At 44.0% G+C, this 115517-nt stretch overlaps 3 protein-coding genes and 1 pseudogene across 10 annotated transcripts in view; 2 read left to right on the forward strand and 2 right to left on the reverse strand.

Moving 5' to 3' along the window:
* LOC139390675 (probable E3 SUMO-protein ligase RNF212) overlaps nucleotides 1-2652 on the forward strand; it is a 3791-nt gene extending 1139 nt beyond the window's left edge. For 5 of the 7 annotated variants that reach the window (XM_071137954.1, XM_071137953.1, XM_071137957.1 and 2 more), the window contains 9 exons: nucleotide 1; nucleotides 126-182; nucleotides 311-369; nucleotides 464-523; nucleotides 704-838; nucleotides 1386-1428; nucleotides 1701-1764; nucleotides 2021-2090; nucleotides 2196-2652. The exon at nucleotide 1 is cut by the window's left edge and continues 74 nt beyond it. In XM_071137954.1, coding sequence (XP_070994055.1) covers nucleotide 1; nucleotides 126-182; nucleotides 311-369; nucleotides 464-523; nucleotides 704-838; nucleotides 1386-1428; nucleotides 1701-1764; nucleotides 2021-2090; nucleotides 2196-2349 — 643 coding nt within the window. In that variant the 3' untranslated portion in view covers nucleotides 2350-2652. The remainder of the gene's footprint in view (nucleotides 2-125; nucleotides 183-310; nucleotides 370-463; nucleotides 524-703; nucleotides 839-1385; nucleotides 1429-1700; nucleotides 1765-2020; nucleotides 2091-2195) is intronic. The other 2 variants (XM_071137959.1, XM_071137956.1) reach the window with 2 other exon arrangements.
* A 7937-nt stretch (nucleotides 2653-10589) lies between these two features.
* Nucleotides 10590-103513, reverse strand: LOC139390649 (fibroblast growth factor receptor-like 1). Of its 2 annotated transcripts, none has more exons than XM_071137918.1 (7): nucleotides 103441-103513; nucleotides 101778-101874; nucleotides 61410-61682; nucleotides 21392-21469; nucleotides 20344-20628; nucleotides 19231-19584; nucleotides 10590-17757 (listed from the first exon to the last, which is right to left on the reverse strand). In XM_071137918.1, the coding sequence occupies exons 2-7, from the start codon at nucleotides 101839-101841 to the stop codon at nucleotides 17354-17356; spliced, it is 1458 nt and encodes a 485-aa protein (XP_070994019.1). In that variant the 5' UTR covers nucleotides 101842-101874; nucleotides 103441-103513; the 3' UTR covers nucleotides 10590-17353. The 2 variants fall into 2 exon arrangements, with proteins under 2 accessions (XP_070994019.1, XP_070994018.1); XM_071137917.1 differs by lacking the exon at nucleotides 103441-103513 and adding an exon at nucleotides 102959-103431.
* Nucleotides 26567-28515, forward strand: LOC139390447 (dynein heavy chain-like; annotated as a pseudogene).
* A 6497-nt stretch (nucleotides 103514-110010) lies between the features above and the next one.
* Nucleotides 110011-113424, reverse strand: LOC139390669 (E3 ubiquitin-protein ligase RNF4-like). Its single transcript, XM_071137942.1, has 8 exons — nucleotides 113369-113424; nucleotides 112575-112687; nucleotides 112073-112211; nucleotides 111920-111996; nucleotides 111741-111753; nucleotides 111485-111608; nucleotides 111228-111279; nucleotides 110011-111101 (listed from the first exon to the last, which is right to left on the reverse strand). Exons 2-8 carry the CDS (start codon nucleotides 112584-112586, stop codon nucleotides 110952-110954), a joined length of 567 nt encoding a protein of 188 aa, XP_070994043.1. The 5' UTR covers nucleotides 112587-112687; nucleotides 113369-113424; the 3' UTR covers nucleotides 110011-110951.
* Nucleotides 113425-115517: the final 2093 nt, after the last annotated feature.

Here is a 115517-nt window from a genome sequence, read left to right on the forward strand (position 1 = left end):
GGTATTTCTCTTGATGCTCATAATAGGATAGGCACATAAGATATTAGCCTATTTATAGTGATAATTTGAAACACCTCAAGGTTGTACTGCATGTATAAAAACAACATATGTATCCACTCTATTAGGTGTTACTATTCCAGGCAAGGCACCAAAAGAGGTTGTTGGCGCATTCCCAGCAGAGGGTGAGGCTGGGGGACATTTAGTTGTATCTCTACTACTATTTAATAATACCAAAGAGTTTAATGGTAGCCTCTCTCTTCTGTTGTTATAATTTGAAACATCTGTGCTCCTTATTTTTCAACCCGTTTAGAATGAAAAGTTAGAAGAAGTTTTACTCAAGATGAAGCAAGAAATGCAGCAAATGTCCAAGTAAGAATGTAAATCATTAGACATCACATAGCAGAATTCACTACCACATATTAACGACTGCTTAGTGTGACTTTAACATTCTTATATTTACCAGGAAAATTACAGAGCAGAATGTCTATATTGCCAAGCTGGAGAGCACTCCTCAGCAGCAAAGGTATCAATATCTTTATGGGTGTTACTGCTTTCTACTCACCAGGTGTCACTATTGTCATCTTTGTTTTTCAAACATGAGATCATGGAGGGCACTCATTTGTTATCAACATATTTTTTATTCAGACCAACTCTTAATGACCATGGTTGGAGATGAATCACATTCCTCTCTCTCTCTGTACAGTGCAAAAGCAGCTTCTACATCACAGCTGAACCGTAGTTCTCACAATGCTCGTTCACATCAAATCAAATCAGATCAAATGCAGATACCATTCAACTCACCCATGTCCCTCTCTCGCTACTCGTCTACTACAAGTCTGTAAGTATTACATCTTAGGAAATCTGCATTAGGCCTACACATATAAAACAAATGTGAACCCTTAAGTTAAAGGTTACAAATATTTAGCCTAAATGAACATAGATGCCAGTACATAGTATATATCCAGGAACAAGCTAATGTATTGTGTAACTGTTTTCTGATGGTTTGACATAAAATATGACATGACGTTCTGCGGTCGTCCTGACCCGGTTTGATTTAAAGTCAGCATGCTGTAGACTAGTCTAGCTGACAGACAGAGCATGTGTCTGTCTACTGGGCTCTCTGTGGGGCCCTTTGCTCCAGACCTCTATCACAACAGCCCTGAGCTGCAGGGGAGAAAGGGGATCCTCCAATGTAAACTGTGTATATCCTGACTTCATTCACCCTAGCTGCTGTTTGGCTTTGCCCTGCAGTACCACACCAGTCTCACCTGAATAAGCTGGGCAGGCTTGTGAACATTATGTCTGAGTGAGCATTTCCATAATCTTTCTTCCCGGGTTCTATGAGAATGAAATGTGACATGCCATGTTATGTGATTTCCCCGCAGGGCAGAAAACATGGAGGTGGATAACAAAGGTCTGTTTAGGAAAGTATGTGAACCTTTTCATTTGACCAAATATGGTTCAAATCAGAGACAAATAATCGAAAAAATGGTATCTAAATATGTCTCCGGTTCATATTAATAGTATACTTATTTAGTTTTAGCTGTGTATACCCTGACTCCAAATCATTCTCCAAATCATTCTCTAAATCATTCTTTGATGTTTAATACCAGTGATGAGTTCTACGGCAGACTGAAACTGGTTTTAATGACGGAGACGTATGTTTGTGCAAATGGAAATGTTTTTTTCTCCCTGAACAGCCGGCGCTCTCTGGAAGTGTCCAGAGGTTGTCCTTGATCAGCCCTCCACAGGACGGCCGGATGGGTACGTTTGCTACTCTACTCTGCTCTACTCACAGACAGCCAGATAGATACCTGTGGAGCTGTTCACTGCTTACGTAACAGCACAATGCTTCAATGGATTCAACTTCTGTCTGTTGTATCTGAATAAGGTTTTTCGTTCTTGTTTGTGTTTGTAGACTTGGCTATGAGTCTGGAAGCACTATATCTGAGTTTTAGCATACAATATTTAGGGTGTTGCTGAACTTGAGGTGTGTGAATTCTAAATATTGCATCTTTAGGTACCGTCCCCCATCGATCGACCAATCAGAACACCCTAGTCAACCACTCAGCTCGCTCGGCCACTGTCAGGTCTAACTTGTTATAATCACATCATTATCACAACTTAATCATTTATACACCAATGTGCCATGACACAATAAATTAACTTTGATGCCTTGCCTTCTGTCCTCCCAGCCGCCTGGCGGAGTTGCAGATGACCCCTAACCTGCCGTATCGTATGAACACGGGGTGGGAGACGCCCGTGTTCAAGCCCCCGTCAGCCTACAGACACTCCTCCATGTCTTCTCTGGTCATGTCCTCTCTGGGGGTCACCTGCCCTCCACCGTAACACCGCCAAGAGCCAGCCATCACGACGGCACAAGGAGATGTCTTTGATCCACTTCTATGCCCTCCACGAGTGACTTAGCTAGAGTATCAAATCACTTGGCAATGGTTGAACTCTCCACCATGGAGAGATGAGCTATGGAATAGGAAGTGTTGTTCAGAAATTGAGCCCCTTCACACAGGGTTAAGAAGAGTTTGGAAGCTGTGGTCTGTTGGTTGTGTGTGCAGTGTAGCGTGTATATTGTCATTGTAATGGATTACATACAGTATTACTTGTCACAGTAACAAATAAAATTTAACAAACCAATCAAATTGATCTCTCAATAATTAATTGACCAATAAGACACTGAAATCACAAAACCTGTACAGTAACCTCTGTACCACTGAGTCATTAATCATTAACGAACCACTCATCTGATAGGCATGTTTAGAGGTTGTGATTTGCAGTACAATTAGTTAACACCCACAGTGAGTCCCAGACAATGCCAAGCGTTCCATTGGCCTCCAGCATGACTCACCCAGGACAGGACCAGCTCTACTCTCTTCTCTGTTGTCTCTGGGGGGCCTGCTGCTGCCTGCCTGTCCCTCCGAGGCATTTTCAAGGTCAACTAATCACAAAGGCACCGTGTGAAGAGGTGTGGGCAACATAATTGTGTTATTTCTTCAAATAGCTTGTCTAACATGGCAGATATGACACATGATTAGAACAACCTCCATGGCCTTTTGATTGCTTCAAGCCCCAAGGGCAGGAAACTACTTCTTACAAGCACAGGTTTTGGCTGTCATAACTACTTTAAGGATTTACAGACTTGCACAGGGCAAAAGCGGTGGTTTGCGTGCAAAAGTAGATTGCTTGGAACAGGGTTGGAACACTTTAGTAAGATGGCAGTTAGACTCAGAAGGCTACACTTCCCAATCCCGTCTGAATCAGCCATCTGCTACCAGTGACCTGCTACCTTTCAGGACAAAGATAGAGGAGATCTTGGAAGCACACTATGATTATTTCCTGTGGTTTCAATGTTTCCTTAAAGCTTTTAACAGACATGATGACATGGAATGATGACACCCTGAAGACAGCTGTGGCGGGAGATGAGGACCGTTCATTCATTTTACGTCAACTCAGGCAGCTGTGGGCCGCAAATGAAGCATGATGAAACACAGGAAGTATGGCGGGAACATGGGTCTGACCTGGCAGAACAAATTCTCCTGCGGGCCGATGAACCAAAATGACCCTCCTTGTTTGTCTTATTAGAATTTGCCAATGCACATTACTTTAATGTATAGGTCCCTTGGCAGAACATTTCAAAGTACCACCTATTCTCAGTTTGGACATAGAGGAAAATTATTAGGGAATCCCCCAAAAACTCTACTCTGATAACATTTCAGGGAATGGAAATTCCATTCACATTGATTTGCAGCTGACTTTCCACTCAAAATGAGTCATGCTAAATCAGTGTGTTGTGCACCCTGTGATGAGTGTAGTGGAGCCACAAGTGATGTTCTGCACTGGACACGTACACAACCAGTGCATTCAGAAAGTATTCAGACCCCTTGACCTTTTCCACATTTTGTTACATTACAGCCTTATTCTAAAATGGATTAAATACTCAATCTATACATAATACCCCATAACAATAAAGCAAAACGTTTTTTATGTTTTATTTGTGCTAATCTATCATTTAAAAAAAATGTAATAGCACATGTACATTTTTGCGCATGGATATATGTTTTGTTTTTATATCACATTTACGTAAGTATTCAGACCCTTTACTCAGTACATTGTTGAATCACCTTTGGCAGTGACTACAGCCTGGAGTCTTCTTGGGTATGATGTTACAAGCTTGGCACACCTGTATTTACGGAGTTTCTCCCATTCTTCTCTGCAGATCCTCTCAAGCTCTGTCAAGTTGAATGGTGAGTGTTGCTGCACAGCTATTTTCAGGTCTCACCAGAGATGTTCGATCGGGTTCAAATCTTGTCCCGAAGCCACTCCTGCGTTGTCTTGGCTGTGTGCCTAGGGTTGTTGTCCTGTTGGAAGGTGAACCTTCGCCAATCCCTGACTAAGGCCCTTCTCCCCCGATTGTTCAGTTTGGCCGGGCGTACAGATCTAGGAAGAGTCTTTGTGATTCCAAACTTGCTCCATTTAAGAATGATGGAGGGTACGGTGTTCTTGGTGACCTTAAATGCTGCAGAATTTCTTTGGTACCCTTCCCCAGATTTGTGTCTCAACACAATCCTGTCTCGGAACTCTATGGACAATTCCTTCAACCTCATGGCTTTGTTTTTTCTGTGACATGCTCTGTCAACTGTGGGACCTTATATAGACAGTTGAGTGCCTTTCTAAATCATGTCCAATTGAATTTACCACAGGTGGACTCCAATCAAGTTGCATAAACATCTCAAGGATGATCAGTGGAAACAGGATGGACCTGAGCTCAATTTCTGTTTTCACATTTTGTTTAATTTGGTAAAATTTCTAAAACCCTGTTTTTGCTTTGTCATTATGGGGTATTGTGTGCAGATTGCTGAGGATATTTAACTTATTTTAATCCATTTTAGATTAAGGCTGTAACGTAACAAAATTTGGAAAAAGTCAAGGGGTCTGAATACTTTCCGAAGGCACTGTATAAACACATATAATTACATGCATGTGTTGCATGGACATATGACCTCCCCAACACATGTGCATTCTCACAGGCAGATATACTTTCACACACACACACACACACACACACACACACACACACACACACACACACACACACACACACACACACACACACACACACACACACACACACACACACACACACACACACCTGGTGCTCGTTAGCTCACTCAGAGGTAGAAAACAGGCTATCATGTTGGGTTAGGCAGAACCCTATCCCCTCTTGCTTCTGGGCTAAATCTGTGTGGATTTACACCATGGGTAAACTCCAAATATGGCTTTAAATCTAAATTAGTCAAAGAGTTTTCCATTGTGCCAAGCGAGAGCAGAAACAGAATGTACGTGCTCCCACACAGCAGGCACGGCGGAGCGTTTCATTGCAAAACCGTCAATGTTTACGGCTGTAGGCATAGGGCCTACACATGGCTTACTACAGCTTGACGAGCCCATCACTGAATCCCCCTCATGGACATGTGTTTCATTTATATTCAGCTGAGATTGAACAATGCCTTAATTGTGTTGTACAGATGCACAGAGTACATTATTCACTTCATTACGAGACATGCAACAAAGAGGAGTTGAAAACGAGTGTGTCGAAGAGTGTAAGTCAGACCACAGAGTTGGATGACCCTGTGTAGTGGCATTTCTGACTCAAAAACAATACTGTCAAGAGTCATAATCTGGACCTGCCTAATTTGGTCACAGTTTTCAGGCCATTCCATAAACCTCACAACAAGCCCATAGCACTTCATGACAGCCAACTTGCCTCTTTTCCACAGCACTGGCTACAGTTGCAAGATTTTACTTGACCAATCTGTTAAATAACAAAGATAAATATTAGAGCTGTAAGCATGTGATCATTACTGAGAGAAAAAGGAGAACCCAGTTGCGTATCTTGTCGTGATGTGCCTGTCCAGACAGGTATCTTTGTATAATCTGTGTTTCCTCTGTTGCCCACAGCAACACGTGCCGTTTCGGTAGCTTTTCATGGTTGTGAATGACCACAACTTAAAAGGAATCAGGTGTGAACAGACGCTATTGTATATAAGAAATGTGCATGAACTCCTGTGCTGGGATTTGGTATAATTTCCTGTTTGGGGTCCAGTGAGAGTGAAATTCAGCCCTGGGGCAAGCTGTCATTGTGTCAAAGAGAGGCAGAGAGAGAAATGTAAATCAGTGCTTTCTCTCTCTCCTGGATGGCTGCAGGGCTTACAAATGAGTCGTGCCACTTCACCAAGGAAAAGAAAACCATTTCTAATGGTGGGCACAATTATTTAACACTCACAGTGTGTCCTCTCATAGAGGCATACATCTGCTTGATAAATTGAAATTACATTTAATATGCTCCAGTCTCAAATCGGATATTCTCACAAGGCATGTTGTTCTTGTCAACCACAATTTAGGTGGTTGACAGGTATAATTACAGAAAGACTTATCTCACAAATAAATGATTCTCCTTGCCCACACTTGCTGTTCAGAATACGTTGTCTCAAGTTCTGTGGATGAGTGATATGGTTCTTGCCTGGCTACCCATCCACACTGCTCTAGCCAAACGCCACGCCCACTGTTTCTTCTCAATGATATACAGAGAAATAAGTAGAGCAGTAAATCTCAATTCAGGACGAGTCGTCAGGTAAATATGCTTTAGGCTCAGTTGTCTTCCTGACACCAGCTACCTGTGATGTGAACCAGTGGTCAGTGGCTCACACTATAATTCACTAGACTCCCATGGACAGCCTCTGATTTCAACACAACTTTTATTTAAATCTTCTTCAGGATCGGTGGGTCCCCCACGGGACGGTTGAGCTAACGTAGGCTAATGCAATTAGCATGAGGTTGTAAGTAACAAGAACATTTCCCAGGGCATAGACATATCTGATATTAGCAGAAAGCTTAAATTCTTGTTAATCTAACTGCACTGTCCAATTTACAGTAGCTATTACAGTGAAACAGTACTATGCTATTGTTTGAGGAGAGTGCACAGTTATGAACTGTGCCTAATTAGTTATTAATAAACTAATTAGGCACTCAAACTGGACAGTTTTATCTCAATCTCTTCATTCAAAGACTCAATCATGGACACTTTACTGACAGTGTTGGCTGTTTTGCGTGATGTATTGTTGTCTCTACCTTCTTGCCCTTTGTGCTGTTGTCTGTGCCCAATAATGTTTGTACCATGTTTTGTGCTGCTACCATGTTGTTTTGCTACCATGTTGTTGTCATGTTATGTTGCTACCATGCTGTGTTGTCATGTGTTGCTGCCTTGCTATGTTGTTGTCTTAGGTCTCTCTTTACATAGTGTTGTGTTGTCTCTCATGTCGTGATGTGTGTTTTGTCCTATATTTATATGTTATATATATTTTTTTTAAATCCCAGCCCCCGTCCCCGCAGGAGGTCATTTGCCTTTTGGTAGGCCGTCATTGTAAATAAGAATTTGTTCTTAATTAACTTACTTGCCTAATTAAAAAAAGGTTACATTTTTTTTTTGAATACAGATTTTGAGGATAAAGATCTAAATTGTGGATTTGATACATTTGGGAGAGTCGAAATAGCCTCTATGGTGGTCTATGGTGGTCTATGAGTAAAAAGAGGATGAGGCTGATGTGGTACTGGCCGGCCCACTCATGTTCTCTTAGTCACACACAAACATCCCGCATGTGAAGGGCCTTTGAAGGCCCTGACTCCAACCCATGCTTGAGTGATGTCAGCCGGGCTGTGGAAGTCCTTTCCTGTCAGACAGCTTGGCAGGATGTGTAAAGAAAGTCTGAAAGACAACCCTGAGATTAGGCTGCTTTTGTCACGGCTCCGTGGCAGACTTTAGAGGCCTTGGCCTCTTTCCCATCACAAAGATTTCCTTTCTCACTCTGCATCCCTCTCTCTTCACCAGCACAGTAAACATCTGGGGGAAACCACGGCCTCTTTATTTTTTTGTGTGGTTTTTATTTCCCCAGTTTTAAACGGTGGTTTTGTTGTTCTGAACATCAATTTGAAAAGACGGAGGTATGCAAACAGAGGGAATTATTCTCAGCCAGATATTCACAGGTGTGTCCTTCACGCCGGCTTCATTCATCTGACAGTTCCTTTCAGTGAGCACCAGTAAAGACCTCTGGACACTTTTCCATCATCACAATAGTAGTTACACAAGTGCCCAAGAATCTGGTACAAGGGTTCACACGCTCTTTTTTTCAGCACTATTGATTCTTAAACATTACAATTAAAGCATGTCCACCATTAGTATTAATATATAGTGTATCACTAATATATAGTATCAATATATTAGTGATTTGGATATAAAGCCCCCATTCACAATTATCCAAAATGTATATTTTATTGTCAATCAACAAAAGTCTTATTTTGAAGGCTGAACTAGCGAGGCTACATACTGTCACTGAGTGTTCCAGAATGAGACCATTCTCATTGATGCCTGCTCCTCACCCTGTCGTCCTCATTGAGAGGCTGTGAACTCAACACCGATGTCTGTCAACAGCACAGGTGTGTGTCATCTGCTTCAATCACTCCGCTGAGAGCTTCTCAACCCTGAATCCACACGCAAGACTTGTTCATCTATCATCTAGAACAAAAACACTGACAGACAGCTAAATTAGTTGCTCTGACTGCCCCTATCTTTTTAACAGCAAATTGCATTTTAAATAGCACATATACTTGTGTTTAATGATCCCTATTCCCATGTGTCAATGTTGTGTACTTAAGAGTTATTTGTTTCTAATCTCCTAAAATGTGTTATATACCCTCATGTCTGCTCCGGCTATCTGTGGCCTGTCCCTCTAGGCTGTCTGTGGCCTGTCCCTCTTGGCTGTCTGTGGCCTGTCCCTCTAGGCTGTCTGTGGCCTGTCCCTCTAGGCTGTCTGTGGCCTGTCCCTCTAGGCTGTCTGTGGCCTGTCCCTCTTGGCTGTCTATGGCCTGTCCCTCTTGGCTGTCTGTGGCCTGTCCCTCTTGGCTGTCTGTGGCCTGTCCCTCTTAGCTGTCTGTGGCCTGTCCCTTTCGTCTAAGCTGTCTGTGGCCTGTCCCTCTTGGCTGTCTGTGACCTGTCCCTCTAGGCTGTCTGTGGCCTGTCCCTCTAGGCTGTCTGTGGCCTGTCCCTCTTGGCTGTCTGTGACCTGTCCCTCTAGGCTGTCTGTGGCCTGTCCCTCTTGGCTGTCTGTGACCAGTCCCTCTAGGCTGTCTGTCACCTATCCCTCTAGGCTGTCTGTGTCCTGTCCCTCTAGGCTGTCTATGGCCTGTCCCTCTTGGCTGTCTGTGGCCTGTCCCTATAGGCTGTCTGTGGCCTGTCCCTCTTGGCTGTTTGTGGCCTGTCCCTCTTGGCTGTCTGTGGCCTGTCCCTCTAGGCTGTCTGTGACCTGTCCCTCTTGGCTGTCTGTGGCCTGTCCCTCTTGACTGTCTGTGGCCTGTCCTTCTAGGCAGTCTGTGGCCTGTACCTCTTGGCTGTCTGTGGCCTGTCCCTCTTGGCTGTCTGTGGCCTGTCCCTCTAGGCAGTCTGTGGCCTGTCCCTCTTGGCTGTCTGTGGCCTATCCATCTAGGCTGTCTGTCGCCTATCCCTCTTGGCTGTCTATGGCCTGTCCCTCTTGGCCGTCTATGGCCTGTACCTCTTGGCTGTCTGTGGCCTGTCCCTCTTGGCTGTCTGTGGCCTGTCCCTCTTGGCTGTCTATGGCCTGTACCTCTTGGCTGTCTGTGGCCTGTCCCTCTTGGCTGTCTGTGGCCTGTCCCTCTTGGCTGTCTATGGCCTGCCCCTCTTGGCTGTCTATGGCCTGTCCCTCTAGACTATTTGTTGATGACTGATTTTATGATGTTCTCTATTCTTTTTATATAATAAAAGTCACTTGACATGCATGCATGAATTGTACACATAAACAGCACTATTCATTGCACAGCTTCATATAAAACACAAATTGCAAAGATTAACTACCATTTTAATGACGTTGATAAAATGATTAAAATGTTTCCATGTGACAAAAACCATATTGAACCTAAAAGACAATAGACTGTACAAGATTGTCTATAGAAAGTTTACCAATAATGTTTTGAATATCTGAATGGCACATATAAATATTTTACACTTGATACATATTTGCTACATAGCTTACACTGTAACTATAAGACAAAATGTCATCCACTGATGAGGTGCTATTTTATTTTTTACATAATGCCCAATTGTAAAGAAAAAAATTATAATTCTTGTTTATGAAATTAAATTAAAGTAGGCATTGATATACAACACCAGTCAAAAGTTTGAACACACCCACTCATTCAAGGGTTATTTATTTGTACTGTTTTCTACATTGTAGAATAATAGTGAAGACATCAAAACTATTCAATAACACATATGGAATCATGTAGTAACCAAAAAAAATTTCAACAAATCTAAATATATTTTATATTTGAAATTCTACAAAGAAGCAACCCTTTGCCTTGATGACAGCTTTGCACACTCTTGGCATTCTCTCGACCAGCTTCACCTGGAATGCATTTCAATTAACAGGTGTGCCTTGGTAATTTTTTGCTTTTGAGCCAATCAGTTGCTTTTGAGCTTTTGAGCCAATCAGTTGTGTTGTGGCAAGTATTGTTGGTATACAGAAGATAGCCCTATTTGGTAAAAGACCAAGTCCATATTACAGCAAGAACAGCTCAAATAAGCAAAGAGAAATGACAGTCCATCATTACTTTAAGACATGAAGATCAGTCAATATGGAGCATTTCAAGAACATTTAAAGTTTCTTCAAGTGCAGTCGCAAAAACCATCAAACGCTATGATGAAACTGGCACTCATGAGGACCGCCACAGGAAAAGAAGACCCAGAGTTATCTCTGCCGCAGAGGTACCCTATACAAAATAGAACCTGGTTGTTTTCCCCACACTAAAACAGTTAGTATTTTTTAAACATGAAAAATATATATTTTTATAATTATATGCAGTGGGGAGAACAAGTATTTGATACACTGCCGATTTTGCAGGTTTTCCTACTTACAAAGCATGTAGAGGTCTGTCATTTTTTTAAATCATAGGTACACTTCAACTGTGAGAGACGGAATCTAAAACAAAAATCCAGAAAATCACATTGTATGATTTTTAAGTAATTAATTTGCATTTTATTGCATGACATAAGTATTTGATCACCTACCAACCAGTTAGTTTTTCTTTAAGAAGCCATCCGGTTCTCCACTCATTACCTGTATTAACTGCACCCGTTTGAACTCGTTACCTGTATAAAAGACACCTGTCCACACACTCAATCAAACAGACTCTAACCTCTCCACAATGGCCAAGACCAGAGAGCTGTGTAAGGACATCAGGGATAGAATTGTAGACCTGCACAAGGCTGGGATGGGCTACAGGACAATAGGCAAGCAGCTTGGTGAGAAGGCAACAACTGTTGGCGCAATTATTAGAAAATGGAAGAAGTTCAAGATGACGGTCAATCACCCTCGGTCTGGGGCTCCATGCAAGATCTCACCTCGTGGGGCATCAATGATCATGAGGAAGGTGAGGGATCAGCCCAGAACTACATGGCAGGACCTGGTCAATGACCTGAAGAGAGATGGGACCACAGTCTCAAAGAAAACCATTAGTAACACACTACGCCGTCATGGATTAAAATCCTGCAGCGCACGCAAGGTCCCCCTGCTCAAGCCAGCGCATGTCCAGGCCCGTCTGAAGTTTGCCAATGACCATCTGGATGATCCAGAGGAGGAATGGGAGAAGGTCATGTGGTCTGATGAGACAAAAATATAGCTTTTTGGTCTAAACTCCACTCATCGTGCTTGGAGGAAGAAGGATGAGTACAACCCCAAGAACACCAGGCTTCCGGGTTAAGTGGAAATTGTGTCAAGAAGCAGTGTGGCTTGGTTGGGTTGTGTTTCGGAGGACGCACGCCTCTCGACCTTCGCCTCACCTGAGTCCGTATGGGAGTTACAGCGATGCGACAAGACTAAATACCAATTAGATACCACAAAATTGGGTAGAAAAAAAGGGGTAAATGGACATTAGACGAGTGGAAATATGTCCTTTGGTCTGATGAGTCCAAATATGAGATTTTTGGTTCTAACAGCCATGTCTTTGTGAGACGCAGAGTAGGTGAACGGATGATCTCTGTATGTGTGGTTCCCACCATGAAGCATGGAGGAGGTGGTGTGATGGTGCTTTGCTGGTGACACTGTTGGTGATTCATTTAGAATTCAAGGCACACTTAACCAGCATGGCTACCACAGCAGCATTCTGCAGCGATACACCATCCCATCTGGTTTGTGCTTAGTGGGACTATAATTTGTTTTTCAACAGGACAATGACCCAACACACCTCCAGACTGTGTAAGGGCTAATTCACCAAGAAGGAGAGTGATGGAGTGCTGCATCAGATGACCTGGTTTCCACAATCCCCCGACCTCAACCCAATTGAGATGGTTTGGGATGAGTTGTACTGCAGAGTGAAGGAAAAGCAGCCAACACGTTCTCAGCATATGTGGGAACTCCTTCAAGAGTGTTGGAAAAGCATTCCAGGGGAAGCTGGTTGAGAGACTGCCAAGAGTGTGCAAAGCTGTCATCAAGGCAAAGGGTGGCTACTTTTAAGAATCTAAAATCTAAAATATATTTTGACTTGTTTAACACTCTTTTGGTTACTAGATGATTCCATATGTGTTATTTATAGTTTTGATGTCTTCACTATTATTCTAAAATGTAGAAAATAGTAAACATGAAGAAAAACCCTTGAATGAGTAGGTGTGTCCAAACTTTTGAATTTTGATATACTGTGTGTGTGTGTGTGTGTGTATGTATATATATATATAAAAATAAAAAGTATTTGCCCCCTTTCTGATTTTCTCTATTTTTGTATATTTTCAATAGTGAATCAGATTTCAAAACCTAATAGGGAACCTGAGTTTATAAATACCAAAAAAATGGACACTTATTTGATCTATTTAACAAAGTATTGCAACACTCAATTTTAGATTTTTTTATTGAACTACGTAAGTCAGTTAAAATAACAATTTCTTATTTACAATGACGGTGACACTGGGGAACAGTGGGCTAACTGCCTTGTGCAGGGGCAGAACGACAGATTTTTACCTTGTCAGCACGAGGATTCGATCCAGAAACCTTTCAGTTACTGGCCCAATGCTCTAACCAGCAGGTTACCTTCCGCACCAAATTCACCTGTGTGAAAAATGAATTGCCCCTTTACACTTAATAACTGGTTGTGCGACCTTTAGCTGCAATGACTGCCACCAAATGCTTCCTGTAGTTGTTGATCAATCTCTCATATCGCTGTGGAGGAATTTTGGCCAACTCTAGCATGCAGAACTGCTTTAACTCAGCAACATTGACGGTTTTTCAAGCATGAACTGCTTGTTTCAAGTCCTGCGACAACATCTCATTTGGGATTTGTCTGGACTTTGACTAGGCTATTCAAAAACTTCAAATTTGTTGCATTTAAACCATTTTCATGTACACTTGATTGTGTTTGGTTTTCGCCGGATATAATGAAAACTCTTCCAAAAATATTCAAATTTGCCAAAAAGACCCTGGATGATCATCAAGACTCTTGGAAGAATGTTCTATGGACAGATGAGTCAAAGTATAATTTTGTGAACGACATGGGTCCCATTACGCCTGGCAAAAACCAAACACTGCATTCCACAGTAAGAACCTTATACCAACAGCCAAGCATGGTGGTAGCGTGATAGTTTGGGATGCTTTGCTGCCACATGGCCTGGATTGACGGTAAGGCAAGTACCTTAATATAAGGAACCATCAATTCTGCTCTGTATCAGAGAATTCTACAGGTGAATGTCAGGCCATTTGTCTGTGAGCTGAAGCATAGCTGAGTCATGCAGCAAGACAATAATCCAAAACACACAATCAAGTCTACATGAAAATGGCAAAAAAGTTTTGAAATGGCCTAGTCAAAGTCCAGACCTATTCCCAATTGAGATGTTGTCACAGGACTTGAAACGAGCAGTTCATGCTTGAAAACCCAGAAATGCCGCTGAGTTAAAGCAGTTCTGCATGGAAGAGTGGGCCAAAATTCCTCCACAGAGACGTGACAGACTGATCAACTACTACAGGAAGCGTTTGGTTGGAGTCATTGCAGCTAAAGGTGGCACAACCAGTGTAAGGGGGAAATTACTTTTTCACACAGGGGCATTGGGTGTTGCATAACTTTGTTTATGAAATAAATGAATTAACTAAGTCATTGTTGTGTTATTTGTTCACTCAGGTTTCCTTTATCTAATATGAGGTTTTGGTTGAAGATCTGATAACATTCAGTATCAAAAATATGCAAAAGTAGAGAAAATTAGAAAGGGGGGGTGGGGGGGGGACTTTTTCACAGAACTGTGTATATGCATTCGGAAGGTATTCAAACCCCTTGACTTTTTCCACATTTTGTTATGTTACAGCCTTATTCTAAAATGGTTTAAATAAAATGTTTTCCTCATCAATATACACACAATAAACCATAATGACAAAGCAAAAACAGCTTTTTAGAAATTTTAGCAAATGTATTAAACACAAAACACAGAAATACCTTATTTACATAGGTGTTCAGATCCTTTGATATGAGACTCTAAATTGAGCTCAGGTGCATCCTGTTTCCATTGATCATCCTTGAGATGTTTCTACAACTTGATTTGAGTCCACCTGTGGTAAATTCAATTGATTGGACATGATTTGGAAAGGCACACACCTGTCTATATAAGGTCCCACAGTTGACAGTGCATGTCAGAGCAAAAACCAAGCCATGAGGTCGAAAGGAATTGTCCGTAGAGCTCCGAGACAGGATTGTGTCAAGGTACAGATCTGGGGAAGGGTACCAAAAAATGTCTGCATCATTAAAGATCCCCAAGAACACAGTGGCCTCCATCATTCTTAAATGGAAGAAGTTTGGAACCACCAAGATTATTCCTAGAGATGGCCACCCGGTCAAACTGAGCAAACGGGGGAGAAGATGGTCAGGGAGGTGACCATGAACCTGATGGTCACTCTGACAGTGCTCCAGAGTTCCTCTGTGGAGATGGGATAACCTTCCAAAAGGACAACCATCTCTGCAGCATTCCACCAATCAGGCCTTTATGGTAGTGGCCAGACAGAAACCACTCCTGAGTAAAAGGCACATGACAGCCAGCTTGGAGTTTTCCAACAGGCACTTACAGGACTCTCAGACCATGAGAAACAAGATTCTCTTGTCTGATGAAACCAAGATTGAACTCTTTAGCCTGAATCCTAAGTGTCACGTTTGGAGGAAACCTGGCACCATCCCTACTGTGAAGCACGGTGGTGGCAGCACCATGCTGTGGGGATGTTTTTCAGCAGCAGGGACAGGAAGACTAGTCAGGATCGAGGGAAAGATGAACAGAGCAAAGTACAGAGAGATACTTGATGAAAACCTGCTCCAGAGAGCTGAGGACCTCAGACTGGGGCGAAGGTTCAGCGTCCAACAGGGCAAGAAACCTAAGCACACAGCCAGCCAGAGCCCAGACTTGAACCCGTTTGAACATCTCTGGAGAGACCTGGAAATAGCTGTGCAGCAACGCTCTCCATTAAACCTGACAGAGTTTGAGAGGATCTGCAGAGACGCATGGGAGAAACTCCCCAAATACAGGTGTGCCAAGCTTGTAGCGTCACACCCAAGAACACTCAAGGCTGTAATCGCTGCCAAAGGTGCTTCAACAAAGTACTGAGTAAAGGGTCTGAATACTTATGTAAATGTGATATAAAAAATAAATAAAAGTATACATGTGCAAAAATTTCTAAACCTGTTTTTGCTTTTTCATTATGGGGTATTGTGCGTAGATTGAGGGGAAAAACGAAAAAGTCAAGGGGTCTGAATACTTTCAGAATGCACTGTGTATAAATATATATATATTTTGAGTCTAGACAATTACTTAGGATTTCAATTTGTAGGTCAATTGAACAGGGTATATTCCATGATTATAGATTCCCCCCAAAAGGCTGAAAGTAATAGATGAACTTTAACACTACTTTGATCAACATACTTGGAATAAGTGCATGAATTCTGAATCTGGCAGTCCATTAGCTTTGACACAACAAATACTGGGGTAAAACACAGAACAACTGAACAATCAGTTTGAGGACACTTTTCACAGACAATGCAACAATCATACTGTATTTTGGTTTTTGGGAAGCTTTCCGTTTCTCTTCTCAAAGCTTAAAAAGGGTTCCATTACATGAGCATATTCCACAGTTTCCTATAGTGGTCAGAGTTATACCCTATACACACCCAAAGAACAAGAGACAAAAAGAAAGATGGCCACCTGAGAATTCAAAAGTTGAACAAGTCCTTTTGTGATTGGGTGCCCCTGCGGTTTGGATCAGCCCAACAGTACCACTGACCATGACGCCCACATGTCAGTGACCTGTAAAACCCAAGTAATAACGAGAAGAACACAGAATTATTGTATGCGTTGCTGTAATCCTGAATATTTCAGTATCTAGGTTCTTTTTTAGGATAGTGACAATATGATCGGCCTTAGGAATTATAACGTTCTTTACACGATTTCATACCATTTCCTATTACCCATAAATAATTTCCCATTCACGTACAAAAGACTGCAATGCTTTGCAGGTCCTTTTCCTTGAACAAAACCTTTTTGAGAAACAAAATACATGCAATCTTTGTTGACTCAATCCCGCTGTGTCTCTGTTGGTTGACCTCCTTCTGACCTTCTCAGGATGTGAAGGCACATTTGGATTCTGATTCAATCCAACAGCAATCCATAAAATCTGTGAACATTTTACATTGCACCGTATTCCTTTTGGTGCTTGCTGAGGCTGTGCATCTGACAAAAATGTGGAGCTAATAGACATAATCCTCTTGGACCCTTCCACAGACACTGCACATGAAGGCCAGAGAGGTGTTGCAGGAAATGCTGCTATTTTCCTACAGAGTAAAGACTCTCAAATGAGACAGAGCTAACTCTATACATTCACTCATTTCAGTCACTGTGAGTTTGTGCAGATTGAACCAGACTAGAGAAACAAATGTTGCCATCTCTCTGCAGAGTGGGGTTCTGTGTGAAATATTGCTCCATTTGGACTCACATTAGTTCATGTGGGATTCCTGAAGGCATTTCCATGTCCCTTATTCTGTACCTCATGGAGGGTGCTATCTATCCTGACTGTGTCCATGTTCCCCAGGGCCTTGGTTCAGTACAGTATAGTATTTAGCAGTAAGAGGGTTTGTGCGCAGCACCCCAGCTCAGACTGTTTGGCTGGGTCTTTAGGAGGAAAGCAGGACTGGGCATGTGGAGGGGAGGTGGTGGGAGCTGACCCAACACTGCAGACATGAGGGCCTGTCGGGACAGTGGCAGCTAACATTGGTAGTGGATATGCTGGTGTTGGTGCACTTTTCCATCCATGTGTGAGTGTGTGTGTGTGTGGATGTCTGTGTAGATCTTTGGGTAGACTTTAGGGACCACCAGACCGCTGCCTCCCTGGGCCAGGAGGAGCTGCTGCTGCTGGGTCATGTAGTAGCTCAGGCAGTCTTTGTCCCCGCTGGGGGGGCAGGCTGGTACCCGTGGGGGCGGGCGCTGTAAGGCGGTCAGGGCCTGGGCGGTGACCACACCTCCAGAGGAGCAGTGGCGTTTGGATTGACAGAACCACAGCAGGACAGTACCCAGGATGAACACCAACCCTGCTGGGAGGCCGATGATCACAGGCCAGGGCAGGCTGTGAGAGGTAGCCGTGGGGATGGGAGTGTGTTGAGGCTTTGGGTCTGGAGGGGAGAGAAGAGGAAATATGGGGAGTTATGAGCAGCTTGGTCAAAAGTCACTATTAAAACCTGATGGTGAATACATACAGTAGTAAGTATAACCATTATTAAAACAACTTCAGTTTAACAGTTTTGGATGATGGGTGCATCACATGTTGTTTAGTGGTAAATGTGACAGGATGTTACATGGTTGTAAAAGGGTGTTATGGGTAAACAGGGTGTAACAGGGAGTTATGGTTAAACAGGGTGTCATAATATGGTGGTCACATGGTGTTATGGTTAAACAGGGTGTCATAATATGGTGGTAACAGGGAGTTATGGTTAAACAGGGTGTCATAATATGGTGGTAACAGGGTGTTATGGTTAAACAGGGTGTTTGTTATAATATGGTGGTCACATGGTGTTATGGTTAAACATGGTGTTATGGTTAAACAGGGTGTCATAATATGGAGGTAACATGGTGTTATGGTTAAACAGGGTGTCATAATATGGAGGTAACAGGGTGTTATAATATGGTTGTAACAGGGAGTTATGGTTAAACATGGTGTTATAATATGGAGGTAACAGGGAGTTATGGTTAAACAGGGTGTCATAATATGGTGGTAACAGGGTGTTATGGTTAAACAGGGTGTTATAATATGGTGGTAACAGGGTGTTATGGTTAAACAGGGTGTTATAATATGGTGGTAACAGGGAGTTATGGTTAAACATGATGTTATAATATGGTGGTAACAGGGTGTTATGGTTAAACAGGGTGTCATAATATGGTGGTAACAGGGTGTTGTGGTTAAACAGGGTGTTATAATATGGTGGTAACAGGGAGTTATGGTTAAACATGATGTTATAATATGGTGGTAACATGGTGTTATGGTTAAACAGGGTGTCATAATATGGTGGTAACAGGATGTTACAGGTAAACAGGGTGTAACAGGGTGTTATGGTTAAACAGTGTGTTATAATATGGTGGTAACATGGTGTTATGGTTAAACATGGTGTTATAATATGGTGGTAACATGGTGTTATGGTTAAACAGGGTGTTATAATATGGTGGTAACATGGTGTTATGGTTAAACAGGGTGTTATAATATGGTGGTAACAAGGTGTTATGGTTAAACATGGTGCTATAATATGGTGGTAACATGGTGTTATGGTTAAACATGGTGTTATGGTTAAACAGGGTGTTATAATATGGTGGTAACATGGTGTTATGGTTAAACAGGGTGTTATAATATGGTGGTAACAAGGTGTTATGGTTAAACATGGTGCTATAATATGGTGGTAACATGGTGTTATGGTTAAACATGGTGTTATGGTTAAACAGGATGTTATGGTTAAACATGGTGTTATGGTTAAACAGGGTGCTATAATATGGTGGTAACATGGTGTTATGGTTAAACAGGGTGTTATAATATGGTTGTAACTGGATGTTATGGTTAAGCACGGTGTTATGTAGTTGTAACAGGGTGTTCCACTCACCAGGCAGGACAGTGAGGTAAGCACTGCGGAAGCTGTAACCCATGGTGTTGGCACCCAGACAGATGTACATCCCAGCGTCCTCCTCCTTGGCCCGGGTGATGAGCAGCTTGTTGAGGTAGGAGCCGTCTGGCCTGGACCACACCTCTCCTGTGGGCAGCACCACGAAGCCATGGTCGCCCACCTCGATGGTGGAGTTGTACTTGTTCTCGTCCCCCGGCTCCACCCTCTTCAGCCACTGAATCACCGGCTTGACGTCACTGCGAACCTTACACTGGAATGAGGTGGTACCGCCGTAGTCCACCGTGGTGTTCACCGGATGGGTGCCGGTCAGGATAGGCTTGGAATTTGTCCGCTCTATAACGGGAAAAATATGTATAGAGCGTATTCAGACAATTCAACTGAACAGAAAAGTTATTGTCATGTTCAGCGCTTTCCTCTCGTTCTCTGTGCTGCGGCTAGAATAGGCTGAGGTTGAGGGAGAAAATGCCACATTTGACACAAGCAAGCACAAGTTTTATTCACTTCCTCCTCTCCGCTTCTGGGTTTGGTAGAAACATGTGTTTTTGTAGTCAGCACACAGATGGGATATAATGCTAAGCAGATGGTCAAGGGGAGAGAGAGGGAGGCTGAGGCTCACCATACCACATCAGCCCAGGATTAACCCAACCTCACAACACTCAACCAACCTAAACCCAAACCCCATCCTCAAAACTCAACTATAAACCAATCTGACCAGTAAACAAGAGTTAATGCCCAACCTCCAAACTCAACCCACTGTATTAATACCCTACTCTAGCCTAGTGGTTAGAGCGTTGGGCCAGTAACCGAAAGGTTGCTGGATCAAATCCCCAAGCTGACAAGGCAGTTAACCCACTGTTCCCTGGGCGCTGAAGATGTGGATGTCGATTAAAGCAGCCCCCTGGACCTTTCTTATTCAGAGGGGTTGGGTTAAAAGCGGAAGACACATTTCAGTTGAAGGCATTCAGTTGTACAACTGACTAGGTATCCCCCTTTCCCTTACCCTCAATGCTAATCAAACTTCAACAATGACCCAAGCTTATAAATCAACCAAAAAACAATACATCTATACTGTAAGTAAGTGACCAAACTTACGGATGACTTCCACTTTGTATGTGGCGTTGATCTCTCCAGCCCGGTTGGAGACGTGGCAGGTGTACTTCCCGCTGTTCTCAGGGGTCAGATTCTTCAGACTCAGGGTCCACTTCTTCTTACGGCCCTCACCCACCTCCTCAGGGGTCAGCGGCTTGTTGTCCTTCAGCCACACGATGTCCGGACGAGGGTTCCCGCTGGCCGTGCACTTCAGCCGTACTGAGCTGCCCACCGGCCGGGCGATCACGCGCTTCCTCATCTTGGCTGGCTGCGTGAAGCGTGGTCGGACTGCGATCAAAGAAAGGGTTGTTTACGAAATAGTGTTGCTGAGAAAAAGGATAAACTTCACAGGAACAGTTTATAATGGTATGCACAATGCACACCAGACAGCTATTAAATATCGCAACGAATCACACTGGAGGACTTTGAAAATAATGAAGGTTAAGTATGTTTGTTTGACAACATAGTTTTTCTAACACTGAACAAATAAATATGAAGGGTATGTTGTGGGGCTTCCATTTGGGGTCAAACAGTATTTCTGGTGTGGCGGCACTATTCAGCATAACATAACCCACCAAGGGGCACGTTGACAAAACCACCACTTTCCCCTTTAAAGTTTCACTCAGCAGTTCAACGCTGGTTGTATCTGAACTGTGTCGAGGCAGAGTCAACAGGAGAAAAGACAATAGTGGACTCCAGTTTGATACGACTGGTAAAAGGGGGCAGCCAACAGGGAGAGAGGGGAGAGGATGGAATGTTTCCCCAAACACACTTCATTCAAATAGCCTGCTCTCTGGCCTGTCAGAGGTAATTACCCAAGCAAACAGCACCCTGCTGGTGGGGGGGGGGGTTGTGTGTGCCAGGGCAGCACACACAGGGCAGAGTGGTGCCAGGTGTGGCCAGACACACTAGAACTACACCCCCTCTCCAGAGACTGGGCCACTACATACCCATCACTAAGACAATGCCCTGCTTTCTAAATTATCTAGGGTCAGATGAAACCAGAGATAAACGTCAGAGAGAGAGAGAGAGACAGTGCTCAGTGTCTTACCCAGTTTCCCTGAGAGGTCAGTGGGGTATTCTGGGCCTCCCGCTGTTCCTGCTCCGTCCCTCCCAGTGCTGGCATCCTCTACAGATAGAGAGAGAGACACAGACAAACAGCATAGCATCAGTGTCAGTGGGAAATAACATCCTCCCAGTGATAAAACAGTTTTATAACTCACAGCTCTAGCAGTGATCCAATATGCTCTAATGTGTCTGTGGATGTAGTAGTGGGATTAGGCCAGAACCAGAATCCAGCCTGAAGTATCATGGGATGATGAAGACCCCAGATCATCTCTGTGACTGGTTCTGCTCAAGGCTTTGTTCTGCCACCCCCCTCCTCACTCCAGGAGACACAGAGTGATGGACTCACAATGATGTGTCAATGCTAAACAGATCGGCCATACTGAACGTCATGAAACCACTTCAAGATGTGGACATATTCTGAGGAGCCGTTCATCAGAGATGCAAGAATCAGACATTACATCAGGTAGGACTGGGTAAACCAATGCCAACTTGTCAAAACTGATAAGTGACTGATCTATTCTCAGTGGCTATATGTGCTAATATTGGCCTGGCTGGCCTGCGCTGAAGAAAAATCTGCTTGTGAAAAGAGCGAGCCAAGAACAGTCTTGGACCACCTGCGGGTGCCACATGTATTGATTTGCAGCCAACGTCTTTGAATTCAGCCATTTGGACTGAGAATATATTTTAAATGCAAATAGAAGAAAATGAAGACAGCATCCTGTTGGCTCTATACGTGCAGTGCTGGATAGTTGTATCTGACGAACTGGTAACCTGAGTTGCTGTATGGTATTCTGCTTACACCACGCTCTCCTCTGCTCCTCCCTACAACTCCAACACATGACCGGCATGTTCAGAGCTGCCAGTTCTTTGAAGCTGGCGGCAGGACAGTTTGATCTCAAAGAATACATGGTTAAGCACTCTTACAGTACTGGGCCTCCAAAAGAGAGGAGAGGAGGGGAGGAGGGGAGAGGAAGAGGTGAAAATGTGTGGAGAATAGAAGAGAGGAAGGGAGTGGAGGAAGAGAGGAAAAGAGAGGAAGAGAAGGGAGAAAGAGGAGAGAGGAAGGGGGGAAGAGAGGAGAGGAAAAGTAGAGAGGAAGAGGAGGAGAGGAAGAGGAGGAGAAGAAAGGAGAGAAAGAGGACGAGGAGAGAGGAAGAGGAGAAGAGGAGAGAGGAAGAAGAGAGGAAGAGAAGATAGGTTATGAGAGGAAGAGGAAAGAGGATAGGAAGAGAGAGGAAGAGAAGAGAAGATAGGTTATGAGAGGAAGAGGAAAGAGGATAGGAAGAGAGAGGAAGAGAAGAGAATATAGGAAATGAGAGGAAGAGGAAAGAGAAAGAGGGGGAGAGGAAGAGGAGAAGAGAGGAGAGGAAGAGGAGAGGAAGAGGAAGAGGAGAGAGGTAGAGGAGAGAAGAAGAGGAGGCGAAGAGGAAGAGAGCACCATTGATGGACACCGGACAGCTTCATTATCAATCCACTCACCCAGCCATGCTCCTTACATACTAGGCCCCTACAGTGGGCCCCTACAGTGGGCCCCTACAGTGGGGCCCTACAATGGGCCCCTACAGTGGGCCCTTACACTCCCTCCCGCTCTCCATCCACAGTACCCTTTCTTCAAATCAAAATACAATGTATAGGTACAGTGGGGCAAAAAAGTATTTAGTCAGCCACCAATTGTGCAAGTTCTCCCACTTAAAAAGATGAGAGAGGCCTGTAATTTTCATCATAGGTACACTTCAACTATGAGAGAATGAGAGAAAAAAATCCAGAAAATCACATTATAGGATTTTTAATGAATTTATTTGCAAATTATGGTGGAAAATAAGTATTTGGTCACCTACAAACAAGCAAGATTTCTGGCTCTCACAGACCTGTAACTTCTTCTTTAAGAGGCTCCTCTGTCCTCCACTCGTTAACGACCTGTATTAATGGCACCTGTTTGAACTTGTTATCAGTATAAAAGACACCTGTCCACAACCTCAAACAGTCACACTCCAAACTTCACTATGGCCAAGACCAAAGAGCTGTCAAAGGACACCAGAAACAAAATTGTAGACCTGCACTAGGCTGGGAAGACTGAATCTGCAATAGGTAAGCAGCTTGGTTTGAAGAAATCAACTGTGGGAGCAATTATTAGGAGATGGAAGACATACAAGACCACTGATAATCTCCCTCGATCTGGGGCTCCACGCAAGATCTCACCCCGTGGGGTAAAAATGATCACAAGAAAGGTGAGCAAAAATCCCAGAACCACACGGTGGGACCTAGTGAATGACCTGCAATGTGCTGGGACCAAAGTAACAAAGCCTACCATCAGTAACACACTACGCCGCCAGGGACTCAAATCCTGCAGTGCCAGACGTGTCCCCCTGCTTAAGCCAGTACATGTCCAGGCCCGTCTGAAGTTTGCTAGAGAGCATTTGGATGATCCAGAAGAAGATTGGGAGAATGTCATAAGTTCAGATGAAACCAAACTATAACTTTTTGGTAAAAACTCAACTCGTCGTGTTTGAAGGACAAAGAATGCTGAGTTGCATCCAAAGAACACCATACCTACTGTGAAGCATGGGGGTGGAAACATCATGCTTTGGGGCTGTTTTTCTGCAAAGGGACCAGGATGACTGATCCGTGTAAAGGAAAGAATGAATGGGGCCATGTATCGTGAGATTTTGAGTGAAAACCTCCTTCCATCAGCAAGGGCATTGAAGATGAAACATGGCTGGGTCTTTCAGCATGACAATGATCCCTAACACACTGCCCGGGCAACGAAGGGGTGGCTTCGTAAGAAGCATTTCAAGGTCCTGGAGTGGCCTAGCCAGTCTCCAGATCTCAACCCCATAGAAAATCTTTGGAGGGAGTTGAAAGTCCGTGTTGCCCAGCAACAGCCCCAAATCATCCCTGCTCTAGAGGAGATCTGCATGGAGGAATGGGCCAAAATACCAACAACAGTGTGTGAAAACCTTGTGAAGACTTACAGAAAATGTTTGACCTCTGGCATTGCCAACAAAAGGTATATAACAAAGCATTGAGATAAACTTTTGTTATTGACCAAATACTTATTTTCCACCATAATTTGCAAATAAATTCATTAAAAATCCTACAATGTGATTTTCTGGATTTGTTTTTCTAATTTTGTCTGTCATAGTTGAAGTGTACCTATGATGAAAATTACAGGGCTCTCTCATCTTTTTAAGTGGGAGAACATGCACAATTGGTGGCTGACTAAATACTTTTTTTGCCCCACTGAACATACACCACATACAGTTGAAGTCAGATGTTTACATTCACTTAGGTTGGAGTCATTAAAACTAGTTTTTCAACCACTCCACACATTTCTTGTTAACAAACTATAGTTTTGGCAAGTCAGTTAGGACATCTACTTTGTGCATGACACAAGTAATTTGTCCAACAATTGTTTACAGACAGATTATTTCACTTATAATTCACTGTATCACAATTCCAGTGGGTCAGAAGTTTACATACCCTAAGTTGACTGTGCTTGGAAAATTCCAGAAAATGATGCTTCTGATAGGATAATTAACATAATTTGAGTCAATTGGAGGTGTACCTGTGTATGTATTTCAATATCTACCTTCAAATTCAGTGCCTCTTTGCTTGACATCATGGGAAAATCAAAAGAAAACAGCAAAGTCTGGTTCATGCTTGGGAGCAATTTCCAAACGCCTGAAGGTACCACGTTCATCTGTACAAACAATAGTACGCAAGTATAAACACCATGGGACCACGCAGCCGTCATATCGCTCAAGAAGGAGGCATGTTCTGTCTCCTAGAGATGAATGTACTTTGGTGCGAAAAGTGCAAATCAATCCCAGAACAACAGCAAAGGATCTTGTGAAGATGCTGGAGGAAACAGGTACAAAAGTATCTATATTCACAGTAAAACAAGTCTCTTATCGACATAACCTGAAAGGTCGCTCAGCAAGGAAGATGCCACTGCCCCAAAACCGCAATAAAAAAGCCAGACTACGGTTTGCAACTGCACATGGGGACAAAGATCGTACTTTTTGGAGAAATGTCCTCTGGTCTAATGAAAAATATAACTATTTGGCCATAATGGGCGTCGTTATGTTAGGAGGAAAAATGGGGAGGCTTGCAAGCCGAAGAACACCATCCCAACCGTGAAGCACGGGGGTGGCAGCATCATGTTGTGGGGGTGCTTTGCTGCAGGAGGGACTGGTGCACTTCACAAAATAGATGGCATCATGAGGTAGGAAAATTATGTGGATATATTGAAGCAACATCTCAAGACATCAGCAGAAAGTTAAAGCTTGATAGCAAACAGGTATTCCATATGGACAATGATCCCAAGCATACTCCCAAAGTTGTGGGAAAATGGCTTAAGGAGAACAAAGTCAAGGTATTGGAGTGGCCATCACAAAGCCCTGACATCAATCCTATAGAAAATTTGTGGGCAGAACTGAAAAAGTGTGTGCGAGCAAGGAGGCCTACAAACCTGACTCAGTTACACCAGCTTAGTCAGGAGGAATGGGCTTAAGGGAAGCTTGTGGAAGGCTAACCGGAACGTTTGACCCATGTTAAACAATTTAAAGGCAATGCTACCAAATACTAATTGAGTGTATGTAAACTTCTGACCCACTGGAAATGTGATGAAAGAAATAAAAGCTGAAATAAATCATTCTCTCTACAATTATTCTGACATTTCACATTCTTAAAATAAAGTGGTGATCCTAACTGACCTAAGACAGGGAATTTTTTACTAGGATTAAATGTCAGGAATTGTGAAAAACTGAGTTTAAATGTATTTGGCTAAGGGGTATGTAAACTTCCGACTTAAATTGTACATATGCACTGGGTAAAACAGTATGTAAACATTATTAAAGTGACCAGTGTTCCATGACTATGTACATAAGGCAGCAGTCTCTAAGGTACAGGGTAGAGTACCTGGTGTTAGCCTGCTAGTAACAGTGTCTAAGGTTCAGGGCAGGGTGCTGGGCCGAGGCTGACTAGTGATGACTATTTAACAGTCTGGTGGCCTGGAGATAGAAGCTCAGTTTCTCGGTCCCAGCTTTGATGCACCTGTACTGTCTCCGCCTTCTAGATGCTAGCCGGTATAAACACGCTCGGGTGGTTGAGGTCCTTGATGATCTTCTTGACCTTCCTGTGACAGCAGGTGCTGTAGATGTCCTGGAGGGCAGGCAGCGTGCCCCCGGTGATATGTTTGGCTGACTTTCCCACCTTCTGGAGAGCCCTGCTGTTGTGGGCGGTGCAGTTGCCGTACCAGGCGGTGATACAGCCCGACAGAATGCTCTCAAGTGGTGTCTACTGCACATTCAAACACTAAAGGCACTATGAGGGTTTATTGTGATTACACTGTGCACTTACATTTGAGCACACGCACACAAAGAACATGACCATGTTGAACATCATTCCATCAATTTCAGCTGTACTCAATAACAATATCCCCCCTCTTTTAATAAGATCCCCCCCAATCACAAGTCAAATGTCCTACAGTAATATACATTTCATGTCCTACAGTAATACAACCTCCATGTCCTACAGTACTACAACCTCCATGTCCTACAGTAATATACATTTCATGTCCTACAGTAATACAACCTCCATGTCCTACAGTACTACAACCTCCATGTCCTACAGTACTACAACCTCCATGTCCTACTGTAATACAACCTCCATGTCCTACAGTAATACAACCTCCATGTCCCTCAGTAATACAACCTCCATGTCCTACAGTAATACAACCTCCATGTCCTACAGTACTACAACCTCCATGTCCTACAGTAATATACCCTCCATGTCCTACAGTAATATACCCTCCATGTCCTACAGTACTACAACCTCCATGTCCTACAGTAATATACATTTCATGTCCTACAGTACTACAACCTCCATGTCCTACAGTAATACAACCTCCATGTCCTACAGTAATACAACCTCCATGTCCTACAGTAATATACCCTCCATGTCCTACAGTACTACAACCTCCATGTACTACAGTAATATACATTTCATGTCCTACAGTAATACAACCTCCATGTCCTACAGTACTACAACCTCCATGTCCTACAGTAATACAACCTCCATGTCCTACAGTAATACAACCTCCATGTCCTACAGTACTACACCCTCCATGTCCTACAGTACTACACCTTCCATGTCCTACAGTAATACAACCTCCATGTCCTACAGTAATACAACCTCCATGTCCTACAGTAATATGCCCTCCATGACCTACAGTAATATACCTTTCATGTCCTACAGTAATATACCCTCCATGTCCTACAGTAATACAACCTCCATGTCCTACAGTAATACAACCTCCATGTCCTACAGTAATACAACCTCCATGTCCTACAGTAATACAACCTCCATGTCCTACAGTAATACAACCTCCATGTCCTACAGTAATACAACCTCCATGTTCTACAGTAATATACCTTCCATGACCTACAGTAATATACCTTTCATGTCCTACAGTAATATACCCTCCATGTCCTACAGTAATACAACCTCCATGTCCTACAGTAATATACCCTCCATGTCCTACAGTAATATACCCTCCATGTCCTACAGTAATACAACCTCATGTCCTACAGTAATACAACCTCCATGTCCTACAGTACTACACCCTCCATGTCCTACAGTAATACAACCTCATGTCCTACAGTAATACAACGTCCATGTCCTACAGTACTACACCCTCCATGTCCTACAGTAATACAACCTCATGTCCTACAGTAATACAACCTCCATGTCCTACAGTAATACAACCTCCATGACCTACAGTAATATACCCTCCATGACCTACAGTAATATGCCTTTCATGTCCTACAGTAATACAACCTCCATGTCCTACAGTAATATACCCTCCATGACCTACAGTAATATACCTTTCATGTCCTATAGTAATATACCCTCCATGTCCTACAATAATATACCCTCCATGTCCTACAGTAATTACATGAATATACCCTGCATGTCCTACAGTAACATACCCTCCATGTCCTACAGTAATGCACCCTCCATGACCTACAGTAATATACCCTCCATGTCCTACAGTAAAATAACCTCCATATCCTACAGTAATATACCCTCCATGTCCTACATTAATATACCATCCATGTCCTACAGTAATTACAGTATTATACCCCCATGTCCTACAGTAATTACAGTAATATACCCTCCATGTCATACAGTAGTACCCTCCATGTCTTACAATAATTACAGTAATATAGCCCTCCATGTCTTACAGTAATTACAGTATACCATCCATGTCCTACAGTAATCACAGTAATTTTTTTATTTTTTATTTCACCTTTATTTAACCAGGTAGGCTAGTTGAGAACAAGTTCTCATTTGCAACTGCGACCTGGCCAAGATAAAGCAAAACAGTTCGACACACAACAACACAGAGTTACACATGGAATAAACAGAACATACAGTCAATAATACAGTAGAACAAAATAAAACAAATAGTCTATATACAGTGAGTGCAAATGAGGTAAGTTAAGGAAATAAATAGGCCATGGTGGCGAAGTAATTACAATATAGCAATTAAACACTGGAATGGTAGATTGGCAGAAGATAAATGTGCAGGTAGAGCTACTGGGGTACAAAGGAGCAAAATAAATAAATACCAGTATGGGGATGAGGTAGGTAGATAGATGGGCTGTTTACAGATAGGCTAAGTACAGGTGCAGTGATCTGTAAACTGCTCTGACAGCTGGTGCTTAAAGCTAGTGAGGGAGATGTGAGTCTCCAGCTTCAGAGATTTTTGCAATTCGTTCCAGTCATGGGCAGCAGAGAACTGGAAGGAAAGACGACCAAAGGAGGAATTGGCTTTGGGGGTGACCAGTGAGATATATCTGCTGGAGCGCGTGCTACGAGTGGGTGCTGCTATGATGACCAGTGAGCTGAGATAAGGCGGGGCTTTACCTATCAGAGACTTGTAGATAACCTGTAGCCAGTGGGTTTGGCGACGAGTATGAAGCGAGGGCCAACCAACGAGAGCGTACAGGTCGCAATGGTGGGTAGTGTATGGGGCTTTGGTGACAAAACGGATGGCACTGTGATAGACTGCATCCAGTTTGTTGAGTAGAGTGTTGGAGGCTATTTTATAGATGACATCACCGAAGTCGAGGATCGGTAGGATGGTCAGTTTTACGAGGGTATGTTTGGCAGCATGAGTGAAGGATGCTTTGTTGCGATATAGCAAGCCGATTCTAGATTTAATTTTGGATTGGAGATGCTTAATGTGAGTCTGGAAGGAGAGTTTACAGTCTAACCAGACACCCAGGTATTTGTAGTTGTCTACGTATTCTAAGTCAGAGCCGTCCAGAGTAGTGATGCTGGACGGGCGGGCAGATGCGGGCAGTGATCGGTTGAAAAGCATGCATTTAGTTTTACTTGCGTTTAAGAGCAGTTGGAGGCCATGGAAGGAGAGTTGTATGACATTGAAGCTCGTCTGGAGGGGCCAGAAGTATACAGAATGGTGTCATCTGCATAGAGGTGGATCAGAGAATCACCAGCAGCAAGAGCAAAATCATTGATGTCTACAGAAAAGGGGGTCGGCACGAGAATTGAACCCTGTGGCACACCCATAGAGACTGTCAGAGGTCCAGACAACAGGCCCTCCGATTTGACACACTGAACTCTATCAGAGAAGTAGTTGGTAAACCAGGCGAGGCAATCATTTGGGAAACCAAGGCTGTCGAGTCTGCCAATAAGAATGTTGTGATTGACAGAGTTGAAAGCCTTGGCCAGGTCGATGAATACGGCTGCACAGTAAGGTCTCTTATCGATGGCGGTTATGATGTCGTTTAGAACCTTGAGCGTGGCTGAGGTGCACCCATGACCAGCTCTGAAACCAGATTGCATAGCGGAGAAGGTATGGTGGGATTTGAAATGGTCAGTAATCTGTTTGTTAACTTGGCTTTCGAAGACCTTAGAAAGACAGGGTAGGATAGATTACTAGATTATAGAATATAGAATATACTCCTCCATGTCCTACAGTAATACCCTCCATGTCTTACAGTAATTACAGTAATATACCATTCATGCCCTACAGTAATTACAGTAAAATAACCTCCATGTCTTACAGTAATTACAGTAATATACCCTCCACGTCCTGTTTTACATTCATATACCCTCCATGTCCTACAGTAATAGACCCTCCATGTCCTACAGTAATATACCCTCCATTTCCTACAGTAATATACCCTCCATATCCTACAGTAATATACCCAACATGTCCTACAGTAATTACAGTAATATACCCTCCAATAGCCTTCTGAAATATAATATGGGGCGGCAGGGTAGCCTAGTGGTTAGAGCGTTGGACTAGTAACCAAAAGGCTGCAAGTTCAAATCCCCAAGCTGACAAGGTACAAATCTGTCATTCTGCCCCTGAACAGGCACTGTTCCTAGGCCGTCATTGAAAATAAGAATGTGTTCTTAACTGACTTGCCTAGTTAAATAAAAGGAAAAAATAATATCCAAACAGCATGGCTGCAGAAAATCAGCCTTCACCCGTTGCGGCCCGCCCATCAAAAACTCTCCCTGATTCATAGAAAGTCAAACAAAGACATGCAGTATGAGGGGTCAGGTTTCTCAATAAAACAAACTCCCTTTCCCCTTTCTTCTGAGGAAAATGGCACAACAGCGTGCTACATTTCACACATTCACTGACTGGGTGCCCTGTGACAGGCCTGTTTGTGTAATGTCTGCAGAGTAGCTAGGCGGCAGCTCTGGAGGGCTCAGCTCAGTCCTCCGAAATATGAATCCCTGAGTCCAGTGTTAGTGTAGGCCTCTGTTTTCCAACAGAGTCATGTCTTTCAGTCATTTTTATTCAGAGACATTGGATCTCAGTCTGGACAGTCTAGTCTGGTAGCGAGAGGGTGGGTGGGTCAGTGTCTACTGTCCTCTCCTTCACAGTTCAATTGTGGCTTGAACCCCTCAGAATCAGAGCTTTGCCACAAGACGTTTTAGATTGATGTACAATGCCAGATAATAAAACGCTTGGACAGAATTTTACCTCCAACTAAACACCCAGATCTAAACAAATAATATTTCTCCCAAAACCACGCTAATTACTCTGTCATCTTTTCTGCTTTTTGAGCAGAAACTAGAGTGTGAAACCTGAGAGGGACTGTTATTCCAACTCCACACACAAAGACTTAGCTCCAGAGGATTGACAGTGTGCAATGTTAGCTACAGCCTTCACCCCCAGCTCTCTTGAGAATCTGATTTACACAATTCCAGGGCCTAGCTTATGGAAACCATTACCATTTGGTGCTGTTACACAGGTCTGTATTAACGACTGTCTCTAAACGGAGGGGGAGATTTACGAGCAGTGGCGTTACTACATTACCTAGTGCCACTACACCCGTACAAAGGAATGAATAACACAGAGGCCGACAGATTAACAACCTGTTGAGGATATTTACAGTCAAAATCGCACCAGATGCATCTTTGAAGCGTTAACATTTTCAAAGTTCATTAAACATTACTGATTCGGCGCTATTAAAATGTTGACATTTCACAACATTTCCTGAGTGTGTGAGTTTTAATTGGTTTTAATGGCCAGACTGTGTATGCTTGGCTTGCATTGCCTAAGAACTCAATTCGCAGAGGCCCTCCACAAATCCTTTTCATCTCCCTTTTTGTAGAGCGAGTGTCTTCAACATGAAAGAGACATGAAACTAGAGTGAATCTTTTTAAACATTCTTTTTCACTAAGCTGTCCACCTAATAGTTGCTCCTTTGAAAGTTATTTTAGACTGAGCCAAGGCAACAACATTTATGACTAATACTATTTACTCAATGTGATTACGCATTGCAATTTCTGAGCTATATGAACAAATATGAACATGCTTAAACTGTGAATTGTTCTGTGAATAGTTTCCAGCTTTCAGACCATTCCATAAGGTAATCCATCTGCATGGGCCGATTACCCAGGATGCCTTGCTCTCTGGCAGGGTTCCACGGCGAGGAATTGCAGGGCAGATTTAGGGAGGCCTTATTCTGTCGAGCAGAGGACTGACCCGGCATTAAGCATTTCCTCTTCTCTTTTAGGGATTACCGACACAGAGGGGGGAACGACTTGGACCACGCGACTTCCTGCCTCAGTCCAGGGTTCTCTGGGACCTCAGCACCAGGAGAATCCGAGGGTCAAAACTAGCCACAATCTGGCCTTCTGGGCTGACTCCTGGTCTATCTGTTCTGGACCCACTTTTCTATATGAGTCTGGACCCAGTACCACTGTCCTATGAGTCTGGACCCAGCTGCTCTGAAGCTCCCCTGCAACAGCCAGGAGCTGCCAACTGACACGTAGGTCGATGTCTAAGGGGCTTGTCAACAAATGAACAGCTACAGCACTAGCAAGAAATAGTGCAATGTTGGTATGATAAGTCCATTGTTCAGAATGCAATGTATTTAAAAAAGCATATGAATGTGTAACAGATAGGTTGGGGATGGGTTCCATTTAATCAAAACAACATGATACAGATGTACCTACATCAGTATCTGGAGAAACATTTTGGGAGCCAGTCTAGTTCAACATGGCAGTGGTTCAGTCAGGCAGGAATGGGAACTTAAGCAATAGCTAACACTTTTCCTTACTCAGACTGTTAGGGACCCCAAGATAAACCTGCTATTATAACAAGTCATTCGAACCCCCTAAAACACCACAGTATATGTCCCTTCTAAATTAAGAAACAAACCGAGCAGTTCAGCAACAGGTTCAGCTCTCTATGTTCAAAGTCAACACTAACAGACAAGTATTTCAGTGATTTCTACTGCGATCTTTCAGACAAAAGAAAAACATAGCTTACGTGTGTGTGTGTGTGTGTTTTTGTAACTCCAAGCAGAGCTCTGTACTTCCTCACGTTGGTTTAATCTCCTGCCATCAACAGGCTCTGTAGTCTAACTGTGGTCACCTGTGTGAGGGGAAGGAAAGAGGACCTGCTGCACCTCAGGTTCCAGTGTGTACAGAGTCCCGTGGGCTGCCGTGTTCAGCACACACAGCTGGGACGCACACACACACTGTCCTTGACTGTCATTCTCTGGAGAAAAATATCCTTTTGTTGTTCCACTTATGGTTAAGAGAATGGAAGCTGTTTTTGGTGTGCCGTGCATACTAGGTCACTAGGTCACTGGTCAGTGTCTCCCTGACATACCCTGTCAGAACCACTTTGGGCTTGTGGTTTCTATACCTGGCAGTGTTGGAGGGTTGCTCTATGTGTGGAAGAGAGAAGCAGCAGGTATAACCACTAGGGGGAGGTAATGTCTGATTAGGCATCATTCAGTCTCCTGTTATTAGTGAGAGGAAGAAATCTACCTATAGTAGTGTAGATCAGCGGTTCCAATCAGGCATACTAGGACCTCTGGGGGATACATGGGGGACTATCCACAGGGGGTACTTGAGAAGACTCATGAGACTATAGACCTACTGGTAAAATGCACAAGGGGGTACTTCAGTGGTTGTACAGTAACTGATAACCACTGGTTAAGATGGCTAAACACTTTCCAGTTTCGTCTGGTATGACGTAGCATTGCGATAAAGCCGCTCTCACTACACTTGAAGTTAATAAGAATACGATTTTAGATCACAAAAACGTCTATCAAAAATGTCAGGTGTCAATAGTGGCTGATGTCATAACGCGGGAGGTTGACTTCTCTCGAATGAGCCATTGATCATATTTTTGTGATACTCCTACCTAGATACATTTGTAATTTAACAGAGGGTCTAACACATTTCTCCTATTCGTCTGCCTTTTCAGGCCAGGGTGCATTGCATGGCCGTTGCCAATGTCAGACTACATTCTGCGAGGAACATAGATCTGTAGGTTGAACATGGTGAGATTGTAGACTCCTAAACTGATAGTACAGTTTGTTTAGGCGATTTTACAGCTAGCTAGCTACTTCACATGCTGATATTGACTTTGGTATTATTTTGATACTGTGCTAGCTAGCTAGCCAGCCCATAGAAAGGGTATTGCATTGCGGCTTTTGTGGTCAACTTGAGCTGCAACTGATTTCCACAATGTTGCTACCAACCTTATTATTATGACAAAACATATTTAACACTCCAAATGATAGAAATGTGTGGTTTTGGATGGATTTTTTCTTTATCATAGTTCAAATACACAGTATGATTAATGATTAATGTGATGGATCTTTTGTCATGAAACGTTGCAAACCGATTCCTATTCACTATTGAAATGTGCTATACCAGGGTTACTGTTAAGTTTCTGTATCAATTACTTTAATGTATCTTTAAACGGTAATGGGACGCTATCATATTCTGCTGATCAATTTGGAATTGATGGTGCGGTTGATTGTTGAGATGAACATTTTCAAAATTAATATAAAGAACAGATCCTTGGAGCATGAACATCACTAAGTACAAATATAATGTCAACATTCGCTAAAATAACATATCTGAGTACAAGTGGTCTATCCAGTTGGTCATAAATGTCAAGTGCGATGCATTTTATAAGTTCTGAAACCTGCAGTTAGTATCATGTTCTGTGTGTATCCGCACTAAAATGACTTTTTTTGTTCACTGTTCAAATCTTGGTTTCTGCCTCACTTGGAAAGCACATTTCCCTCATGCCTGTGTGCAGGGGCTGCTTCATATCATGTTAACACTTCATTTCCTCAGGATCAGGTATGAAAGCCAAATATTTGCCTAAAATGGGTTTATGGGTGGACTGGAGAAGATACAATGGAACGCTGAACCCCCCCCCAAATTAGGACGATGGTCTGATCCAACCCGCTCACATTAGGATGATGGACTGATCCAACCCCCTTACATTAGGATGATCTGTCCAGGCAGGTCCCACATGGATTCACTTCAAGGAGGGAACCAACTGGATTCCACCTCACATGTCTGTCTGTCTGTCTGTCTGTCTGTCTGTCTGTCTGTCTGTCTGTCTGTCTGTCTGTCTGCCTGTCTGTCTGTCTGTCTGCCTGTCTGCCTGTCTGTCTGTCTGTCTGTCTGTCTGTCTGTCTGTCTGTCTGTCTGTCTGTCTGCCTGTCTGCCTGCCTGTCTGTCTCACAAGAGCCTCTCACTAACACAAAAGAGGACAGTGCACATGGGGAAGGGACACACTTATGTCCACACAGGTCTATCTCGATTTAATTTAGTCTCTAGCTATGTTTTTGTTCAGTTTAACTTTTTATTCTCTGAGTTGTAAGAGCAGCCCTCCTAAGACATATCTGAGGGGAAGTGAAATTAGGAGATTCACAGTTGTCTTCGGAGGTGGTCGCTGCCTGCGACGTGCGTCTCTGTCTCTTCTCTTCCACTCTCCCGCTCATCATCCCAGCTGCTTCAGTGTAACTCTAGCAAACATGAAGGCCAGGACGGGGCTTTACCGAATTAACATATCTCACATATTGATCGCCCCACGCTCCCTTTGAAACCGACACTCCCGCCCTTGCACTTTGAACTCCTCTCTACAGTTCCGCCTAAATCATTTCAACATATAAAGGCTTTGTAAAAGCAATGGGGTTCAGGTTGGAGGTTCCTGTTACGGAGAAATGAAAGTTAATTCAGAGAAGCAGAGAACATATATTGACATCCCCCTACATCTAACATAAGGTTAAGAAGATGGGTAATATTCAGGTCATGGATAATATTATAAATCATATTTATACAAACTGCAGCCTGCCAAACAACAAACAAAAGCCCAAAACACTGCCAAAACACTTTTACAGATTGTTTACACGTATTTTATGTGCAAAACACAGATAAACAGTCTGAACTACACTGTACTATAAAACCCTTTATGGAATGTGAGACTACCTTATGCAACCCATACTACAAAGTCAACAGTCAGCCAAAAACTAAAGCCTTAGGTTAAAAAACATGTTATCTTTCACTGTGTCGAGGTTACTGCTGACAGTGTCCCTTTAACAAATAAACATTTACAGCAAAACACTAACTTGTACTTTTTACTGTTCTACATCATTCGACTATTCCATACATTATTAAGAGGAGGAGATGAGGGTTGAGTGAACTCTACTTTGTGGTTTGTGCTTGACTAGGTACAACATGTTTATAAAGCCTAACTAATTGACTTTCCACCATATGACAGCTTTTCTCCCTCTCCCAGACGAGTATAGCACATCCTGAAGGAATATCACTTAGATCTTACAAATCACACAGTGGAAGCTACAAACCACATCAACACAGAGTTTCCACTCAAGGAGAATGTCTTTGCCACGCTGACCGACTATGGTAAATAACGCTGATAAACTATGGTAAATCTCTGAATAACGCAAATGTCTGCAGTTGAAATGAATTGAGAATGATTACAGTGAATGATACGTGGGTATACAGAACGTTTTGAAATGCGCTCAGGTCAGAAGAATGTAAAAACAAGCCTTCATCCCCGTTGACACAAGCTATCACTTTCAACACAGCGTCCTGCTGATCAAACTGACGTCCGATAGCCAAGGCGCCAGGGAATGATTCCTATGTTTGTGTAACAAACTAACTAAAAGGGGTAATCGCATAGCTATACTCATACCCAGATACGGCCTGGTAAAGGGAGACCTTTATATCAACATTAGAAATAAAAAGTAGCTGAATTCTGAAATCATGCTGATTAACTGAAACAAGTTCATATTAACTGAAACAAGTTCATTATAACTGAAACAAGTTTTCCATCTTGTTTGGACTTCTAATGGAACGTGAACGTTGTTTTAACTCTTATAAAGGAGACAAAAAGATTGAAAAGATTCATTTATCCAGAGAATCTGCACATGAACAAAAGAAGACAAGAGGAAAGTCATTGTCACATCCTCATTACGGATCAAAGTGACGCTAGTGGTTCTTGGGCAATTCTAGAGGGACAAACATTTCTCAAAAACACAGGAGTACCACAAATAAACGTTATGCAGAACTGCTGGACAAAGGCTTGTGAAACCTCAAAATTATTTTTTTGTGTACAATGTACTCTTTCTTCAAACATGTCTTTACGAACTGCTAGGCCTGCTAGGCCTATTGCCCCATCCACACTCCACTTGCTATGCATACTGCCCCCCATCCACACTCCACATTACATGCCTATTCCTCCATCCACACTCCACTTGCTATAACTATTGCCCCCTATCCACAAATGCTATGCCTATTCCTCCCATCCACACTTGCTATAAGGATTGCCACCTATCCAAACTTGCTATACCCATTCTCCCACCTCCAAACTCCACTTGCTACGCCTATTCCCCCTATCCACACTCCACTTGCTATGCCTATTCCCCCTATCCACGCACCACTTGCTATACCTATTCCGCCCCATTAACACTCCATTTGCAATACCTATTCCCCCCATCCACACTACATTTGCTATTCCTATTCCCCCATCCACACTCCACTTGCTATACCTATTCCCCCCATCCACACACCACTCGCTATGCCTATTCCCCCCCATCCACACTCCATTTGCTATTCCTATTCCCCCATCCACACTCCACTTGCTATGCCTATTCCCCCCATCCACACTCCATTTGCTATTCCTATTCCCCCATCCACACTCTACTTGCTATGCCTATTCCCCCCATCCACACTCCATTTGCTATTCCTATTCCCCCATCCACACTCCACTTGCTATGTCTATTCCCCCCATCCACACTCCATTTGAAATGCCTATTCCCCCCCATCCACACTTGCTATGCCTATTCCCCACATCCACACTTGCTATGCCTATTCCCCCCATCCACACATGGTATGACTATTACCCCCATCCACAATCGAAATGCCTAATCCTCCACTCCACACTGCACTTGAAATGCCTATTCCCCCCATCCACACTACATTTGCTATTCCTATTCCCCCATCCACACTCCACTTGCTATACCTATTACCCCCATCCACACTCTACTTTGCTATTCCTATTCCCCCCATCCACACTACATTTGCTATTCCTATTCCCCCATTAACACTCCACTTGCTATACCTATTACCCCATCCACACTCCACTTGCTATACCTATTTCCCCCATCCACAATCCACTTGCTATGCCAATTTCCCCCATCCACACTTGCTATGCCTATTGCCCCCATCCACACTCCACTTGCTATACCTATTCCCCCATACACACTCCACATGCTCTATATATTCCCTCCATCCACACTTGCTATGCCTACTCCCCCATACACACTCCACATGCTTTGCACATTCCCTCCATTCACACTTGCTATGCCTATTGCCCCCATCCACACTCCACTTGCTATACCTATTCCCCCCATCCACACTTGCTATGCCTATTCCCCCCATCCACACTTGCGATGCCTATTCCCCCCATCCACACTTGCTATGCCTATTCCCCCCATCCACACTTGCGATGCCTATTCCCCCCATCCACACTTGCTATGCCTATTCCCCCCATCCACACTTCACTTGCGATAACTATTCCCCCCATCCACACTCCACTTGCTATTCCTAATACCCCTATCCACACTCCAGCTGGTCTCGCTCTAATGGTGTAGAGCCGCTCTTCGGTGGACAAAGGTCGTCCGTAAGGGATGTGATGCTGCTGGGAGTGGTAGGGAGTTGGTGGCAGCTCGCTTGTCCTCCAGGGCGGAAGCAAGGTTTTTAAGGACTTGGTTGTGACGCCAAGTGTAGCGTCCTTGGGTGAGGCTTGTTTTACACCCTGTGAGAATGTGCCTGAGGTTGGCTGGCATGGAACAGAGGGCACAGTCCGGATCTTCACCATACCATTGGTGAAGATTAACTGGTGTCGGAAGGACGTCATATGTTGCTCTGATGGAAAAGCTCAACCGCCTCGCTTCCATGGCCCACAGATCCTTCCAGCTGATCGCTCTCTTCTCCACACTGTCCCATCGAGTCCACTGTCCCTGTTTGGCAAGAGAGACTGCCTTGGCCCACCTTGCAGCCTCCTCCTGATGGCGTACTTCCTGCACTACCATCTTCCGCCGCTCTGGTGCAGTGGCCTTACTCCAAGCAGCACGGCTAGTTAGCCCAAGGCCTCCTCTCCCTTGCTAAACATGACCCACAATGTCAGCATGTCTGAGGGCTGCTGTTGCCTCCTGGACTGCTTTTCCTGGCCTCCATTTGCGCCCAGTTGCCAAGGTCGGCACATTGTTTCTCACCACTGGGTCTTGAGATTCATTCAGTGTCATCTGGAGCCTGGTTTTTGCACACTTGAATTCCTCTGTTAGACTGGTGAGGGGCAGCTTGAGGACACCATCTCCATAGAGGCCTATGGTGGTAAGGCATCGTGGAACTCCGAGCCACTTCTTTAAGTAGCCTGTGACTCCTCTTTCCATCTTCTCCACTGTTGAGATTGGAACCTCATACACTGCTAGGGGCCACAACACCCGGGGTAGGAGACCAAACTGCAGACACCAGGCCTTTAACTTTCCAGGTAGCTGGGTGTTGTCGATGGACTGTAGGCTACTACTGATGTATTTGCGCAGTTGTTGCACCTGGTCTTTGTCCTTCAGGCTTGCATCATACCACCTTCCAAGGTGTTTTACCGGCTGCTCAGACACTGTTGGGATTTGGTTGGAGAAATGGTACATCCCGCCATTATACCTACATTCAGGCACTGCCATGAGGTGGTGAACTCTGAGGTGGTGAAGCAGAACTGCAGATCCAGGAAGTACGACTTCACCAGGGTTGTGATGGTGTCCGGTATGTGGACAAATCTGAAGGCTATACCTATTCCACCCATCCACACTTGCTATGCCTATCCCCCCCCCCCATCCGCACTTGCTATGACTATTCCCCCATCCACACTCCACTTGCTCTGCACATTCCCCCCATCCACACTTGCTATGCCTATTCCCCCCATCCACACTTGCTATGTCTATTCCCCCCCATCCACACTTGCTATGCCTATTTCCCTCCATCCACACTTGCTATACCTATTCCCCCCATCCACACTTGCGGACAAATCTGAAGGCTATACCTATTCCACCCATCCACACTTGCTATGCCTATCCCCCCCCCCATCCGCACTTGCTATGACTATTCCCCCATCCACACTCCACTTGCTCTGCACATTCCCCCCATCCACACTTGCTATGCCTATTCCCCCCATCCACACTTGCTATGTCTATTCCCCCCCATCCACACTTGCTATGCCTATTTCCCTCCATCCACACTTGCTATACCTATTCCCCCCATCCACACTTGCTATGCCTATTGCCCCACATCCACACTCCACTTGCTATGCCTATTCCCCCCATCCACACTCAACTTGCTATGCCTATTCCCCCCATCCACACTCCACTTGCTATACCTATTACCCCCATCCACACTCCACTTGCTATTCCTATTACCCCAATCCACACTCCACTTGCTATGCCTATTCCCCCATCCACACTTGCTCTGCCTATTGCCCCCATCCACACTTGCTATTCCTATCCCCCCATCCACACTTGCTATTCCTATCCCCCCCATCCACACTTGCTATTCCTATTACCCCCATCCACACTTGCTATGCCTATTCCCCCCATCCACACTTGCTATGCCTATTGCCCCCATCCACACTTGCTATGCCTATTCCCCCCATCCACACTTGCTATTCCTATTGCCCCCATCCACACTTGCTATGCCTATTCCTCCCATCCACACTTGCTATGCCTATCCCCCCCATCCACACTTGCTATTCCTATTACCCCCATCCACACTCCACTTGCTATTCCTATTACCCCTATCCACACTCCACTTGCTATACCTATTCCCCCATCCACACTTGCTATGCCTATTCTTCCCACCCCCACTCCACTTGCTATTCCTATTCCCCCCATCCACACTTGCTATGCCTATTCCTCCCATCTCCACTCCACTAGCTATTCCTATTGCCCCCATCCACACTCTAGTTTGCTATGCCTATTCCCCCCATCCACACTCTACTTTGCTATTCCTATTCCCCCCATCCACACTCTACTTTGCTATGCCTATTCCCCCCATCCACACTCTACTTTGCTATGCCTATTCCCCCCATCCACACTCTACTTTGCTATGCCTATTCCCCCCATCCACACTATACTTTGCTATTCCTATTCCCCCCATCCACACTCTACTTTGCTATGCCTATTCCCCCCATCCACACTCTACTTTGCTATTCCTATTCCCCCCATCCACACTCTACTTTGCTATGCCTATTCCCCCCATCCACACTCTACTTTGCTATGCCTATTCCCCCCATCCACACTCTACTTTGCTATTCCTATTCCCCCCAGCCACACTCTACTTTGCTATTCCTATTCCCCCCATCCACACTCTACTTTGCTATTCCTATTCCCCCCATCCACACTATACTTTGCTATTCCTATTACCCCCATCCACACTATACTTTGCTATGCCTATTCCCCCCATCCACACTATACTTTGCTATGCCTATTCCCCCCATCCACACTCTACTTTGCTATTCCTATTCCCCCCAGCCACACTCTACTTTGCTATTCCTATTCCCCCCATCCACACTCTACTTTGCTATGCCTATTCCCCTCATCCACACTCTACTTTGCTATGCCTATTCCCCCCATCCACACTCTACTTTGCTATGCCTATTCCCCCATCCACACTCTACTTTGCTATGCCTATTCCCCCCATCCACACTCTACTTTGCTATGCCTATTCCCCCCATCCACACTCTACTTTGCTATGCCTATTCCCCCCATCCACCCTCTACTTTGCTATGCCTATTCCCTCCTATCCACACTCCACTTCTTTCTTTTCTATTCAGGTTGGACCACTGCAGAGGTTGGGATGATAATCACCCTGTGGAATCACAAAGGAAACCAAGCAGAGGAAACAAAAAATACTTCTAATGAGAAAAGATTCCTTCATCATACAACCTAGCCGCTGCAGAGAACCTATTATGGGCCTTTTAAAGTGGGGGAACTCAGGGTAGTGTGTGGCTGCTGACTCAAAGGAGGACAAGTCCCTCCCTCTGTGGGCCAAGCCCTCAGGGAACAATAGTGGACAATCTTAATCCCCAGTACCACATAATGAGCTGTAAGCTTTCCTTTCAGCACAGAAATGTCTCCCTGCTTACCGCTCTAATCACAGACAAATACCCTTGTCCCATTCACAGGCCTGAAAACCTTGTTCTTTCCTGCACCTCTCAGCTAACCCTCGTCACTCACTCCATTTTTAAGTGTTGATGAAGTTTGAGTGCTGGACGACCCGTGAGAATGGATGGATGGGACCTCATTTCTCGTTGCATTGGAGGGTTCTCGTTGAGATGCTTTCCATTTTCTGATGGGTCGGCATCTGCTTAGATGTTGAGAGGCTTTTTGTTGATGTGAGATTCTCACTGTGCTATCATGTTGGTGAGGAAGGCCCATGTTGGAGATGTGGTCTAGGAGTGGACAAATGACCAATCTCGTTCCCTCATTATTCCCAGCGAGCCGCTACACATGTTCAGAATGACTTATTGAGAACGAAAAAGACATAGCATGCTAACTGCATGAGAAATGTTCATGCTTTCATTGAGAATTTCAGCCAAAACTGTGGGTTGGCTACTTAAGTTCCATTAGGGAGCGTTTGTGCGAGCTTGACTTTCTCTGGCCCACATTTTAACATATACAACACTGCCTCTAGCCTAAAACAGAGCTTGACTTACTCTGGCCCACATTTTAACATATACAACACTGCCTCTAGCCTAAAACAGAGCTTGACTTACTCTGGCCTACATTTCAACAAATACAACACTGCCTCTAGCCTAAAACAGAGCTTGACTTACTCTGGGCTACATTTCAACAAATACAACACTGCCTCTAGCCTAAAACAGAGCTTGACTTACTCTGGCCCACATTTCAACACATACAACACTGCCTCTAGCCTAAAACAGAGCTTGACTTACTCTGGCCCACATTTCAACAAATACAACACTGCCTCTAGCCTAAAATAGAGCTTGACTTACTCTGGCCCACATTTCAACACATACAACACTGCCTATAGCCTAAAATAGAGCTTGACTTACTCTGGCCCACATTTCAACACATACAACACTGCCTCTAGCCTAAAATAGAGCTTGACTTACTCTGGCCCACATTTCAACACATACAACACTGCCTCTAGCCTAAAATAGAGCTTGACTTACTCTGGCCCACATTTCAACACATACAACACTGCCTCTAGCCTAAAATGTCAAAGTTTAACAAGGACTCTCTCCTCCTCACCAGTGTCATGATCAAATATATAATCAAGAGCCTCACATACAGTATATTGTTTGGTCATTGTGCTGCCACAGAATTAATTGTGAGCATGGGCTCAAAAAAGCTTTATTTACCAGAGCTGTGAGAAAACTTCAATATATTATTGAAACAATGTTGCGATTGTTTGTGAGAATGCCAACAGGTGTGGAAAGATTATATTGGGAAAAGGTTCCTGTGGGGGTTGCCATGGAAGCCAAGAAGGGGAGTGAGGTGTTTGTGTGTGTGTGTGTGTGTGTGTGTGTGTGTGTGTGTGTGTGTGTGTGTGTGTGTGCGCTCAAACACACATGCATGTGGGGGTCTGGGAGAGGAAGTGCATCCATCTGATGAATGGGCATATGCCTGAACTCAATTTTATACACAAATTGTAGTCTCACCCATTCATTTCTAATTACCGGTCATCTTTGACTGGGAACACCACAGGTGTACAAAAGTTAAATAAAACACCCAAAATGTAATGAAAATCATCAAAGTGTATTTTGTGTGTTCAGATGCTCTGTGTGGACAACGTCACTTATGACAATCAGATTAAATGAACTACATTTTTCAGAGAGAAAACTTGTAAATCGGTCCAAATCGGAAAATTTGGGGTAGGTGCAATGTAAAACAAAAAAATGACAAGGGTTTGACTGAGAGGACTAACTAGTGTTTCCAAGTGGCCACACACCTCTCCAAAGTGTGCACAGTTTCTAAGTCATTTCAATGTACTTTCATGACTCAAAGAAGAGTCTTCAACTTTAAGGTGTGTTTTTTTTTTATAGCTCTCCTAGCTGTGCCATTGAGGAACTAGAGCAAGCACCGTTGTTTTCTTTGGAACAAAACCCTGCATCCCCACCTTTACACAATTACTTTTGTTGTTTACGCAATCCAAAAACGGTCCAACGGTCCATTAAAAATAGCAATCTGGGTCAGGTGGGCATAATTTGAAATCTTGTTCTACTGCCAACATGACTAGCTAAGCTATAAAATACGATCTTACAGTGTTAGGCTTTCACAAGGCAATTCAGAGAAGCAGATCGTAATTTTGGTGCGCATAGAATGGCGTCATTCGTGGTCCACGTAACATTTTCTTCACAATTGAACACACATAGGCTCATTCTGTTCAATGCAACCCAGGGTATAACCCCATGTCAAACTGCACATCAAACATAGTGATCATAAACGTTGACACTATATATTACTTGAGTTTTATTATATGGAAATGTGAAGTGCACATTTGGAATCATAGGTGTTTGGCTTGCTTGCATGACATCAAAGCGGTATTTATTAGAATCATCAACGTCTCATCTTTCAAAATACATTGAGTCCTCGTAGTTTACAGCATTTCCCTCAGACAGCAAAACATTTGATAAAGTTGCCCAATTACCAGGAGGGATGGGGGAAACTTCTTGTCGAACGGTGCTCAAGTTCAGAATGGCGTCAGTCAAAACCCATACAGAGCTGTCAACTGCAGAGCCTGAGCTCCGACTTCATGTATAGCATGTTACTGTACAGCCACTGCATTCGAATTAAGGTGTTTATCAGTGTTGAAATCTGACATTTTCAACTCGTATACGGGTAAGAGTGTAAAGGGTTAACCCATACAACACTGCCCCTAACCTCAAACAGAGCATGAAGACATCCAGAAGAAAACAATAGACCCGAAACCAATTCAACTCCTGAGAGAAAGAAGACTTCCAGCTGAAGCATGTAGCGCTCTGCCAGGGAACCTTTCTTCCCTTTGAGTGGCCGGTCAGCGAGGGAAAGGGAGAGGGCTGGATGAGGAATCCATTAAAACAGAATGACAGCTAATCGGCTTAGGGAGAGCTGCTCTGTGGCCGAACCAAATGAAAGATTTTGGTTCCAAGACTCCATGTTCCATTTAAGCTCCCAGTGGAGCCGCATGAGCCCCCGATGGGGAGACAAACGACCAGCCACTTCAGGGATGAGGGGACAATTAAGCGCTACAAATGAATAAGCCCACTAGCCAGATCAGCTTTGAAGATGCATCAACTCTCTTTATTCTAGAGAACATTCCTGTAATAAAAGTGTTTCAAAGTGTATGTTTTTTTAACATTTATTTAACCAGACAAGTCAGTTAAAAACAAATTCTTATTTTCAATGACAGCCTAGGAACAGTGGGTTAACTGTCTTGTTCAGGGGCAGACAGACAGATTTTTACCTTGACAGCTCGGGGATTCGACCTTGCAACCTTTCGGTTACTAGTCCAATGCTCTAACCACTAGACTACCTGCTGCCCCGATACTGTGACGTTGAGCTAGTATTTTCTGGTGTCTGCCTGCATAGATCTCATCCATTCTCTCAAACTTGTTACCGTTTATCTGTGGTCAGTGAATTGATCCAGGACCATGATGTGGGCCCATGACAGTGCAGCCTCCTCTCCAGCCCACAGGAACAGGCAGGCGTGAAATGGAAGTCTGGACCCCCATGCCCCTGTGCCTTGTGTGTGTGTGTGTGTGTGTGTGTGTGTGTGGGGGGGGGCTCTGTCCCTGCCTCACAGGTCTGTTGCTGTTTCCTTTCCGGCTCTTTGAATAACTGCTTGCAAATAGCTTTGAAACCCAAAGCCCCACTCCCACCTGTGGCATGGCAACCCCTCTGGACTGCTATGTTGACATTTGTGTTGTTTTCTTCATTTCCGCTGTGCTGTTTCCAAGGGGAGTAGGTTCTCTAACAATGTGATAGGGAGGCAATGTTATCAGCTGGGGGGATAGGATAGCAACGGTCTAGTTAACATTGTAGGCACAACAATCTGGCTCAACTAAACACTATGCGATATCACTATGGTCTATCTGTGGCTATGGCTGCAAAGAATAGTGCTTTTTAATGAACTGGCATGGACTGAAGTTACACTAAAAAGATCTTAGCTATGTGTGTAGCTTACTGCATGTATACTACTCCCTCAACACACGGCATTTCTAACTTTTACGATGTGAGAAACAGGTTTGTGAATTCTAACATGAGGGAGAGCAGAAGCTCTGTCTGTCAACTATGATTTCTTCAGCTCTGCCACACCCTGTAACCCTGTTCCCCTTTCTGTCCCAAATGGCACCCTATCCATTTCTAGTGCACTACTTTTGACCAGGGCCGATAGGGCACTTTAAAGGGAATAGGGTGCCATTAGGGAAGCATTCTCTGTAACACTGTTCCCCTTCCTGATCCTTCCCCACTACAGACTGCTAGTCAACCCCTGGTTCCTGACCACCCATTCGCTCATACCACCCCACCATCATGGCAGGCAGGCCTGTGGACACATGGCCAGTGAGGATTAGTGGAGCACAAGTGAAGACAAATTTACCCAGCCACACGCCACAAAGGCCTCGTTAGCACATGAAGGGGAGGCAAGCGGGGGGGGGGGGGGGGGGGTCAACATCAGAGAGCAGCTTCCCAGCTACCAACACTACCCCAACGCCCAGCTCTCTGAACCAAGAACTAAAGAAAAAACGCCAATCCTATCCTCCCCCTTCCTGTCCACCTCTTGCAATGGTAGCGTGGCTAGAAGTTCAATAATTAAAAAAATGAAAACAGATGTGAAAACACTACAAAGATGCCAGATTCCAGGTATAAACATATATCTAAATTAAATCACCAACTATTCATTTCAAATAAATATTTTCCCTTCCACATGAAGTCAAAATCAAACGGAAATCAGTGAATTACAGTAAAAGCCCTTTGTAACTTGACCACAGGATCTGAGTGCAGACCATGGAACAGCGTTCAGCATTCAACCCTCTGTGTGTGAGGGAGGGAGGGACAGCCGCTGTTTGAGGCCCTACACTTTGGGTTCTTTCTTCTCCCTGTCTGATGAGACACCAGATTTCTCAATAAAACTGCAGTAACTCGAGTCAATGCCTCCGAGCACTTTTCAATTTATTCAACATCTAATGGGATATCGTGGAGAGCATCCATGAAGGTTGTGATATTGGTGGTAATATGATCTGTTTTTTTCGGTTCTGCACGGAGAGAGCTGTGGAATTTGACACTTGCGTCATGGTGCGGAGCGAGAGAGAGAGAGAGAGAGAGAGAGAGAGAGAGAGAGAGAGAGAGAGAGAGAGATTAAGGAGAACAGGCAGGTCCAGAGAGTTTGTTCCCAGTTCATTTACCTTCTCGCAACATTTCTTTCTCTGTGTGTTTTTCAGTACAGACTCAAGGTCTGTGTGTGTGGAGCATGGATACAGTGTGCCTGCCTGTAAAGAAAATAACATTCTGAGAATTACAATTGCGGGACAGGACACCCTTGCGATCCTCTACCATATGCAGTAATCGTTACACCTCAACAGATGTAAGACACATGACCAATAGTGTGTTATTAACTTGCATTTAAGATTAGTGTCTCTAGTACCACACATTCAGAGTTCTTACAGCAATATTCTTACTTACAAGGAATAACAGACCGTTCCAGAGCCTATCACAGTTGTGCACATAAAGGACGGACATATATAGAAGGCAGAGAGAGTGACATTGACCTCTCACTCCAACAATCACCAGCGTAAACACAAGTCACCAGGCAGTCATGCACTCTAACCAGCAGCAGTCACATTCTGGTCAGATTAACCAGACTGATCCAGGGAAAAAAGTGTTTATTTTAACTACTGTTACTAGTAAAAAACATGCCTCGATATCAGTCAGGCACATCCCTATTTGGACACAAAATGTGACCTTCAGAGTTAACTTTGTTCCTGTATTGACACCCTGACATAAACCCTGGAAGCCTATCCTGTTCAACTCCTGAAAATGAAAACTAAATGTTGCTGCTGGTAGAGGTTATCACTTCTGCACTATCTGTACAGTATGTCTACACCCCATCCCACTGGCAGCATGTGAGGTCAACAGAACCATCATAAACAGTACTGTCAGGTTACTGAACCGTACTGTAGACGAGTTGGTACAGCGAAACATTTTTCCCATAACCTTTAGAGTACAATGATACCCTGGGTTAATGGTAAGAGAACCAAGTGTATAGAGAAATAGATACAGTCTGCCTGTCTATCCCTCCTGGTCCAGGATCAGTCTATCTGCCTGTCTATTCCTCCTGGTCTAGGATCAGTCCCAGATGTTGGCTCAGTCTGAGCTTCTAGCGCCAGAGTAAGCTGCAAAAATCACCATAAATCACATTGTGTCACTTCCAACCAGCTCCCTACACACACACACATCTCTATCCAACACTCCTTTCTAGTCACGCTTGTGTTGTCATCACATTAATAAATCCGGTAGTGTCATTCACGATGGTGCAGTATACAACTTTATAAATATGAGAAGTAGATTTGTGAGTACAGTACAAGCTGTGGGTCCCATCATGAAGCCATTCTCCATCTCACTTTGTTCCTCTACATCAGTGGTTCTCAAACTCTTTCACTCAGAATCCCCTCTTCCAGTGTTGAGGAACTTTCACTCAGACCCCCCTTTAGCCAGGCCTGCTAGAAAACTCTGAGCTTGGTGATAGAAGCCCAGATCAACATGTGCTCCTATTACGTGAGCCCAATCCTCAAAACTGATCAAACCCCCAGACAAAACATTTGGATGCCAGAGGCAGCAGGCATTAGTAAACAAACTGGGATGCTCGTGTGGCAAGAGGAAAAATAAATCTGTCATCATGGCAGCCTGCAGTGTTTCATTCACATATGAGTAAGTGAAGGGGATGCAGCGGGTGGGAGGGGGGGGAAGGGAGGGAGGGAGGACACGGCCTGCCACTGTCCGATGAACAGCGATGCCTTTACTTGTGTTTTTTGCGGTAACGCTTGGCGCCTCCTTTTCCTAGGTCCTTGCGTCTTTTTTTATTTTTTGTTTGTTCTTGTTTAAAGTGCTTTATCTTGATTGCACAGATACATCATGTATTTAAAAAAACATAAAGTTGGGTTATATTTCATAATAGATGGGTTAGCTGACAACGTCACGAAAACGATGCACACGCTTGAATGGGGCAGAAGTCTGAGTTGTGATTCTGGATGGGCAGATACGGTAGCTACCAACAATGACAAGAAATTGCAATGTGGGGAATCGTAGTGGACTCGTTTCAGCTAGTTTAATATTTTTCCTGATATCATGTCTTGTTTTGAGGTGTTTTGACTGATTTCATGTCAATGCTAATATGGGAAACAATTTGCTTGCTAGCTAACAAACAACTGTAACAATGTATTCATTGGGAAAATGTATTTATGTTTTCAATAAACATTTGAGACTAAATATAGTTTACACATTGTCAACAATCGAAGCCAACCCAGTCTGTTTTGCCCTATAGTGGCGCACGCATCGATTTTGTTGCTAAACAACCAACCCATCTATATACACATTCAATATCAACGACTACCAGCTGGATGGGCGAAGGGTTCCAACAGACTCCTCTCATCACCGGTCAGTCATCAACACCAGGATAACACTGAAATAATGCTGCTGGGGTGGGGAGATTACAGTATGTACAACCTCCCACTCATTTCAAGACGGACCAACCGTGGTCCCACAATGGTTGAAAGACTGAGCCAGATGCAACGGTCAGAAATTAGCATCATACAGTGCATTTGTAAAGTATTCAGACCCCTTGACTTTTTCCACATTTTGTTGTGTTACAGACTTATTCTAAAATTGATTAGTTATTTGTTTCTCATCATTCAACACACAATACCCCATAATGACAAAGTGAAAACAGGTTTTTAGAAATGTTTGCAAAAAAATAACAGAAATACCTTCTTTACATAAGTATTCAGACCCTTTGCTATGACACTCGAAATTGAGCTCAGGTGCATCCGGTTTCTATTGATCATCCTTGAGATGTTTCTACAACTTGATTGGAGTCCACCTGTGGTAAATTCAATTGATTGGACATGATTTGGATAGGTACACACCTGTCTATATAAGGTCCCACAGTTGACAGTGCATGTCAGAGCAAAAACCAAGCCATGAGGTTGAAGGAATTGTCCATAGAGCTACGAGACAGGATTATGTTGAGGCACAGATCTGGGGAAGGGTACCAAAAAATGTCTGCAGTCATCAAGACTCTTCACAGAGCTGGCCGCTTGGCCAAACTGGCAATCGGGAGAGAAGGGCCTTGGTCGGGGAGGTGACCAAGAGCCTGATGGTCACTCTTACAGAGCTCCAGAGTTCCCCTGTGGAGATGGGAGAACCTTCCAAAAGGACAACCATCCTGAGGGGCCCCCGCTGATCCTCAACACAGGGGACCTGTGTATGTGCTTAGTCCCCTCCTGTACTCCCTGTTCACTCACGACTGCGTGGCCAAGCACGACTCCAACACCATCATTAAGTTTGCTGAGAATAAAATGGTGGTACAGCTGATCACCGACAATGATGAGACAGCCTAGAGAGAGGAGGTCAGAGACCAGGCAGTGTGGTGTCAGGACAACAACCTCTCTCTCAAAATGAGCAAGACAAATGAGATGATTGTGGGCTACAGGAAAAGAATGGCCGAACACACCCCCATTCACATCGACAGGGCAGTAGTGGAGCGGGTCAAGAGTTTCAAGTTCCTTGGTGTCCACATCACCAACAAACTATCATGGTCAAAACACACCAAGAAAGTCATGAAGAGGGCACGACAACGCATTTCTCCCCTCACGATACTGAAAAGATTTGGCATGGATTCCAAGATCCTCAAAATGTTATACACCTGCACCGTCGAGAGCATCCTGACTGGTTGCATCACTGACTGGTATGGCAACTGCTCGGCCTCCGACCGCAAGGTGCTATAGAGGGTAGTGCATGCGACCCGGCACATCACTGGGGCCAAGCTTCCTGCCATCGAGGACCTCTATACAGAGGAAGGACTACAAAATTGCCAAGGACTCCAACCACCCTAGTCATAGACTGTTCTCTCTGCTACCGCACGGCAAGCGGTACCAGAGCGCCAAGTCTAAGTCCAAAAGGCTTCTTAACAGCTTCTACCGCCAAGCCATTCCAATTTATAACATTTTTGACATGCGTTTTTCTGGATTTTGTTGTTGTTATTCTGTCTCTCACTGTTCAAATAAACCTACCATTAAAATTATAGACTGATCATTTCTTTGTCAGTGGGCAAACGTACAAAATCAGCAGGGGATCAAATACTTTTTTCCCTCACTGTACATGTACATATTACCTCAATTACCTTGATTAACCTGTACCCCCGCACATTAACTCAGTACTGGAACCCACTGTATACAGCCTCGTTATTGTTATTTTATTTTTAGTATTTTAATTTTTTTCACTTTACTTTATTTTGTAAATATTTTCTTAACTCTTATTTTTCTTAAAACGGCATTGTTGGTTAAGGTCTTGAAATCAAATCAAATCAAAGTTTATTTGTCTCGTGCGCCGAATACAACAGGTGTAGAGCTTACAGTGAAATGCTTACTTACAGGTTCTAGCCAATAGTGCGAAAGAAAAAGGTGTGTGTGTGTGTGTGTAGGTAAGTAAAGAAATAAAACAACAGTAAAAAAACATTTGAAAATAACAGTAGCAAGGCTATATACAGACACCGGTTAGTCAGGCTTATTGAGGTAGTATGTGGGTAAGGTTAAAGTGACTGTGCATATATGATGAACAGAGAGTAGCAGTAGCGTAAACGAGGGGTTGGCGGGTGCTGGGTGACAATGCAGATAGCCCAGTTAGCCAATGTGCGGGAGCACTAGTTGGTCGGCCCAATTGAGGTAGTATGTACATGAATGGATAGTTAAAGTGACTATGCATAAAAGATAAACAGAGAGTAGCAGCAGCGTAAAAGAGGGGTTGGGGGGCACACAATGCAAATAGTCCGGGTAACCATCTGTTCAGGAGTCTTATGGCTTGGGGGTAAAAACTGTTGAGAAGCCTTTTTGTCCTAGACTTGGCACTCCGGTACCGCATGCCATGCAGTAGTAGAGAGAACAGTCTATGACTGGGGTGGCTGGGGTCTTTGACAATTTTTAGGGCCTTCCTCTGACACCACTTGGTGTAGAGGTCCTGGATGGCAGGCAGCTTAGCCCCAGTGATGTACTGGGCCGTACGCACTACCCTCTGAAGTGCCTTGCAGTCGGAGGCTGAGCAATTGCCGTACCAGGCAGTGATACAACCGGTCAGGATGCTCTCGATGTTGCAGCTGTAGAACCTTTTGAGGATCTCAAGACCCATGCCAAATCTTTTTAGTTTCCTGAGGGGGAATAGGCTTTGTCGTGCCCTCTTCACGACTGTCTTGGTGTGTTTGGACTAGAGGTCGACCGATTAATCGGAATGGCCGATTTCAAGTTTCCATAACAATCGGAAATCTGTATTTTTGGACACCGATTTGGACGATTTAAAAAATATTTTTTACACCTTTATTTAATCTTTAATCTTGTCAGCTCGGGGGATTCAATCTTGCAACCTTACAGTTAACTAGTCCAACTCTCTAACCACCTGATTACATTGCACTCCATGAGGAGCCTGCCTGTTACGCGAATTCAGTAAGCCAAGGTAAGTTGCTAGCTAGCATTAAACTTATCTTATAAAAAAACTATCAATCAATCATAATCACTAGTTAACTACACATGGTTGATGATATTACTAGTTTATCTAGCGTGTCCTGCGTTGCATATAATCGATGCGGTGCGCATCGTTGCTCCAATGTGTACCTAACCATAAACATCAATGTCTTTCTTAAAATCAATACACAGAAGTATATATTTTTAAACCTGCATATTTAGCTAAAATAAATCCCGGTTAGCAGGCAATATTAACCAGGTGAAATTGTGTCACTTCTCTTGCGTTCATTGCATGCAGAGTCAGTGTATATGCAACAGTTTGGGCCGCCTAATTTGCCAGAATTTTACGTAATTATGACATAACATTGAAGGATGTGCAATGTAACAGAAATATTTAGACTTATGGATGCCAACCGTTAGATAAAATACGGAACGGTTCCGTATTTCACTGAAAGAGTAAACGTCTTGTTTTCGAGATGATAGTTTCCGGATTCGGCCATATTAATGACCTAAGGCTCGTATTTCTGTTTGTTATTATGTTATAACTAAGTCTATGATTTGATAGAGCAGTCTGACTGAGCGACGGTAGGCAGCAGCGGGCTCATAAGCATTCATTCAAACAGCACTTTAGTGTGTTTGCCAGCAGCTGTTTATGACTTCAAGCCTATCAACTCCCGAGATTAGGCTGGTGTAACCGATGTGAAATGGCTAGCTAGTTAGCGGGGTGCGCGCTAATAGCGTTTCAAACGTCACTTGCTCTGAGACTTGGAGTAGTTATTCCCCTTGCTCTGCATGGGTAACGCTGGGTAACGCTGCTTCGAGATGGCTGTTGTCATTGTGGCTGTTGTCACTGTTGTCATTGTTGTCAATGGCTGTTGTCATTGTGTTCCTGGTTCGAGCCCAGTTAGGAGCAAGGAGAGGGACGGAAGCTATACTGTTACACTGGCAATCCTAAAGTGCCTATAAGAACATCCAACAGTCAAAGGTTCATGAAAGACAAATGGTATAGAGAGAAATAGTCCTATAATTCCTATAATAACTACAACCTAAAACGTATTACCTGGGAATTTTCAAGAGTCATGTTAAAAGGAACCACCAGCTTTCATATGTTCTCATGTTCTGAGCAAAGAACTTAAACGTTAGCTTTCTTACATGGCACATATTGCACTTTTACTTTCTTCTCTTTGCATTATTTAAACCAAATTGAACATGTTTCATATTTATTTGAGGCTAAATTGATTTTATTGATGTATTATATTAAGTTAAAATTGGTGTTCATTCAGTATTGTTGTAATTGTCATTATTACAAATAAATAAATAAATAAAAATCGGCTGATTAATCGGTATCGGCTTTTTTTGGTCCGGTATGCAAATTGGAGTGGGTCTAGGGTTTCTGGGATAATGGTGTTGATGTGAGCCATGACCAGCCTTTCAAAGCACTTCATGGCTACAGACGTGACTGCTACGAGTCTGTAGCACTCACTGTAGTCATTTAGGCAGGTTACCTTTGTGTTCTTGGGCACAGAGACAATGGTGGTCTGCTTGAAGCATGTTGGTATTACAGACTCAATCAGGGACATGATGAAAATGTCAGTGAAGACACCTGCCAGTTGGTCAGCACATGCCCGGAGCACACGTCCTGGTAATCCATCTGGCCCCGCAGCCTTGTGAATGCTGACCTGTTTAAAGGTCTTACTCACGTCGGCTACGGAGCGCGTGATCACACAGTCGTCCGGAACAGCTGATGCTCTCATACATGCCTCAGTGTTGCTTGCCTTGAAGCGAGCATAGAAGTGATTTAGCTCGTCTGGTAGGCTCGTGTCACTGGGCAGCTCGCGGCTGTGCTTCCCTTTGTAGTCTGTAATTCACTGCTCAAAAAAATAAAGGGAACACTGAAACAACACAATGTAACTCCAAGTCAATCACACTTCTGTGAAATCAAACTGTCCACTTAGGAAGCAACACTGATTGACAATAAATTTCACATGCTGTTGTGCAAATGGAATAGACAACAGGTGTAAATTATAGGTAATTAGCAAGACACCCCCAATAAAGGAGTGGTTCTGCAGGTGGTGACCACAGATCACTTCTCAGTTCCTATGCTTCCTGGCTGATGTTTTGGTCACTTTTGGTGCTTTCACTCTAGTGGTAGCATGAGACGGAGTCTAAAACCCACACAAGTGGCTCAGGTAGTGCAGCTCATCCAGGATGGCACTTCAATGTGAGCTGTGGCAAGAAGGTTTGCTGTGTCTGTCAGCGTGGTGTCCAGAACATGGAGGCGCTACCAGGAGACATGCCAGTGCATCAGGAGACGTGGAGGAGGCCGTAGGAGGGCAACAACCCAGCAGCAGGACCGCTACCTCCGCCTTTGTGCAAGGAGGAGCAGGAGGAGAACTGCCAGAGCCCTGAAAAATGACCTCCAGCAGGCCACAAATGTGCATGTGTCTGCTCAGACGGTCAGAAACAGACTCCATGAGGGTGGTATAAGGCCCAACGTCCACAGGTGGGGGTTGTGCTTACAGCCCAACACCGTGCAGGACGTTTGGCATTTGCCAGAGAACACCAAGATTGGCAAATTCGCCACTGGCGCCCTGTGCTTTTCACAGATGAAAGCAGGTTCACACTGAGCACATGTGACAGACGGGACAGAGTCCTGCCTGCAATATCCTCCAGCATGACCGGTTTGGCAGTGGGTCAGTCATGGTGTGGGGTGGCATTTCTTTGGGGGGGGACGCACAGCCCTCCATGTGCTCGCCAGAGGTAGCCTGACTGCCATTAGGTACCGAGATGAGATCCTCAGACCCCTTGTGAGACCATATGCTGGTGCGGTTGGCCCTGGGTTCCTCCTAATGCAAGACAATGCTAGACCTCATGTGGCTGGAGTGTGTCAGCAGTTCCTGCAAAAGGAAGGCTTTGATGCTATGGACTGGCCCGCCTGTTCCCCAGACCTGAATCCAATTGAGCACATATGGGACATCATGTCTCGCTCCATCCACCAACGCCACGTTGCACCACAGACTGTCCAGGAGTTGGCGGATGCTTTAGTCCAGGTCTGGGAGGAGATCCCTCAGGAGACCATCCGCCACCTCATCAGGAGCATGCCCAGGCGTTGTAGGGAGGTCATACAGGCACGTGGAGGCCACACACACTACTGAGCCTCATTTTTACTTGTTTAAAGGACATTACATCAAATTTGGATCAGCCTGTAGTGTGGTTTTCCACTTTAATTTTGAGTGTGACTCCAAATCCAGACCTCCATGGGTTGATAAATTTGATTTCCATTGATAATTTTTGTGTGATTTTGTTGTCAGCACATTCAACTATGTAAAGAAAAAAGTATTTCATAAGAATATTTCATTCATTCAGATCTAGGATGTGTTATTTTAGTGTTCCCTTTATTTTTTTGAGCAGTGTAGTTTGCAAGCCCTGCCACATCCGACGAGCGTCAGAGCCGGAGTAGTATCATTCAGTCTTAGCCCTGTATTGACGCTTTGCCTGTTTGATGGTTCGTTGCAGGGCATAGCGGGATTTCTTGTAAGCTTCCGGGTTAGAGTCCCGCACCTTGAAAGCAGCATCTCTACCCTTTAGCTCAGTGCGAATGTTGCCTGTAATCCATGCCTTCTGGTTGGGGTATGTTCGTACAGTCACTGTGGGGACGACGTCCTCGATGCACTTATTGATAAAGCCAGTGACTGATGTGGTTTACTCCTCAATGCCATTGGAAGAATCCCGGAAAATGTTCCAGTCTGTGATAGCAAAACAGTCCTGTAGCTTAGCATCTGCTTCATCTGACCACTTTTTTATAGACCGAGTCACTGGTGTTTCCTGCTTTCATTTTTGCTTGTCAGCAGGAATCAGGAGGATAGAGTTGTGGTCGGATTTACCAAATGGAGGGCGAGGGAGAGCTTTGTACGCATCTCTGTGTGTGGAGTACAGGTGATCTAGATTTTTTTAGATTGGTAGAACTGATTTAAGTTTTCCTGCATTAAAGTCTCCGGCCACTAGGAGCGCCGCCTCTGGGTGAGTGGTTTCCTGTTTGCTTATTTCCTTATACAGCTGGCTGAGTGAGGTCTTAGTGCCGGCATCTGTCTGTGGTGGTAAATAAACAGCCACGAAAAGTATAGCTGAGAACTCTCTAGGTGAGTCCTGCTTGCTGTTGTTGTTGAATTTTTTTTTGTCTAATCGGAGGTGAGTGATCGCTGTCCTGATATCTAGAAGCTCTTTTATGCCGTAAGATACGGTTGCAGAAACAATACGTACAAAATAATTTACAAATATCGTGAAAAAAACCACAGTAACAAATGGCAAATAGCTAATAACAAATAGCACAATTGGTTAGGAGACCGTAAAACGGCGGCCATCTCCTCCGGCGCCATTTTGGGCACTTCACACAAATGCAATTTATCACATTTGATACAAAATTTGAATGAATACTGGGCCATAATAGCAAGCTAAAGATACTTGAGCCCTATAGTCATAAAAGTCTATAATCAGCCTTGCTTCACCTCTGAGCCTTGCTGGGTCCCAGTGGCTGACACCTGCATACAATCAGTGAGGCTTTGGCTCCCCGTGATCCCATTGGCCAGTGCACTGATATCTTCAACGTAGTAACAGATATGCAATGAGAAAAAAATGCAAAAGGAATCTTTTAATTTCCCTAAGTGTCGTCATGTAACTCTCTTGACTGGCTTCTGTAACCGGATCGAACAGTAAATCTTTTGTGCGATAGTCCCGGTGTGGGTTAGACTTTAGTCCCGGTGTGGGTGAGACTTTAGTCCCGGTGTGGGTGAGACTTTAGTCCCGGTGTGGGTGAGACTTTAGTCCCGGTGTGGGTGAGACTTTAGTCCCGGTGTGGGTTAGACTTTAGTCCCGGTGTGGGTTAGACTTTAGTCCCGGTGTGGGTGAGACTTTAGTCCCGGTGTGGGTGAGACTTTAGTCCCGGTGTGGGTTAGACTTTAGTCCCTGTGTGGGTTAGACTTTAGTCCCGGTGTGGGTTAGACTTTAGTCCCGGTGTGGGTTTGACTTTAGTCCCGGTGTGGGTTAGACTTTAGTCCCGGTGTGGGTTAGACTTTAGTCCCGGTGTGGGTGAGACTTTAGTCCCGGTGTGGGTTAGACTTTAGTCCCGGTGTGGGTTAGACTTTATTTCTGGTGTGGGTTAGATTTTTAAAAAGGTGTCAGTCCCGGTGTGGGTTAGACCTTGCCTTTTCAACCATGCCAAATCATTTTTGGGACCAAACAAGTGAAGCATGGATTCATCTATGTTCCCATGTTGGATTCAGAGTTCACCAAGCAGACTGGTTGGGCTAATGAAAATACACTTTGCCTGTTTCCATACTAAGTGGACCTCAGTGGGGATCTCATAGCTTAATGCTCCTATTACATGACCTACCGTCTTCTGGGGTCAAATCCACGATTCATGACGGTCTCCTTCAAAGCCAACACGGCAGGAGGCACTGAAGTCTAATTCTGCATCTGCACAATTATGTGACCCTACCCTAGTTAACGTGTACGTTCCCTGACTGCAAAATACATGGAAGTCAAATTGGCGGCCCCCTTTGAACACTTCTTATTTGTGCCACGTAAACAACATGCCGCCCGGGCTTGGTTTAGGAGGCGAGAGGAGGCAAGCCAACAAATAAAACAAGAACAAGTTTTAAGAAACCTGACTAAACAGCATCTCCAGGCCTGTGTCGGTGCTTCAAACACAGGCTGGCACCCAGAGCACCCTGGCACAGGCAGGGGGAGGGGGAGCAGCTGCTGCTGAGGTCATCTGGGCAGCTGCCTATTTCCACACCTCACAGGCCCAGCCAGCCAACACTGGGGCCCAGACAGCCATCATTGTAGCCCGGCCTCCACGCTTCAAATAACTACGGCAGACCTATTCTCCATTCAGACTCTCTCTCTCTCTCACTCTCCCCTCTTGTGTTACCATAAAAAATGTTTTACTCTGCATTGTTGGGAAGGGGTCGTAAGCAATCATTTCACGGTAAAGTCAACACCAGTTGTATTTGGCGCATGTGACAAATAGAAACTAATTTGATTTTCTCTTTCTCTCTCTCTCTCTTCAGTCGTGACATTTGTATTTGAGTGATCTGATTAGTCGTTTATTCAAGCACCACTACACTCCCACAAGTCACAACTTCTCGACCAATCCAGAAGTTGACACGTTCACACAGCACTAGCAAGCTATCCTGAGCAAAAAGAAGCGTCCATCAAGCTACTCGCTGTGTTATTTATTTTAGGGGAAATGATTTACAAAAGTAAACTTTCAATAGTGAACATACTATCAATATACTGGCTACTGTTGATAGTCGACAAAAAAAGCTATAAAAATACACTATAGCATCTGTCTTGGCTAGCCTACTGTAGCCAGCTTGATACTGCTTTTGGAATCACAGTTCTCTTAAAGGTGCAGCATCCTATTTTGAGATGACAAAAAATATTCTGAAAGTGACATACTTTAGAAACTATAATGAATGCAATTAATACAATGCAATTCTTAAGAATAGAGTAATGACTTGCATTGCTAAATTCTATTAAACAGGTTTTTAATACATCATTCTAAACAAAAGAGGCTGCAGGTAGCCTAGCGGTTAGCGCATTGTGCCAGTAACCAAACGGTTACTTGTTCGAATCCACAATCCGACAAGGTGAAAAATCTCCAAGGCACTAATAATGGTAGACCCTGGCCGTGACCCCACTCTCCAAAGGTTGATTAAGGAGAGCTGGGATATGCAAAAAATATTTTATTTATTTATTATACATATAGCCTCATTAATAGCTGCATATAGAGAGAAAGCATGCCAACCTATAGGCCCTGCATGACCCCAATGCATTTAGAAACTATACCATGTCCGTGCCAGTAGAAATTCTGTTCGGGCCAGTAGATTTTTGGTACCATTCCACTGATTCCGCTCCAGTCATTACCACAAGCCTGTTCTCCCCAATTAAGGTGCCACCAGCCTCCTGTGGTTAGCACTGTGGTTGATTTATAGTGAACAGAGCCAATGTGAGGGTCCGTTAGTACTGAACAGACCCAGTGTGAGGGTCCGTTAGTACTGTGGTAGTGAACAGAGCCAATGTGAGGGTCCGTTAGTACTGTGGTAGTGAACAGAGCCAATGTCAGTGTCCGTTAGTACTGTGGTAGTGAACATAGCCCAAAAGGCACCCTAATTCCATATATAGTGCACTACTTTTGCACTATATAGGGAATAGGGTGCCATTTGGGATGTAGCCAATATGAGGCTGAGGGTGGGTCCGTGGTAATGGCTTCCCTCCTTTTTGAGTCTGATTTACCACCAGTGGAGTTAATTACCCTCCTTCCTTTGTCCCAATGGCAGCCATTCTGGCCACGCAGCCAGGGGCCACATACGCTGAAGCCCAGTTCCTGCTGTTTAAACACCGGCTCTGTTTAGACTGATGGAGAACTTGTTTGTGTTCCCAAAGACGGCAATAATTGTTGCCAGTTTGGTTTTTTTACAATATCAGTTAAGTGTCTACAGACATCTGTCTGAGCATGTTCATTCCAACATTTCCCTGAGTTGTTAGGACACTAGTCAGACTATGAATAATGACCAGCTAAAGAAAACAACCTCTCAAGATAAAACCCTGGCATTGGGAATGAGCACGCTCCACACTGGCCTCGAACACACAAAGTCACACACAGTCAAACTCACTCATATGCAAGCACACACGTTCAAACCAAAACAATCTGAATAGGAAAAGCTCTCTCTCTCTCTCACTCACACAAACACACACACACTCATCCGTGGCATGAGGGTTCAAGTCCTTAAATAGTTGGGGTTTGGAAGGAGGGAGGGCAATCACAAGACCAGCCCATGGATGGATGACCCCCCTCCATCCCAGCGTCCATCTCTCCCCAGGACACCCTGCCAAATTAGGCCCTGATTCATTAGGCAGACAGCCTCAGACATGACATGGCTTATAACCATCACACCTGAACACAGGCAGGCACCACTCATAGACAGGGCTGGGGGGTGGCTGGGGTCACAGAGAACCAAGGAGGAGGAGAGTAGTAGGGTTATTATTTCTGTGTCTTATTGTCCAATTTCACTGGTTTCTGGCCTGGCGTCAGGGTGGTGGTGGTGATTCTCTAACAACATGAATGGAGCCATTCCACTGATAAGAATGATATGAGGAGAACCACTAACCAACCAACCAGTGGTAGAGCAGCCGTGTGAAATCATAAAACATATTAGATCCACTTGGCTCCCGTCGAGGTAGAGGAGGAGATACTGTACTGACTGTGTAGTAGTGGATAGCTTGGTTTCAGGTCTGTTCGTGCTGTCTTGGTCATTGTCACACCCCAAGACAATAAACAGATCTGGGAACCGGCAAATTGGATGGGAGGGGGGAGGAGACTCACCGACGACGATGAGGGTGTAGTTGATATTGACGCTGCCGAAGCCATTGGTGGCCTTGCAGATGAAGGTACCTGCGTCTTCGGCCTCCACCTCTTTGATGCGCAGTGCCTGCCGAAGCACCCGGAAGCGCATCCAGCCACTGTGGATGTTGCGGCCATCCTTTGCCCACATGATGAGTGGTGGAGGGTCGCCCTCCACGGGGCACTGCAGCTTCATGGTGCGCCCGATTCGCACCGTCTGCCGGTGGGCGATCTTCTCTGCCACGTGGGGAGGGCCTGGGATGAGAGGGAGACGTAACAGTGTTATAATGGGACCTACAGTAGATTACAGACAACTGAATCAATCAGTAATATGCAGCTACAATGTTTGCTACTTCAGGTAAATATGGGCTGCCATACAGAACAGAACAATGCTGAGCCTGGTACTGACTATAATTTGAACTGAGATCAACCTTCTGCCATACAGAACAGAACAATGCTGAGCCTGGTACTGACTATAATTTAAACTGAGATCAACCTTCTGCCATACAGAACAGAACAATGCTGAGCCTGGTACTGACTATAATTTGAACTGAGATCAACCTTCTGCCATACAGAACAGAACAATGCTGAGCCTGGTACTGACTATAATTTGAACTGAGATCAACCTAACATTAACATTAAACAGAAGCTGGTGTGCTCTGATCTGAGGATTAGAAAAACAATGTCTGTGAGCAGATATTAAGATGAAATAAAAGGTAGAGTGGGCAGGGGGAATTTGAGGGGGTGATTTAACGAGGGAGGGAGAATAAAATGCGTAGGAGAGCGGGAGAAAGGCAGACAGAGAAATAAAACACAGAAAGGATCTGTGGTCTTCTGTTCCATCTCCATCTTCTCCTCTTAAATACATGTTGGATGTGGAGACCAGCAGTCTAGAATAGTCCCCTGTGAGCAGCACGTCTAGATCAGTCCCCTGTGAGCAGCACGTCTAGATCAGTCCCCTGTGAGGAGCACGTCTAGATCAGTCCCCTGTGGGCAGCACGTCTAGATCAGTCCCCTGTGAGCAGCACGTCTAGATCAGTCCCCTGTGAGGAGCACGTCTAGATCAGTCCCCTGTGAGCAGCACGTCTAGATCAGTCCCCTGTGGGCAGCACGTCTAGAACAGTCCCCTGTGAGCAGCACGTCTAGAACAGTCTTTCTGAATAAATCACATCACATTTCCACCGGGTTCAGTCCCTGGGCACCAGAGGTCAACACGTCATTACTGCCTTGTAACGTGCACATCTTCAACCCCTTGTACAAAGTCAGCCCTTCCAATTGCCAAAGTGACATGTGTGAGGAAAAATGCTAAAAATGCAACATTTCTGACTACAGTACAACTAGTGTTTCATGTGTTTAGTGTTAGCCATCCATAGTGGTGTGCAGTGATGTGTTGAGCGAGGCTTTAGTGCTAGCTTCTCCAGCCCACACACTACAGTACATGGCACACTCCCTGGAAGCAGTCTGGAGGCAGTCTAGTCTGCAGGCAGTGTGATAGTTTCACTTTTTATGTCTGTGGGAAATGGTAACCACAGTCCCTTGTCCGCATGCCACAGCTCCCTCCTTACTCTTCACTGGGTTGTTTGTGTGCTGGTCATACTACTGTTTGTGTGTGTGTGTGTGTGTGTGTGTGTGTGTGTGTGTGTGTGTGTGTCAGTATCACTATAATGTGCTCCTTGGTTAGTCATTATTACAGGGTTAAAACTAAGGTGCCCACCTGAGTAACACCAGACAGAAATCCTTCCCTCCACCATGCTGTGAGTCATGCTCATGCCCGTTAGCGTAAAGCTAATTCCAGATTTGATTAATATGACTTGCATGAAATGTAACTCGATGGAGCCTGCATAAATTTGATTTGGTGGGTCGTTAGAGAAGCATTTTTGGCTTAGTTGAAAAGTTTTGCCGTTCTCACTCAAACAATGGCTGTTCAGCTTTAACTGTCACTGTTATGTCCGTTGTTGGAATGAGACCAAGGTGCAGCGTGGTAAGCGTACATCTTTCTTAAATTTTTATGAATACCAAAAAAACTAAAAAAAGATAAACGAACGTAACGTTCTGCAGGCTACACAGTAACTGTACAAAAACAAGATCCCACAACTGAAGGTGGGAAAAAGGGCTGCCTAAGTGTGATCCCCAATCAGAGACAACGATAAACAGCTGCCTCTGATTGGGAACCATACTGGGCCAACAAAGAAATAGAACACATAGATTTGCCCACCCAAGTCACACCCTGACCTAACCAAATAGAGAATAAACAAGGCTCTCTAAGGTCAGGGCGTGACAGTCACATCTTTCTATCATGTCCATTCATCCTCTAATCTGTTTTAGCCAATCCTTTTACAGAGATGGGAATCATGGTGAATAATTCTAGAGAGCAGTATGGACCCACTGGGTGAATCAACGTTGTCTCCACATTTTAATGAAATTACATTAAACCAACGTGGAATAGACATCTGTACCCAATGGGGAAGATGTTTAGAGGGGCAGTCTTACCAAGATAGTGGCACACCACTGATTTCACAGGAGAACGCGAGAACCAACATTTAAACGGATGGCGGTTGAAAATGTGAAAAGAAATGAGTCACAGTGAGGAATTCACTGGACTCGTCTTTGTCCTCCCACTTCACTGTTACTGGTTGACTCATCAGGAGCAAAAACCTCTAGTAAATCCTTCCTGCTCAGACTTTCTCACAGATTGGAATCTCATTCTCTCTGGAAGCCTGTAGACCTAAAATCCTGCTCTCTCTCTCCGTGTTGATTTCCAGCTGTACTGCTCTGTGCCTTCTGTTTGAGAGAAAGCCCAGTATTCAGGGCCCATAACTGCTCCTCGGGGGTCCAACAGAACCGCACCACCTCCCAGAGATCACAGGAGCATGACACAAGACTGCACCCCCCACATACTTTCACCAGTTAACCTGCTTTTCACTCCTCTGCCCTTCTCGTTTGGCCAGAGTGATGAATTGAAAACTCCTCTCTGAGGAGCTTTCCTTGACGTTGGAGGGACGACTGGCCTGGAGTCTGTTTAACCTCTCTCTGGGGGAATTAAACAGAAACGACCAAAAAAACATATATTTTTCATGAGATTATCTGTCAGTGTGAATGCAGGTCACTGCTGCTGTGTGTGTGTGTGTGTGTGTGTGTGTGTGTGTGTGTGTGTGTGTGTGTGCGTGTGCATCAGAGAGTGAGCGAGAGGGAAAGGGAGAGAGAGAGAGTTGTGTGAGGAGAGCAGAGGGAATTGTGGGGAGAGGAAATTGCAGGCTGGACCTTTTAAAACACAATCTGTTTTGTCCATTTAAACCTAAATGCCTTACCCTATGCTGCTGCTGCTGGCTCCACTTGGGGGATCTAAAGTACACTACATGGCCAGCTCGTCGAACATCTCATCCCAAAATCATGGGCATTAATATGGAGTTGGTCCCCCTTTTGCTGCTATAACAGCCGCCACTCTTCTGGGAAGGCTTTCCACTAGATGTTGGAACGATGCTATAGCGAGACCATTATTCCTCCTCCACCACTATGCATTGGGGCAGGTAGCGTTCCCCTGGCATCCGCCAAACCCAGATTAGTCCGTCATACTGTCAGACGGTGAAGCGTTATTTATCACTCCAGAGAACGCGTTTCCACTGCTCCAGAGTCCAATGGCGGTGAGCTTTACAAGACAACCAACGCTTGGCATTGCGCATGGTGATCTTAGGCTTGTGTGCCATGGAAACCCATTTCATGAAATTCTCAACGAACAGTTCTTGTGCGGACGTTGCTTCCATAGCGCTTCAGCACTCGGCATTCCCATTCTGTGAGCTTGTGTGGCCTACCACATCGTGGCTGAACCGATGCTGCTCCTAGACATTTCCACTTCATAATAACATCACTTACAGTTGTCCGGGGCAGCTCTAGCAGGGCAGAAATATGACAAACTGACTTGTTGGAAAGGTAGCATCTTATGACCGTGCCACGTTGAAAGTCACTGAGCTCTTCAGTAAGGCAATTCTAGTGCCAACATTTGTCTATGAAGATTGCATGGCTGTGTGCTTGATTTTATACACCTGTCAGCAACATGTGCGGTTGAAACAGCCGAATCCACTCATTTGAAGGATTGTGCATAGTGATCTTTTTTTGTCATATTTTTTTTTGTTATATACAGTGCCTTGCGAAAGTATTCGGCCCCCTTGAACTTTGCGACCTTTTGCCACATTTCAGGCTTCAAACATAAAGATATAAAACTGTATTTTTTTTGTGAAGAATCAACAACAAGTGGGACACAATCATGAAGTGGAACGACATTTATTGGATATTTCAAACTTTTTTAACAAATCAAAAACTGAAAAATTGGGCGTGCAAAATTATTCAGCCCCTTTACTTTCAATGCAGCAAACTCTCTCCAGATGTTCAGTGAGGATCTCTGAATGATCCAATGCAATCTTACTGGCAGCAATATGTGTGTGTGAAGCCCTTTTTGTGCAAAGCAATGATGACAGCACGTGTTTCCTTGCAGGTAACCATGGTTGACAGAGGAAGAACAATGATTCCAAGCACCACCCTCCTTTTGAAGCTTCCAGTCTGTTATTCGAACTCGAAATCAGCATGACAGAGTGATCGCCAGCCTTGTCCTTGTCAACACTCACACCTGTGTTAACGAGAGAATCACTGACATGATGTCAGCTGGTTCTTTTGTGGTAGGGCTGAAATGCAGTGGAAATGTTATTTTGGGATTCAATTCATTTGCATGGCAAATAGGGACTTTGCAATTAATTGCATTCCATCTGATCACTCTTCATAACATTCTGGAGTATATGCAAATTGCCATCATACAAACAGAGGCAGCAGACTTTGTGAACATTTATATTTGTGGCTACAACTATAGGCGTAAACATAATTATTTTTTAGAAAGAGATAGCACTTATATAGCCTAAGAAAGTAGCAGAAATGTGCAGAAAGTAGTTTTGAATGTATTTTATTGAAGGGAAACAATAACAGTCTTCAACATTTTTGACAACATAGTGATATATTCTCATATATTGTAAAATGAGGAATTCAACTACAAAATACTAGTCTTCTCCCATTTTTTAAACCATTGCCCCCACTAGGGTTGCACATTTTGGGAAATATTCAGGAAGTGCAAACTTTCCATGGGATTTAACAGGAATATATGGGAATTAACGAGAATATATGGGAATTAACAGAAATATGTGTAAATTAATATTAATACCATTTAAATGTAGATGTTTTTTGCATTGGATATATTTCCCATATCATATGGAGACAGAAACATAAACCTTTTACCTTGTCTGTCACGCCCTGACCTTAGAGATCCTTATTATTCTCTATGTTTGGTTAGGTCAGGGTGTGACTAGGGTGGGAAAGTCTATGTTTTCTATTTCTTTGTTTTTTGCCAAGTGTGGTTCCCAATCAGAGGCAGCTGTTTATCGTTGTCTCTGATTGGGGATCATATATAAGTTGTCATTTTCCTTTTGGGTTTTGTGGGGTGTTGTTTTCTGTTTAGTATCTGTACCAGACAGAACTGTTCGCTTCGTTTTCACTTTGTTATTTTGTTTGAGTGGTTTTTGATAATAAAAATCATGAACACTTTCCACGCTGCGCTTTGGTCCACTCCTTTCGACAAGAGCCGTTACATTATCATTCGTTGACATAATGGCAAATGATTAAATCCTTACAATAGAAATAAAAATGTAAAAAATTGTTACGAATTGAACTTTAATTAAATGAGTTGACTCTTCACATGTGATGATTTTACTGAACAACAAAAGAAAGGGAACACTGAATGATCCCCAATGATCCATCGCATCTCCCAAAAAGGTTTCAACATTCAACATCTGTAAAATGATAGTCTAGAAACAACAGCTTTGGTTGTCTTCCTCTCAGGCTTCCATGTCTTCTCCCTGGACCTCCTCACTTTCCACCTCTTGAACATCTGAGGCCTCATCTTCACTGTCACTTTCCAACCTTGTTGAGGATGGCTCGTGGTCAGGCTCACAAAGCCTCAAATTTGCCTGGATGGACATCAATTTTTCAATCCTTGTATTGGTCAGCCTTTTGCGTGCTTTGGTGTGTGTGTTCCCCCTCATGGACCAGTTGTGCTCTGAGGATGGCTGATGTTGTTGGGATTTGGAGGATGATGGAGGCAACAGGGGAAAGAGTCTGATTCACAAAGTCCCTTCCACCAGGTGGCTGATGAGATATGTTGGCACGACTGCCATATTGCATCTCCATCCCAAAGCCCTTGCATGGAAGTGTACTTCGCCAGACTGTCAAGAACCTTGCCCTCATCCAGGCCAAGGTGGCGAGACACGGTAGTGATGACACCATAGGCCTTGTTGATCTCTGCACCAGACAGGATGCTCTAGCCAGCATACTTGGGGTCCAACATGTACGCTGCGACCTGTATGGGCATCAGGCAGAAGTCTTCACACTTTTTAATGTATTTCAGAACTGCAGTTTCCTCTGCTTGGAGCAACAGTGAAGTGGGCAGGGCAGTACGGATTTCTTCTCTTACATCTGCAAGCAGAGTCTTAACATCAGACAGGATGGCCTTGTCTCCCTCAATCTGTGCAATGGCTACTGCTATAGGTTTCAGGAGTTTCAGGCTGCTTACCACTCTCTCCAGGAGGATTCTCTTGATGAGGCTTTCCATATCGGGCAGACTGTGATATGGCCACTTCTTGGAGAGACTCCTTCCCCTTCAGGAGACTGTCAAACATGATGACCACACCACCCCCAACGGGTGTAGCTGGGCAGCTTCAGTGTGGTGCTCTTATTCTTCTCACTTTGTTTGGTGAGGTAGATTGCTGCTATAACTTGATGACCCTTCACATACCTAACCATTTCCATGGCTCTCTTGTAGAGTGTATCCATTGTTTTCAGTGCCATAATGTCCTTGAGGAGCAGATTCAATGCATGAGTAGCACAGCCAATGGGTGTGATGTGAGGGTAGGACTCCTCCACTTTAGAACAAGCAGCCTTCATGTTCGCAGCATTGTCTGTCACCAGTGCAAATACCTTCTGTGGTCCAAGGTCATTGATGACTGCCTTTAGCTCATCTGCGATGTAGAGACCGGTGTGTCTGTTGTCCCTTGTGTCTGTGCTCTTGTAGAATACTGGTTGAGGGGTGGAGATGATGTAGTTAATTACTCCTTGCCCACAAACATTCAACATTCGAGATGATTGCAATACAGTCTACTTTCTCTATGATTTTCTTGACCTTCACTTGACCTCTGTTGTACTCTGCATCCAGAAAATGAGTAGATAAAGCATGTCTGGTTGGAGGGGTATATGCTGGGCGAAGAACATTCAGAAATCTCTTCCAATACCCATTGCCTGTGAGCATCAGAGGTGAACCAGTTGCATACACAGCTCGAGCAAGACATTCATCAGCATTTTTCTGACTACGCTCCTCCATTGAGTAAAAAAGGATGAACATGAGCTGTTGCTATCGATAAGGTGTCTGATTCATAATTTTCCCCTCGGATAGAAGTAGAGGGACTTTTGTCAGAGGTTTCTTGTTGTGAGCGCTGAGGGAACTTTATGCACTTGGCCAGATGATTCTGCATCTTTGTTGCATTCTTCACATATGATTTGGGACAGTATTTGCAAATGTACACAGCTTTTCCTTCTACATTAGCTGCAGTGAAATGTCTCCACACATTAGATAGTGCCCATGGCATTTTCCTGTAAAGATTAGAAACAAATTAGTAAAAAAAAGAAATACAAATTAATTTACAAATAAATAGTTAAGCAGTTAGATTAAACAACATATTTGTTTAAATGTTTTAAAATGAAACATCTATGGAAACAGGTGAATTAACACTCCTCAGTTAGCAGGCTCAAGCACGCTAAAACCCACATGGTAGCAAAAATTAACTAGCAGAAATTGTTAAGTTAGAAATGATTTAAACACACTGCTGTAGTCTACTATTTACTAGTTAACAAAAAATTATGTATGTCATATAAAATATATTCACCCCATCCAGTATTCTAATCAAAACTTACCAGAAAACATGTAGTGCTTGGCTTAGATAGTGAAGTAGTGTGGGCTCAATAGCATCTCATGAGTGTACAAGATCTTGATCATCAGTTGCACTGTGCATGGAGAAGGGTTGCAATTCGATTGAATTGGGGATAGTTTAACCATAATATGCCACAAGACCTAGAATTGCCTTATGTGTATCCCACAAACAAGGTTCACTGTTATAAGACAACTTTTTTGAAAATACCGGACATTTACCAAAAGGTTTCCGACCCTTTGCAACCCCCACCCACAAGGTGTATAAACAACAACAATAAATAATAATAAAATAGATACAAAACTAAAATGTGAAGAACATAAATCAATCAACTCGAAATAGCACATGTAGGACAGTATGCAAGTGTGTGTGTATGGACTTTGCAGATGTATTTCTCACATGTAGGACAGTATGCAAGTGTGTGTGCATGGACTTTGCAGATGTATTTCTCACATGTAGGACAGTATGCAAGTGTGTGTACATGGACTTTGCAGATGTATTTCTCACATGTAGGACAGTATGCAAGTGTGTGTACATGGACTTTGCAGATGTATTTCTCACATGTAGGACAGTATGCAAGTGTGTGTACATGGACTTTGTAGATGTATTTCTCACATGTAGGACAGTATGCAAGTGTGTGTACATGGACTTTGCGGATGTATTTCTCACATGTAGGACAGTATGCAAGTGTGTGTACATGGACTTTGCAGATGTATTTCTCACATGTAGGACAGTATGCAAGTGTGTGTACATGGACTTTGTAGATGTATTTCTCACATGTAGGACAGTATGCAAGTGTGTGTACATGGACTTTGCGGATGTATTTCTCACATGTAGGACAGTATGCAAGTGTGTGTGCATGGACTTTGCAGATGTATTTCTCACATGTAGGACAGTATGCAAGTGTGTGTGCATGGACTTTGCAGATGTATTTCTCACATGTAGGACAGTATGCAAGTGTGTGTGCATGGACTTTGTAGATGTATTTCTCACATGTAGGACAGTATGCAAGTGTGTGTACATGGACTTTGCAGATGTATTTCTCACATGTAGGACAGTATGCAAGTGTGTGTACATGGACTTTGCAGATGTATTTCTCACATGTAGGACAGTATGCAAGTGTGTGTACATGGACTTTGTAGATGTATTTCTCACATGTAGGACAGTATGCAAGTGTGTGTACATGGACTTTGCGGATGTATTTCTCACATGTAGGACAGTATGCAAGTGTGTGTACATGGACTTTGCAGATGTATTTCTCACATGTAGGACAGTATGCAAGTGTGTGTACATGGACTTTGTAGATGTATTTCTCACATGTAGGACAGTATGCAAGTGTGTGTACATGGACTTTGCGGATGTATTTCTCACATGTAGGACAGTATGCAAGTGTGTGTGCATGGACTTTGCAGATGTATTTCTCACATGTAGGACAGTATGCAAGTGTGTGTGCATGGACTTTGCAGATGTATTTCTCACATGTAGGACAGTATGCAAGTGTGTGTACATGGACTTTGCAGATGTATTTCTCACATGTAGGACAGTATGCAAGTGTGTGTGCATGGACTTTGCAGATGTATTTCTCACATGTAGGACAGTATGCAAGTGTGTGTGCATGGACTTTGCAGATGTATTTCTCACATGTAGGACAGTATGCAAGTGTGTGTGCATGGACTTTGTAGATGTATTTCTCACATGTAGGACAGTATGCAAGTGTGTGTACATGGACTTTGCAGATGTATTTCTCACATGTAGGACAGTATGCAAGTGTGTGTACATGGACTTTGCAGATGTATTTCTCACATGTGCAGCACACAGTATTTATTTTACAGTCCTTCTTTGGGGGCAGAATTGGCATCTCCTCCTCTTGTCTGCCCCAGCTGCAGCCTCAGGTGGATCAGGACAAGATTCAGCCCCCTGAACAGCTTTCACAAGCGTTTAAGAGGCTGCTGTGCGGGCGAGGGGCTCCCTTCTTTGAATGTGTGGGGTTACAAGTGCCTTTCCTAGCTGCTCCAGGAACACCCTCCTCTTGTTCTGCTGATCGGGCATCCAGGTAGGGATGATCTTGTTCCATATCACAAAGGCATTGTATGAGGACACATCAACGATATTATGGAAGATGACTAGGGGCCAGCGGGCAGTCATCCTCCTGCAGCTGTAAGTTCCAATCACCTTGTCCAGATTGTCCACGCCTCCTTTGTTGTGGTTGTAGTCCAGGATGATGGCTTGCTTCCTGTCCTCACGATCACTGATCTCAGACGTTTTGTGCAGTGTGCTCAGGAGGAACACATTCTTGTTCAAAAATGTCTCTCTTTCAGCTTGGGGGATTTATTTTTCATCTGAAGATGATGCATCGTGCTCTGGGTTATATTCTTCCCCATCTTCTTCTTCAGACACCTCCTCCTCTTTTAAATCACTGTTCTCTTGTTCCTCCTGGACCTGCTGGGCACTGAAACGTGCATTCATGGCTTCAGCAAAGAGAGAACTGGGGGGACTACCATCTGCAGCACCTTTATAGCCTCTGACTGCATTCCCCATTAGTAAACAATGCTTTCAAGAAACTTTGATTTTGTCTGAAATGTTGTTTATTTTGTCAGAATTTTAAAAAAAATGTTGTCTGTGAACTTGAGTCATGTGTGGGGTCGTGGAGGGTTTGTGGAGGGGTCATGTGTGGGGTCGTGGAGGGGAGATGCTGCACATGCGCAAGAAAGTTTTAGTTTTGTCTGAGTTCAATCAGTAGCACACATAGTCTCCATTTCTCATTGTGTGCATGTGTGTGTGTGTGTGTGTGTGTGTGTGTCTTTGTGGTGTGTAAATTATTTTTTAACTGCCGGGTCAAAAATGACCCTAAGACAATCTTTGTACCCTGGTGGTGTACAGCTTTCATGGAAATATGAACAAAGGTGATGTTTCACTTTTTCTAATGTTGGGGTCACTCTAGGAAAAATCATCAAATTTCTCTGCTGTTAAACATAGTGGCGGGTCATTTTTGACTCTTAAGACAACACAAGGCTTAAGGTAAGGAGGGAGTCAACATACTGGCTTAAAGTACAGATGGAATCAACATACTGGCTTAAGGTAAGGAGGGAGTCAACATACTGGCTTAAAGTATAGAGGGAGTCAACATACTGGCTTAAAGTATAGAGGGAGTCAACATACTGGTTTAAAGTATAGAGGAAGTCAACATACTGGCTTAAGGTATAGAGGGAGTCAACATACTGTCTTTACGGTATAGAGGGAATCAACATAGAACAGAATCGTCTAGAATGTCATTGTATGCTGTAGCGTTAAGGTGTCCCTTCACTGGAACTAAGGGGCCTAGCCCGAACCATGAAAAACAGCCCTAGGCCACTATTCCTCCTCCACCAAACTTTACAGTTGGCACTATGCATTCGGGCAGGTAGAGTTCTCCTGGCATCCGCCAAACCCAGATTAGTCAGTCAGACTGTCAGATGGTGAAGCGTGATTCATCATTCCAGAGAACCGGTTTTCACTGCTCCAGAGTCCGATGGCAGCTTACTCTACACTAATCCAGCCGATGCTTGGCATTGCGCATGGTGATCTTAGGCTTGTGTGCGGCTGCTCGGCTATGGAAACCCATTTCATGAAGTTCCCGACGAACAGTTATTGTGCTGACGTTGATTCCAGAGGGAGTTTGAACTCGGTAGTGAGTTTTGCAACTAGGACAGCACTCGGCAGTCCCATTCTGTGAGCTTGTGTGGCCTACCACTTCGTGGCTGAGCCGTTTTTTCTCCTAGACATTTCTACTTCATAATAACAGCACTTACAGTTGACCGGGGCAGCTCTAGCAGGGCAGAAATTTGACAAACGGACTTGTTGGAAAGGTAGCATCCCATGACCGTGCCACGTTGAAAGTCTACTGTCAACGTTTGTCTATGGAGATTGCATGGCAGTGTGCTCAATTTTATACACATGTCAGCAACACGTGTGGTTGAAACAGCCAAATCCACCAATTTGAAGGATTGTCCACATATTTGTTTTGTTATATATATATACTTTATATAGTGTAGCTTAAAGAGGTAGCCTGTTTCTATATCCCTCATCTCTATGGATCTCTCTTCCAGCCGCATAATCCCATTTCTCTTTATTCCCTTTTACAGCAAACTGGCTTAAGGTATACAGGGAGCCAGCATACTGGCTAAGGTATAGAGGGAGCCAACATACTGGCTAAGGTATAGAGGGAGCCAACATACTGGCTAAGGTATAGAGGGAGCCAACATACTGGCTTAAGGTATAGAGGGAGCCAACATACTGGATTAAGGTATAGAGGGAGCCAACATACTGGCTTAAGGTATAGAGGGAGCCAACATACTGGCTTAAGGTATAGAGGGAGCCAACATACTGGCTTAAGGTATAGAGGGAGCCAACATACTGGCTTAAGGTATAGAGGGAGCCAACATACTGGCTTAAGGTATAGAGGGAGCCAACATACTGGCTAAGGTATACAGGGAGCCAACATACTGGCTAAGGTATAGAGGGAGCCAACATACTGGCTAAGGTATAGAGGGAGCCAACATACTGGCTTAAGGTATAGAGGGAGCGAACATACTGGCTTAAGGTATAGAGGGAGCCAACATACTGGCTTAAGGTATAGAGGGAGCCAACATACTGGCTTAAGGTATAGAGGGAGCCAACATACTGGCTTAAGGTATACAGGGAGCCAACATACTGGCTAAGGTATAGAGGGAGTCAACATACTGGCTTAAGGTATAGAGGGAGTCAACATACTGGCTTAAGGTATAGAGGGAGCCAACATACTGGCTAAGGTATACAGGGAGCCAACATACTGGCTAAGGTATAGAGGGAGCCAACATACTGGCTAAGGTATAGAGGGAGCCAACATACTGGCTAAGGTATAGAGGGAGTCAACATACTGGCTTAAGGTATAGAGGGAGCCAACATACTGGCTAAGGTATAGAGGGAGTCAACATACTGGCTTAAGGTATAGAGGGAGTCAACATACTGGCTTAAGGTATAGAGGGAGCCAACATACTGGCTAAGGTATACAGGGAGCCAACATACTGGCTAAGGTATAGAGGGAGCCAACATACTGGCTTAAGGTATAGAGGGAGCCAACATACTGGCTAAGGTATACAGGGAGCCAACATACTGGCTAAGGTATAGAGGGAGCCAACATACTGGCTAAGGAATACAGGGAGCCAACATACTGGCTAAGGTATAGAGGGAGTCAACATACTGGCTTAAGGTATAGAGGGAGTCAACATACTGGCTTAAGGTATAGAGGGAGCCAACATACTGGCTAAGGTATACAGGGAGCCAACATACTGGCTAAGGTATAGAGGGAGCCAACATACTGGCTAAGGTATAGAGGGAGCCAACATACTGGCTAAGGTATACAGGGAGCCAACATACTGGCTAAGGTATACAGGGAGCCAACATACTGGCTAAGGTATACAGGGAGCCAACATACTGGCTAAGGTATAGAGGGAGCCAACATACTGGCTAAGGTATAGAGGGAGTCAACATGCTGGCTTAAGGTACGGAGGGTGTCAAAATTCTGGCTTAAGGTACAGAGGGAGTTAACATGCTGGCTTAAGGTACGGAGGGAGTCAACATGCATGTCTGAAATGCCTACTAATTAAAGGAAAGAAAGTGAAGTCCAGAATTCCAAGTAAGGCCAACCGTCCACTGACCAGTGGTGATTAACATTGTCAATGAGGTGCGACTGTCCTTGTATCCTGGAGAGTCTGGGCTCTGATCATAGACTGTAAGGAAGAGGAAGAATTCCACAGCAGATACACTGTCTATTGGCCAGTGAGTCCGATAGGGACATTTGGTCTGTCGAAGAGTCCAATGCACAACAAGCTATTGGCATGCGCCTGTACTCTGAGCTTGGAGAAAGGGAGTTGGGATCTGTAGAATGTTTTTGATTATGAACTCTTAAGCAGGACTTAGGTCTAATGTGTTCTCTGTGCCAGAGTCTTCACCTTCAGGAGGTCAGGGTGAGCCTGGTGAAAACTGATAGTCCTACCACACCAAGACCAAAGGATACCCCTACCACATCATCCCAGACACAGAATAACCCTACCATCCCCATAGGCTAACCATACCACATCATCCCAGACACAGAATAACCCTACCATCCCCATAGGTTAACCCTACCACATCATCCCAGACACAGAATAACCCTACCATCCCTATAGGTTAACCCTACCACATCATCCCAGACACAGAATAACCCTACCATCCCCATAGGCTAACCCTACCACATCATCCCAGACACAGAATAACCCTACCATCCACATAGGCTAACCCTACCACATCATCCCAGACACAGAATAACCCTACCATCCCCATAGGCTAACCCTACCACATCATCCCAGACACAGAATAAACCTACCATCCCCAAAGGCTAACCCTACCACATCATCCCAGACACAGAATAACCCTACCATCCCCATAGGCTAACCCTACCACATCATCCCAGACACAGAATAACCCTACCATCCCCATAGGCTAACCCTACCACATCATCCCAGACACAGAATAACCCTACCATCCCCATAGGCTAACCCTACCACATCATCCCAGACACAGAATAACCCTACCATCCCCATAGGTTAATCCTACCACATCATCCCAGACACAGAATAACCTTACCATCCCCATAGGTTAATCCTACCACATCATCCTAGAACACAGGTTAACCCTACCACACCATACCAGACCACAGGTTAATCCTACCACACCATACCAGACAACAGGTTAACCCTACCACAACATACCAGACAACAGGTTAACCCTACCACACCATACCAGACCACAGGTTAACCCTACCACACCATACCAGACCACAGGTTAACCCTACCAAACCATACCAGACCACAGGTTAACCCTACCACACCATACCAGACAACAGGTTAACCCTACCACACCATACCAGACCACAGGTTAACCCTACCACACCATACCAGACCACAGGTTAACCCTACCACACCATTCCAGACCACAGGTTAACCCTACCACACCATCCTAGAACATAGTCTAGTCTATAGACATTAACACCAAGCCTAGTCTATAGGCATCAACACCAAGCCTAGTCTATAGGCATCAACACCAAGCCTAGTCTATAGGTATTAACACCAAGCCTAGTCTATAGGCATTAACACCAAGCCTAGTCTATAGGCATTAACACCAAGCCTAGTCTATAGACAATAACACCAAGCCTAGTCTATAGGCATTAACACCAAGCCTAGTCTATAGGCATTAACACCAAGCCTAGTCTATAGGCATTAACACCAAGTCTAATCTATAGGCATCAACACCAAGCCTAGTCTATAGGCATTAACACCAAGCCTAGTCTATAGGCATTAACACCAAGCCTAGTCTATAGACAATAACACCAAGCCTAGTCTATAGGCATTAACACCAAGCCTAGTCTATAGGCATTAACACCAAGTCTAATCTATAGGCATCAACACCAAGCCTAGTCTATAGGCATTAACACCAAGCCTAGTCTATAGGCATCAACACCAAGCCTAGTCTATAGGCATTAACACCAAGCCTAGTCTATAGGCATCAACACCAAGCCTAGTTTATAGACATTAACACCAAGCCTAGTCTATAGGTATTAACACCAAGCCTAGTCTATTGACATTAACACCAAGCCTAGTCTATAGGTATTAACACCAAGCCTAGTCTATAGGTATTAACACCAAGCCTAGTCTATAGGCATTAACACCAAGCCTAGTCTATAGAAAATAACACCAAGCCTAGTCTATAGGTATTAACACCAAGCCTATATACATTAACACCAAGCCTTGTCTATAGACAATAACACCAAGCCTAGTCTATAGGTATTAACACCAAGCCTAGTCTATAGGCATTAACACCAAGCCTAGTCTATAGACAATAACACCAAGCCTATATACATTAACACCAAGCCTAGTCTATAGGTATTAACGCCAAGCCTATATACATTAACACCAAGCCTAGTCTATAGACAATCACACCAATCCTAGTCTATAGGTATTAACACCAAGCCTAGTCTATAGGTATTAACACCAAGCCTAGTCTATAGACAATAACACCAAGCCTAGTCTATAGGTATTAACACCAAGCCTATATACAGTAACACCAAGCCTAGTCTATAGACAATAACACCAAGCCTAGTCTATAGGTATTAACACCAAGCCTAGTCTATTGACATTAACACCAAGCCTATATACATTAACACCAAGCCTAGTCTATAGGTATTAACACCAAGCCTAGTCTATAGACAATAACACCAAGCCTAGTCTATAGGTATTAACACCAAGCCTATATACATTAACACCAAGCCTAGTTATAGACAATAACACCAAGCCTAGTCTATAGGTATTAACACCAAGCCTAGTCTATTGACATTAACACCAAGCCTATATACATTAACACCAAGCCTAGTCTATAGGTATTAACACCAAGCCTATATACATTAACACCAAGCCTAGTCTATATACATTAACACCAAGCCTAGTCTATATACATTAACACCAAGCCTAGTTTATTGACATTAACACCAAGCCTAGTCTATATACATTAACACCAAGCCTAGTCTATTGAGATTAACACCAAGCCTAGTCTATAGGTATTAACACCAAGCCTATATATATTAACACCAAGCCTAGTCTATATACATTAACACCAAGCCTAGTCTATATACATTAACACCAAGCCTAGTCTATTGACATTAACACCAAGCCTAGTCTATAGGTATTAACACCAAGCCTAGTCTATATACATTAACACCAAGCCTAGTCTATAGGCATTAACACCAAGCCTAGTCTATAGACATTAACACAAACCCTATAGACAATAAAACCAAGCCTAGTCTACAGACAGTAACACAAACACTATAGACAGAAACACCAACCCTATAGACAATAACACCAAGCCTAGTCTATAGACAGTAACACCAAGTCTAGTCTATAGGCAGAAACACCAACCCTATAGACAATAACACCAAGCCTAGTCTATAGACAGTAACACCAAGCCTAGTCTATAGACAGTAACACCAAGTCTAGTTTATAGGCATTAACACCAAGCCCAGTCTAGACATGGACACAAACCCTATAGGCATTAACACCAAGCCTAGTCTATAGGCATTAACACCAAGCCTAGTCTATAGAAATTAACACAAACCCTATAGACCTAAACACCAAGCCTTCAGGCATTAACACCATGTCTAGTCTATAGACAATAATACCAAGTCTAGTCTATAGACAATAACACCAAGTCTATAGACATTATCACCAAGCCTATAGAATTTAACACCAAGTCTAGTCTATATACATTAACACCAAGTCTAGTCTATAGACAGTAACACCAAGTCTATAGACATTAACACCAAGCCTATAGAATTTAACACCAAGTCTAGTCTATATACATTAACACCAAGTCTAGTCTATAGACAATAACACCAAGTCTAGTCTATAGACAATAACACCAAGTATATTCTATAGACAATAACACCAAGTATATTCTATAGAAATGAACACCAAGTCTAGTCTATAGACAATAACACCAAGCCTAGTCTATAGGCATTAACACCAAGCCTATAGACAATAACACCAAGTATATTCTATAGAAATTAACGCCAAGCCTAGTCTATAGACAATAACACCAGGTATATTCTATAGACATGAACACCAAGCCTAGTCTATAGACAATAACACCAAGTATATTCTATAGACATGAACACCAAGCCTAGTCTATAGACAATAACACCAAGTATATTCTATAGACATGAACACCAAGCCTAGTCTATAGACAATAACACCAAGTATATTCTATAGACATGAACACCAAGCCTATAGACATAAACACCAAGTCTATAGACATTAACACAAAGTCTATATACATTAACAACAAGTCTATATAGATTAACATCAAGTCTAGACTATAGACAATAACACCAAGTTTAGTCTATAGACAATAACACCAAGTCTATATACATTAACACTAAGTCAATAGACATTAACACAAGTCTAGTCTATAGACAATAACACCAAGTCTATTCTATAGACATTAACACCAAGTCTATAGAGATGAACACCAACCCTATAGACATTAACACCAATATGATGGAAATATGTTGTTAAAAACAGCAATACATTTATAAAATGAATCCATAATTTAAGATCAGTGTGTGGTACGGAAAAGAAGGACATAGGCCTACATGCTGGGTTGGAACTGGTCGTGAGATGATTTCACCAACAACTTGATGGTGTTAGGTGACTGTAGACATGGGATGGTGTTAGGTGACTGTAGACATGTGATGGTGTTAGGTGACTGTAGACATAGGATGCAAAATAGTGATTGTATCCTAGGCAACGGCACAGCACTCCTTCTAAAGGGATAGATCAGCCTGTTTGTTCGCTTTCAATCCATCTCTAAGTCACATCATTCCTAGGGAATCATTAATACACACGCATACTTTGAAACACTGGCACAATGCTTAACATGTAAACTCTTTAGTCCTTAGGCCCAGTCCTTGAGCTTCCAGATTATAGTGACTGTCTGAAGTGGGCCGAGAAAGCAGAGAGAAGCCGACAGAGGGGCGAAGGGAAAAGCTGATTGGGTCTCTAACCCTAACCTCCCCTTAAGCGGGGAGGAATGAGGAGCGGGTGGGTTCTCATGTTGCCACCCTGGGCTCTGGTGGGTTCTCATGTTGCCACCCTGGGCTCTGGTGGGTTCTAATGTTGCCATCCTGGGCTCTGGTGGGTTCTCATGTTCTACCCTGGGCCGTTGGGCTCTGGTGGGTTCTCATGTTGCCACCCTGGGCTTTTGGGCTCTGGTGGGTTCTCATGTTGCCACTCTGGGCCCTGGTGGGTTCTCATGTTGCCACCCTGGGCCCTGGTGGGTTCTCATGATGCCACCTTGGGCCCTGGGCTCTGGTGGGTTATCATGTTGCCACCTTGGGCCCTGGGCTCTGGTGGGTTCTCATGATGTCACCTTGGGCCCTGGGCCCTGGTGGGTTATCATGTTGTTACCTTGGGCCCCTCGCTCTGGTGGGTTATCATGTTCCCACCTTGGGCCCTGGGCTCTGGTGGGTTATCATGTTGTCACCTTGGGCCCTGGGCTCTGGTGGGTTATCATGTTGCCACCCGGGGCCCTGGTGGGTTCTCATGTTGCCACCTTGGGCCCTGGGCTCTGGTGGGTTCTCATCTTGCCACCCTGGGCCCTGGTGGGTTCTCATGTTGCCACCTTGGGCCCTGTGCCCTGGTGGGTTCTCATGTTTTCACCTTGGGCCCTGGGCTCTGGTGGGTTCTCATCTTGCCACCTTGGGCCCTGGTGGGTTCTCATGTTGCCACCCTGGGCTCTGCAGAGCCAACAGCAACATACTGGGTCTGTTTGGTCTCTTAACCTTCCTCTCATTAGAGCAGGTTCTCATGGCCTGCATCCCAAATGGCACCCTATTTCCAATAGAGTGCACCACTTTTGACCAGGGCCCAGGGCTGTAGTTCACTATTTAGGGAATTGTGCACCATTTGGCATGAAGCCAAGATAAAGGCTAGGGAACGATGGTGGGACAATACATTTCAGACATTTAGTTTCCCAACAGAAGGGCCCATCACAATAGTCGGCTCATAGGAAAGCCAATACGCACGCTCTCTATTCCACACACCCATAGCTATCCGAAGACCAACTGAGAGCCCCATCTCCCTCTGTGCTCTCTCCTTCCCTATAGCCCTGGGTGCAGAGTGATGACTACACAGGTAGACAGACTGCACCGCCTATCCTTTTCACAGGAAAAGAGTGCTCATTTCTACAGCTGTCAATAGGTCAATTGCTCCCAATTGGTAAAGCATGACAGTTAACACTGGCCCGGGGTTGGGAGGTGGTTACGTTTACATTAAAGACTGTGAACTTAAAGAGTAGCCACACTTTCCTCAGAGTAAGACTGGTCACACCTTTACTGAACTGACTCATCTGAAAGGAATTTTGAAGAGACCCTCCTGAAATACAGATTAATAATAATGAAGAGTTCTAATCATCAAGCATGGTGTAGTTACTACAGTGCCTTCTGGTCCTCGTCATATGTGTTAAATGAGAGCGGAGGAGTGTGAGAGAGAGAGGAGGGGGGGTAGAGAGAGATGGGGAGAGAGAAAGAAAGGGAGAGAGACTGATCCAGCCTGTGTCTCCTTCTCCCTTCAGGAGCCCTGCAATTCTGGGCTGGTGGAGGGCCTCAGTGTTAGCATCATAGGGTTCTGGGAAAGCTGAGGGGTGTGGGCACTGAGCCGATCATGTTTCCACACCGACCAGTCAGCAGATTGCGCACAGTCTTTAAAGTTCCACTTGCTGTTTTCAGGAGCAGGGCAGATCGGAGGAGTGTGAGAGAGAGTGTGAGTCTGAGTGTGTCAGGCAAAATTAAACATCAGTGCTCCTGTGACGCAGCCCTCCAACACTTCTTTCCTGTAATGATGTTTCAGCGATGCATCATTGTTCTGCCTGAGTAAGAACATTCTAACTGCCTGGTTTGGAAATAGGCTAACTCTTTTGACTCATCACATACGCGGCTGCTACTGTTTATTATCTATCCTGTTGCCTAGTCACTTTATCCCTACCTATATGTACATATCTACCTCAACTACCTCGTATCCCTGCATTCCTTGTGTTATTCTTTTTCTACTATTTCTCTATTTTTCCCTCTGCATTGTTGGGAATGACCCGTAAGTAAGCATTTCACTGTTTGTCTACACCTGTTGTTTAAGAAGCATGTGACAAATATAATTAGATTTTGATTTAAAGAAGAGGCCATGTGTCCATGGGATTCAGAGGGACAAAAATCCTGACCATGTCATCATGAGAACCACAAGCAGCAGGACTTCACCCAGACACTTACAGGTCTTTCTCAATACCACAGTACGAACTCCATTGTCCTTGCTCTGAGTAATGGCAGTAAGTGATCTGGGTACTGGAAGTAATCCAGACCCCCCAATTACCACTTGTTTTGTGCAAAATCTACAAACACATCTGTCGTTTTTCAAGTGAACAGATCAACAAATTAAGAAATGATGCCATCAGACCTGGAACATGCCCTGGACATACAGTGGGGGGGGAAATGGTTTCAGAAGCATTTTAAAAGAGTAACCAAAAAGGGAAGAACCTGAGGAAGAGTTCAATCGAAAAGTTAAGAATTTTACTAGAATATAGTGGAAGAAAACTTGGGCCTGAATGACAAGTATCCAGATGTACTGGAAGCGAAAGGAGTGATACAAAAATGTAAAGTTTGCAGATAATTCCCAGGCCTGTGACCTGGGTTCTGGAGGGAGAGAAGCTGGCAGCAACTGTGTTAAAGGCTACAACTACTATTACACTGCCACTATGGAGCTTTACACAGTATTTCACTGGGGGTGGCTAAAAATGACCCTCCACGAGTAGCAGCCCATCCCCCCTCCAGCACTGGGTCTAGTGACAGACAGACAGAGAGCGAGACAGAGAGCGAGAGAGAATACCTGACCACTGTGACTGACCCAAAATGAAGGAAAGCTTTTACTATGTACATACAGACTCAGTGAGCACATAGCCTTGCTATTGAGAAAGGCAGACCTGGCTCTCAAGAGAAGACAGGCTATGTGCTCACTGCCCTCAAAATGAGGTGGAAACTGAGCAGTACTTCTTAACCTCCTGCCAAATAAATGTATGACCATATTAGAGACATATTTCCCACAGATTATACAGACCCACAAAGAATTTGAAAACAAATCCAATTTTGATAAACTCCGACACCTATTGTGTGAAATACCAGTTTGCAATCACAGCAACAAAATGTGTGACCTGTTGCCACAAGAAACGGATAACCAGTGAAGAACAAACACCATTGTAAATACAACCCATATTTTGTTCTTTAACTATTTGCATATCGTTACAACACTGTATATAGCCATAATATGACATTTGAAATTCCTTTGGAACTTTTGTGAGTGTAATGTTTACTGTTCATTTTTATTGTTTATTTCACTTTTGTTTCTTATCTATTTCACTTGCTTTGGAAATGTAAAACATTTCCCCATGCCAATAAAACACTTTGAATTGAATTGAGAAAGACAGCTGTAAGAGAGAGAGAGTGAGAAAGAAATCAACGGTACCACATCCAACCTTGACTTATTGGCCTGTACCTGTTTGATTTTGCTGTGGCAGCAGGACTTCACAGGACACAAAGAGTATCTGTGCTGAGAATAGGATACAAATAATGAAAGTATTCTGTTTCTCCAGGCTCATCCTAGTATGCAGAGGCACATGGAAGGCAGACCAGGAATAGTGGGCATATATTCTGTGGAGAGCTCCACCCACCCACACACACACACGCACGCACGCACGCACACGTCAATATCTGAAATAGACTAGAGGAGCTTTGCATTTGCCATCTTGAAGACAGATGAGAGGTCTGAGTTCATGAATCAAAATCAAATCAAATTTGATTTGTCACTTGAGCCAAATACAGGTGTAGACCTTACAGTGAAATGCAAACTGACAAGCCCTTAACCCCTAGTCGGCGGGGGGGGGGGGGGGTCAATGCATTTAGTCCGGGTGGCCATTTGATTAATTATTTAGCAGTCTTATGGCTTGGGGGTAGAAGCTGTTAAGGAGCCTTTTGGACCTAGACTTGGCACTCTGGTACCCCTTGCCGTGTGGTAGCAGAGAGAACAGTCTATGACTAAGGTGGCTGGAATCTTTGGCAATTTTTTGGGCCTTCCTCTGACAACGCCAAGTATATAGGTCCTGGATGGCAGGAAGCTTGGCCCCAGTGATGTACTGGGCTGCACCCACTACCCACTGTAGCGCCTTACGGTCGGATGTCGAGCAGTTGCCATACCAGGCGGTGATGCAACCGGCGAGGACGCTCTCAATGGTGCAGCTGTAGAACTTATTGAGGATCTGGGGACCCATGACAAATCAGTTCAGTCTCCTACTTACCACATGGTGGCGGCCCGTCAGGAAGTGCAGGATCCAGTTGCAGACGGAGGTGTTAAGTTCCAAGGTCCTTAGCTTAGTGATGAGCTTTGTGGGCACAATTGTGTTGAACACTGAGCTGTAGTCAATGAACAGCATTCTCACATACAGTTGAAGTCAGAAGTTGACATAGACTATGTTGGAGTCATTAAAACTCATTTTTCAACCAGTCCCCCAATTTCCTGTTAACAAACTATAGTTTTGGAAAGTCAGTTACGACTTGACACAAGTAAATTGTTTACAGACAGATTATTTCACTTATAATTCATTGTATCACAATTCCAGTGGATTGACTGTGCCTTTAACCAGCTTGGAAAATTCCAGAAAATGATGTCTTGGCTTTAGAAGCTTCTGATAGGCTAATTGACATCATTTGAGTCAATTGGAGGTGTACCTGTGGATGTATTTCAAGGCCTACCTTCAAACTTAGTGCCTCTTTGCTTGACATCATGGGAAAATCAAAGGAAATCAGCCAAGAACTCCAAATGCCTGAAAGTACCACGTTCATCTGTACAAACAATAGTACACAAGTATTAACACCAAGAGACCACGCATCCGTCATACCGCTGTGGAAGGAGACACGTTCTGTCTCCTAGAGATGAACGTACTCTGGTGCGAAAAGTGTAAATCAATCCCAGAACAACAGCAAAGGACCTTGTGAAGATGCTGCAGGAAACAGGTACACAAAGTATCTATATCCACAGTAAAACGAGTCCTATATCGACACAACCTGAAAGGTCACTACGGTCTGCACATAGGGACAAAGATCGTACTTTTTGGAGAAATGTCCTCTGGTCTGATGAAACAAAAATAGAACTGTTTGGCCATTATGACCGTCGTTATGTTTAGAGGAAAAAGTCAAAGAACACCATCCTAACCGTGACGCATGGGGGTGGCAGAATTATGTGCTTTGCTGCAGAAGGGACTGGTGCACTTCACAAAATAGATGGCATCATGAGGTAGGAAAATGATGTGGATATTTTGAAGCAACATCTCAAGACATCAGTCAGGAAGTTAAAGCTTGGTCACAAATGGGTCTTCCAAATGGACAATGACCCCAAGCATACTTCCAAATTTGTGGCAAAATGGCTCAAGGACAACAAAGTCAAGTTATTGGAGTGGCCATCACAAAGCCCTGACCTCAATCCAATAGAAAATCTGTGGGTAGAACTGAAAAAGCGTGTGCGAGCAAGGAGGCCTACAAACCTGACCCAGTTACAACAGCTCTGTCAGGAGGAATGGGCCAAAATTCACCCAACTTATTGTGGGAAGCTTGTGGAAGGCTACCTGAAACATTTGACCCAAGTTAAACAATTTAAAGGCAATGCTACCAAATACTAATTGAGTGTATGTAAACTTCTGACCCACTGGGAATGTGATGAAAGAAATAAAAGCTGAAATAAATAATATTATTACTCTGACATTTCACATTCTTAAAATAAAGTGGTGATCCTAACTGTTTTAGGTAATTTTATGAGGATTAAATGTCAGGAATTGTGAAAAACTGAGTTTAAATGTATTTGGCTAAGGTGTATGTAAACTTCCGACTTCAACTGTAAGTATTCCTGTTTTCCAGGTGGGAAAGGGCAGTGTGGATTGCGATTGAGATTGCATCATCTGTGGCTCTGTTGGGGCAGTATGTGATTTGGTCTAGGTTTTCCGGGATGATGGTGTTGATATGAGCTATGCCCAGCTTTTCAAAGCACTTCATGGCTACTGACGTGAGTGCTATGGGGTGGTAGCCATTTAGGCAGGTTACCTTCACTTTCTTGGGAACAGGGACTATGGTGTGAAACATGTAGGTATTGCAGACTCAGCCAGGGAGAGGTTGAAAAAGTTAGTGAAGGCACTTGCCAGTTGGTCAGTGCATGTTCTACGTACACGTCCTGGTAATCCTTCTGGCCCCGTGATCTTGTGAAAGTTGATTTGCTTAAAGGTCTGTTCACATCGGCTACGGAAAGCGTGATCACACAATCATCTGGAACAGCTGGTGCTCTCATGCATGCTTCAGTGTTGCTTGCCTCGTAGCGAGCATAAAAAGCATTCAGCTCACCTGGTAGGCTCGCGTCACTGGGCAGCTTGTAGCTGGGTTTCCTTTTGTTGTCTGTATTAGTTTGCAAGCCCTGCCACATCCAAAGAGTGTCAGAGCGTGTATAGTAGGATTCAATCATAGTCCTGTATTGATGCTTTGCCTGTTTGACAGTTCATCTGAGGGCATAGAGGCAGCTCTAGTCTTTAGATCGGTACGGATGTTGCCTGTAATCCATGGTTTCTGGTTGGGATATGTACGTACGGTCACTGTGGGGATGACGTTGTCGATGCACTTATTGATGAAGCCGGTGACTGACGTGGTATACTTCTCAATGCCACTGGATGAATCCCAGAACATGTTCCAGTCTGTGCTAGCAAAACAGTCCTGTAGCATAGCATCCGCGTCATCTGACCACTTACGTATTGAGCGAGTCACTGGTACTTTCTGCTTTAGTTTTTGCTTGCAAGCAGTAATCAGTAGGATAGAATTATGGTCAGATCTGCCAAATGGAGGGCGAGGGAGAACTTTGTAAGTGTCTCTGTGTGTGGAGTAAAAGTGGTCTCAATATTTTCCCCTCTGGTTGCACATGTGACATGCTGGTAGAAATGAGGTAAAACGGATTTAAGTTTTCCTGCATTAAAGACCCCGGCCACTAGGAGCACCACTTCTGGATGAGCATTTTTATTGTTTAATTATGGTCCTATACAGTTAGTTTAGTGCAGTCTTAGTGCCAGTTTCGGTTTGTGGTGGTAAATAGACGGCTAAGAAAAACATAGATGAAAACTCTCTTGGTAGATAGTATGGTCTACAGCTTATCATTATGTACTCTACCTCAAGCGAGCAATACCTCGAGACTTCCTTAATATCAGACATTGTGCACCAGCTGTGATGGACAAATACACCCCCCCCCCCCCCCCCTTGTCTTACCAGATGCAGCTGTTCTGTCCTGCTGATGCACGCAAAACCCAGGCAACTGTATATTATCCATGTCGACTCATAAAATATTACAGTTTTTAATGTCCCGTTGGTAGGATAGTCTCGAACCGAGCTCATCCAGTTTACTCTCCAGTGATTGCACGTTGGCCACCATAAAGACAGAAGAAAGGTCTGAGTTCATAAAGCCAGAGAGTTATAGTTATATTTCAAATAGTTGTGTTTTCATGTGTGAATTATTATACCCAAAATTACTTCAAATGTTTAAAATTCAAATGCACAATAAAATACATGTTGTAATTTGGTAAGGCTTTGGAGACGTGCTTCCTATTCTCTCTCCCACGTGTCCTCCTCCCCCATGTATCTGCTCCACTGGGTTCCTTGTCTGACAGCATTCCCCCCCACACACACACACCTCACCCCCATATGTACCCCAGACCCCAGTCCCCCCCCCCCCACACACACACCCCCCACGCCCATATGTACCCCAGACCGCTACCTCTCTCACACATTCCTCACCTCCTCTCAGACATGACTAACTCAATTTGTTATGCGCAGGTCTCTGTCAGAAGAGGTTTCATCCGAAATTTCCAGTCAATTGAGTGCCGGGCAACCTGGCCCTGACAATGAGGCTAACTCTGTTCCTCAGGGAAACATTAAAATGATGTGTACCTACAGACAGAGACAAGCACTGAGGTGTATCTCCCTTTCTCATCTTGCACTCATCACTGACATCTTAATGAGGCATACATACAAACTAGCAGTCAGCTCAAATCAACAAAGAAAGCATTGACAACATGTTTTTTTTAGAAGAAAATAGGTTAAGCCAGATAAGGGATGTACACAATATGAGCTCACAAAAATTTGTAATAGTTGAACTCATCATATGAGATGACGGCAGTACTTGGCGCACACCCCACCAACGATGCTGTCCTTGGTGTGTGACTGTGTGTTGAGGGCCAGTGTGGATTGGCACAACTAGACATGAATGCCATGAGTCAGAGGCAGGGGCTGAGCCAGGTAGGGACCCACAAAGTGACCATTGACAGGCCGAGGCACTCACGGTGCAAACAGTTCCAGAATATCGCCTCAAATGAATCAGTCATCTTGCCACTTGTAGCTGTCAGTGGAGGCTGAGTTTCCTCCCCAGAGGAGTGGCGTTACGTCCTCGACGGAGTGATGTTCACCGCGGCCCTGGCAGAATGGCACTCTGTTCACCACTGCCCGTCGATCTGTTCACCACGGCCCTGGCAGAGTGGCACTCTGTTCACCACTGCACGTCGATCTGTTCACCACGGCCCTGGCAGAGTGACACTCTGTTCACCACTGCACGTCGATCTGTTCACCGCGGCCCTGGCAGAATGGCACTCTGTTCACCACTGCCCGTCGATCTGTTCACCACGGCCCTGGCAGAGTGACACTCTGTTCACCACTGCACGTCGATCTGTTCACCGCGGCCCAGGCAGAATGGCACTCTGTTCACCACTGCCCGTCGATCTGTTCACCACGGCCCTGGCAGAGTGACACTCTGTTCACCACTGCACGTCGATCTGTTCACCGCGGCCCTGGCAGAATGGCACTCTGTTCACCACTGCCCGTCGATCTGTTCACCGCGGCCCTGGCAGAATGGCACTCTGTTCACCACTGCACGTCGATCTGTTCACCACGGCCCTGGCAGAGTGGCACTCTGTTCGCCACTGCCCGTCGATCTGTTCACCACGGCCCTGGCAGAATGGCACTCTGTTCACCACTGCACGTCGATCTGTTCACCACGGCCCTGGCAGAGTGGCACTCTGTTCGCCACTGCCCGTCGATCTGTTCACCACGGCCCTGGCAGAGTGGCACTCTGTTCACCACTGCCCGTCGATCTGTTCACCACGGCCTCAGGTTTGTTTCCCCCTCGGCTGCTGTCACTCAGGGGTCACTCTCACAGAGACGACGACCGCGCCTCCCCAAGCCCCTGCTCTCCCCCCTATCTCCTCCTCTCCCCTTCTCAAAGTTAAAGTCTTAAAACCCAGGGCAGCTGGCCAGAAAAAATACTTAAAGGTCTTAAAGTATTTTGAAATAGGGACCCTGAAGAATAGAGATATTTTAGTCTCTGACAACTCTGAGCCAGAATATGAGGATTATATATGGTCAATAGAGGACTTCAACATTGTGCTCGTGTAACTTTGTGCACAGAAAATAATCACGGCTAGCACACAAGGTTTTCCATCTGCACAACCTGAGGGTGATGGTGGTGGAATTCCATGCCGAAGAGACAGAAAGACAGACACACAGAGAGGAAATGGGGGACGACATCCAATGTGCAAAGTTTAAATAGCCTGTAGAGGATCTGCTTACGTCTCTCACTTCACGGTCTTTGAGAAACACACATTTCTCAGGCCCATTCAAATCCTATTGAGGAAGACTGGGGGAGACAATAGATGGTGTTGCCCTAAGCTTAAAGACAAACCAACTGTGAGAACAACACTGTGAAATAGCGAGACCTCCAGCAAACAACGGATTTAAAACTGGGGGAAAAGACAGCTGCTCATAGTGAGCCACGTCATATCACATGGTCCTTTTATCAGGCCTGATCCACCATGGGACTGGGGGAGAGATATAAGAGGCAGCAACAGATGAGAAATCCCACAGGTGCAAGCCTATTCACTCCAGACAGCCACCCTGACACCCCAAAGCTCCTCCACTGAATTCGGACCAGTCAGCCAGGTGGTTCAGATTTCCTGGTTGGAGCCTATGGGTTTGGCTGGGTCTGTGTCCCGACTGCATCCTTTAAAAACCCACAACACTGCACCTAACAGCCCAAGCAACACAAGCTCCTCAGTTGCTAAAGCCTTCAAATTCCCAACTTTCAAACCACCCCACAACTCCCACACTCCTTATACATTCCAACAGCAGTGTGGATTCCACCCCGACAGCTGGCGTAATGAACAAGCCTTGTGTGTGTGTGTGTGTGTGTGTGTGCTATGCTTTTCGATACATCACCTGGGCTTACGGGGGGAGGGGGCTTTGTGATGTCATTCAGACATACACCACCTGGGCTTGCGGGGGGGGGGGGGGCTCTGTGATGTCATTTAGACATACATCACCTGGGCTTATTAGGGGTTCTATGATATCATTCAGACATATCACCTGGGCTTATGGGGGGGGCTTTGTGATGTCATTCAGATATACATCAGCTGGGCTTATGGGGGGCTCTGTGATGTCATTCAGACATACATTAGCATAGCTTATGTGGGGCTCTGTGATGTCATTCAGACATACCAAAACCTCTCAGATATTAAGTGGCTGTTATGGTCGTTTTTGGGGGGGTAATACAGCTGACCTTTCACCCCAGTACCAAAGGAAATGCCGGTGGAGGCTGATTGGTTCAGGTTGTTTAGAAAGAGCACAGGGGGCACTGGGTTAGTCCCACACTCTGAACAAACCAGCGGCATGCAGCAAAGGGAGAGACTGACTCAGTCTATGGGTGTGTCCCAAATGGTACCCTATTCCCTATATAGTGCACAACATAGGGCTCTGGCCAAAAGCATTGCACTATGTAGGGAATAGGGTGCCATTTGGGACACTTAGAAAAGTAGTGTAGAGCAGGGGTTTCCAAACCTCTCCTCTGCTCTGGGACCCCCAGCCATTCCATGTAGTTTAACTATTCCAGAGATAGCACACCTGATTCAAATTGTCAACTAATCATCAAGACCTTGAATAGGTGAATTAGTAGGTGAGCTAGTTCAGTATTACAACAAAATTGTGAAATGTCTGGGGTTACCCAAGGAGAGGTTAGAAAACCACTAGTGGACACAGTATGACTGCCATTCGTCAATCACGTTAATGCTCAGTTTAGGTCCCAGAATGCTTGGGGGGGTCTCTCTCTCTCTCTCTGTCTCATCCTTCCTTACAGTCTCTCTCACACACACCCACACCTGCTTAGGGGTGCAGGCCCCAACACAAACTGACACAGAAAATCCTAAAGAAAACAAGGAGAGCTGTCTCCGGTCCCGGGATTGCTTTTCAACATCTCATTTGTAATGCGACCAGGAGAACAGCTGGGAAGGTGGGGGAGGAGGGAAGTACATGCATACATACAGTGCCTTCAGAAAGTATTCACACCCCTTGACTTTTTCAAAATAATGTTGTGTTACAGCCTGAATTTAAAATGGATTAAGGTTTCGATTGTTGTGTCACTGGCACAATACCCCATATGTCAGAGTGGAATAATAATTTATTTAGATTTTTACAAATGAATAAAAAAATGAAAAAATATCTTGAGTCAAAAGGTATTCAACCCCTTTGTTATGGCAAACTTAAATAAGTTCAGGACAAAAAATGTGCCTAACAAGTCACATAATAAGTTGCATGGATTCTGTGTGCAATAATAGTGTTTAACATGATTTTTTTATGACTACCTCATCTCTGTACCCCATATTTACAATTATCTGTAAAGACCCTCAATCAAGTAGTCAAGTTATTTTATTATTATCATTTTTTTTGTATTTTACCCCCTTTTTCATGATATCCAATTACCATCTTGTCTCATCGCTGCAACTCCCCAATGGGCTCGGGAGAGGCGAAGGTCGAGTCATGCGTCGTCCGAAACATGACCCGTCAAACCGCGCTTCTTAATTAACACCCTCCCCTAACCCGGAAGACGCTGAGCCAATTGTGCGCCTCCCTATGGGACTCCCGGTCACAGTCGTTGTGATACAGCCTGGGATCAAACCCGGGTCTGTAGTGACGCCTCAAGCACTGTGAAGCAGTGCCTTAAGATCTCTGAGCCACTAGGGAGGCCCCGAGTAGTCAATTTCAAGTACAAATTCAACCACAACGACCCGGGAGGTTTTCCAATGCCTCACAAAGAAGGGCACCTATCAGTAGATAGGTAAAAATAAAAAAAGCAGATGCTGAATATCGCTTTGAGCATGGTGAAGTTATACACTTTGGATGGTGTCTCAATACACCCAGTCACCACAAAGATACAGGTGTCCTACCTAACTCAGTTGCCAGAGAGGAAGGAAACTGCTCAGGGATTTCACCATGAGGCCAATTGTGATTTTAAAACAGTTACAGAGTTTAATGGCTGTTGTAAGAGAAAACTAAGGATGCATCAACAACATTGTAGTTACTCCACAATACTAACCTAAATGACAGAGTGAAAAGAAGGAAGATTGTGCAGAAAAAAAATATTCCAAAATAGGTATCCTGTTTGCAACAAGGCAATTAAGTAATTGCAAAACCTGCAAAAAATGTGGCAAAGAAATTTACTTTTTTATCCTGAATACAGAGCGTTATGTTGGGGGCAAATCCAATACAACACATCACTGATTAACACACTTCATATTGTCAAGCATGGTGGTGGCTGCACCATGTTGTGGGTATGCTTGTCATCGGCAGGGAATAGGGATTTTATTTTTGATAGAGACAAAATTAAGCTAAGCACATACAAAATCCTAGAGGAGAACCTGGTTCAGTCCGCTTTCCAACAGACACTGGGAGAGGAATTCACCTTACAGCAGGACAATAACCTAAAACACAAGGCCAAATATACACTGGAGTTGATTACCAAGACGACATTGAATGTTCCTGTGTGGCCTAGTTACAGTTTTGACTTAAATCGTCTTGAAAATCTATGGCAAGACTTGAAAATGGTTGTTTAGCAATGATCAACAACCAACTTGATAGAGCTTGAATAATTTTTTAAAGAATAATCGTCGTTGTCCTGTTGGAAGGTGAACCTTCACCCCAGTCTGAGGTCCTGAGTTCTCTGGAGCAGGTTTTCATCAAGGATCTCTCTGTACTTTGCTCCATTCATCTTTCCCTTCATTCCTGACTAGTCTCAAAGTCCCTGCCATTGATGTGAGGCTTGGCATTCAGGCCAAATAATTCAATCTTGGTTTCATCAGATCAGAGAATCTTGTTCCTCATGGTCTGAGAGTCCTTTGGGTGACTTTTGACAAACCCCAAGCGGGCTGTGATGTGCCTTTTACTGAAGAGTGGCTTTCGTCTGACCACTCTACCATAAATACCTGATTGGTGAAGTGCTGCAGAGATGGTTGTCCTTCTGAAATTGTTTGGAAGCCTTCCCCAGATCTGTGCCTCGACACAATCCAGGCTCGAAAATCTAAGGACAATTCCTTCGACCCCATGGCTTCGTTTTTGCTCTGACATGCACGGCCAACTGTGGGACCTAATATAGACAGGTGTGTGCCTTTCCAAATCATGTCCATTCAATTGAATTTACCACAGGTGGACTCCAGTCAAGTTGTATAAACATCTCAAAGATGATCGATGGAAACAGGATGAACCTGAGCTCAATTTCGAGTCTCATAGCAAAGGGTCTGAATACTTATTATTATTATTTTTTTTTTTAACAATTTTGCTAAAGTTTCTAAAAACCTGTTTTCACTTTGTATTATGGGATATTGTGTGTAGATTGATGAGCAAAAAATGTCATTTAATCAATTTTACAATAAAGCAGAACATTACAAAATGTGGAAAAAGTCATGGGGTCTGAACACTTTCTGAATGTGCTGTACATGACAATGGTTAAAAAGGTTTGGAATGGCCTTGTCAAAGTCCAGACCTAATACCGATTGGGATGTTGTGGCAGGACTTGAGACAAGCAGTTCATGCTTGAAAACCCCAAATGTTGCTGAGTGAAAGCAATTCCTCCACAGAGATGTGAGAGACTGATCAACAACTACAGGAAGTGTTTGGTTGTGGTCATTGCAGCTAAAGGTGGTACAACCAGTTATTGAGTGTAAGGGGGCAATTACTTTTTCACACAGGGGCATTGGGTGTTGCATAACTTTGTTAAATTAAATAAATAAATAAAGTATAATTGTTATTCATTATTGGTAAACTCAGGCTCCCTTTTAGGTTTTGGTTGAAGATCTGATAACATTCAGTACAAAACAAATAGCAAGAAAAAAAAAGAAAATCAGAAAGGGTGCAAATACTTTTTCACAGCACTGTACAGTATCTAATCAAGACAGTGTTACATTTTTCATATTTTTTCAAATTCATTTTATCATTTTTCTTCAAATTTGACAGTACAACGTATTTTGAGCAGATTATTGACAAAGACAATCAAATCCATTTTAATTTCACTTTGTAACCCAACAAAATGTGGAAAAAGTACCGGGGTGTGAATACTCTCTGAAGGAACACAAAGAGGAGAAAAAGCAGAACCTGCAGGAGGACTGGTGTGTTATTGTAAGCCCCTGGTGAAAGGTCAGGCATGCACACTCCCTGCTGCCCTCTGACCTGTAGCAATGACCAAATACAGGCTCCAGCCACCAACAATAAACTATTGTTTCACCACTGTACAACACAATGCACTGTCTGTGAGAGTATGTGCTACCCAGCCTCCTCACCCTCCTGCTGCCCAGCCTCCTCACCCTCCTGCTACCCAGCCTCCTCACCCTCCTGCAACCCAGCCTCCTCACCCTCCTGCTGCCCAGCCTCCTCACCCTCCTGCTGCCCAGCCTCCTCACCCTCCTGCTGCCCAGCCTCCTCACCCTCCTGCTGCCCAGCCTCCTCACCCTCCTGCTGCCCAGCCTCCTCACCCTCCTGCTGCCCAGCCTCCTCACCCTCCTGCTGCCCAGCCTCCTCACCCACCTGCTGCCCAGCATCGTCACCCTCCTGCTGCCCAGCATCCTCACCCTCCTGCTGCCCGGCCTCCTCACCCTCCTGCTGCCCGGCCTCCTCACCCTCCTGCTGCCCGGCCTCCTCACCCTCCTGCTGCCCAGCCTCCTCACCCTCCTGCTGCCCAACCTCCACACCCTCCTGCTGCCCAGCCTCCTCACCCTTCTGCTACCCAGCCTCCTCACCCTCCTGCTGCCCAGCCTCCTCACCCACCTGCTGCCCAGCATCCTCACCCTCCTGCTGCCCAGCCTCCTCACCCTGCTGCTACCCAGCCTCCTCATCCTCCTGCTGCCCGGCATCCTCACCCTCCTGCTGCCCGGCCTCCTCACCCTCCTGCTACCCGGCCTCCTCACCCTCCTGCTACCCAGCCTCCTCACCCTCCTGCTGCCCAGCCTCCTCACCCTCCTGCTGCCCAGCCTCCTCACCCTCCTGCTGCCCAGCCTCCTCACCCTCCTGCTACCCAGCCTCCTCACCCTCCTGCTACCCAGCCTCCTCACCCTCCTGCTACCCAGCCTCCTCACCCTCCTGCTACCCAGCCTCCTCACCCTCCTGCTGCCCAGCCTCCTCACCCTTCTGCTACCCAGCCTCCTCACCCTCCTGCTGCCCAGCCTCCTCACCCACCTGCTGCCCGGCATCCTCACCCACCTGCTGCCCAGCCTCCTCACCCACCTGCTGCCCGGCATCCTCACCCACCTGCTGCCCGGCATCCTCACCCTCCTGCTACCCGGCCTCCTCACCCTCATGCTGCCCAGCCTCCTCACCCTCCTGCTGCCCAGCCTCCTCACCCTCCTGCTACCCAGCCTCCTCACAGTCCTGCTGCCCAGCCTCCTCACCCTCCTGCTACCCAGCCTCCTTACCCTCCTGCTACCCAGCCTCCTCACCCTCCTGTGCCCGGCCCCCTCACCCTCCTGCTGCCTGGCCTCCTCACCCTCCTGCTACCCGGCCTCCTCACCCTCATGCTGCCCAGCCTCCTCACCCTCCTGCTGCCCAGCCTCCTCACCCTCCTGCTGCCCAGCCTCCTCACAGTCCTGCTGCCCAGCCTCCTCACCCTCCTGCTACCCAGCCTCCTCACCCTCCTGCTACCCAGCCTCCTCACCCTCCTGTGCCCGGCCCCCTCACCCTCCTGCTGCCTGGCCTCCTCACCCTCCTGCTACCCGGCCTCCTCACCCTCATGCTGCCCAGCCTCCTCACCCTCCTGCTGCCCAGCCTCCTCACCCTCCTGCTACCCAGCCTCCTCACAGTCCTGCTGCCCAGCCTCCTCACCCTCCTGCTACCCAGCCTCCTCACCCTCCTGCTACCCAGCCTCCTCACCCTCCTGCTGCCCAGCCTCCTCACCCTCCTGCTGCCCAGCCTCCTCACCCTCCTGCTGCCCAGCCTCCTCACCCTCCTGCTACCCAGCCTCCTCACCCTCCTGCTGCCCAGCCTCCTCACCCTCCTGCTGCCCAGCCTCCTCACCCTCCTGCTGCACAGCCTCCTCACCCTCCTGCTGCCCAGCCTCCTCATCCTCCTGTTACCCAGCCTCCTCACCCTCCTGCTGCCCAGCCTCCTCACCATCCTGCTGCCCAGCCTCCTCACCCTCCTGCTGCCCAGCCTCCTCATCCTCCTGTTACCCAGCCTCCTCACCCTCCTGCTGCCCAGCCTCCTCACCCTCCTGCCGCCCAGCCTCCTCACCCTCCTGCTGCCCAGCCTCCTCACCCTCCTTCTACCCAGCCTCCTCACCCTCCTGCTGCCCAGCCATAGCTGTGTCTGACCTAGACTCAACAGACCTCTAGTCTGCCTGCCTGTCTGTCTATGTTGTGGCTATTTCAGGCTGGAAAGTATGTCAGTGTGGGTGTGGCATAATTCCAATTCATCCGCAACAATATAAAGATGTTGCCTTCAGTGGCTAATGTGTTTGCAACATGGATTGACACAGACTGGGGTACAGGCTTCTGGCTAGCCTAATGGAAGTCATGTCAGACAAGATTGGAGGACTGCAGGGAGGACTGGTGAAAACAGTAGGCCAGTTGGACTGCAGGAGAACTCTCTATCTTTCCCTCCTCTATTCTAATTGAGCTGTTTCTCCTCATTCCTACACAGGGCACCTATCCCAGTCGCATTGAACACCATGATTCTGTACCAGGAGGACTAGTGCATGGTGTCCCCATACCACCCTCTGCCATTGTGGGATAAAAACCATCAACCTACCCCTGAGGTGTCTTGATGGACACATTAAAACACAAACACCAGACGTGCTAAACTAACATTGACTTTATCTGAGCTCCTGTTTAATTCAGTTCCTTTTGAAGCCAGACTTTGTTTCTTAATCACCACATCCTCAACTCAGCAACATGCTGTTCCCAGTCTTAAATCAATTTACGACCTCCTGGGTAACACAGCTTCATTACTGGGGAATGTGATTAGCAGCCCAATGCTAATAAGGAGAAGCGAGAGAAATATGGTTGCTGTGTAAACACCATCTGACATGCTAATAATCACTTTATGGCCTGTAGTCTGACAGAAGCCTTGCTCTATGGATATATCCTCCTCATTGACATGAACTGGAGCAGATCTCTCATTCCTCACTCACACTCAGCTCTGTTTGTCACGTCTGGAAGACGGCTTATGTCTGAGCTTTGCCTGATGGTTTTGTGTGCATCATTTCCTGGAAATGCCAATAGGAATTTATTATAACAGTGCAATATAGTATTTACATTTTATGACACATTTGTCTCAATACACACACTTTGTCATTGTTAATAACATTGACTTTAACCAAGACATATGTAACAATCCCTATTCTAAATGTAACTACTGTTTGCTTAACCCACACTCCAGGCTCTGTGGATATACTACAGACCTGTGAGGCGACCAAAGGCTACCCAGTGGCTCAGTTATGTTTCTCCAACACTCTAAATTAACTTCACACATTCCCTCTGGCTTAGGGCTAGCCATAAACTGCTGCAGTGGGAGGATTGTGAGGTAGGAAGGGAGAGATGGAGGGAGGGACGGAGGGAGGGATGGATGGACGGAAAGAGGGTGAGATGGAGGGAGGGAGAGAGAGATCGAAGGAGGGAGCGATGGAGGGAGATATGGAACGAAGGAAGGAGAGAGAGAGGGACTCAACCTCATCTCAGTTTCTATTCACTTTTAGAAGGCTCAGAGGAATAGCAGAAAGTTAGATAAGCAGGCTGTATTGAAAGTTAGATAAGCAGGCTGTATTGAAAGTTAGATAAGCAGGCTGTATTGAAAGTTAGATAAGCAGGCTGTATTGAAAGTTAGATAAGCAGGCTGTATTGAAAGTTAGATAAGCAGGCTGTATTGATTTTAATTGTATATGTTTAGAGAATCAGCCCGTTTGGTGGTTTACTCTATAAAGGTGTGTCCAGATGCTCAATCATGAATCCTGGAGGGCTGTCTCTCATTGACACACCAGCATGTAGCCGCATGGTGGTCCTAGTTTGTACAAACAGCACAGCAGGCCCCTACAAACCAAACAGCTCCACCTCCAAAAGCCCCCACATCTCCACGTGTCCATATGGCTGCCCGTCTCCATTGACTAAATGCAATGCTGGTAGTATTAAGTCTAACTTTTCTGCACCACGATCCTGTACGTTATAATGAGTCGGACTTTACTAAACGAGACAACGATACCAAGGTGAATGCAGTTCAATTTCATTTGTGATCATAATTTAGTTTTTTCTAACTGTTATGGTAACTATCCCATGACTTACTTGTTTCCCCATTTAGTTGGCACAGATGTTAACACCCACATTTCTGCATTAATAGTCTCTCTCTCGACCATGCAGACCCTGAATCATTGCATAAGCTTATACAGTTCATATGCCTCTCTGGCAGCTGGGCACAAACTGTGCTTCCGCATGTAGCGGAAAATATTTGTCATCTGACGTGATGTTCTGCATTCCCCGTGCACCAAGGACACACAGGAACAGCAAACTCTTATTTAGGAGGGGAGAACTCAAATGGGGTCAAGGGTTATTGTTGTTCCTTTGTTAGTCATTTAGCAGACGCTCTTATCCAGAGCTACTTACAGGAGCAATTAGGGTTAATGGCCTTGCTCAAGGGCACAGACAGATTTTTCACCTAGTCGTCTTGGGGATTCGAACCAGCAACCTTTCAAAATGCATTCTCTACTCCACATCATAGCAATCAACCTGAACTCTAAGAAAAGTGTTGTTACATGTCCTGTAGTTTTGAAAGTATGTTCCTTCTCTACTCCTGAAGGTCCCATCTGAAGGTATGAAACTAAGGTCACAAAATAATTATAGAATGTCAGCATATGTTTTGATGTGGACTCAAGATGTTCTACTGTATGTTGAGTTGCCATTGTTGACCCCCCCACAGTATGTCAGATCACATGGGAAATAATCTCTGATTCGGTTTCAGTATCTCTGAGATATTTGGTTTTCTGCACAACCACCATGCTTGTCTTAGTCTTATCAAACCTGTCATATCAGACTTCATGAAGAAAGGAAGAAGTTTGTTTCTCTAATATCCGCATGCCATCGTCTATCTCTCCCTCTGTGTACCCAGTGAGGCGCTAGCTAGGCTAACCCCAGTGAGGCGCTAACTAGGCTAACCCCAGTGAGGAACCCCTTCCGATATCATCACCAGGAAGACCAGTAAGGTTGTGTCGTCTACCTTTAAGCCCACAGCTATCCTTGCCGCCTTGCTCCATTTACGATCAGAAACGCTGTGGCATTGCACAGCAAACAAACATAAATAGCCTAATCTAGTCGCATTTCTCTCTATGGGTATCTGTTGACTTTAGCTTAAGCGTCTCCGTGACTGCTTGGCTGTGTGACTCACTGATCCTATCTGCCTGAGCGTTGTGCGCTTGGCTCCCCATGTCCCCTTGCTTTCCCCACAAACAGACAGACAGAGAGGCAGACATACAGAAAGGCAGGCCAGAGCAGGCAGACAGACAGGCAGGCAGACTACAAGTCTGTTGAGTCTAGATCAGACACAGCTACGGATGGGCAGCAGGATGGTGAGGAGGCTGGGCAGCAGGAGGGTGTGGAGGCTGGGTAGCAGGAGGGTGAGGAGGCTGGGCAGCAGGAGGGTGAGGAGGCTGGGTAGCAGGAGGGTGAGGAGGCTGGGCAGCAGGAGGGTGAGGAGGCTGGGTAGCAGGAGGGTGAGGAGGCTGGGCAGCAGGAGGGTGAGAAGGCTGGGTGGCAGGAGGGTGAGGAGGCTGGGCAGCAGGAGGGTGAGGAGTATACTATCTGCACACCTCACTTGACACTTGCATACTGCGCTGCAGTCAAAAGGTGTGATTTAGGAAGGGTCCATTAGAAAAAAGAAGGTGCCAAAAGCTGTGTGATCTAGGCAGGGTCTGTTAGAAAATGGAGGGTAGGCACTAAGCCCGAATGGACTATACCCCTAACTTGAGTTACACAACCACAATTTTGTACAGAAAAATACAAAGTTGTGAATTAGCAGCTTGTCGTAGATATCATCAGCACTTTTTGAAGATGGCTGCCTACAGATCTACTTCAGGTGAAAGGTTGTGGGAATTGCTCATAAATATTCATTTTGGGGGAGGGTAAACTAATTGTATCTGATCCCAACACTTTTTCACGAAAGCATACTTACCAGAAGTACACTGGAACACTCTTATAAAAAAATGATGTGCATTGCGAGCAAATACGGCTCTAGACAGTTAGCGTACAGTGGTAAGGCGCTGAGTTCCTGCTATCTGTTACCACTTGCAGTGTAAGTTCAATCCCCCATGGGGTGCATAGAAAACAATTGAAATGTGGACTTACATTTATTGAGGTATTGTGTTGGGAAGAAAAGTGTAATAATTAGAGGCTCAATTCAATACAACCCGCATTGCCATATTTACGGAGCAGCTCTTTTTCCCAATAGCCAAATTATCTCATAGATCTGTCTTGGGTACTGTATAAAAACCTACAACTAGGGTGACTCCTCTCACAGGTATGCTTTCACTTCTCAGAATTAAAAAGTGTGTCGGCATGGGATGAATGTTGTCAATAAAGGATAAGACAAATGCATATCTGCCCCATGTGGTATTAGAAATCTCAACCATTGAACTATGAGCCAACTGTCTTAGCAGCCTGCACCACCAGTCATAGCGGTTAGGAAAAAATACAATGAGTTGACACGACCACCATTGTCATCCATTTCTTGTTACGATGGATGTAGCTACGAATAGAAAGGTATAAACCTCATCGTTTACATGTTTTTTTTCCTTAGTAAAAGCCCATAGATATGTATGAAATGGTAAGGAAAAACGTTGTATTTGGTCATATGTGGAAATGTGGCCTACTGCCTTTTAGAATGTTGTGTAACGTCAGTAGTCTATTCAAGGAAGCATCGTGCAAAATATATTGGCACACTCCACCTACCAAGACCATTGGCAAATAAGGCCCGCTGTCACCTGCTTTTATAGTGAGCCTTGCGGTGGTACCACCCAGCACATCTAGAAGGGAGTGTATTTCATACCGAACCCCTACCTTAAGATGACGTAGAGGCACCTTCTCAAGGTGCCTCTACATCACAAAATGTCAATGGTAGAGTTGAACCGCTAGGGGGAAAGAGCTAGATTTACTACTAAAAGACCAAAATATATCACTTTTGCAATGAACTGTCAAAATGAAGACCAGAACGCAGGTGTCTCACTATAACTTAGCCTTAAAAATGGTTTTCCATCAAAACAAGTTTTAATGAAAGTTACTCATTAAAACACTTTCAGTTGTTATTGTTGCTTACTACTAAGTTACTACTCACCCCGTGCACAGTCCGACAACAGGATTATTTCACAAATGAGCAGGCAAATCCATAAATGCCCCATTCTTTCTGGATCGCAGGTTTTAACACTTCAAATCTGGGATAATGAGAAAACAAGACAATTCACAGTGAGGCGAGGCGCAACAACACATACTGGTTTTATCCACATCATCTCTAAGCTACTGGATATGGTTTTACAACAACAATATTATCTCACAGACGTTTCTTTGGAAGTGGGATAGCCAAGGCATTGAGTAAATATAACAGACTTACAGTCTTGTAACTAGTGACATTAAAACAAGTTGTTAATCATTTAACTGGAAAATACAAGACTTCTGTTCCCAACACTAGAAAATGTGTTTCTGGAAAAGCAATTTAGGCTTTTTATTTATGATCTTCATTCAAACGAGCAGCTCTTATTCTGTTCATATGACCCTCTGTTTCTGGATAGAGGAGTTATTATTTCTGCCATTGTGTACATCAAATTGTAAGTCATTTGAAATTATGAACATCCTTTAGAGTTTTGAATTTAATCTGTGATAAGAATTATCAACATAACATAACATTGACTGTTATATTAAAGAATCTGCGATTGGGGAAAGAGACATGTCCTCCTAACTCATGGTATTAGAATTGGTTATAGATGCTGATGTATAAACTACAGTTAATCTAGCTGCTAATGAACCATCCACATAGATCATAAAATAAACATGTCATATGTGAGTTGGGTCGAGGCCAGGGTCATCATTAGGGTTAAGTGCCTTGCTCAACAGAGTTTTCACAGAAGTCGACTCGGAAGGTTGGAACTACCTTTCGGTTACTGACCCAACTCGCTAACCACTAGGCTACATTCCGCTCTAGATCAGTGAGACATGGTGAATCAGTGGAATGACAACATTTTACACTCAAAAGTGGACAACAAATAATAGCTTTTATAAGGTAATATAGACTAACTATAATTTATGATGAACACAAACATTTTGATTTATGCAATACAGCTGTGTACTGTCCTATTAGTAAAACATAAGTAATAATCTGTAGTATCAATTAAAAGTTGTCTACTTATGCATTTCTAAAACAAACATGCATCCTTCTAAAATCAGCTGCTTAAAAAGAATCACATTGTAACCAGGGCCAATAACCCATCTTAAAATAATACAAGTTAGTAAGTAGTGATTTACCTGAAATGTCCTGCAGCAATGATTTGTATTGAATCGGTTTCCCACTAACGGAAAGTCTATCATTCTTATTGCCTTTACATTTGCATCAAAGGTGATCTAATCCAAATAATCAACAAATCAATATCCACTAAATGTTGAACTGCACGCACTGTCGCTCAAGTACCTGTGGCTCAGTTATTGAAAAAAAGTGTACCCTCCAATACAAAGAACACTATTGAACGTTAATACCAAACATGCGAGAGATCAAATCTAGTTCGTTTTTTGAATGACAGTCATCACATAACGCTCGTGTGAGACCACCTCACCGGACAGAACGCGTGCGTAAAAACTAAATAAATAAAAGTCCTCTGCTCGCGGTAGTCTACAGTTAACTCCTACCCTTATGAATTTCGGAAGAGACGCTGTAGGCCTAATCTGTTTATTTATTTTCGCAATTTTCATTTGCATCCAAATACCTTTTTGCAATAATTGAGCTAACAGACCTTGCCATCCAGTAATCGACCGCAGGCAAACAAACAGCCGAGGGAAAGGCGGTCCATCCAAGCTCGGAACTTTTGCCCAATCACAGTGTAGCCCTAGTCACAGCTACTCAACAAATTTTAAGAATTAACTCTTTCGTATTAGCCTACATTTAAGGCAGTTCTGCTGAAAACATGGACTACATCATAATAATACAAATATATATATATATATATATATATATATGCATCATAATAATTGTAAAAAAAATATATATAGGCTAATATACATAATCACAAAATGTATAACAATAAAACATTAATGTAATAAATGCATTATAATGTAATTACAATGTAATGATAGTTAATATTCAATTGAATTTCTATTCCCACTATGTAATCAGACAGATTGATTAAAGATTGAAATGGTATGGTTTGGGTGTTAAAAATACACACTGGCCTAGCATTAGAAAATTGGTCAAAAACATTCCTAAGAGAAAATGGTAATTTAAAGAATACATGTAATATGACAAAGTGTCATTTTATCAGACCCAGATTAAGCATTATCCTGGATTAAAACAAGCTCCATGTAAAATCTCCATTGAGAATGTACTCCTGGACTAGGTTAAATCTGTGTCCAGGAAATCGGTCCCATGTGGTTCCTAATAAATTCATCAAGTAACACACCGATGCACTGAGAAGGAACATTAGATCAACCCGCATAACAATAATTAATTTGATTTGTACGGTGCTTCTCACACCCAAGGCGCTGAAGAAAATAACACATGTAGTACAAATAACAATGAAAACAATCCAAAACACAGAAGATTGAAAGCAGACAACAATCAAAGCTATATACAGGTGTCGTCAGATCCGGTGGGCAGGAGAACTGAATTAACAGAGGTCTTTGAACACTTTTCTGAAGAGCTGTCTTTAGCTGTTCCTTAAATGAGGCCAGAGACTCTGCAGCCCTGACAGTGACTGGAAGTGCGTTGAGGAGGATGAGGAGCTGCACAACTGAAAGCTCTGTCACCCATAGTTTTTAGTCTGATGTTGGGATGCTGAAGGGAGATGGACCTGGAGGAACAAAGGCTGCAGGATGGTAGGATGTCAGACAGGTACTTGGGTCAGAGTTGTGGATAGCTTGGTAGGTGTGAATCAGGATTTTAAAGTCAATGCATGAGCATATGGGGAGGCAGTGGATGTTGAACAGCACTGGGGTGATGTGCTCACGGAGGGAGGTGTAGGTGAGGACACGTGCAGCACAGTTCTGGATATATTGTAGCCTGTTTAGACACATGGCATACGCACCAACAAACAGAGCTATTCAATAGTCCAGGCAGAGCAAGATACAGGCATGGATGAGTCGTTCAGCTGCAGGATGTGACAGCATAGGTTGTAACCTGGCAATGTTCTGTAGATGGAAAAATTCAAGTTTGGTCACACCTTTGATGTACGCCTCAAACGAGAGCGGACTGTCAAATATCGCACCCAGGTTGAGAACCTCACTGACGGAGAGGACCTTGTCACCAATATATCAATTATCATTGATCCTACTTGAATGAAGGGACTTGTAGTCAAAACAATGTTTGCTTCTTTGCTCTCAAACTTTAAAGCACAGGAAACAACTGAAGGGGATTGTTACACAGACAAAGTTCAATAGTAGCCCTCAAGTAAAAGTTGAATCCATTGACATAGAGCAGCTGCTATATTATCAATATATATTATAATAAACTGTATATTGTATAGCCCTCATGCTTACAGTGCACTTGGAAAATAATCTGATTTTTCCCACATTTTGTTACGTTACAGCCTTAGTCTAAATTGATCAAATTGTCACCCCCTCCCCCATCAATCTACACACAACACCCCATAATGTGCAACTGAGCAAGAGGACAAGTACATTCGTTTTTGCTCTGACATGCACTGTCAACTGTGGGATCTTACATAGAAAGGTGTGTGCTTTTTCCAATCATGTCCATTCACTTGAATTTACCACAGGTTGACTCCAATCAAGTTGTAGAAACATCTGAAGGATGATCAATAAAAACAGGATGCACCTGAGCTCAATTTAGAGTCTCATAGCAAAGGGTCTCAATACTTATGTAAATGAGGTATTTATGTTTTTTATTTACAAAAATGTCAACAAAATAAAGATAGATGTGAACCTTTGTTATTTAGTCCAAAATAAAAATCAGAAATATCACATTTAAGTATTCAGACACTTTACTCAGTACTTTGTTGAAGCACCTTCGGCAGCGAATACAGCCTCGAGTCTTCTTGGGTATGACGCTACAAGCTTGGCACACCTATATTTGGGGAGTTTCTCCCATTCTTCTCTGCAGATCATCTCAAGCTCTGTCAGGATGGATATGGAGCATTGCTGCTCAGAGATAATTGATCGGGTTCAAGTCCGGGACTGGCTGGGCCACTCAAGGAACTTCAGAGACTTGTCCCGAAGCCACTCCTGCATTGTCTTGGCTGTGTGCTTAGGATCGTTGTCCTATTGGAAGGTGAACCTTCGCCCCAGTCGGAGGTCCTGAGCACTCTGGAGCAGGTTTTCATCGAGGATCTCTGTACTTTGCTCCGTTCATCTTTCCCTCAAACCTGACTAGTCTCCCAGTCCCTGCCGCTGTAAAACATCCCCACAGCATGCTGCCGCCACCACCATGCTTCACTGTAGGGATGGGGCCAGGTTTCCTCTAGACGTGACACTTGGCATTCAGGCCAAAGAGTTCAACAATCAGAACAGAGAATGTTGTTTCTCATGGTCTGAAAGTCTTCAGATGCCTTTTGGCAAACTCCAAGTGGGCTGTCATGTGCCTTTTACCGAGAAGCGGCTTCCGTCTGGCCACTCTACCATAAAGGCTTGATTGGTAGAGTGCTGCAGAGATGGTTGTCCTTCTGGAAGGTTCTCCCATCTCCACAGAGGAACTCTAGTGCTCTGTCAGAAAGATCCTTTTGTTCTTGGCCAAATCCCTTCCCCCCTGATTGCTCAGTTCGGCTGGGCAGCCAGCTCTAGGAAGAGTATTGGTGGTTCCAAACTTCTTCCATTTAAGAATGATGGAGGCCACTGTGTTCTTAGGGACCTTCAGTGCTGCAGACATTTTTTTGGTACCCTTCCCCAGATCTGTGCCTCGACACAATCCTGTCTCGGAGTTCCACAGAGAATTCCTTCGACCTCATGGCTTTGGTTTTATTCTGAAACGCACTGTCAACTGTGAAACCTTATATAGACAGGTGTGTGCCTTTCCAAATCATGTCCATTCAATTGAATTTACCACAGGTGGACTCCATCAAGTTGTAGAAACATCTCAAGGATGATCAATGGAAACAAGATGCACCTGAGCTCAATTTTGAGTCTCATAGCAACGGGTCTGAATACTTATGTAAATAAGGCATTTCTGTTTTTTAATTAATACATTTGCCAAAATTTCTAGAAACCTGTTTTCACTTTGTCATTATGGGGTATTGTGTGTAGATTAATTGACATTTTTTATTTCATCCATTTTAGAATGAGGCAGTAACATAACAAAATGTTGAAAAAGTCAAGGGGGTCCAAATACTTTCCGAATGCCCTGTATATATATATATTTTTAAATCCTGATAAATGAAATGGGTAAATATTCAATGATATTATGCTATTTATATGCTTTAATTACATAAACAGGGAAATGTCTTAATGACCTTGGTAGGCTGCTATTGTGTTTATCCTATGGATTCTTGGACAACTGAGAGCATGTGCAAAAAGATAGTGACTCTTAGTGGAGATTTGAGGGAATGCATGCCACAAATGAGTCAGCCAAAAGTAGCTGGTAGTACAACATATTTAAATACTAAAAAGTTACAAATTACCATTCAAAAGTTTGGGGTCACTTACACATTTCCTTGTTTTTGAAAGAAAAGCATATTTTTTGTCCATTAAAACAACATAAAATTGATCAGAAATACAGTGTAGACATTGTTAATGTTGTAAATGACTATTGTAGCTGGAATGGGCAGATTTTTTTATGGAATATCTACACACACAGGTCCATTATCAGCAACCATCACTCCTATGTTCCAATGGCACGTTGTGTTAGCTAATCCAAGTGTATAATTTTAAAAGGCTAATTGATCATAAGAAAACCCTTTTGCAATTATGTTAGCACAGCTGAAACCGTTGTGCTAATTAAAGAAGCAATAAAACTGGCCTTTAGACTAGTTGAGTATCTGAAGCATCAGCATTTGTGGGTTCAATTACAGGCTCAAAATGGCCAGAAATAAAGAACTTTCTTCTTAAACTTGTCAGTCTATTATTGTTCTAAGAAATGAAGGCTATTCCATGTGAGAAATTGCCAAGAAACTGAAGATCTCGTACAACGGTGTGTACTACTCCCTTCACAGAAAAGCTAAAACTGGCTCTAACCAGAATAGAAAGTGTGGGAGGCCCCAGTGAATAAATGAGCAAGAGGACAAGTACATTAGTGTCTAGTTTGAGAAACAGACATCTCACAAGTCCTCAACTGGTAGCTTCATTAAATAGAACCCGCAAAACACCAGTCTCAACTTCGACAGTGAAGAGGCGACTGGGATGCTGGCCTTCTAGGCAGAGTTCCACTGTCCAGTGTCTGTGTTCTTTTGCCCATCTTAATCTTTTATTGGCCAGTCTGAGATATGGATTTTTCTTTGCAACTCTGCCTAGAAGGCCAGCATCCCGAAGTCGCGTCTCCACAATCCTGTCTTGGAGATCTACAGACAATTCCTTCGACCTCATGGCTTGGTTTTTGCTCTGACGCGCACTGTCAAATGTGAGACCATATAGACAGATGTGCCTTTCCAAATCATGTCCAATCAATTGAATCTACCACAGGTGGACCCCAATCAAGTTGTAGAAACATCAAGGATGATCAATGGAAACAGGATGCACCTGAGCTCAATTGATTCTCATAGCAAAGGGTCTGAATACTTGGCTAAATAGTGTGTTTAATTTTTTACAATTAGAAAATATGTTGGATTACTTATTTTCACATCATCATTATGATTATCATTAATAAGGCTGTCACATAAAAAGTCAAGGGTCTGAATACTTTCCTTAGGCACTGTATATATACACAGTACTAGTCATTTGGACACCTGATTCAAGGGTTTTTCTTTTTACTATTTTCTACATTGTAGAATAATAGTGAAGACCTCGAAACTATGAAATAACACATATGGAATCATGTAGTAACCAAAAAAAGGGTTAAACAAATCAAAATATATTTTATATTTGAGATTCTTCCAAGTAGCCACTCTTTGCCTGGATGACAGCTTTGCATACTCTTGGCATTCTCTCATCAAGCTTCGTGAGGTAGTCACCTGGAATGCATTTGAATTAACAGGTGTGCCTCGGCAAAAGTTGATTTGCGGAATTTATTTCCATCTTAACGTGTTTGAGCCAATCAGTTATGTTGTGACATGGTAGGGGTGGTATACAGAAGATGGTATTTTACCAAATAGGGCTAAATCCATATTATGGCAAGAACAGCTCAAGCTTAGAGAAATGACAGTCCACCATTACTTTTATACATGAAGGTCAGTCAATACAGAACATTTCCAGAACTTTAAAAGTTTATTCAAGTGCAGTCGCAAAAACCATCAAGCGGTATGGTGAAACTGGCTCTCATGAGGACACCACAGGAAAGGAAGACCCAGAGTTACCTCTGCTGCAGAAGATAAGTTCATTAGAGTTACTAGTCTCAGAAATTGCAGCCCAAATAAATGCTCCAGAGTTCAAGTGACAGACACATCCCAACATCAACTGTTCAGAGACTGCGTGAATCAGGCCTTCATGGTCAAATTGCCTAAAAGAAACCACTACTAAAGGACACCAATACGAAGAGACTTGCTTGGGCCAATAAATACATGCAATGGACATTAGACCAGTGGAAATCTGAGGAGTCCAAATTTGAGATTTTTGGTTCCAACCAGTGTCTTTGTGAGACGCAGAGTAGGTGAACAGATGAACTCTGCATGTGTGGTTCCCACAGTGAAGTATGGTGGAGGTGCGATGGTGCTTTGCTGGCGAGTCTGATTTATTCAGAATTCAAGGCACACTTAACAAGCATGTCTACCACAGTATTATACCAAAGAGTGATGGAGTGCTGCGTCAGATGACTTGGCCTCCAATCACCAGACCTCAACCCAATTGAGATGGTTTGGGATGAGTTGGATCACAGTGTGAAGGAAAAGCAGCCAAGTGCTCAGCATATGTGGGAACTCCTTCAAGACTGTTGGAAAAGCATTCCAGGTGAAGCTGGTTGAAAGAACACAAAGCTGTCATAAAGGCAAAGGGTGGCTACTTTGAAGACTATAAAATATATATTATGATTTGTTTAACACTTTCAGTTTCTACATGATGCCATATGAGTTATTTCATAGTTTTGATGTCTTCCCTATTATTCTACAATGTAGAAAATAGTACAAATAAAGAAAAACCCTTGAATGAGTAGGTACATCCAAACTTTTGACAGGAATTGTAGATCTCAGGGTAGCATGAGTGCTCAACAATGCACTCTCCTACCTCGGGGTCTCTTCTCACAGTTTCTGTCACAAAGATACCTGAAACAATACTTTCAATCAACATTTTTATTGAACCTTAAATTAACTTATCCATTATCTATCTCTATCCACACATACACAAAATTATTTACAATGGTGATGACCAAATTCAAGCAACACCCACCATTCAGACAGCCACCTACTCAGCAGCAATAATCAGATGCTTCCACTGGAGTTAGAGTTGGGTCTCCTGTGGCAACATGTAACTTTTTGGCCAACCAGACCAAATTCGCATAGAAATTTGGGTTATAGATCTATTATTCTACTTTAAAGCAAGTCTAATACCGCTTTTATCTGTTCTATGTTTAAGTTCTGTTTGAGTCTTACGTTCAGTTTTGTACACAAGCTTAAAAAAGCTGAAACAATATTTTTGGTTATGGAAAATATATTTCAATGGTTTAGATGTACAATATTCTCTACACTATGCTAGCTTATTTTGTCATATAAACTGATATTAGGCTAACTATTAGAGTTTTAGCATATAGGAAATGGTGGCGCGATTTCTGCATAGAGCAACTTAAGTGCCATTCACATGTGCTATTGCCATCGACACAACATGTGACTTCTTAAGATAAAAATAAAAAGACCAAGTTGCTAACTAAAAATTCTAAAATGTGGCATTTCATTAAAACAGTATCTGATCAAAAGGTAATATAGCTTCTGAGCTTAGTTTTTTCTTGGTTGTGGTCACTGGTGATGCAGATCCACAACGATCTGATTACTGTGAAATGAATGACCAGCAGTACGAGAATAGGTGGAATACGTTTGTTTTTTTAAATGTAGGTGAATGTCTGCTGGCATGAGAGAGTCATTGTAGAAGAAACATCGGTTGAATGTGTATGTAAACAAAAAGGTATGCTTGTCCAGTAGGGGGCAGTGATAGTCAGGTATGATTCAAAGTGTTGCAGGTTTGGAGAGGGTGAAACCAGTGGATGAGTCATGGGTGTTTGGCATCAGATGTATATGGGGTGGTATTGCCTGTGGGTCAGTTTCTTTCTGCAGGTTGGGCAAGTGTGGGATCTCGACAGTGAGTCGCGGAGGCACTGACTGCAGAAAAGGTGACCACATTTTGTGGAGACCACTAGTCTGCCACTTTCAATGATCTAGAGGAAGAGGAAAACAGAACCTTAGTTGAAGAGACAACTTCACATTCTGGTAGCTACACAGCAATTACAGAAACAGTTTGGCATAGTCACCTTCACACACACAATGAAGTATGCTTCTCTTACCTCAGCATAGGAGTCCATACACACTGGGCAGCTGACTGTACCTGGCGTAGACCTGTGGAGAACAGACCATCAGGATCTACCGCAACCCAAGGTCATGATTTCAGTGGTCACATGCCAATATTATGAGTGGATAAATGGATGAATGAGATTGATGCTTTTATGTGCCTTAACACAAATATTCTAGTAAAATTGTTTAATTTTATTTTTTATATGTAATCTGATAAGATTATCATGTCAGAGAGGTTGTTAGTTAGTACCTGGCTCTACTGCTGGCCTGTAGAGAAGATAGAAGGTCAGCACTGAGGCTCCCATTGGCATCCCCCTCCTCATCACTGCTCAGCACGTAACTCTCACCGCCAAGTCCACGTCTGCCCTGAAGCCCTGATATATGCCATTTAGCAGATAAACATGCATTTTTCTAACAGAGTTTGTCTGATGTAGTGATGAATGATTACTTGAGGGTCAAAACATAGTTAATCTAAATCTCTGTGATTGAGGAAAACAATGAATTACCTTCATCGACAACCTGGTTTCCCCATTCGCAATCATGCAGTGGTGGAAAAGAAGAAAATAGAAACATAAAATGTCAACATTTCAGTCTTTAAACAGTGACAAAAGCTTATTGTTATCAATACAATTAAAACAGCTAATGCATACATCATTATTTGCATAGAGAGAGCTCCCAAACTCACCACCACAGAATCATTGTTGGTCAAGTCAACCACAGTTGACTCAGAACCTTCACATGTCAAGTCCACCACCTCCTCACCTGCACAGCCAAAATAAGGGTTTGAAACCTATCCATAATCAACCAGAGAGAAAGGCATAAAGCCATTGGTACTCACTGCTAGTCCTACTGCTCTCCAGCACAGCAATGGTCTCAGCAGCGGCTGCTGCACGAAGTGGCATAGTGGTGGTGACTCTGCTACTCTTGGCTGTGCGTCTGGAACTTGAGGGGGCTCCAGTCCTTCTCTTCCTCTGTGTCTGTGACAAAGTACTGCTTTTTAGTAACCAGACCCCTTTGCTTAAGTGAAAATGAAACGGAAGGTTTTGGAGGGTTATCATGTGACAGGAATGTGGGCCTACAACAAACACTACACATTGCCTGCTACCGTAGGCTGAATGCTAGAACAGCCATTTACATGTTAAAAATGTTATGGGATGCATTTCCTTCGTCATCTCTGGTAGGCCTACATTATGATCAAATAGCCTCAGCGGGTACAGCCTCAGTGTTCACAGTAAACGCACACTGGAAGTTGCAAGGAATTTTCACAACGTTGCGCTCAGCAGAACTGACATTTTCTAAATTGTCTAAAAAAAACGAGGGATGTAAAGGTGAGAACTTACTGTACTGCTCATGTTGTGATGGGAAAGGTGTGGATGAAAATCGGTAAAATATAGTACACACTGAAAATTCTACATCCGTTCCGACTCAAGCTCGAGACAAATGTAACAGTAATCTGGGGAAATAAAATAAACCAATGACGTTACAAAACAAGCAGTCACATCTGATAAACCACACACTAGGCATGAGCCTTTACAAAAAATGTTTTTGTTGTTGTTGAAAAATAGAAACATATTAACATTAGCTAGCTAATAAAACCAAACAGCACCACAATCCATCTCAGTCTCTGTTTAGAGAAATACAACGTGAGTTTATTTACTAGCTACGTGTATCCACAAACATAACTAACCAATTGTTGTGTGGTTTAGCTGCTGTGATAAAAAAAAACAGCTGGTTAGTTAGCTAGCTAAGTTAATGAGGTTAGCTTGCATATTAGCTGGGTCTGAGCAGGTCAGCTCATCAAGAAGCGTAGGTTTATCCCGAGAACATGGTCATTAACACGGTTTATTAAGCATGACATGCGTCTAAACAACTAGCTAAAGTATCTGATTATCACAAATGCAGTGGATAATGAAAACATGAGCTATAGTAGCGAGAATTAAAATTTTAGCTAACGAGCAAAGCCAGCTAATTTAGCTAACATGCTCCTATGCCAGCTCTACCTCCTTGTAAAATAGGTTTACAACCCGAGTCATCTTAACCTAACGTTAACAAAAACATTCAACATTTGGGTGAGTGACTGGTAACAGCTAGATGTATTAAATTATAAATAATCCAGGTTTAAAATGGTACATACTTTTTGAAAATCAACTTCCTCTCTCCTGCAGCCTACAACGGGAAACGCTTCTTCTTCTTCTTTGGGGTTGGGTTGGGTTGGGTTGGCTGATCGCATCCACACGCCCCACCTTCATAGAATGAAAAAATGCACCAGCAGCCCCGGTGGGCAGAGCTGGGCACGTTGGACTGGGACTTTTAAGCTTGTCGTTTTACAATGGGTCCACAATGGTCATGTGTAACCTAGTTGCGATCAGTGTATTGCATTTAATTTCGTCTTTGAGTTAAGTATAAATATATTTCAGTAGTAAACAGGGAAACAACAGTTCCAGGCAGTTCACAATAGAAAATACCAGAGGGGCATCGTTTACTAGGCTACCTAAAGTATTGGGATCATCTGGTTACCACCAGTGTTTGGAATACATTGAGTTACTTGACAACACAGACCATGGGACGCCTTTTCTCACCTAAGGTGTATTTGTCAAAGGTCCGCGGTGGGTCTGTGTAAACTATACGATTATATTGGAGACAGGTTTATTGCGGTGAATGTCATCTGTTCTTTTACTCGTATAGCATTTCTAAGTAGAAGCCATATCAGCCAGGGAAAATAATTGTTCTCACTTTATGATAGAACATTCAGATGTTCTGCCTGACTGTGGCACTCTTTACCTGAATTTTTAGGATTTTCATGTGATCACAACAAAAATACTTATTTTGCTCAAATAGGGATAATTAATTTTAGAATATAACATTCCGTTTTCTGCCTGAATGTGGCGCTGTTTACCGTTATTTTCTGGATTGTCTAGTGAACAGAATAAAACCACTCATTTTACTCAGCTAGAGATTTAATGAAATTGTGTTTCTTTTAAAAGGTGGGCTGACCTGAATAATACATTAAGGGGAAAGTATCCAGAGGCTGATTATCGTTTGGCACATCTTTTTATTTACAATGCTGGCTGCCATGGTTAACACAAACACAGGACATTGAATGCTACCCGAATTGACTCAGTGAGGTCAAACAGGTGTGTGTGTGTGTTAGTCAGATTATCCAGTGTCCATAGCAACACTATTGATTATTCTCTATCCCCAGTGCATGTGGTGTATTTGTATTTATTATGGATCCCCATTAGTTCCTGCCAAAGCAGCAGCTACTCTTCCCGGGGTCCAGCAAAATTAAGGCAGTTAAACAATTTAAAAAACATTACAATATATTCACAACACATTAAGTGTGTGCCCTCAGGCCCCTACTCTACCACCACATATCTACAACACAAAATCCATGTGTACGTGTATAGTCAAATCACATTTTATTTGTCACATGCGCTGAATACAACAGGTGCAAACCTTACAGTGAAATAGTTACTTACAAGTCCTAACCAACAATGCAGTTTAAAAAATACCTTTAAAAAAGAAGAATAAGAAATCAAAGTAACAAATAATTAAAGAGCAGCAGTAAAATAACAATAGCGAGGCTATATACAGAGGGTACCGGTACAGAGTCAGTGTGCTGGGGCACCGGTTAGTCGAGGTAATATGTACATGTACTGTAGGTAGAGTTATTAAAGTGACTATGCATAGATAATAACAGAGAATAGAAGCAGTGTAAAATTGTCAAACACAATTTTTCCGAAAAGTTTACTAAGGGTTGGTAACAGGCTGATTGGTCGGCTATTTGAGCCAGTAAAGGTGGGCTTTACTATTATGTAGCAGAATGGCTTTTTCGTCCCTCCAGGCCTGAGGGCACACACTTTCTAGTAGGCTTAAATTGAAGATATGGCAAATAGGAGTGACAATATCGTCCGCTATTATCCTCAGTAATTTTCCATCCAAGTTGTCAGACCCCGGTGGATTGTCATTGTTGATAGACAGCAATATTTATTTCACCTCTTCCACACTCACTTTACAGAATTCAAAATGACAATGCTTGTCTTTCATAATTTGGTCAGATATACTTGGATGTGTAGTGTCAGCGTTTATTGCTGGCATGTCATGCCTAAATTGGCTAATCTTGCCAATGAAACAATCATTAAAGTAGTTGGCGATATCAGTGGGTTTTGTGATGAATGAGCCATCTGATTCATTGAACGATGGAGATGTTTGCCTTTTTGCCCAAAATGTAATTTAAGGTGCTCCAAGGCTTTTTACTTTCATTCTTTATGTCATTTATCTTT

The sequence above is a fragment of the Oncorhynchus clarkii genome, chromosome 31 (assembly GCF_045791955.1).
Source record: "Oncorhynchus clarkii lewisi isolate Uvic-CL-2024 chromosome 31, UVic_Ocla_1.0, whole genome shotgun sequence".
In the NCBI taxonomy this organism is placed as follows: Eukaryota; Metazoa; Chordata; class Actinopteri; order Salmoniformes; family Salmonidae; genus Oncorhynchus; species Oncorhynchus clarkii.

Excerpts from the sequence above, each read along its gene's own strand:
- LOC139390649 (XM_071137918.1), bottom strand. The coding sequence starts at position 101,841 with ATGGGGCATTTATGGATTTGCCTGCTCATTTGTGAAATAATCCTGTTG. Across the intron at positions 21,470-61,409 it reads CTACACCCTCATCGTCGTCG|AGGATGCCAGCACTGGGAGG; the intron begins GTGAGTCTCCTC and ends CTCTATCTGTAG. Across the intron at positions 20,629-21,391 it reads TGACCTCTCAGGGAAACTGG|TCCGACCACGCTTCACGCAG; the intron begins GTAAGACACTGA and ends CTTTGATCGCAG.
- LOC139390669 (XM_071137942.1), bottom strand. Across the intron at positions 111,997-112,072 it reads GGAGAGCAGTAGGACTAGCA|GTGAGGAGGTGGTGGACTTG; the intron begins GTGAGTACCAAT and ends TTGGCTGTGCAG. Across the intron at positions 111,280-111,484 it reads CAGGCCAGCAGTAGAGCCAG|GTCTACGCCAGGTACAGTCA; the intron begins GTACTAACTAAC and ends TGTTCTCCACAG.